Genomic DNA, 139039 nt, shown 5'->3' on the forward strand with positions numbered 1-139039 from the left:
GAAGCCGAATGTAGCATCAGTTACTAGGTTAGAGTCACCCTTAATCTCTATAATTATTATTTTAAGCCACCTTAGGGCGCATCTCTTAGAGCAACTCTAGCGGGAGGAGTAGCCTGATGGACCTGCCATTTTTTCAACCGAATAGCCAGAGCTGCAAGCTCCAGCCCATGCGGGCGTGTGGACTAAGGGGGGGGCCTGAGTGAGAGGTCAGGCTTGAATTGGTGGCCTGAGAGCCCCAGGCTGTGTGATGCTTCCACGTCTTAAAATTAATAAAAAAATTAATAAAAAATGTAAAAAATTAATATATTTTTTTTAAATGTAAACAAATGTAAAAAATTAATAAAATTTTTTAAAAAATGTAAAAATTTAATAAAAAATCAGAAATTTTTTTTTTTTTTTTTAAATTGATTTAATTTTTCTATAAATATGTTATCCTTATCTTCCAACTTACACCACAATTTTATATTTTCTCAAATACTTTGGGTTGTAATTTCTTATTTAATGACACGCGGTATAACAAGACCGATTAAAAATCATATCCGAAATTACAAATAAAATTATTTTTTATTTTTTATAAAATAAAAAATACTAATATTTTATTGCCTATTGCCATGGCTATTCAATTTAGGGGTGAAAATGCAAAAGGTAATTATTGTTCATTAAAGGCAATTACTGTTCATTGAAGGGGATTGAATAGGAAGTTGCCCTAGGGAGCCTTCCTCACGCTAGAGTTGCTCCTAAAGCAACTGCTTCTGCCATAAAATTGGTAATTGTTCAACTTTCTTGCACTAATACGTAGATTGGGTTGCCCAAGTGATATCTTATAATAACAGAGATAATTTATACACTATCATTTTTAGTTTTTCACAAACTCTTCTTTATTTCTAATCAGATTGAATAAATCAAACAAAAACAACGACCAAGATTAGAAATGAGTATGTAAAAAGCTAAAATGTGTGCGTTTTTATCATTTCCCTATAATAAAAGCACCACCAGCTCAAATAGACTACCAACCCAGCAAAGTGATTGTTAAAGAACATATAGAGGGTGAAGTCCATATAATTCTTATAGTCGACATGCTACAGTATAACTGCTTGTTCTCAAGATTAGCATAAGAAATTTCTTTACCAATGGCATAAGCAACGCCTTAGTTTATCAACAGGGCGGTCTGAGATTTTGGGAGCCATGGCGGGTTCGAATCCAACACGACATGGGAAAGTTGCCAAGAAAAATACCATTGCCGAACCATAAAATGTATCAAGGTCTGTTTAGAACTCCACTTAAATTCAACATTTTAAACTCAAAAACAATTTTCAAGTTTTAGGCCTTAAAAACTTGTTTAGTAGAACTATTTTAAAAAACTGAACTCAAGACAAACTCAAAAATATAGTATGTTATCTAAAAACATAAAAAATGAGTTTTTAGAGTTTTTAAACTTAAACTCACTCAATTCTTTTTTCTTCCTCCTCCTCTCTCATTCTAAATCTATCTCTCTCCTCTTTTTTTAACTTTTTTCGTTTCTCATCCAATTCGTTTTTTTCATTCTCTAGGTTCTTTCTCTCCCTCATCTTCCTCTCCCTCATCTTCCTCTCTATCTCGTCCAAACCTCTCTTTTCTTTCTCTTTTCTTCAATCATCTCTTACTTTCTTTCCTCCTCTCTCATCTTTCTCCCTCTCATGCGACCCCCTCTTCTTAAATATATTTGTCTAGTTTAAGTTGTAGGATTTAAAAATTTTAAATCGCAAAGCAGTCAAGTTTTTAAGTTTTAAAGAAAATTATTTTTAAGAAATGTTCTTAAGAAATATTTTAAGAAATGATAGAAATTTTCAAATAAAATATCAAACAGACCCTCAGATTCCTATACAAAATTATATATACACACATTTAATGTATATACCTGTTAAAAGATCACGGCCCTTTTTTACCAAAAAAAAAAAAAAAAAAAAAAAAGATCACGGCCCTTCGAAAATTGACCCTGAGAGGGTGCACCACCCGCACTTCCCACGGCCGGCCCCGGTTATCAAGTCCCTTAAAAATGTGCACAATAAATAATGTGACAAATAAATGTAATAGTTTTCATAAATAATAGTGTGCATATATATATATATAATAATGTGACAAATAAACGTAATAGTTTTCATAAATAATAGTGTGCATATATATATATATATATATATATATATATATATTACTAGTTAATATCAGGAGCTAAATTTATAGTAATGTTATTCATACTATGTTTTTATACCATATTTTTATACCACCTTAGGTGGCATCTAAGAGCATTCCAGTGTAAGAACCCTCCCCCCAGGCAATACACTATATTATCCACCCCAGTGAACAGTAACTACCCTTAATGAACAGTAAACACATTTTGTATCTCCACCGTTGCACTTCAATAGCCCTGGCAATAGACAATAAAATAATAGTATTTTTTTTCTTCTGGGAATAAATTCTCTTGCGTTGAAACTAAAACAAAGGACACCCAAATTTCACATGCATGTTTTGGAATGAAATCAAGTTGCAAAAGCAAAATCCTATGACATTTTCGAGGCCCTACCCTGCTCGGAAAAATGATGTTTTGCTGAAGCTCTCTCAGCTTGGCAATTTGTGCACCACAGAGATGAGGGTTGCAGAGAGAGTGCAGAGAAGAGAGTTTCAGAGAGTATCTAGGTGGTAGTTCGTGGCGTGAAGCTCGTTAGGACGGCAATATGGTGGTTGTCAGTGTCTCTGTGTTTGCAGGGATATAAAGAGACAATGAGGGTTATGGGCAAAGAGAATGGAGAGATTGAGGGAGCTTAGGGATTTTCCCCCCATTCCTTGGTTCCGTAAAACTCACAAAGATGGTGAGGTTGTGACGGTGGTTTGGAGTTCGCCGGAATGGGAGGGCTGTGTGGTCTCCTGACAGAAAAAAAAATTAAAACAGGCATCTGACGTCAGCTGACGTTAGACTCACCTCAAGCGCTCGAGCCGGCACGAATCCACGGGCCTGGCGCTCGGGCTCCCTCGCCAGCCAACGCTAGACTTCCTCCCTCGGGCAACCATGCCCTGTGCTGAAGCCTGTCCATCGAGCAATTGCTCCCGCTGGAGCTGCTCTGATGTGGACAGTCACATCATTTGAAAAATTTGCAAAATCAAAGGAGAGGAAGGAGAAAGACTCATCGTATACTACAATCATCATTTAATTAACTAGTTTTTCTTAATTATTAGTTTATTAAATAATGAACTAAATTTAAAAATCTGATTAATTCAAATGATGTGGCTATCCACATCAAATGCTACCTAAGGTAGTACGAATATGTGGTACAAAAATATGGTATGAATAACATTACTCCTAAATTTAACATGGATTGGTTTAATGGTTTGTGTGTTGGCAAATCCACCAAGCAAAAGGTCAATGAGGTTGAAAAAAAAAAATTTAATAAAAAAGATTTGAAAATTTTGAGTTTTAACAGTAATGACAAAATAAATAGTACCATGATTAATTTTTTAGTATAAAAATATGATTTTTCGTTAAAATGAATAATACCAAAAGTTTTTCTTTAAAGTTCTCTAAAAAAAATAAAAATAAAGAAAACAAGTTCTAAAAAGAAAGGGTGAGATCTGATCAACTTCTCAAAAAAGAAAAATATAAAATTGAACCATTTTTCTACAGTCATACCCTACCTGCATATGTTTCCAAATCTGAAATGTACGTTTCACTTTTTTATCTGCATTCTGCACTGCACTCCAAAATTCCAACTGGTCAAAAATCTACCGACCTGTCTAAATTTTCAACTTACATGGCCTCTCATCCACTACTTGTCTCCCTCCACCACTTTCTTCTCACCTTCTACACCCCATCCTTTGTACCTTCCATGCATCCGCTCCTTTGTCTTTATATATACCTACTGCAAATTACCATCTTCCTCCACTCCTCACTAGCTCCACCTTCAAACACACAAAAATGGGTGGATATTCCAAGATCAAAATCATGGGTACTAGTAGTAGTCGTCGCTCCCAAAACTCAAGATCCATAGACTTTTCAGATCTCCAATCATTTGACGAAACGCAGATATCTACCCCAGAAAACCCCACCTCCTCAAAAGTCCAAGAAAAAACCAATCTCGATCTGCAGCAGGAGAAGAAAAACAACACGACCCATGATTCTTCTGAGGAAGATGGTCAGATCAAAGGCAATGGTGGAGAGAGGTTCGGCACTCACGTGGTGCTGAAGAGGAATAGCTCAGTCTCTTCTTCTTCTGCTGCTGCTTCATCTGGTGGTTTAGGGTTAGGGTTTCAATCAGCAGTGAAAGGAGCAATCTCATCCATGAAAAGATCTTCTTCTGTGTCAGAGAGGTATTGCAGGATCCATGACCAGTCTGCAACTACAACTTTCATGACATCTTCCATTGATGGTGATGAGGAAGATGAAGATGAAGATCATCAAGCAACAAGATCTATCAAGAAAAAGCACAAGGGAGGCAAGATCCTTAAAGTATGTAAGCGCTTTTTTGGAATGTAGCCAGCTAGTTTGTAGATTTTATTGTTCCATGTGTAAAACTTATTTGTTTTTTGGTCAAAGAGTGAAATTTCATATAATATGCAGTTTTTACTACCTGTAGTAGCAGACAGATACACTCCCACTTGTGCAGTGAATTTTGTATCTTAATTTTTGGTTGAGCAATGAGAATTGAGATATATTCACAAATTATCGTCTAAGTTAGGGCTTATTTGGAAGTTCTTTTATAACGATTGAACACGTTTTTGTGAAAATATTTGAAACTAATTTTTAGTAAAAACGTGAATTATGAAATAAAAAATAATTGCTTCTTATAAGAAGCACATAACTAGTACTTATTCCAGGAAGCATTTAAGTGTTTTTGAAATTCAAAATATTTTCTCTAAAAATACTTCATTTTAAAAGTACTTTCAAACAAACCCTTGCTATCTTAACTCTCATGAACTTCATCCATTTACTTTCATTGTACCGTATATAAGTAGATCCAATGTACACTATGTTTCCATCGAAAAAGAACTACGCAATGTTGTTTCGAGCAACATCTGAGATGATGCTTCTAATTATTTACAATCTCATATTTGAAAGTCATTTTCACTTATCTTTTTTATTTCCTGCACATCTCCGTTTATTATTTTTTTATTGAATTAAAGAATCAAAAGAGAATAAACGATTAAAAATAAGTAGAGGTGTGCAAAAGAAGAAGTAACAAAATAGGTATGTAAAAATCATTGCCCTCTCTTATTACATAACGAGTGAGGTGGCCTTTGAGGCTTTTGACTCAAACCCAAAATAATGAGAGATGTATAGCGAGGACGGAGAAAGCAAACGACCACTCAAAAGATTTACAATGAGGGTTGGTTAAGTTGGTAAGAATCGTCGTTTGAGTCTCGTTGACAACAATCTCTCGTGATGGGCAATTTGTAAAAACCAAAGAAAGAGCTAAGACCCTCTTTATAAGTTTTCAAAAAGACTTCGTGGTATATACCCTGATCTTGAAATGGTGTAGCATACCCTCCCTTAAACTTTTTCACTACAAGAGATACAAAAATAATAATCATGTTATTAAATTCAATATTTTCTTCGATAAAATGAAAACATGCAAACAAAAAGTAAAAGACATAAAAACATGAATAATATCTGGTTGTATTGACGTTTATGAGATTCCAAAACTCTCACATTCATATTAAACAAAATAATACTGATAGTCAGTTTCCAAAAAAAGAAAAAGAAAAAAATACTGATAGTCTGATGCATTCATTGCATGAGCATGAGGTAGGGATCACATTACTCAACAGCCTTTTCAACCTTATGTGTTTGGAAAACATTAGATCAATGTCAACTTTAAGCGATGTTGCAATTTGCCAACTGAAAAATAAATCGTGTCAATTTGTGAATTCACTTAATATTTTGTTGCAACTGTGCTATCAATAACTTGACTTTGTCTATTTTCTCGTTTAAAAATTTGTTCATAAAGTCGTACGTGATTCTTTAAACAAAAATGATACTCTTATTATATTTTTTAATATATCATATTTGTACCATATTTTTAATAGAGATGAGACTCACATGTATTGATGGTCCTTACCTTTATTAGAGAGATGATACAAATGTAATATGAAAAATGTGACAAGTGTAGCATTACTTTTCCTTAAAGGTGTATCATTACTTTTCCTTAAAGAAAAAGAGTATTTTAAAGTTGGAGATACAAGAGATAGCTGGAGCAATGGTTCCTAAATTTTTGTTCAATTAGAGCTTTAGTCACTGAATTAAAAATTCTTGATTGTTGATTTTTTAACTTGTAATCGTATGAAGCAATGGTTATTTTGGCTAACTCCGTTTAAACTTAGATTCATTTTTGTCCTTTTTGAACCCTTTATGTTGGATGTAAGTTCAAACGTAGTTAGCGAAAATGATCATTGCTCCACACTATAACAAGTTCAAGAACCTATACTCACGAATTCTTAATTTAGAGACCAAAACTTCAATTGTCCTAAAATTCAAGAACCATTGCTCCAATTTCTCCTGATATAAATATGCACTATCAAAGAATCACGTATTAAGCACATACAATTCTTTGATTGAAAAAAATCAGCAGCAGCTCCTGTTGCTCACCAATCACAGGTGAACATGTGTCTAAGTAATTAATTTTCCAAAACTTCAATTGTCCTAAAATTCAAGAACCATTGCTCCAATTTCTCCTGATACAAATATGCACTATCAAAGAATCACGTATTAAGCACATACAATTCTTTGATTGAAAAAAATCAGCAGCAGCTCCTGTTGCTCACCAATCACAGGTGAACATGTGTCTAAGTAATTAAAAAATTAATTACTTAGACATATGTCTATATGTGATTGGTGAGCACTGAGCAGCAGGAACTACTGTTGATTTTTCAGCCAAGTTCTGTTAAAAAAGAAATGCATGAAGCTGGCACGTTATAATTTTTTATATTTTTTTGGTCAAGGTGAAAAGGTGATTCAAAATTTTGTTAGGTGGTAAATTGCAGTAGAGCACTCTACCTTTGAGTTAAAGTGACATTCATGTATTTCCAACGTGGAAATTGGAAATAGTAATATTTGCATCTTGCCTTGTTTGGACCTTCTCATCCTTTCAATCATTGATGTTATTACGTGTCTAATTTTTTTTCAATGTTTAAATGAAGGTTTAATTGTTGGGTTAATGAATGCAAGAAAGAAAAAATCGATGATTGATTGATTGAATGATCAACAACTTCGGTCAAAATATATTAGGAATGTGTAATGATGGTATTGGACCATGTGGGGTACTTGAATTGCGTCATCCACGATATTCTCACAAAGAATGAGACTCTCAGATACTTTGGTCACGTCCGACCCCACACTAGTCCCGCTAACTAAATGATGGCATCGCAGAGCAAGAGAATATGAAAGAAAAAACACGAGCTAAAATCTGAATAAATAAATAACCAGGTACAGCTAAAGATACGCAACACTCAGTGACATGAGCTTCATGCAAAATCTAACCATCGTAAAAATTCATTACATCCTTATATGCAAGATCTAGCCGGTAATTTTCCAAACCACTCAATGGTACATGCAATCGAATAAAAAACACCTAGCTTATTAGGTTCTTCTATTGTGGAAAATAAAATCGTAGAAAAATCAAGTGGATGATGAAGATATATTGACATTTAATCTTCTGTACACTTCTAGACAGTTAAATGCCTTTCAAAGTCACCAATGGAAGATCCCTCCCTTCCCCTTGTGTTTTATGATTCCAAACGCAACCTGCCTATCACATGGTACTAACTTGTGGTACTTTCAAATACACACAGATATGAAGAAAGTGCTCGGGGTTCAGCAAGTTGTTTGCCACCCAAGAGAACGGTATCTCCAATTTCGGTTCAATACCTTGGATACGGACCAGCTTGATTTCGGCATCATCATATTTGTTCCCAGACTCTGTTTGTTCACCTGACTTTTCTACTTCCTCTTCGGCCTTTGCATCTTCAGCGGAAACTTTTTGTTCATCCTCTTCAGCTACTGTCGGTGATTCTTCATTGATCAAGGATTTGTCAGGAAAATACTCTGGCAAAAGGCTCTTGACTGCATCGTTTAGAGTGAAGCATCTACCTGTAGTGCAAAATAAACTCGGTCAAAACTAAAAAGATTATAAACCCTAAAATGATCTATCCGACATGCTCAGCAGTGCTAAATTAATCGATAAATTGACGGGGCTGCCAATACATTTACACCTTGAACTGATATAATAAAGCATTCACTTATGTGAGACACGACAACGGTTCCTGTTGTTGGGATTCAAGAACCAGCTTTGGGTCAAGCATAAAACAAAAATAGAAAATGAGATCTGATGTTTGTCTGTCTGTTTAACATGCGCACATGCATTTCACTGTCCTCAGATCTCATACTCCTAAATCTAACAGACAACATCAATTTCACCAAAATAATAAGCCACATGACCGACATTCACTCTTTCGAATAAAGAACTAATTCCATTGAAGAACTAAGCAACCAAAAATAGGAACTATGTAGCTGCAGTAGCCAGGAAGATTGTGGCAGAAAAGAAAATATATATATTTCCTCCCTGGAGTTTCTTAACTAGAAAATATAATCTTATACCCAAAAAAAAAAAAAAAAAAGAAGGCATAAAACACGAGGACCCTGCAATTCATGGCCATGTATCACATATAAAGCCCTTCAAATAAAAAAAAAAAAGAAGCAGTATTACAAAACCGCCAAGAAATCCTTTCTTTATCAGTTGTTCCGATATTATTTTTAAATGCAACTATGAGACAGAGGCTCAGGGCTGAATTGGTAGAGGAAGACCTAGGAAGACTTGGAAAGAGACTTTAAGAAAAGACATGGAGTACTTGGAGCTAACGGAAGACTTGGCGCAAAACCGAAAGCAATGGTGTCCTAGGATTCATACAGTCACCCCCCCCCCACTTAGTGGGGCAAGGCTTCCTTGTTGTTTTAATAACGGTGGAGGTAAAAGGCTTAAATGACAGATCATGATAGGTATAGCAATCAAACATCGGAAAACCCTGCCAACTTACCCAAAAGTTCAGACAGGAAAACTAAGAATATAAGATGTGGAAAGCAATTCCAAACCAGAAACGGTCATGGTGTACGGTGGAAGGAACTAGGGTCCATGTAACTTCAGTACAAATTTTAATGCATTCGACAAGAAAGTAAATGAAAGATGTTCTTTCCATCTACACTGACCATATTAACAGGCAGCCAAGTCTACTTTGTCTTGATTCTAAAAATACTTTCCATAAATTTACTGTAAAATGAAAAGGGAAATAAAGAAACTTGAATTTACTACATGCGCATATTTCTGAGGAAGGTTTATGAGAAATAAGAGCCGCCTCACCTCCTTCTCCTCCTTGTATTTCAACAGGCCGGTTAATGTAAGAGATTTTGTCCCAGCTATCAATCTGAGGTGCATCTTCAAAATCAACAAAATCCTCACCGACTCTCCAAACATATAAGCGAACTGGAACTCGACCTAAGAATTCCATCATTTGAAAATTAATTACAACAATAAATGTGTACCTATATAATTTCAATTCAATTTCAAATGTAGGAAGCTCTTTCAAGGATTTTTCTTTCAATTTTAATTAGGACTGTCAGACAAATTCAGGGTAAAGGGTTGCAACCTCTATATTTACTTTAAGTCTATACTTGAATAACACTACGACATACACCCTTTTCGCAGTTCTTAATACGTACTGCAAGCTTGCAACCCCTTCCAGGCAACAACTAGGAGCTAGAATTGCTCCAAAACGCAGAACAATGTTTCAGTACTGTTCTCAGTCCCAGATAATCTACTAAACTTGGTCAGTGATGCAGGAGCATCTAGGAGGCCTTCAGGACCAAGTGGGCCTGCTAGCCAACATGGCTTTGGTTCTAGTTAGTTTTTTGTCATAGTTATTTCCTTGTATTTATCTATCTAGTTTGAAATTTATATTTTATTCAGTTTAGTAGATGATAGTTATGCTCTTAGTCATTTTAAACAGTCAGGTGGCAGTTATGTGAGTTTTTTAGTATTTTGGAGGGCTAAGATTAAATAGTAATTTAATTAATTAAGGGCTAGCATGCTAGGTTGTAGTATAGTACAAATGCTCTCTTGACAGGCTCTGTATGCAGTTTGTTTAGAAATTCCAGATTGTAGAGTTTCCCTTGGGTCTCATTGCCCTGGAAGAAGTGAGCACGCTAATCATGAAGACAAGCTAGAACATTAAATCTTCGCTCACCTGCCTTCACTTGTCCAGAAACATCAGTTTCACCCATATTTGGTCTGGATTTTGGAGCGCATAAATTCTTTGCTGCCCATTCTTCCCCAACTGTTCCAAGCTTAAGTTTGGAAGATACACGGAAGTAGGATTCCAAATTACCTAACAAAATGTTTTGAGGAAGTTATTAAGCTAAGAAGGCTCATTCATAAATATTAGCAGAATATGACCTTATGAACTATATGCATATATGAAAGTCTGAATGCAAGCATCGATCCCAAAACCAATGGATGCAGAGGTTTTCATCTCCAAGTGTTGAGAATGAATCTCACATTGATGGGAGGAGGGACCTTGCATGGGCTTATAAGTAAATTGGGCTATTTCCCGTATTGCCAATTGGTTTTATGGTGGAACCTCAACTTTCTTCACAATGTGGGATATTCTCAACAAAATGATAGTGATAAAGATTATCCCTATATAAAGTGTTTGATTATAGATAACATTTTTTACAAGATTTTATAGAAATTTTCTTATAGTTTCGCAAATATATGTAAATTTGAGTAATCACCTATACTTGTTCAACTTAACTAAAATATGAGTAAATTTGACAGAAGGAACCCAAAAAAATGTCACAAGTAACTCCTAAATCCTATAGCAGGCATACCATTTAAGACTGAACGCCAGAGCTCCACCTGATCTGGTTGAGACATGTTCATCACATTCTTACAGTTTCCATTGATTATATATGCAGCCTGCAGATGTAACAAATACCATTAGAAATGTTTTAAGGACATCTACATTGTCATACAAGACTTTCCAATCAAAATTTGTCACTAGATCCCAAACTAAACAGTAAAAACAAATTGAGTCAAATATAATATATGGCAGGGAAATAAACAGTTTTATAAATAGACAATATGAAACTAACAAAACAATCCCTGACCTCTTTCAAAGAATTAATAAAGCTCCACTTTACAGTATCTTCATCATCACAAGGAATCAATATGTTCCCCGGATATCCTCTAAAATGCACCTGCACAAAGATCCAAAATTCACTTCTAATCTACAAATGTGAAACATAATAAGAAAAGGAGATGGAGCAAGACACTAATAAAAAGATCATCAGAAAATTTTGTTCGTCGATACCCAGAAATTCACCACACCCACTCTACAGACTTGGATGCAAATAGCTAGCGAAATCAATGTACCCACATGGGAGCAAACCACAGGCATGACCACTCGGCCAAAACCTTATTGGTAGATCGTCCAAAAATATTCTTAACATTATTCAAGTTGTTGCGTAATTAGACATCAAAAAATGAACGCTAAAAATTCGTGTTCCATTGACACCCACCATTATATTGTTGTAAAAGTAAAACATTTTACATAGTCCAACCTAACTTATCCTTGACAAATAAATAATAGTTGGAAAGTATGTGAATCCTATAATCTCGTTCGGATCATTTTACCTGATAGGTTGTTTGCTAAACTAGTTTGTTTAAACTAAGTTATAACCCTAAGAACAATACTGAGCCAAAAAATCAGAGAATTACATATCACATAAATAACATCTTGCAAGTCTAGTTTAATTAATTGTGAGAACATGGGGGATAACTGTTGTGTCATGGTCGTAGTCTTACTGATTGCAGTAACAACAAGGTGTTGCACGATGGTAATAGTGCCAGTGCTTAGTGGTGGTGATGGTAAATACCAGTGGCAGAAACAGTGTAGCAATGGAGATGGCGGCAATGGGAAAATTGAAGCAGTGCAGTCGCAATGGTGGCAACATGTAGCAGTGTAGCACCAGTGATGGTGTTGATGTTGGCAGAAGAAGGTGATGGAAACGAACACTTTCTAGGTTTGCTATACAACTGGTTTGGTCCCAAATTCATTCAAACACATTCCCACTACATTATGAAATTTTAAAACTGGTCCCGCAAAACACATCTAGCCAATTTTTTAGATTTCCCAACAGCCACCAAAACAAGACAATATTTGATAATTCTTATCTATCGATTTTTAATTGAGTTAAAAAAAAATACATAAATGACTCCAAAATGTTCAGCCTTAATATATATTCTATTTTGGTACCAATGGCTCCATCATGTCCAAAATCATTTACCAAGAATAATTTCCAAAATAAACGTGTGCACGAATGTGATTTCTGATAGCCAGCCATCTCCTTTTTACATAAATGAGAACCAAGCATGAGTAGGATTTCTGTTCATAACCCTCTATTTTTGTTTTGCGACTAGTTGCCTCCTAAGTTTCTATCTAAATTTCCCGAGAAACTAATGACATGCTCATCAATTTTAAACATAGCGATGATAAAAGATAAACCAATAAGAAAAAATATTTACCGTGAGATTCCAAGGTCTTTCTGGTTCCGCACATAGAAGATCAAACAGAACTCCTGTCGGTATATACCTGCAAGAACCTCTTGCAACGTTACGAAAACAAATAAAACTAACACGAATCTAACAACCTATGAAAGCATCCAGCGCTATTAATTCACTCTTTCCTCCCTCAGTCACTTCAAAACACAAACTTCTTGCACGCGAACCTTACACGGGCATGTGAGATCATATAAAGAACCAAAAGGGCATCAACAATTAGAGAAAAACCAAAAATCTAGTGCAAATTATACTGATAGTCACTAACATCAAAAATCAAATGGCAATCAATTATCAACAGTTCGTTTTCTAATTTCTATACGAAAACCGGCAATTTAAGCATTGTAGCAAAACCGAATTTTCAAGTATAGAAAAAGAGGAAATCGGTGCATACCATTTCAAAGGTAAGCCTTTGTACTCGAACCAAATGGTGTCTAAGCGAGGAGGAAGTGCAGAGCTGAAGTAAGGTTTTAGAAGTGAGGCCAACAATGGCAGGTACCCAATCCGAGGAGCTAAGATCTGTTACAGAAAGAGCAACAATCAGAGTAAATTACGAGGGGAATCGGGGGCATAATCGGAAATTTGGAAGATATATAGATATATAGATCTATATATATATATATATATATATACACACACACATGTGTGTGTGTACATAGAGGTTTAGTACCAGGGCAGGTGGCGGAGCAGGAAGAGTGGCGACGTCGGATTCATGGAGATGAATCTGCAGAGGAATTGCTCCGTCCCATACAAACCTCTGTGCTTCCATATCCATTCTTCTTTTCTTCCTTGGCAAAATTCTCTCTCCCTCTAACGGTGTCGTTTTGGTTCAGTGGAAACTGAGAGACTGAGTTCTGCTCTAGAGAGAATGAAAGAAGAAGAGGAGGAGGAAATAATTATAATCAAAACGGTGTAGTTTTGGTCGGATTATAGCCTCAATTGGCGCCGTGTGCAGTGCGCAATTGCAGAAGGCGGCAGCGCTTGGTTGAGGCCCAGAGGTCTTCGCGAGGAAGAAGACGATGTGAAACTATTTCTTTTCTTTATACCAGAACGACGCCGTATGTTGACCAATGAAAAAATGGAACGATGCCGTATTGTTTCGTGGGTTTATGCCCTTAAGTTGACACGCATACATCCCTTCGGTGATTTTTTTTTTAATTTTTTTTTGGTTGGTTCTACGCTAAACTTCATCTGTATAGTTGGTTTCGAACTTAAATGCAGAGAAACGAGCGCAATGTTCGAATCTATATTAGCCAACGTGATTAAGCTTAAGTCTATATTAGCGCAACCATTTAATATATATATATATATATATTTTGTATTTAATTTAATCAAAACATATCGTTATAAGAGTCCGACTAACTTTTTCTTCAAGTAGACGATCATTTGTTAGCCCATAAAACACAAAAAGTAACTAGCAATTAAGATCTAATAGATGAACAAATAAGACAGATGAGTGAGAAAATAAGACGGATGGATGGCCTAGCATAACAACATTCAAAAAGTCATAATTTTCGAGAAGAACCAATCCCTAATAAAACAGGCCACATACAAAATGTTTGTGGGTCGGTGGGTGAAACAAATGTGTGTATGAAAATAAAGGTATGAACGCTTCCGTTCCATATTAGTCATTTTTATTCTCGTACAAAAGAGAGATTTAGGGAAATCCGTAGAAACTCTCATTCAAGAGAAACCCAACAACAAGCATCTCTCTCTCTCTCCCGCTATTTTTGGGTTCTTCTTTTCATTGTTCAAAAAATATCACTCCCCAATTCAATCTTGTTCTTCCCCTGTTTTGTCTTTCAACTGCGCCTCCCCTCGTCTGTACAGAGTAAGCTCCAATTAAGCATATAGGAAACCTTTTTTAAAATAAAAATGATATAGATTTCTAAATTAATAAAAAAACAAACAAACAAATATAATTGTATTTTTTTGAAATCGGATTTTGTTGTTTTGATTGATTGCCGTCGTTGCAGATTCCGGGGGCTTTTCGTGACGGCGATTCAAGGTCGAGGGGAGGGGGTTGCAGTTGCAGTCTCGCTGAGTGGATTACTTACATTATAATTAATTTATATCATCAGTTCATAAAACAATACGTACATGACATAATTTGACATGAAAAATGGCGGGTGAAATTGGCGGTACTGGTGGCGGTAGTTGCGGTGGTGATAGTGACGCGCCGTCCTCCCCCAGAAACAGGGTCAAGTTCTTGTGCAGCCATGGTGGCAGAATCCTACCCAGGCCCGCCGACGGCCACCTCAAGTACGTCGGAGGGGATACTCGCGTTGTCGCATTGTCTCGCAGCATAACGTTCGCAGGTGCCCATTTTGTTAGTCTATTCCTTTTGAATTTCAGGGTGTATCGAACTTTCGTCAATGAGATTGGAATTCGGAACCTCCTCTGCTTTAACAAATTTACGAATTTTTTAAAAACATTACATTATCTACGTGACAGAGTTGATGAAAAAGCTGAGTACATTGTCTGATGGGGAGATGGTGCTGAAATACCAGCTAGGCACGGAAGATCTCGACGCCTTGGTCTCCGTCAAAAGCGACGAGGATCTAAAGCACATGCTCGATGAATATGATCGACAAGAGAGCGAAGGGAGCCCGAAGCTGCGAACGTTCTTGTTCCTGTCCAAGCCAGTGGTGATCGAGGGTCCAACCCCGTCGTTGGAACACCAAATGCTGGAGCAGCGTTACATTGACGCCATCAATGGAATCATTCGATCACCACCGAAAATGCAGCCCCAATTGCAGCAACAGCAGCAGAATGCTCCGACTGCCCCGATGATCATCGCAAGTAGCCCCATGGGCAGCCTCAGCTTATCGTCGGCGTGTTCATCGCCCAAATCAGCATCCCCAGAACACCACGCGCTTGTGGGTGACATAAGCATGGGAGGTCACCGGTTCTCGCTTACGCCTCCAATGCATAAAGTGCACAGCTCGCCGAGTATTTGCAGTGCATACCAAGGCCATGCTCAAGGGCGTCCCCATCACCCTAACTACCACCAGAACCACCACCACCATGCGTACCAGTCTTCGCTTGGTGCAAGAGCACACCACCTAGGGATTAGGACACCACCTCCGTCGTCGCCAGTCAGGTCTGAGTCCGGAAGCGCACGGGGCTCGTTGATGGGCCCTACTGTTTCTCCTGGGCATGCCCAAAATTCGATTCCTTACAACTACCCTACCGGTAGCAAAAACAATAGTCCTAGATCATCACTAAGACTAAGTGGCGGCGGCGGCGGCGGAGGATGAAGCAGCAAATGTGGACACTGACAATTGTCCGCCCTGAATGCTTGTAACACGAACATCAGCAGGGACGGGAGCCTCCCTCTAAGTCCCAGATAGTCTCTGTTGGTTTGTTACTATTGGTGTTGGTTTTTACTGCTGAATGCATATACGGTGCCTGTTCTTTTTTCGTGCAAATGAAAGAAATATTGCAAAGATAAAACAGAAACTATCTATCAACAAGTATCAATTCTGGAACAAGTACAGACACGTATATAGGTTCAGTCAAGTTTGCTGCTCATCTGAATTTAAATCAATCGATGCTTAAACAATTTGCGAGGGATCTAATCGCCCTGTTGTTTTGTTATCGTTCTTCTCAAGTCCCCTAATTAATTTCAACTAACTAGTCCTTTGCCATCTAAAGGACACTGTTTCTCATTCTCCATAAAACAAAAATGACACCTTAACCCCCGACACCACGATCCCATCCCAGTAAAATCATTCTTACATACACATTCAATCTGAACAAAATAAGCAAGAATGGCACTTAACTTCTGTCCAACAGTCCTGCTCACTTGCTGTCAGTGAAATCTGCATCAATAACATCTCCATCAGGTCCCTTGCCGGATGATGATTCTGAAGGCCCACCAGCTTCAGCACCGGGTGGAGTTGGCCCTGCACCAGCGCCAGGAGTGCCAGGCTGGTTGTAAAGTGACTGGCCAAGCTGCATCACTTCCTGGTTAAGGGCAGCGATGGCATCTTTTATGGCTTGAGTTGAACCCCCTGAGACTGTCTCCTTGAGCTCTCCAAGTTTTGCCTCGACCTTTGCTTTAACTTCAGCTGGAACCTTGTCTCCCAGCTCTTTCAGTTGCTTCTCTGTCTGGTAGACAACAGAATCAGCCTGGTTCTTTGTGTCGATGGCGTCTCTCTTCTCCTTGTCCTCCTGTGCAAACCTCTCGGCTTCACTAACCATCCTTTCCACCTGTACATTTGCAGACATTTACCTCAATATAATTCAAGACTTAAAAATACAAACAAGTAGTTCCAAATCTAATATCACAAATCTGACAAATTTACAATTTACTAGTCAGCTAACCTCATCACTAGGTAAAGTACTGGCACCAGTAATGGTGATGTCTTGCTTCTTTCCTGTGCCCTTGTCCACAGCAGCGACAGATAGAATACCACTGGCATCAATGTCGAACTTGACTTCAATTTGAGGAACCCCTCGTGGAGCAGGAGGTATACCATCCAACCGGAAGCTCCCAAGAGACTTGTTATCTCTAACAAATTCTCTTTCCCCTTGAAGGACATTAATCTCGACACTTGTCTGCCCATCTGCAGCTGTTGAAAACACCTCCGACTTGGAGGTAGGTAGAGTTGTGTTTCTTGGGATGATCTTAGTCATGACACCACCAAGGGTCTCCAAACCCAATGACAGTGGTGTCACGTCCAAAAGCACAATGTCACTGACATCTCCAGCTAATACACCAGCCTAGGATCAAGTAAAAAAAAAAGATATCACAGGTCAATACGACAATAACAACTGAAACTGTCCCATATAAATAATAAACAATAAAAAAACCCGTAACTTCACAAAAATTGTCGTAACAATGGACTTAGCACACTAGAAAGAAATCATACAGACCCACCTGAACTGCAGCCCCTAGGGCGACAACTTCATCAGGATTAACTGTAACATTTGGTTCCTTCCCTGTCACCTTCCTTACAAGCTCCTGTACAGCCGGTATACGTGTTGAACCACCAACAAGTATCACCTCATCTATATCTTTCCAGGCAAGCTTTGCATCCCTCAAGGAGTTTTCGACCGGTGTTCTAAGCCTAAAATATCAACAAAATGATAAAGTTAATTTAGAATCAAATATTCCCTGGTTTCATAGAACCAAAAATTATACCGCTAAATATAGAAACAAGAAAACATTCTACAACCCTAGACATCAAAGACAATATCTTGAAATTTGCAAGACGATTGTAAGACAAAGAGCTATAATCAAATATGCATATATCCACAATCTCATAACAAGTTGAAACAAAAATCCACACCTGTCAAGCAGATCTGAGCACAACTCCTCAAACTTTGCCCTTGTAAGGGTTGTCTCAATGTGCTTCGGCCCGTCAGCAGTTGCAGTAATGAAAGGCAGACTGGAACAAAACAATCATCAGCAATAGAGCATTGCTAGAAAACAGCCCAGATAGATGATCACGGAGAATAGTCAATGGCTGAAAAATGCTTCGGACTAATGAAGGTTCTCAGATATTGGCAACATACATACCTAATGTTAGCCTGAGTCAAAGATGACAACTCCATCTTGGCTTTCTCAGCTGTCTCCGTCAGCCGCTGAAGAGCCTGTTTATCCTTCAACAGGTCTATTCCTTCATTACTTTTGAAGTCTGCAGCAAGCCAGTCAACAATCCTCTGCAAAATAACAACATTATCAGAACCGTCTCATTATTAAGGCCTCTAAACTTAGCCCAAAGGAAACACAGTTTTTTAATATAAAAGGATTCAAGTGAATGGTCATGGCATAATAAAAATTAAAAGAAATAGAAAATCCTAACCTTATCGAAATCATCACCACCCAAATGTGTATCTCCTGATGTAGATAGCACTTCAAACACACCATCACCAACCTCAAGTACTGTAATGGAAGGAGAGCAAGTTAGAAAAAGTTGATAAAATAGATCAAACAAAACACGCAAACCAACATCTGTATGGAGTGTGGAAGTAATAGCTAGAGAACATATCCCAATAACAAACACTGTACCTGAGACATCAAAAGTACCACCTCCAAGGTCAAATACCAAGATAGTTTCACTGTTCTTCCTGTCAAAACCGTATGCTAAAGAAGCAGCAGTAGGTTCATTTATAATCCTAAGAACTTCCAACCCGGCAATGCGGCCAGCATCTTTTGTAGCAGTTCTTTGAGAATCATTGAAGTAAGCAGGCACAGTGACCACCGCTTTAGTAACTTTATCATTCAAAAACTTTGAAGCATCGTCCACAAGCTTCCTCAACACCTACACCAGCAATAAAAGGAGATAAAGAATAAGACAATCAAAGCACTACATCGGTTTTAAAAGTTAACCAAACTCTGTTAGCTGAATCACACAAATAGTGCACTTCGGAAAAGTAAAGATTTTTAAAGGAAACAGGAAATACCTTAATGTTTTAATGTTTCACAAATTCGCATTAGTAGACAATAACAAATCGTTTCCTTAACTGAAATTGGATATTCATATCCGGTTATCTATTCCCGCAATTTTCTAAGCACTGAAGCACAGTTGAGTCTAATTCTACTCAAGAGCTTCCTTCAATGCAAGTTCTACAATCCCCACAAACCACCACCAAAACAAAATTACCATTAACCTTATTCATTCCCCTTCATTTTCCCATCGCCCGAACAGAACCCGTAGATAAATTTCGCAACACCCATCACCAAAACCGCAAAACAACACCGTGCAAGTGTACGACCACCATTGACTTCCAACAAAATAACATCAAAAATCATACCTTTAAACAAATTAAAACATAATAACACCACAAATTACTCCACGAACTTCACCCTCATTCAAATTTGTAAACTTTCAACATCCCATTGCCAAAAACAAAGAAGCAATAAAAAATAACCCAAAATGTCAGCAAAAAGTTATACCTGAGCTGAAATTTCTTCGGCAGCGAACTGCTTCCCGATAGCAGGGCAGTCAATCTTGACATTCCCATTCGCATCCCTTACAACCTTGTACGACACCTGCTTCGACTCCTCATCCACCTCAGACATAGTCCTTCCAATGAACCTCTTCACCGAGAAAAAGGTGTTCTCCGGATTCACGACGGCCTGTCGTTTGGCAATCTGACCCACAAGCCGGTCCCCGTTCTTCGTATACGCCACCACGGATGGCGTCGTTCTCTGACCCTCAGCGTTGGTGACTATGGTGGGCTTTCCGCCCTCCATAGCCCCAACGGCCGAGTTCGTCGTCCCCAAATCGATTCCCACTACTTTCTCATTGACTATCCGGAGCGGTCCGACCCTTCTGACGCCGTTGGGTCTAAGGCTCACAAACGCCTTCAACGGCGTCGTCCTGCCCAGTCCCTGGCCAAAAAACGCCGTCCTCGGGGTTGTGAAATTGGGCGCTGTGCTGAGGACATTGATTTGCGCGGAAGCCATTTCTGGGAGCTTTCAGGCGAAATTAGGGTTTTTTACTGTGTGTACAGAAACCCTAATCCTTCCGCTGCGGATTGGGAGAAGGAGAAGAGCAAAGAGAGAGACAGGCGAAGTGAAGTGAGGAGATAAGAGAAGTAGAAGAAGGGTTCTTTTCGCGGGAGAGAGAGAGAGAGAGAGAGAGAGTGAGGGTTAGGTGATGCCACGTGGATGGGTTCTGGAATGATCCATTGCCCGTGAGATTTTTGATTGGCGGGCAGGATTCCTGACCGTAGGATTGCTAGCTCCAGGACTGCCCGGTGGAAAAATCGAGGTGGTTTTGGTGCCATTTCACTACCTACAATTTTGGAGGAGTAAAGTGGGCTCAACTTCAAGGTATGTGTGGCGCAATGCGCTTCTCAGATTTGTTTGGACTCGTTTATTTACTTTCTTGAAAAAAAAATACTTCAAAAGTTTTTTAAAAAGAGTTGGATTCTGTCACCTCCTATTTTCGCTCAACTCCGGTGTCTTTCTTTCTCGGCCAAGGATCTGTTGTACCGAAAGAGAGAACCTCGCAAGAGATTCAAAGCATAAATTTTGAAGAATTTGAAGAGATCAATGTAAGCCATCGATTTTGAGTGAATTTTCATACGAATTTTAAAGAAGTTTGTAAGACTTTTATCATGAATTTAAAAGATGAACTCTCGTGTATAGCAAATACGAGGCGCCAGAAGAGTTTTTTTTTTTACAAGGTAAGCTAAACAAAAATATACTTCATAAGGAAACATGTGCATGTAATTCATTCCCAATACAACAAGATGTGGATTAGTCCAACTTATTAGGGTTTCCGTCCCTAAAAGTTCAAATTCCATAATATATATCGGAAATAAACTACAGCCTACACTTTTCCGGCGAGCATAAATGCCTTGGTAGTAACTTTTCTGACCAAGTTAGGGCCACCCCAAACTCTTTGAAGCTCTTCAATCACCTCTTGTGATAACAAGTCCACACCTTGATCTTTAGCTGCATTGACTCCAGAGTAGGACCTTAACATCCTCACCACCCCTTCAAATGACGTCTCCTTCGGCATTTCCAGTGGCGCAGGCTGACCTTCAGAACCCAAACCAACACTCTCAAATGGAAATGGAAGTGTCCTATACCCTTCCCACAAGTAGTCCATCTTCGGGTCCCAAAACGGTTTACATGCTTCGCGAAAACGCTTCAATACATCGTCAAGTTCGGGGTCTGTTACGCTATCGTTGTAGCCCCAAACTGCAATTACGCCTCCTGGCTTACGCAAAACGCGCTTGACGACCGAGTAGAACTTTGGGAGGTCGAACCAATGCACGGCCTCTGCCGCGGTCACCAAATCAACTGAGTTTTCTCCCCCTATTAACTCAACCAAATCGTCGTCAGACATGGTCATCGGAGTGTGAACGTAACGAACTCGAGGATGTTGGAGTGCAAGCTTCAGTTGGGACTCACTCATATCAGTCCCTATTACTTGCTCATAATGCTCTCCAAGCTGCAGAAAGGAAAATTACACACCAAAAAATTTAGTACTCTTATTTTTTACAGTACACCGTTGTATGTGATTCATCGGTGTTTGAACTGAGACTGTCAAAATCTAGTCATCTAGTACACTAGTGCATCATGTTAGTTTCGAAAATTAAGAGAAAGTGCTCACAGAGAAAGCAGCTTGGCCATTGCCAGTGCCGACATCCCAAGCTAAAGAGTGATTTGGTGTGAGAGCGGCCAGCATGGAAAACCATTCCTTGGGATAAGTTGGCCTTCCTGCCAAGTAAACATCTGCGTGCTTGCCGAATATACCTTCCATTTTTTTTCACTTCTGTAATTTACGGCCCGATACGCGCCGGATACGTATGTGAACGTATCCGTTGACCAGTATACGTCGTCGATACGCTTACTATATGCGAATCCGACTGTCTGGATACGTTTTCGGAGGACAAGCAGAATCTGGTGGGAGAGAGCTTCACCGTCGACCGTCGGCTGCAACTGTGTTGGTTGCGTTGTCTGCAACTGCAAGTGTGCTGGCTACTGGTGCGGGGTAACTGGGTTACGATTTGAACAGTAGAACAGGTAAGGAGAAGAAGCAATAGTATTTTGGGTACAGGACCTGTCGGCTGCCCGTGCTGGGTTCCAATTTGAACAACGGAACAGGTAAGGAGAAGAAGCAATTGTATTTTAGGTGGGATCTGTTCAGCGAAGAACGGAGTACAGCTTTTGCTTTTGGAAGGGATACGCTGAACCAGTCTTTTTTCTTTTTTTCTTTTTTTCTTTAAAAAGAGGCCAGTTGGTGGCTTAGTTAGTGGTTTAGTTATGGCAATCCATCTTTTTAAAATTTGAGAAGACTTACAGAAGTATTTCAGCATTCTCTAACCACCAACGTGTCATAGAATCAAGATCAAACCCAGAACGAATCGTGTGAAATATGAACCTAAAATTCATCATCTTGTGGTAAGCCATTCTTTTTTCCTTTTCTTTTTTCTCTATGTTTTTGCTTTTCTCTCACTTAATTTGTTAGTATAATATAAATTATAATAGGATTATTTTGGTTCTAGTCTTTAATCAATTTAATTGTTAGATTGAAATATTGTTTGTTTAAATATTATGATCAATGTCCTTAGCATCATTTAAGAGATTTAACTCATGCATTTATGCATTTAACGTCCCACAAATTATGAAATCTAAACAAATTCAAATAATTTTTTTTAAATATAATAATAGTTAAAAATTAATTTTAGAGTAATATTGTTAACACACCCCGACCGAAATCAAGGCGTGATGGCCGTTACATGAGGGTGACGTAGTCAAGTGCACAGTGCGGAAACAATATTAATATAAGAAATGTGAATAAATAAAAACCAAACTAACTAGAGCACTAGATAAGAATAAGTGCAAAACGAAACTAAGTGTGAATTCACAACCAGTGCATAAGTAGCCTAAGTGCAGTCCAGCCGAACGAATACTAATTATACAACACCCAAAGATAATCCTACAATGGTGATAATCTGTCAGAGCTGCTGTGGATTCCTCGCAAACCACCAACAAGCACTCCTAACTACAACCTGGAGGGTCACAAAACAGAAAGTGTGAGTGGGCAAAAACAAAGTTTTTCAAAACCATTTCAATTATCAAAGATAGTAACTTCTCGTCGTAAAACCTGTATAATTTCCCAGAAAATAGAATACATATCTATACCACAACCATGCTCAAAATAGCAAAATCCACATATATGTCATGTCGAATATCTCAGCATAAAAATATGTAAGCCAAGTGATATAAATCAATGCAAAATGATATGTCAGCTGAAGTCACCTAACATGACCTGTACGGCTGAATTTAGACTCATCCATATAGCTGGAGTCACCTAACATGACCTGTACAGCTCAAATCCACATCTCAACAAATATACCTGCACACAAGTCGGAACCATCTAAAGTGGTATGTACGACAAGACTAGGTGTAAATAAATACGCTCAAGTGCTACGATCACATGAAGACTGTGCGAATAATCGCGGGTCACCTACGAGTCGAAACCACCTATAATGGTCTATACAACAGGACTGTGCACCTAACTTGGATCCAAGGTGAGCGTATGGTGCAGGAGGTGAACATCACGTGAAGGACTGTGCCCTAACCACGGGCGGAAGCACTAACTCCAGGGTGCAAATTTTTGAGCTCTCAACACATCTCACATAATCATCAATTTACGTAAACAATCTACAACTCACCTGGTACTTACATGAGCGTCCACAGCATTAAATCACATTTATGCATACTATATTAATTCAATGATGATCAACGTATAAATCAATATGCATGCCAATTGTAAACATAATTTCATTTAAATCGATTTTCTGGGAAAAATCTCAAATATATAGGTATTTACGGAAAACCAAAAGCCCACTCATTGGTATGTGGAAGGGTCGTAGCCCCCAAGCCTCAATTGACTACGCTCGTCCTGAGGATAGGTCTCACCTATATGCGAAACAACTATATAAACGTTAATTTAAAGCACATAAACGAAACTAACTAATAACTTCTCATACATTGCTCAAATGAGGTGTTTGAATATACCAACGTGGTCTACTCAACACCACGAATATCCCTATATTTTTAGAAAAAATTTCCGACCATTCACAGGCCTTCACGTGCCGGCCAAGGCACGGCCACACGTGCAATCACGTGCATTATATCCAAAAATGGAATATACCGTTAAATATACCTGACGCTGTTAGTATATTCCGTCAAAGTTGACGGAATATTCTTCGTATTCTTTAGTGATCCTCGTCGGAGCCGCTGCTGGCCGCCGTCTGAGTTGCCGAAAACTGGAAAAACTTCTAATCGTCATATCTTTTTCATTTTTCAACCAAACTTCACGAAATTTAAACCAAAATGAAGCTTAGGATGTGAGGAACAAAACCTTACCACTTTTAGGTCCTAAAACTCACGAGATCTCACCGAAAAATCATGATAATCCGGCCACCTCTGCAACTTATCAAACCCGAGCTTCCTAACATCCAAAACCTTCCAAAATTCTTCCCTAAGCTTCGAGAAGAAGTTATAAGGCTCTCTAACGCTTCCAAACTCGACAAAACCTCTTCGATCACGATGGATGAACAGTGGACCTCATCGGGGTTTTCTGGTTCTCGAGTAAATGAAGTCTTCACATCCAACTAACTATATGGATGAGCTCCTGGGCTCACAAGGAACATAAAAACAACCTCATCGACGTCGATCTGTGCATGCAAGGGTTAGTTTGAGAGTTGTCCGTACAGTTGTACGGAAATGGAAGAAAAATTCGAGAAGGAAAGAGAGAAAGAGGGTCAACGGGTTGATGTGCGTGTATGAGTGTGTGGTCCAGGCTGCAGCCAACCAAAAACAAAGAAAATCTAAGTTCTAATTGGGTCCAAACCATTAGGACTTAACATATTTGGTCCACATCCAAAGATTAAACTATACAACACCACACAACGTTCAAGGGCAAAATCATCATTCCGCGCTAGCAAAGATAAAATAGATTGTCTTTCGGGACGGGTTGTCACAACTGTTCTTCACAAAAAGTATAGCAAAAAATAATAATAATAATAATAATGTACCCACATAATAATTAACATATTTTTTAAAATAACTATTGATATATTCTAAAATATAAAATAAATACATATAATTAGCATGGGTACATTTAGCAAAATTAAAAATAGTTACAAATAAATTAAAAATGTCACATCCCGGCCCGGGCGAGACCACTTCCCGGGCCCGCTCCACCACCGTAGCACGATATTGTCCGCTTTGGGCCCCGACCACGCCCTCACGGTTTTGTTTCTGGGAACTCACACGAGAACTTCCCGATGGGTCACCCATCCTGGGAGTGCTCTCATGCGCTACTCGCTTAACTTTGGAGTTCCCATGGAACCCGAAGCCAGTGAGCTTCCAAAAGGCCTCGTGCTAGGTAGGGATGGGAATATACATTTAAGGATCACTCCCCTGGGCGATGTGGGATGTCACAATCCACCCCCCTTAGGGGCCCGACGTCCTCGTCGGCACACACGCGGCCAAGGTTAGGCTCTGATACCAATTTGTCACATCCCGGCCCGGGGCGGATCGCTTCCCGGGCCCGCTCCACCACCGTAGCACGATATTGTCCGCTTTGGGCCCCGACCACGCCCTCACGGTTTTGTTTCTGGGAACTCACACGAGAACTTCCCGATGGGTCACCCATCCTGGGAGTGCTCTCGTGCGCTACTCGCTTAACTTCGGAGTTCCCATGGAACCCGAAGCCAATGAGCTCCCAAAAGGCCTTGTGCTAGGTAGGGATGAGAATATACATTTAAGGATCACTCCCCTGGACGATGTGGGATGTCACAAAAAAAATATGGGTACAAATACAAATAAGTTTAAAAAATATGAGGCACAAAAATGAATTAATATATGGGTACAGATTAAAAAAGAAAATGGGTACAAATTAAAAAAATGGTTGCAAATTAAAAATGGGTACAAACTAAAAATAAAAATATATGATAAAAAAAATTAGCCATAAATATGAATATATCAAGTGTAACGTTTATAACACTAAATGAATATATTTAGAAATTAAAAATATTTTATTATTGAAATAATTAATGACGTTTATTAAAATCTAAGGACCTTGATCAAAAATTGAAAATGAATAAAGTTTTAATCAATAGATGAGGAAAAATATGGATGGGAACCTAATTTTTCTATATATTATATGTGGTTGTGGCCTCATGTAAACTATAATATTATTTAGTTCTTTGCCCCATCAATCTATTTTTTCAACGGTTGGGAAGACTCACAGAGACATTTTAGTCTTTCTCTAACCACCATCATGTAATTTACGAGCACCGAAAATCAAACTCATGACGTAATGTATGAAATTAATTCCTAACTAATAGACCATTTGGTGATGGTTTAATATTATTTAGTTTCTATTTGTAATTATTGAGCACATCAATTTTGTTTTCTTGGATGACTTTGGCATTGTTTGGTTTTATTTAATTTAATAACTAAATTATTGATGTGCCAACATAAGTACATAACTGAAGGTTTGGGTCTAATAATATAAATTTGTACTTGCGTGATAAATTTGAATGTTTATTTTATAATATTTTAGGTATATTTAATTTTTTGTGTATATTTTCAACACCGTATACATGTCGTATCGTGTTTTTGTTGTTTAAAAATTGAATATATTTTTGTTGTGTTGTGCCGTGTCGTATCTTCGTGTTCTTATCAATACAACGTATTAGCCTTAAATAAGAGAGGACTAGCTAGAGTGAAACCATGTGGATTTTGAACTTTTTATTTTATACATGCAGAAATTTACTGTAAATCATTCCTGATGGCTACTAGCTAGTACTGGTAATACTTTTCAACTTCAAGACTTGCAATTTTCTACGGTCGCCAAGAAAAATTGAATTAAAATTGTTGTTGGAAGGCCAAGTCCAATTTGGCTTCGACTAATAAATGTTAATCATTAAAGGGACATTTGATAAAGACGTTTTGTTTTCAATTTTCATTTTGTTTAATAAAATTAAAAATTAAAAACTCGTTTGATAGTTACTATTATTTGTTTTTTCAAAATTGAAAATTAAATTAATTACCAAACGAATTTTCAATTTTTGACAGAAAATTCTATTATAAATCAATTGGTAAACTAAGTTGAAATTCTATTATAAATCAATTGGTAATATAAGAAGTAACCAAATTAACTGTGAAATACTTTTCAACTTCAAGACTTCCGATTTTCTCCGGTCCAAGGCCAAGAAAAATGAATTAAAATTGTCGTTGGAAAGCCAAGTCTAATTTGGTTTAGACTAATTAAGATTAATTATCAAACTAAAAACAAAATATTAAAATTAGTTATCAAACAGGCACATGCAAAGTCACTTCCTTATCTGATGTAGAATTCATATTCTCAACATGCTCTTTCACGTATGATGAATTTTCAAACCTTACAGGTGGATAATACAAATCGGGTAACATGGAGCAACTGTAGTCATTGGGCTTCACATGCAAAACAACTTACTCTGATAGCATGAAGAAAATTGAGGTTTTACCATAACACTAACAATAAGAAATAATACAATTACTTATGAGCACATGCAACATTCTTTCTTTATGTGTGTAAAATTCATACTCTCAAAACTAAAGACTACATGAAAGCAAAGACAATTCTGTTTGAATAGTCTAAGGTTAGGGGTTGGCCATGTACCTTAATTAATTTGACTAATCAATACATTCTGAAGTTTGACATTAGAGTTACTTATGCTAGTGTCTCTTTTGGATTAGCTCAGAACTCATGCATGATCGAATAATCGTTTTATGAGTTTTTTTTTTTTTTAGTGAACGATATTATCTATACTAAAGGGGAAGAGATAAACTTAACCTCACAATAGGCTAGCCATTAAAAATGTATTAGAAGAGCGTTTCTGAAACTTAGGCTAAATTTGGGAAGCTTTTGAACATCGCCTATCCAAAAATAAATTCTTAGATCTGCCACTGGTAGTAACTACCAATATTGTTAAATTGTCATGGAATGGCTTCAACCTGTTACAAATACATCGCAGCATAACTTTTCCAGCAAGCATATAAAAGCCTTACACCAGACCAGTTTACAACCACCCCAAGCACTTTTCAGCCTCCAAAGGGAAGTAGTCTAAAATCATGGCCTTTCGTGTCAACATCTTCCTCAAGGAGCCTTTCCGGTCGAAACTCATTTGGGTTTTTCCAGACAGCGGGGTCACGTGCTATAGCCCAAACATTAAAATGAACATTCGAACCCTTGGGGACGTCTTAACATCGGCATGGGCTCTCAGTCGTTGTCCACGTGAGCACCACGTCATGTGTTAACAAAAGTTTCCACGGAAAGTTGAACGGATGTATGAAAGTGCTTCACAATTCTCAAATTAAGTATTACATTGGGATGAAAAAAGCTTCATGTGTAAAAGCTTGAAAACCACAATACTACATGGTAGTAAAATGAGAATTACCCAAAACCAATATGTTGACATGATGCGAATTAAGTATATCATGCATTTGACTCATTCCCAATCTAACAAGACGTGGATTAGTCCAACTTATTAGGACTTTTTTCCATCCCTTTGCATCAATGTTAAAATTCTTCGTTGTAGATACTAGAGTGGTTTGAAATATATGTCGGATTAAAACATTACAGCCTACACTTTTCCGGCAAGCATAAATGCCTTGGAAGTAACTTTTCTGACCAAGTTAGGGCCACCCCAAGCTCTTTGAAGCTCTTCAATCACCTCTTGTGATAACAAATCCACACCTTGATCTTTAGCTGTAATGAATGCAGTCGAGGACCTGATCATCCTCATCACCCCTTCAAATGACATCTCCTTTGGCATTTCCAGTGGCACAGGCTGACCTGCAGAACCCAAACCAACACTTTCAAATGGAAATGGAAGTGTCCTGTACCCATCCCACAAGTACTCCGTCTTCGGGTCCCTAAACGGTTTACTTGCTTCATGAAAATGCGTCAATAAATCGTCGAGTTCGGGGTCTGTTACGCTACCATTGTAGCCCCAAACTGCAATTATGCCTCCTGGCTTACGCAAAACGCGCTTGACGACCGAGTAGAACCTTGGGAGGTCGAACCAGTGCACGGCCTCTGCCACGGTCACCAAATCAACTGAGTTTTCACCCCCAATTAACTCAACCAAATCGTCGTCAGACATGGTCATCGGGGTGTGAACGTAACGAACTCGAGGATGTTGGAGTGCCAGCTTCAATTGGGACTCACTTATATCACTTCCTATTACTTGCTCATAATGCTCTCCAAGCTGCAAAAGTAAAAACGCACACATCACAAAATTGAGTACTCTTATTTTCTACAGTACACCGTTGTATGTGATTCATCGGTGTTAGATTTGAGTGTCAAAATCTAGTCGTCTAATACAGCGATGCATTGTGGAATTTTTGGAAATTAAGAGGAATACTAACAGAGAAAGCAGCCTGGCCATTGCCAGTGCCGACATCCCAAGCTACGGAGTGATTTGGTGTGAGAGCGGCCAGCATGGAAAACCATTCCTTGGGATAAGTTGGCCTTGCTACCAAGTAAAGCTCTGCCTGCTTGTCGAATAAACCTGCCATCTCGTTTACTTCTCTAATTAGCCGTCAACAAAAGAGGACTACCTAATGAGGAAGAGTGAAATTACGTGGGTTTTAAACTTCTAATTTATACATGCAGAAGCTAGTACTGGTAACAATTTTCAACTTCAAGACTTCCAATTTTCCCCAGCCCAGGCCAAAAAAAAATTAATCAAAATGGTTGTTGGAAGCCAAATTCCAATTTGGTTTCCACTAATTAATCTTGATTATTAATAGGATTTTTGATAACTATTTTTTCATTTTGTGTAAAAACCTACAAGCCGAAAATTCGTTTGATAACTATTTTCAGTATACTGTTTTTTGTTTTCAATATTGAAAATTAGAACTAGTTAGTGTACGAGTTTTTAATTTTCAAAAGAAATGACAACTTAAATAATTATCAAATAAGAACCCTAAGTGAAAGAAGTTGAAATTCTACTGTAAAACAAATTTAATAATATGTGAGTAACCCAATTAACTGTGCCTCATTTCTAGTAGCTAGTACTGGTAATACTTTTCAACTGCAAGACTTCCATTTTCTCCGGTCCAAGGCCAAGAAAAAATGAATTAAAATTGTTGTTGGAAAGCCAAGTCCAATTTGGTTTCGACTAATTTATGTTAATTACTAAACGGGGCTCTAAGTGAAGGAAGTTGGGATTCATACTCAAGTTGCTTAGTGTATAACGAATTTTCAAGCTTAACATGTGGATAACACAAATCGGTTGACGTAGAGCACATGTGACTATTGGCTTCACACGCATGACAACACACCACTTTGATATTATTAAGGAAGTTGATGTTCCACTATAAAACCAATTGACAATATAAAGAATAAACTAATTACTTATAAACACATGCAATGTTCGTTCTTTGCTCGACTGTGACATTCATACTCCAACACTAAGTGCTACTGGAAAGCAAAGACAATTCTCCTCTTTGAATAGTCTAAGGTAAGGGTTAGTGGCCATGTACCCTAATTAATTTGACTAATCAATACAAGTTTGACATTAGAGTTACTTATGCGAGTGTCTCTTCAGCACTCTCCCGATGTATCTCCAGATTATGTACGACCAGTTTTAGCACTCTCCCGATGTATCTCCAGATTATGTACGACCAGTTGCTAAATTCATAGTTTTGATTGCAGCTAGCTCAAAACTCATGCATGATCGAAGATTCGTATCACGGTTGTAGCTAGCTCATGCGTTTCTTTTAATTGACCCATAATGTTATGTTTGGACGATGAACTTTAAAAAACACAAGGCATTTTAGACCTGACTAGTAATAGAGCCCGCGCGTTGCTGCGGGTTTTAAAAGTTTATAAAACATGTATAAAGTTCCATTCCAATAGTAGAAAATGATAGTAGGCAAGAGAAGCAAGGGGCTAGGTGTATAACAAAGCTTCAGTAATGCATATTTGAATGAGAAAAGAAGTGAGAGATGTTAAAAGAAATAAGATAAAATTGGTAGAATGATGTCTACCATGCTTTGAAAACAATGAATAAATTAAATCATCGTCTAGACAATTATAAAGAAAACCAACTACGTGATTAACAAAAGTTAAGCCTAAAAAGAAACACAGGACATAGCGATCTATTATAAATTGCCATTTACATAAAAAAACAAATGTTAATTTATTCAAAATCAATCATGGAAGAAAAAAAAATATACGCAAAGGAGAAAATAGACAATAAGCACAAATAAAATTAGGAATTGTTATTAGCACTCCAAAAATCTCATTCTACACTCCTCATAAGTGTATTTTTCTTTCTAATTATAGAAAGTTTGGAGTGCCAAATGAAATTTTTGAAATGCTAATCACAGGTCACAAATTGAGATTTTATGAGATTATCAATTCCCATAAAATTTTATGAGATTATCAATTCATATTGCAAATCACAGGTCAAATTGAAATCAAATGATATCATCCAGGAATATAATTTTTTTTTTGATTATCAATTAATATTGCAAATCACAGGTCACAAATTGAAACCAAATGATATCATCCAAGAAAACCTTTTGTATTCTGTCTTTATATTGATTGCCAACAAAATTGTCTTTTTTTTTTTTTTCCTTTCTCAACCCTGTGCAGTTCAAAAGTAGAACCACCAAACCCTATAATGAAGCAAAGCATTGTTCATAGCAATTTCCAAAAATTTAATTAGATTTAACCAATACAGTCCTAAACCCATTTAATCTGAAAAATATAAAGAGAATTTTAAACATTACAAAATCAAATCAAATAATACAATCTCAAACATTTTATTCATACATTTTTTTAATTTTGTCTTTATACCGATCACCAACAGCCTGTATATATTTTTACTCAGTCTCAGAAGGTGATTTTTTTTTTCAAAAACTTGCAATTATGGCAAAACATAAAAAAATTAATATCACAAAGATACAAAAAAAATTGCAGCCTTGAATATCAACGGACTTTAAAAACGAAATCAAATGAACTAAATGGAAAAGAATAACAAATAGGAAATTGTTATTGGCACTCCAAATTTTTCATTCTACACTCCAAACTTTCTATATTTAGAAAGAAAAATATACTTGAAAAAGAGTGTAGAATGAGATTTTTGAAGTGTCAATAATACTACCCTAACAAAAATTCATGTAGAAAAAGAATTTAAACATATTAGACCATGCACTGTTTGACTAAATCATCAACACTCTGAATACAAATAAAAGAATGTGCAAGTAGAGGTGTAGAGTAGAGGATCCCACAATTGTCCCAATGTTATTTTCATGAGCAGTTTACGAAGACATGTGAGGACAATAATTACCCTATCAATGATGGAAACAATTATAATAAAAAAGGAAAATTAAATCATGTTTTTGCTTTTTTGCAAAATTCATCTACTTTTTGCATACGGGCACTTTCATATCGACGCATTCACATGCTGTTTTTCACCGAAAAAGAAACTAACAAAAGCATCTTTATGTTCTTCTGATATTTCTGGTCACCTAAAGTGGTAGCTTCTTTGTCCTCTTCCCCATATACATCCAAACAATTTTTAAGCAGGATTATCAATAAATTAACCAAAAGAATGTATGATCAGATAGCAAAGTCTTAAAGCATCAACCAATTCAATGGTTGTTAACAACCCATTTAAACAAGAAGGCAGATTGTCTGCGCTCCTGATATGGTACCCTTTCCATGCCTTTCTATTTGTGCGATCACAGTTAAGCCACGTCAACATTTTATACTCCTATTATTTTTTGTCTTATTATCTCTAAAAAAAAATATTAATATAAAATATTGACGTAGCTTATCCTTGATCGCACAAAATAAGAGAGGATTGGGAGGTCACCGTATCAGGAGGACAGACAATCTGACTCCTTTAAGGCGAACCCCACAAAATTAAAACTTTCTAACATTTAAAATTGAACAAAACAGAATCAATACACTATAACAAAAACTGTATGCATAAACATGCTAAATAGAAGCCCTGGTTTGAAAAGAAAATATCACGTGACTTCAAAAAAATCATAAGTACCTAGCACAATAGAATCTGCCGCCGTCGCCTTCTTTCCAATTGCAGATCTCGCCGTTTCGACACTCTTCTACACAGAGCTCTCTCCCCCCCCCCTCTCTCTCCCCCCCTCTCACTCTCTCCCCTCCTCTGGTTAGATCATTTCATCGTCAAGCAGCTTTTGTTAGAAATTTGTCAAGATCCACAACACAACCTAACTAAAAAACTCACGGATTAAAAGTTTCTCCCCAAAAAATCCCATCTTTGTCATCAAACGAAAACTCCGTAAGCAACAACCCATTTAAAATTGAACCCAAAAAAAATTAAAAGCTTTTAACATCTAAAATTGAACAGAACAAAATCCATACAATTGCATAAAAAAATTGTGGATGCAAGAATAGAAGAACTCACCACCAAACTGTCCACTTTGAGACCAACAGAGGCGAAGAGAGAAGAGAGAAGAGAGAGCAGACGACTACGAAGCACCCAAAGAAATTGAAAGTGGAGAGGGTCAACGCCCAAGCAGTGACATCGATGGGAAAGTGAGGAAATTTTTACAAACCAATTGATCGGCGCAAGGGGAGAGAGATGAAATAGAAAGGGAGAAAAATTAGGGTTGGAACAACGACATCAGTAAAGAAAAAAAAGGAAACAGCACGAAAGCACCCAAAGAAATCGCCGGAGAGGATGAACGCGTGGCATCAGAGGGCAAGGAAGTCATTTAACTGTACAAAAGTAGGCAAAAAATTAGCTTAACAAACGAATTGAGGGGTATTTTGGTCCGCACACTACCTTAGAACAATAACCAAAAGTTTGGGTTTTAGCATATGTAGAATTTTTGAAAATGCATTATAAGAGCATTTTTGGAACTTAAGCTAAATTTGGGAAGCTTTTGAATGTCGCCGATCAAAAATAAATTCTTAGATCCGTCACTGGTAGTGACTTAAAATATTGTTAAATTGTTATGTAATGGTTTGAAACTGTCACAAATACATCAAGCCAATTTAGAACCAACCTAAAACACTTTAGCTACCTTTTCAGCTAACAAATCCACACCTTATTCATTGTTGTAGTGACTGCAAATCATAACCTCAACATCTTCTAAAACATGTCAAACAACCCACATCGCCTGGGGGAGATGATCATCTATGCCTTGTATGTACATGCCCACCTCCTATAGCACGAGGCCTTTTGGGAGCTCATTGGCTTCGGGTTCCGTAGGAACTTCGAAGTTAAGCGAGTTCGCTTGAGAGCAATCCTATGATGGGCACATCCCAGGCTCGACTCCACCGTAGTATGATATTGTCTGCTTTGGACCCTGACCACACCCTCACGATTTTGTTTCTGGGAACTCACACGAGAACTTCCCACTAATCCCAGGATGGGCACATCCCGAGCTCGACTCCATTGTAGCATGATATTATCTGCTATGAGCCCCGACCACACCCTCACAGTTTTGTTTCTGGGAACTCACACGAGAACTTCCCAGTGGGTCACCCATCATGGGATTGCTCTCGCGCGAACTCGCTTAACTTTGGAGTTTCTACGGAACCCAAAGCCAGCGAGCTCCCAAAAGGCCTCATGCTAGGTTGAGATGAGAATATACATATAAGGCTTACATGATCCACTCCCCTAGGCGATGTGGGATGTTACAATTCACCCCCTTTAGGGGCCCAACGTCCTTGTCAACACACTTCTGGGCAGGGATTGGCTCTAATACCAAATTGTCACATCCCGGCCTGGGCCCCCACCATATCCCGGGCTCGACTCCATCGTAGCACGAACCCACAAAGTGTAATGTAGTGGAAGAAGAATGTGAATAAATTTAAACCTAAAAGTGCCTAATCAAAAAAGTGCGCGAGTGAGCGAGATTGAACCCTTTTCACACATAATGTTAGAGTGTAAGACAATATAGTAAATAGGATGATGGTTATACCACTGAAGATAACCATCTCCTGAGATTTGCCCCTCGCCGTAAAACAAGTATAATTTCTTTAAAACATACTACGTAAGTATGTAAACAACAATAACAACAATATAACCAGGAAATATGCCAAGTCATGAGATATCAAATGCCACAATATATAATCATGTGATAATCAAGTATAACTAAGTGCTCATCCATCTAAGCTGACACACAAGTTCAAACAGATAATCTCTGACACGAACAGGACTGGGTGTAATCAATATGCTCTAGTACTACGATCATGTGAAGGCTGGTGCAGAAGCACGATCACATACAAGTCGGATTGCCTAATGCAATATACCCGACATGACTGGCACCTAACTTGGATCCAAGACGAGTGAATGGTGCAGATGTGAACATACACGTGAAGGACTAGCCCTGGCCCTGGGACAAGTACTAACACCGGGGTGTATCAAATGAGGATGTATGTCATGACAGTGATATCCCAACCATATAACAACACCTCTCACATTTAATATCACAATAACAAATACTTGGCAATTATAAGCGTAAAAATGAAGTAAATACGTATTTATGGAAACTATAACTATGTATAGGTATAAAAATAAACTGCCCTCTCACCTAGAGTCTGCGCTATAACTCCCTAGCACGAATATCAAGGTGTCACGAACGATTGTCGCCTAGAACAATTATCAAATCACGTCTCAGAATTCTTATCAATAGAACACGCAACTCATATAAAACACATCCCTGAGGACATTCTAGAATGAATTAAAACCCATTGACAAAAAGTAAATTGTCGGTCAAAGGTCGACGGTAGGGTCCACAACCCTACATAACTTGATTCAGAAGATCCGTACCCCAGATTTCCAATCCGTAGCTTCCACATATCTACATTAAGCTTCTAGAACAACATCCTAAAGTTTTGGAACGATCCAACGGTCGGAACGTCAATTCATGCAAGGACCTCATGAAGGCCAACTAGGTGGTCAACTCCGAAACTACATTAAAACATCGTAATTTCACTAAATGGATGTCAAATATAGAATTGGAGCATCCAAATTAGCCTAAGATGGTGAGGTGGGTTCTCGGCCCACGCGTCGCCACATACGGTGGCTGACCGCCATTGTTCGCCGAAAAATACCATTATTTCTAAAAATTCTCAAATTTCACATAAATGAAGATCTCAAAGAGAGGAACAACTTTCATATCTACCACGAAGTCTAATAGTGGACGGATGATGGTCAATTTTGCCCACAAAGCTGGTGGGTGCCTAAAGCTTCTCGGCGTCGATTCGGCGTCTACGGTGGTCCAATGAGATCAAGGTTGGTTAGGATTTGCTTCAGGGATGATGGGCTACAAAGATCAAGTGGTGGCATCGGCTATTACTTTGTCGATTCGTCGGAAAATTGAAAAGAGTAACCGGAGCACTGTTGATCTTCGTCGACTTTCGTGGCCTCAAACCGCCACATACCGTGGTTAATTAAGGTGGTTCTTGGTGGGTTTTGTAGAGGGGAATGAGAGCTTCAAGATGATGGCAGTGGTGTTGAAAAATTCCACCGGAGTTGGCCAGAATCAGCCTTGGAAAATGGAAGGTCGAACTAGGTTGCACGGGTTGAAAGGGAAGGGGATGATGTTCTTCTCTCTCGTTCCTGATTGGCTGATTGGTCACTTGTCCTTGTAGTTGATTGGTCCCCCCTTATTCGTGCCTAAAATCTGATCGGGCTTCTTTCCCCCCTTATTCATGCCTAAAATCTGATCGGGCTTCTTTCCCACAAGATGGAAGTTCAATTTAATGAAAACTAAACTTTGAATAATCAATTTCAAATGTCCGTAACTATACCGTTATAATCCGGACCCGCAAACGGTTTTCGCCTATGCGTTTGTAGTGACGAGTACTACGAGGATACGCTAAAAGAATAAGTCCTACATTCCACTAGACAATTGTCAACGGAAGTCAAAGTCCTTGCTTGTAGGGTATTTTCATAAATTCACACTTTTAAGATTAATAAAAACATAAAATTAGGGACGGGTTCTCACACAACTTATTCGGAATGTCCAATTGCAACGGATTTCCCTAGCATCTGAACCAATACTTTGAAAAGGAAATAGAAGTGTTTTATAACTATCAAACACGTAAAGGATATTTATTGTCCCAATAGGGAAGGGTTGTGAAAAGGAGTTCTTCGTAATCGGATCAAGTGCTAGAACAATAACAATACGAACGATAATAAAAATTACATATTTGCGGCCACTCGCTTGTACAAGTGTGAAGAGAGCCTCGGCGTAGACACGACTTGTACTGGGGTTGCCATGTAAGTGACCATACCTGGATTTTCTGACAAGTCAATCTCCTCTGGTTTCACCCCTTCGGGCGGAGCCCAGCTGAAATGATGCAACAGATGGCCCAACATGGAGGTAACCAAGTTGATACCAAGTTGAGCTCCGGGACACACTCGCCTGCCTGCTCCAAATGGAAGTAGTCTAAAATCATGGCCTTTCATGTCAACATCTTCCTCTAAGAACCTTTCCGGTCGAAACTCATTTGGGTTTTTCCAGACAGCGGGGTCACGCGCTATAGCCCAAACATTAACATGAACATTCGAACCCTTGGGGATGTCGTACCCACCAATCTTGACATTGGCATTGGCATGGTGGGGGAGCATTAGTGGTGTTGGAGGGTGCAACCGCAGTGCTTCCTTTGCTACGCATTGTAGGTAAGGGAGGTTTGAGAAATCATTTTCTGTCATGACCCGTTCGTGCCCAATAACCCGATCTAGCTCCTCCTGAGCCTTTTGTTGCACCCTCGGGTTCTTAATCAGCTCAGCCATAGCCCATTCAACTGAAATTGATGTGGTGTCTGTACCGGCAGTCATCATATCCTGAGCAAATCCCTTCATTAGTCTCGAATGTAAGAAAAGAATGCGCCATGACGATCTCAGAGTGATAACAATAGTTCCGTTAACTAATCAAAAGGAAGATGAAAGCATAAAAACAAGCGAACAAATGCAAAACATACAAACGAGAGCAAACAGTAATCACCACTTTTTAGCAACGAAGTAGGAAATTAAGAACATATTAATGTGTACTTACCCAAAGAAGTCCAATAATAGTGTCCATACTTAAGTCATACTTGTCCTTCAAGGTAAACAGTGCATCCACAAAGTGGCTTTTGGCAACGCCGCCCTTGGAGCGTGCCAGAGCGTGTTCGTCCATGATTTCCTTGGTGAGTTTGTCTCTGTTTGCTCCGTGTCGAGCAAACGCCTCTTCGTCAAACGGGCATGCCCAACGCAACCAAGAAATGTGCTCAGCCACCGAGAGTGATCCGCCTATCTTCACTCCGTTGGCAATAAGAGCTCTGAATCTTTTCCCTTGCTCATCAGTTATTTCATCAGAGCTGATGAAACGTTTCCCAAATGCTAGCCTTGTTATGTTGTTGAAAGCCACGTTTCCCAAATACTTCTTCACTGCCAAACTTTTCCCATGGTTTTCTGTAACATGGTGAATAAATTGTTAACAACAGTCGGTTAATTGGTACAAGGACGAGTTTTGCAATGCATTTACCAAACATGTTTTTTTATTTTATATTTAATTAGTACGAGAAGATGATGTCCGGAATAACGTCAGAAGGGTCTTCAAATCAAACAAGACAAGTACTAACTCACAGGCCAAGATTTGCCATACAATGATCAATATTACCATTCCATTACTACCAATCTTTCAAAGTTGCAGGAGATTTTTCAATGGTCCGAACACGAGATCGAATATCATATGTAATTAAACAAGTAGAGGGAGACACTTTAAAAAAAACTTTATTCTAATTATATAATGACATGTGATATTTTACTCCGTGTTTTGAACACATTGAAAAATTTCACCAATGCTATTAATTTTCACCAAAAAAAAAAAAGTAAATTTAGGGATGTGTTATTCACATACCTCTTTTTAATTCTCATAAACCCTTAAATTCTAGCCGTCGTATCGAATAGTTAAAAAATATTAAAACAATTAATAAAAGATATATGAGAAGTAAAAGACAGTATTTGAATACCCCAACCCTTCAATTTATAATAGGTTGCTTACTAATCAAATGGTCTAAAATAAAAAATGAATATTATTTGGATTCACTATTCCATTCACATCAACTTTTCTATATTTTCATAATTTTTGGGTACGGATCTTTCGTGTTATGCCAATTTTTTGTCGACCAGTTGCATGTGTAATTTTGGTGAAAGGACGAGTTGGCAAGTGAATTTACCAAACACGTTTCTATTTTATATTTAATTAGTACAACATCATTGATTGGAACTTAAAGAATACATCAAGTCAAGATGACGTACTGAACAAATTTGGAGGGTCCACGAACCAAACAAAACAATTACTAACCGACGGGCCAAGATTTGCTGTACAATGATATATTACCGTTCTATTAAAAACAATCTTTTAAAACTAAGAGAGATTTTTTAATATGTTTAAATCATGAAACAGAATGTTATATATCATTAAACAATTATAAAAAAGTACTTATAAAAAAAACTTTTTTTTTCAATTATATGATAACATGTGATGTTATATCCCGTGTTATAGCACATTGAAAAACCTCTCAAATGCTACCAATTTTCACAAAAAAAGTAATCATAGGTGGTCGTCAAAAGTCTGAAAAATGAAATATTAATTGAATTTTTCTAAAATTGGCTTAAGAAATGGCTAATACTTGGATCCTCACCGGGAGAACCCAACATACTGACATTGTCATGTGATTCAGTTAAATATAGCCACGTGTAATTAACAAAAGCTCTCTAAACTTATTACCAAACAACCAACTATAACCTTGCACCTACAACCAAACAGCCAATTTCTCCTTAAGCCCATGCCCCAGATCTCATCCCGTCCCTCTCACTTCCGTCGAACTTTGACAGACTTGTTGGAGTTGGAGAAGAATGAAGACAGGGTGTGTTTGGTCACGTGTTTAAAAGAAGAGTCGCGTGTTTGGTTATAAGAATAGCAGAGTGCTCGGAGAAACTTCAAGGGACAGGTGTTTTAAAATGATTCGACGACATAAGAAGTAAGTGCAATTGGATCCTCCCCGGTGAGGACCCAAGTAGTATCTTTAAGAAATTGGGTTAATACACACGTTTCTATATTTCAGAATGTTTTGGGTACGGACCTTTCGTGTTTTTGTCGTCCAGTGTGGCATGTGTAATTTTGGTGGCTCAATCAAAAGAGCAACTTCAACAATGGTCCATAATGTGTTTTTATGTAAGTGATGAAAAATTTTAATTACACATATATCTCATCATTTATATAAGAATACATGATGTACTATCTTGTATAACAGTTACATTGAAAAATCTCTCAACTTCTACGACACAACGGTCATAGTGGAGAGAGTTTTTTCAGTGTGATTGGTACACAAAATAATACACCAGGTATTATTATACAAATAGTGGGATATGTGTGCTAAAAAGTTAATAACTTAAAAATAAAATTTTCTACCACTCCTATTAAAACATATAATGTATCACTTATATTTCAATCACAACTAAAAATTTCTCCACAACGGCATTCCATCCAAAAAATACAAAGACACGCGGACAAAAGTTTAACACATATTCTGGTATTACTGACGTAAAACGTCACGTTTCGTCCGGTGCCGCACGGCTTCTTCTCCTGAATCAGGGGTTTATCTACTTGTTGGTTGATTTGCAATTTTCTCCAAATTATTATAGTAAATATTACTTTTCTTAAGAAGATTATTCTTTCAATTAACTATTTCATAAAAAATAAAAAGTTAACTGATTCTTAATGAAAAGAAAGAAATATCTACCAGGTTTGGTGCAGTGGTTGAAGATGGACTCGACCATAGCAGTGACTTCATCTTCTCTAATGGGTCTGAGATCCTCAAGCCTCTTTGCAGAGAAAAGCTCAAGAGTGCACACCTTCCTCACCTTCACGTAGTGGGGCCCATAGTCTGCCCAGATAAGATCCTGACCGTCCCTGCTAAACTTTGCCGTTGATCTGTTCCTGTGCCTGTCAGCCAGTTTCTGGTCATTCTCCTTGAGCACTTCCTTTGCAAGCTCTGTGTTGCTCACTACGACGTTCAGTGTGGATCCAATCCACACTGAGAAAATGGGCCCGTATTTCTCTGCCCACTCGGCGTAGCAGCGGAACCTCACCGGCTTTATCTGGTAGAGGTTTCCGACGACGGGCCATGGAGGTGGACCGGGTGGGAGCTTGAATCTGAGCCGTTGGTAGAGCTTGTATGCAAGGAAGATGAAGATGATGATTGATGAAATGGGGAGAAGTAGTCCAGAAAGAGCCATGTTGCAGTTGAACCTTGAAAGGAGCTGAGGTATATATACATATATATAATATTATATATATACATATATATAATATTATATATATATATATATATATATATATATATATGTAATCACAGGGATATATGGAGTCATATTGTGTTGTGGAAGTGTGGATCGGATATTTTAGGTAGTGGTGCGTATGGTACCTAACTCTTAATGTGTGGCCTACGAGCCAACAACCCTTCCTCCCGTGACTCCCAATTTTGCAAGAACCAATTAATATTAGAGTAATGTTAAGAACATTAAATTTGTAGACAAAATTTTATAAATTAAATGATATAAAAGTTAATGGTTAGATTATTATTGAGCGTTGGTAAATGTATTCATTCTTATTGGTAACACATTATTTATTTTGTAAATTTTATCTCACTAACATTACTCTTAATATTAAGAGAATTCTATTAATCTTCTCATGCTATCTTCTCGGTTTTGGTTCTCATTTTTCAGTGTTGCTAAATAATTTTTTAAAAAAAATCTATTTTCTAAATAGAAAATTAGACTCTAATTGAGTTTATATTAATGTCTGGTACAAGATTAAAACTTTAGGGGTATGTTATTCACACACTTCTTTTACTTCATACACACCATCTTTAATTTGCGGCCGTCAGATCAACTGAATTAATGAAAATCAACGGACAAAAATTCATAAAAGATGTGTGAGAAGTAAAAAAAAAAGTATAAATAACACACCCCAAATAACCAATTTTGCAAGAACCTATTAATTAATAATGAGATAATGCTAGCAATCGTATCATGCTATCTTCTCCGTTTTAATTCTTATAGTGTTGCTTCATGACAAAAATACATCTAGTTTTTAAATAGAAAATTAGACTCTAATTCTCAAAGAAGATGAAACTTATATTAATGTCTGTTTCAAGATTAAAATTTTAGAGATCATCTATTTAAACTAAGTTTTGTAGATCATATGACGTGGTTGTTGATAATTAGATTATTATTTAGATGTTAATTAACTTGCTTATTTACTATTAATAACACATCACATAATTTGCAAATTGACTCCTAAGAGCTTTCAGTTATTTTAAAAACACATCAAAACGAGCTCTAAACTTTATTTAAGTCTGTCCATATTGGTGATCCTTTGTTCCTAGACAGGTTAACCTGGCCCTTTGATAAAAGGGGAATATACTCTATTAAGTCCGGCTACCACTTCTTGTATTCTAGGAAGGTAACTCGGACCAATTTTAGATCATCTTCGTCTTTTACCATTCCGGAGTTGACATGGAAAGTGGTGTGGCATTTAAAAACTCCTCCAAAGCTCAGAAATTTTTTGTGGAAAATGTTGCACAATGCCCTTACTACGATGGCGGCCCTCTATCAAAGGCATTCGACCTCCTCACCTTTTTGTCCCATTTGTCATTCTCAGGGGGAAACGATTGAGCACCTTCTTCTCCTCTGTCCATGGGTGGAAACTATTTGGTTTGGTGGCATTTTAAACTATAAGGTTAATAGGGCTGAAATTACTACTTGGCCGAATTGGTTATTGGCAATCATCCGGGCCTGTGATCATTCGAAAGATGATAGAGACAGGATTCTGACTTGGGTTGCATTTTATTGTTGGTATATTTGGAAGGCTAGGTGCGCATTCCTTTTCCAACAGAAACCAATTATTCCTTCGCAGGCGATGGCTGTAATTTCCACACAGGTAAGAGCTTTTGGAGAGGCTTCTTTCAGGCCCTCGGACACTTTGATTCACAGCAGTTTGCCGCAGCGTCGACCTCACTCGCATTTGCAGGCCCGATGGCAGATGCCATGCTCTCCATATGTTAAAATCAATGTTGATGCCAGTTGGGTTGCTGCCTCGCATGATGGCTTTATCGGGGTGGTGGTGAGGGACTCTCTGGTTCATTTTCTTGCTGCTAGGAGGTTCCATTTTCAGGCCCCTTATGTTTCAACTGCGAAGGCTTTGGCAATTCTTCGCGGTTGTGAGTTCGGTCACTTTTTGGGTCTTAGTTATGTGATTGTTGAATCTGATTCCTCGAACTCCATTTCCTCTTTATAGGGTAGCATCACAAATGGCAGGTGGGAGACGTTTCCAATCTTAACAAAGTGCAAGCAAGTTGGCAATTCCTTCCATGACTGTCGTTGGTCTTGGACTCCAAGATCAGCCAATTTGACGGTGAACTGGTTGGCGTCGCATAGATGTCTGACTTTTTGTTACGGTTAGGTATACCCAGGGTTTGATCGAGATATCAAGTGGCGCACTGGAGTTGAAATCGTTACAATACATGGCATAAGCGCAAATGGATTCAGAATCACTGAATCTGCATTGGAAGAGGGACAGGCCTACCAACGTGCCCAAAAATTAAACCTAAAAGTTAACAAAATGGAATCTGCATGGTTTTTTACGTGTCGTTAATTTATTATAATATATTTAGGTATAGATAATTTGATGTATTTATTTTTCTATTATATTAAAATACAGACATTTAGGTACACTAATTTATTATAATACATTTAAGTACAAACATTTCGATACATGTTTGCTCCTTTTTTCTTATGTGTCACTGTTTTTTTATTTGTAATGTTTCCTCATTTATGGACAATTATAATGGGAGGAAAATAAGCATTAAATATTAAAACAAAAATCAAATAATTTTTTTAATTAATTTTCAATCTTACAAGAATTAAAATTCATAAACCACTTTCTAAATCACCTTTAAAAGATCATATATATAAAATAAGTAGTTCGAAATCATTTAGTTATCAAATAGTTATCGAATAAATAGATAAATTATGTTTCACACTTAAATATTAAAATTTTGACAAACTTTAAACAACAGTTAAACTACTTATAATTTGGTTGATTTTTTATAGAGTTGATCTTTAAAGGGTGATATAGAAAGTAAATGTTTCAGATCATCAAGTAACATTGCAGAATGAGAGAGATAACTACATGGGAAAGTTCCAGTGAGAAGGTTGCTAGCATTAACCTTAATATTATTATGCTTTAGGTATTTTGGGATCCCCAAAGTGACTTGGGATTTGGTGTCTATTCTCTCGGTTTAGAGTTTGACTTCCTCTGAGGATGTGACGGCAGCGTCAATTTGGTTTATGCTGCTTGAGATTAGGGTTTTTTGTTTTTTGTTTTTTTTGCAGCTCTCCTTGTATGTTTCGGCCTGAGCTTGTGTGGGCCTCCCGTTGAGTCTTGGGTTGCAACTCTTATTTTGCTTGGGCCTTTTACTCTATCTATTGTTGTTTACCTGATTCTTTTTTAGCCTTGTACTAACTTTTAATGGAATAAAAGTTCTCTTGCCTGACAAAAAATTGTAGTATTTAATTAGATATGTTGACAAACTCTCTATAACATGGGATATTTTTGCAAATAAACACTTTAAAGATGTAACATGTTTTAATTTATTATGAGTGTAATTTCATACCCAAAATGTGAAATTAATGGCGGATTTAAGATAACAATAATAAACTCTTTACAAAACAAAACCCTAAACAAAATAACAAAAAAAGAAGAGTTGGATAACGTAAGATAGGAGCGGGAGATGGAGGAATGGAGGTTGAAGCCGGAATGGAGGCTGGAGGGAGTTTGATATGCTATTGCTGATTGTTGTCGCAATATTTTGGATTTGTAACTTTATGTTTCGCTTATATAAGTTTATTTTACGTTGTTCACAAATCCGAACAAAAGAAAAATAGGAGGGTATCAGGTAGTCGACAACTAACACTCAAACTTCATATCGAATCCCTATGAAGAACTTTCGCATTCAAACATTTCATTGCCAGCAAAGACAATTCATACTCCAATACTAAGTACTACAGGAAAGCAAAGACAATTAATTCTCTTCTCCTTGAATAATCTAAGGTACGGGTTTATGGCCATGTACCCTAATTAATTTGACTAAATGCTGAAGTTTGACATTAGAGTTACTTATGCTAGTGTCGTTTCTGCAGCACTCTCCTGACGTATCTTCTGATTATGTTGGAACAATTTCTAAGTTCATAGTTTTGATTGTAGCTAGCTCAGAACTCATGCATGATCCAAGATTCGTTTTATGAGCTTCTTTTCTATTGACAGGGCCGGCCAGGCCCGTGCTGGCTGGGCAATCGTTTGGAGTCCAAAAAAATCAGGGGCACTAAAATTATTTAGGGTGTTATATTCATATATATATTTTCATAAGAGTACAAATTTATAAAATTTGGTTAAATAACCAAGAAGTTTAACTAGAACTAGTGGTTTATGTTGTTTAAAATTAACAAGGAGGTCTCGCGTTTAAATAGCTATATGTTTATTTACTTTCTAATTTTTACAGATTTCTTTTTATAAAGGTATAAATTTATAAAATTTGGTCAAATTATTAAGAAGTTTAACTAGAAGTGGTGGTTCATGATGTTTAAAATTAACAAGTTGGTCCCGGGTTCAAAACGTTATGTGCGTTTTCTATTTTCTATTTTTTATGAATTTCTTTTCATAAGAGTATAAGTTTTTAAAATTTTGGTTAACCGATCAAGAAGTTTAATCAGAAACAATGGTTTCTGTTGTTGAAATTTAAAGAAATGTCTTAAGTTTGAAATGCTATGTGCTTTTTTTTATTCTTTCCAATTTTTTACCAATTTATGTTTGGTTGTTAATTTCTTTTTAATTGCTAGCTAGTAGCAATGTGGGTTGCAATTTTTAGACATTCATTCCAATTCAAGTCTATTGCAACTTTTAGACATTAATTCCAATTAAAGTCTACCCTTCAACAAAGAGTAATGCGTAGACCAAATTTGCAACACATATGACTTGTCACTAATAAGAAATAAACATGTTAATCAACACTTAAGTAATAATCCAATCATCAACAATCATATCATACAGTTTGCAAAATTTAGTTTAAAAATTTAGCATCCCCAGCATTAGCGTTCAAGAAATTAATGGATGCATGTCTCTTTTTTTTTTTTGGTCAAAGTTGCGAATTTTATTACCAACAAACAACTAAACACAGGAGGTCCAAAACAAGTGATACACAATAAAAAACAAAAGGACCCAAAGTTACACAACACAGTGCCCAAAACACTAGTTGGAAAACTAAAACACCACAAACAAAACAGCCTAGCCTTCTGCAGACGTCGCCATCGCCTACACAGTGCAAACCCATCAGCGCAATCCAATGCCTTGGACCGCCGTCAAGCATACACCTCCCGGAGAAGAAGAAGATGGTGACTCCTACAATCTGCAACAACCACCGTGCTGAATAACCAAAATACGAAAGAAGCCGATGGAGAACCCACCAACGACAGTGCCAATAAAGGCAAGCAAGTGGAAGGTGGTGGTGTGTACGAAAATCTACGCACCTTCCAAAAGAACCACAACCGAGTGCTGTGAAGAAAGGAGATTGCAAATTGGAAAAGAGGAAGCAACGAGGAAGGAATGAGCCAACCTGGAGTGGGAGTGGAAGAAATGGGAAAGGTAGAGTGAGAGGGATAGATGAAAGCCATGGAAGTGGAAGGAGAACAATGATTTGAAGAAAGAAGAAAACGGAGGTAAGGTAGATCGAAAACGGAAAAATGGTAGAAGAGTAAAGCGGACAAAAAAGGTTGGCATTGGAAAATTGAAACAGAAGGAATCAAAAAGAGAAAAGAACAAGGAAAAGCAGATGACTGCCACCGACCCTGGCCAGAGCTAGGGCTGGCGGTTGAGGAGAAAATGCAGCGATGGAAAACACTCACACATAGAGGTGAGAAAGGCTCTCGAAGAAAGAGAAAAAAGCAACCCCTATTGGACAATAGTTAGGGTTTTAATTGATATGAACTTAACAACTATATATATCAACCAAAGATTTGAAAGTATGATTATTTGTTTAGTCCCATATTGACAAGGTTAATAAATAAGAAAAAACACCTCACGAGTTATATATAAACCCTTTAAAAGTTCAGATAGAAAGGAAACAAAACTCATCATCTATCTACTTGTAAGCCCAGGATTTTTTGGTTCCCTTCTCTCTATACAAAATAAATAAGTTTTTCCACATCTAAATTATTGAGTTTGAAGTGGTTTTCTAAGTATAATTTTATCGAAATCTTACGTGTGAAACGAAATAATTTTTCTTATATGAAGCTAGGGAACATTTTTAGGGTCGCCCCAAGCTTCAAAAGTCTTAAGAACGACCCTGTCTATTGACCTATAATGTTATATTTGAACGAGGAACTTTCAAAAGCTCATAGCATTTTAAATTCGATTTTTGAAAATGCATTAGAAGAGCATTTCTGGAACTTAGACTAAATTTGGGAAGCTTTTAAACATCGCCAACCCGAAAGTAAATTCTTGAGTCCATCGTTGGTAGTAACTAACAATATTATAAAAACACTTTGAAAAGGAAATGGAAGTGTCTTCATGACTATCACGACACATACGGGATTTTTATTGTCCCAATAGGGAAGGGTAGCGAAAAGAAGTTGCTTCGTTATCGGATCAAGTGCTAGAACAATAACAATACGAACGATAATAAAAATTACATATTCGCGGCCACACGCTTGTACAAGTGTGAAGGGAGCCTTGGAGTAGGCACTACTTGTACTGGGGTTGCCATGTAAGTGACTATCCCTGGATTTTCCGACAAGTCAATCTCCTCTGGTTTCACCCCTTCAGGGGGAGCCCAACTGAAATGGTGCAACAGATGACCCAACATGGAGGCAACCAAGTTGATACCGAGTTGAGCTCCGGGACATACTCGCCTGCCTGCTCCAAATGGAAGTAGTCTAAAATCATGGCCTTTCATGTCAACATCTTCCTCTAGGAACCTTTCAGGTCGAAATTCATTTGGGTTTTTCCAGACAGCGGGATCACGTGCTATAGCCCAAACATTAACATGAACAATCGAACCCTTGGGGATGTCGTAGCCACCAATCTTGACATCGGCATTGGCTCGGTGGGGGAGCATTAGTGGTGTTGGAGGGTGCAACCGCAGTGCTTCCTTTGCTACACATTGTAGGTAAGGGAGGTTTGAGAAATCATTTTCTGTCATGACCCGTTCGTGCCCAATAACCCGATCTAGCTCCTCTTGAGCCTTCTGTTGCACCCTCGGGTTCTTAATCAGCTCAGCCATGGCCCATTCAACTGAAATTGCTGTGGTGTCTGTACCGGCAGCCATCATATCCTGACCAAATCGCTTCATTAGTTTCAAATGTAAGGGAAGAATGCGCAATGACTATATCAGAGTGATAATAATAGTTTCGTTAACTAATCAAAAGGAAAAAGGATAAAAACAAGCGGAACGATCGAGTGCAAACATACAAACGTGAGTGAGAATTAATCGCCACTTTTTAGCAACAAAATAGGAAAATAAGAACGTATCAATGTATACTTACCCAAAGAAGTCCAATAACAGTGTCCATGCTAAGGTCATACTTTTCCTTCAAGGTCAACAATGCATCCACAAAGTGGCTCTTGGCAACGCCGCCCTTGGAGCGTGCCTGAGCGTGTTCATCCATGATTTCCTTGGTGAGTCTGTCTCTGTTTGCTCCGTGTCGAGAAAACGCCTCTTCGTCAAACGGGCATGCCCAACGCAACCAAGAAATGTGCTCAGCCACCGAGAGCGATCCGCTTATTTTCACCCCGTTGGCCATAAGAGCTCTGAATCGTTTCCCTTGCTCATCAGTTATTTCATCGGAGCTGATGAAACGTTTCCCAAATGCTAGCCTTGTTATGTTGTTGAAAGCCACGTTTCCCAAATACTTCTTCACTGCCAAACTTTTCCCATGGTTTTCTGTAATATGGTGAATAAATTGTTAACAATAATCGGTTAATTGGTACAAGGACGAGTTTGCAAGTGCATTGACCAAACATGTTTTTTATTTTTTTATTTAATTAGTACCAACTTTTCAAAGTTGTGGGAGATTTTTGAATGGGACCGAATGTCACGTCTCATTAAACAATTGGAAGGAGACATTTTGAAAAACTTTTCTTCAATTGTAATGACATATAATGTTTTGTTCTATGTTTTAGACTCATGGAAAAATCTTTCTAATGCTACCAATCTTCACACAAAAAATCAAAGATGGTAAATTTAGAGATGTGTTATCCATCTCTCTTTTTACTTCCCACACATTATTAAATTCTATCCGTTGTATCGAATAAATTAAAAAATATTAAAATATAAAAATTAATAAAAATATATGAGAAGTAAAAGAAAAGGACGTGTAACACCCCTAAATTTATAATAGGTTGCATAGTAGTCATATGGTCTAAAAAAAAAAAATATTATTTGGATTGACATTCCATTCATATCTACTTTTTTATATTTTCGTAATTTTTGGGTACGGATCTTTCGTGTTATGCCAATTTTTTGTCTACCAGTGTGGCATGGGCAACTCTTCTTATTTCTTTCTTTTCCTCCTTCTCACAAATTGGTTTTTTTCTTTTAATTATTAAAAAATTAACATAAAATATTAACATTATTTAATTGTAATTATTTAAATAAAAAGAAAAAAAAGATTAGAAGAAAATATAATCTTACTCAGTTAGCTAGTGCTTTTACCAAACATGTTTCATTTTTATATTTAATTAGTACGATATCATTGATTGGAACTTAAAGAAGATATCAAGTCAAGATGACATACTGAACAAAAAACTGACTTATATAAAGGGAAGTGTTATTGACATTCCAAAAATCTTATTCTACACTTATGTATTTTTCTTTTCAAATATAAAAAATTTAAAGTATAAAATGATATTTTTAAAATTCCAATAATAATTCTCTAAATAAAAAGTTGACTGACTCTTAAAAAGAAAGAAATATCTACCAGGTTTGGTGCAGTGGTTGAAGATGGACTCGACCATAGCAGTGACCTCATCTTCTCTAATGGGTCGGAGATCCTCAAGCCTCTTTGCAGAGAAAAGCTCAAGAGTGCACACCTTCCTCACCTTCACGTAGTGCGGCCCATAGTCAGCCCAGATAAGATCCTGACCGTCCCTGCTAAACGTTGCGGTCGATCTGTTCCTGTGCCTGTCAGCCAGTTTCTGGTCATTCTCCTTGAGCACCTCCTTTGCAAGCTCTGTGTTGCTCACTACGACGTTCATTGTGGATCCAATCCACACTGAGAAGATGGGCCCGTATTTCTCTGCCCACTCGGCGTAGCAGCGGAACCTCACCGGCTTTATCTGGTAGAGGTTTCCGACGACGGGCCATGGAGGTGGACCGGGTGGGAGCTTGAATCTGAGCCGTTGGTAGAGCTTGTATGCAAGGAAGATGAAGATGATGATTGATGAAGTGGGGAGAAGTAGTCCAGGGAGAGCCATGTGTGAGTGCAGTAGTCAAATAATCGACACTCCGGAGAGGGATATATATACACACACTGTGAAATATATGGAGTCCTATTGTGTTGTGGAAAATGTGGGTCGGATATTTGGGTGGTAGGTGCGGTACCAAACTCTTATGCGTGGGACTACAAGCCAACTACCCCTCACTCCCATCACTGCCACAAGAACCTGTTATTATTAAGAGGTATATTACTAGGAAAACTAAATTTTAGACAAAATTTTAAAAACTAAATGATGTATAAGTTAATGATTAATTTATTACTTAAACGTTGATAAACGTGTTCATTCATTTTGGAAATAGGTTATTTAGTTTGTAAATTTTGTCTTCCTAACATTATCCTTAAGAGAATACTAGCAATCTTCTCGATTTTGGTACTTATCTTTCAATGTTGTCCAATAAATAGACAAATTATGTTTCGCACTTAAACATCAAAATTTTGACAAATGTTAAACAACAGTTAAACGATTTATAATTTAATTGATTTTTTATAGAGTTGATCTTTAATGGGTGATATATAAAGTAAATTGTTCGGATCATTAAGTAACATTGTAAGATGAGAAAGAGAATTGTATGTAAAATGAGAAAGTTCCAGTGAGAAAGTTGCTAGCATTAACCTTAATATTGTTATGCATCTATTTTAGGATCCCCAACTTGTGGAATTCTAATTTTAAAATTGTAGTTTATATATATGTAGGGGTTTGTGAAAGGAACTTGGATCTGGTGTCTACTCTCTTGGTCCGGAGTTTGGCTTCTTTCGAGGATGTGACAACAATGACGGTCTAGTTTATGCTGATGGAGATTAGGGTTTTTTGTTATTTGTTTTTGCAGCTCTCATTATGTCTTCGAGCCTAAGCTTGTGTGGCCCTTCCGTTATATCTTGAGTTTGCCGCTCTTATCTCGCTTGAGGCTTTTACTTTATGTGTTGTTGTTTACCTAGTTCATGTTGGCCTTGTACTAGTTTTCAATGGAATGGAAGCTCTCTTGCTTGACAAAAAAATAAAAAATCGTAGTGGTATTTAATTGGATATGTTGACAAACTCTCTATTACATGGGATATTTTTATTCAAATAAACACTTTAAAGACGTAACATGTTCTAATTTGTTATGAGTGTAATTTTATACCCGATTTAAGATAAAAATAATAAACTCTTTACAAAACAAAACCCTTAAAAAACAAAAAACAAAAAAGTTGGAGAATGTAGGATAAGAGCGGGAGATGGAGGAGGAATGGGGGTTGAAGCAAGAATGGAGGCTGGAGGGAGTTTGATATGCTGGTGGGCGTCAGTAGTCAACAACCGATGCTCCAACTTCACATCGAATCTCTATGGTGAACTTTCACATTCAAACATTTCATTGCTAGCGTCAAATGTTGTGATATATTCGGTCAATTTTGTATAGTTTGGAACCAGAGTGATAATTTTTAAATATTTCTTTTGGTTTTCACAGGCTCTTTAGTTTTTTGTTTCTTATTTTTTTTATTAATTCATTTCGAGAGTTAAAAATAATGAAAAAAACAAAGGTTTAAAGAATGGGCGAAAATCATTTTCTGAAACTAAATATCACCACATGATTTGAATTTATTTGCTTTTGTGGGATGAGTGGACGAGAAAGAGACAGAGAGGGTGGTGGGTGAATTATTTAAGGCCTATTGAATGTGAGGATGAGAGATGATCCGAGTGCTCTGGTCCCAGCGCTCCATATTCATGAGACGTCAACTTTTTTGGAATGAAACGGACGGTGGGCCGCCGACATATCTTAAGAGAAGTACAAAACACACCCATTTTTAGATGAAATCTTAATTTAATGAGGTAATTAAACATGTCTGTAATTAATGATGGATTAAATGGAAAAGATTAATAAGTAGGACTTTTCAGAAATCAAAACTCAAAAGAAAATAAAAATAATAAAAAGAAGAAACTGACAAGTTACATGTGCGCGGTGCAGCCACTCGTCTGTATAACTGTGACGAAGGCCTGGGAGCAGGCACGGCTTGCAAGATCATCTTCAACTAAGGACTAATCAGAGAGCTCGTTTTAATCTTCTGGTTCTTCAAGATATTAATATTTTAATAAACAGTACATGATTATATTTACCTTCATCTCCAATTGAGGGTCAAAGGATCATAAGGCTCGTTTTAGCCCTGTCACAAAAACCGTCTCCAACCGAGGGCTAAAGGGCCATAGGTATAGAGCCAAACATAATTTTTTATTTAAATTTAAAAACTACAACAACTTAAATTTAAAAATGGTGAAAATTATGTGAGAAATAGTGTAGGAATGATTTAGGTATTTATAAGGAAAAAAGGGGAATTTTTTAAATTCATTAAAAAAAATTGGCCTAAAAAAAAAAATTGAATCCAACGGTAACTAGCCGTTGGATTCAAAATTTTCCCTTCTATTTGTGTCGGTTATAACTGACACTACTTGTTTTATTCCTATCGGTTATAACCGACAGGAAATCCGACAGAAAAATAAAAAATAAAAAAGGGCCAGCCTGGGGCTAGCATGCAGCTAGCCCTTTGGCCCTTTCAGATTCCGTGGGGCCCACGAGCCCTCTGGCCTAACCCTCGGTTGGAGACGATTTTCGGCCCTCTGACCCTGTGGACCTTTCGGTTGGAGATGGTCTAAGGGTTGGTTATGTATTGTGGTGCTTTTTTAAAAATTAAAAAAAAATAATAATAAAAAAAAGATTTATTAAAAAATTTGTGTTTGGTAAAATAATTTTTTTTTTATTTTAAAATTACTGTTAATGAAAGTAGAAAAGTTAAAGCCAATTTTAGTATGCTTCTAAAAAAAATGTTTTTTTTTTTTTCAAAGCATAATAATTAATGCTTATTTAATGAACTTTTCAAATGGAAGTATACCACCACGTATTTTACAAAAATACAATCTTTGCCACTACATTATTGTTCTTGACAATTATTATATCACATTAAATATTATATCTTTTTTAGTTATTAACATATTCAAAGCAATTTATATAAAAGTTCACCAAACACTTAGACACTGTTGTTTTTTATTAAAAGCACTTTTACAGAAAAAATGTTTACCAAACACTTGACAACTTTATTGTACAATTGTTTATTCTCACAGCGCAGCATAAACAGTTTTTTTTTTAAAAGCACAACAATACCAAATTAGCCCTAAGACCATCTCTAAAAGCATTTTAAGTGTGTAAAGGTTCCCTTTGGCAATAAGCAATTCAATCCCCTCAAGTGAATAGTAACCTCATTTAATGAACAGTAATTGTCTATTGCATCGCCACTCCTGTACTGAAATGAATAGGCCAGACAATTCGTATTAAAATATTCATATTTTTATTTTATAAAATAATAAATAATAATTTTATTTTTAATTTCGGATAAGATTTTTAACCGATCTCGTCACGCTGTGTATCATTATTCGAAAGTACAATTTTTTGGAATAGATTTCGTTAATATTTTTAATCAATTCCGTCGCGCCACGTGTCCTTACCTATTTAGAATCGTTGAAAATATTAAAATGTGGTGTAAAGTGAAATCCAATAGTTCAGATTGTGACACGTGGCCCAACGTAACATCTCTATTTTTTCTCTTTAAAAAAAAAAAAATTAAAGTTGAAAAATAGGGACCGTTGATCTAGAAATCAAACAATCCAAATTGTGCCACGTTATCTAGCTGTTGGGGGAGGTTTGAAATTTTTTTTACAGTTGGAAATCCAACGGCCCAAAAAAAATAATCGATGGAAATCCAATGGCCTAGAAGCAGCCACGTTGCTCAAGCAACGGTAACTGAGTAGGGCTGATACACATGGCCCACCATCTGAAAATATTTGGAGACGCACCCTCACGTGCTCTTACACGCCTCACACAAATTTTTTTAATAACATGGCTGACGTTAGCCTTGCATCACATCCATCCAGGGGGTCGGGCTATGAATTTTCGCCTGACCTCTTGGTTGGGCTCCCCTTAACCCAAACCCAATTGCTTGAGGGTTTTTTTTTTTTTTTTTTTTTTTTTGGGGGGGGGGTGGGGGGGGATGGGATTGAAATTAATTTGGAGCCAATCTACAGTGCCCACAGTGGATGTGCTCTGAAAATTTACACACAAAATTTAAATTTGAAGGCTATGTGGCACATTGATCTTTTTGGGAATTTTGTTCTCCACCCGATATGTCTAATTTAAACTATTATTATTGCATTATTTATTTTTCATAATTGTAATTAGTATTTTTAAGACAAAAGATAATAACAAAAATTATAAAAAGCATTTATTTGGAGATGCCACATAGGAATTGACATTCGGTTGGAGAACAGTAATGTTGTCTTCTTTAGTCATTATAGCTTATGTGGACTTTTTGGCATCTCATTTGAAGATGCAGTTCTCATGTATGGGACGAGTCCTAGATTTTCCGACATGTCAATCTCCTTAGGCTTCACCCCTTCCGCCGGAGCCCAAGTCAAATGGTGCAACATATGGCCCAACATGGAAGCCACCAAGTTGATACCGAGTTGGGCTCCCATGCATACTCGCCTTCCTGCTCCAAATGTAAGTAGTCTAAAGTAGTGTCCATTCATGTCCACATCTTCTTCTAGGAACCTTTTGGGTTGGAACTCGTGTGGGTTTTTCCAAGCCGCTGGGTTACACGCTACTGGCCTAACATTTACATGAACGTTGGAACCCTTGCGGATGTCGTAGCCACCGGCCTTGACGTTGGCATTGGCTCGCTGGGGGAGCATTGGTGGTGTTGGATGGTGCAACCGTAGTGCTTCCCTTGCTACACATTGTAAGTAAGGTAGGCTTCAGAAATCAACTTCGATCATGACCCGGTTTAGCTCATCTTGGGTCTTTTTGTTGCACCCTTGGGTTCTTGATCAACTCGGCCATGGCCCTTTCAACTAAAATGGCTGTGGTGTCCATACCTGCAGTAATCGTGTCCTGCATAAAAGACACAACCATTAGAAACAAGAGAGAAACTGCAAAGGGGATAAAGTCGAAGTGCAGAAATCATTTTCCGAAAGCATATATTAATTACTACTCACCCAAAGAAGTCCAATGATAGTGTCCTCACCAAGGTCAAACTTATCTTGCAATGTAAGCAACGCATCCACAAAATGTTGCCTAGCACCACCGCTCTTGTTGCGCGCTTGTGTGCGCTCCTCCATGATTGCCCTTGTGAGTCGGTCTCGTCATGTACCATGCTTGACAAATGCCTCTTCTCCCATGGGGAACATCCACCGCAACCACGGAATGTGCTCCACCATGGCAAGTGATGCACCGAGCTTTGGTCCATTGGTTACGATGGCCTTGAATTCTAGCCCTTGCTCATCAATGTATCTGAGTTAACAAAACGTTTTCCAAATGCTAGCCTTGTTATGTTGTTGAAAGCCACTGTCCCAAGTATTTCCTCACTAACAAACTCTTCCCATAACTTACTGCATTACAGTACGACTGAGATAATTCTCCTCTCTCCTTCATCACTTATGCATCTCTCACTCTTTCTCTCTTTTTCTCTTTCTCGTCAACATCCGCCACCACTTCCGGTTGTCGATAACAACCCTCACTCTTCCTTTTCGTCCTTGTTACATTTATTCACTACAATTATTAAATAAATAATAATCCACCCAAATGTGGAGGTGGATATGGAGTTTGCTTGGTATTGGCTTTTGACTTAGCCTCCAAAAATTTCCAACTTAACCCTAGCTAGACCACTATAAATAGAGGTCTTAGGGAGACGGTTGGTGATAGAGAAACACATCAGTCCTTCCAAAGTATCCATAGCCGAAATTCCTCTAGGAATTTCTCACTCACATCCTTCGCAAAAATCTCTCCCTATAGTTCGGTTCTACAAGATGTAGGCGGGAGAGAACTACGTCCCTACGCTAGAGCACAATGTATGTAGGCAATCTAGTAGAACTAGATGCAACCTAATCTGACAAATGATGGCGTTTGTTCTCGCCAACATTATTTGTACCATATTGTCGAGTCATCAACTACAAAAGCAAGTGTGAATATCCATCGATTACACGTGATTATGTGTTATTCAAATTCATTATACTATTTTTTGTACCTTAATTAAAATATATCCTAAGGTCTGGTTGGTGACATTGGCACATGTCTTGAGAATCTCGAGAAATAAAATAGTCAGATAAGGGTGTATTTTTATTCGCTAACCTCAGGTAGTGGTAATGTTCATCACCTTACTCATATCAATGGATGAAGAGTATTTTTGCTCACCATCCTAAACTATGGTGTATAACTCACCATACTTTTCAAATCTTTACACATGTCATCCACTATCGGGGTTTGAATCTAAAAGTTTAGCAATTGAATTTTTTTTTTGTCAAACAATAAATTTTTCTTATATTGGATGTTAAATTAGCTACAACGGGGTTCAAATCTATACTATCATACAATGACTCAATTGATTTCCACCACTATGATAAATGGCCGGCAATTGAAATTTAATTTATGCGTTCATTTCGGCTAATTTTTCAAGATGATAACTGCTAATTAATTTATGAAATAAGAAAATTCATGAATAAATTGAAAATGAGTAACGCATAGAAATTAAAAGACATATGTACCAGGATTGGTGCAGTGTTTGAATATTGACTCCACCGTGGCGGTGACCTCATCTTCCCTGATGGGTAGGAGAGCCTCGATCCTCTTGGGAGAGAAAAGCTCGAGGGTGCAGACCTTCCTGACCTTGACGCAGTGGGGCCCATAGTCAGCCCATATGGGCCCACTCGGTGTAGCAACGAAACCTCACGGGCTTTATGTCATTGAGGTTTCCGACGATCGGCCATGCACGTGGCCCTGGCGGGAGCTTGAATCTCAGGCATTGGTAGAGCTTGTAGGCGAGGGAGATGAGGATGGTGATTGATGAGATGGGAAGCAGTAGTCCTCCGGCGAGAGCCATGTTGGATAATTGAGAAAATTAAGGTTCGAGTTGGAGGGTGGTTGATATAAATGATAGACATTTAGGATGGAGTTAGTCAATGGATTTGCATTGAATAGAGAGGGAGGAGAAATTTGTTATTGTGCCGGAAACATAGGTGGTACATTACGTGTTATTACATAAGAGGTGGAAAGTTTTACTTTTTAAGTTGTTAATTTTTAGTAATATGTGATGTACTATCTAATGTTCTAGATACACTGAAAAATCTCTCTTGAGATAAAAAGGGTGACTCACTCAGATGTGGACAGGCTTTAAGCATAGATGGATCACTCACATTCACTGTGTTATATGTGGCGATTTAATTGGTAAGTTATTACACGAGTGACAATAAGTTCTTAAATTATCATTATTTTTTTAAATAATCCTTTAACTCATTTAAATTTGACAATTTTTCGTACGATAAGATTCAAACTAGTCAATTTTAGCCATGCAATTTGCGTTACCACGCTAGCAAATCAAGTAATTTAAATTGATGAGAAAATGAATAAAATAGAATTAAATCTTATTGCAGGGAGAAATTTGACGGTTCAAAATGGAATTTAAGGACTTAATTAAAAATGGGTAAGTTTAATCATGATGTTGTCTTCTCCGTCTGGTACTCTTTTCTCGTACTCATTACCAAGATGGAACGTTGTGGAGCAATTCAAGGGATATATGTGTGCCAACATGCCCCACCCCATTAATCATCTGCTTTTTCCTGATGACTGTTTTATATTTGCTAGAGCAAAAAAATCCTACCGTAATACATTGAAAGACATCCTTGCCTGTTATGAGAGAGCATCTGGTCAGAGTGCAGTTTGCTTTAGTCGGAATGTCAGGAGGAGTGAACAAAATCTTTTGGCTGATTTATTAGGGGTGGAAAGAAATCGAGGGGTCTGTTTCAACCATATCAAAGAGAGGTTTTGGAAAAAACTTCAAGGATGAAAAGGTAAAATACTCAGTGCCGCATGGAAAGAATTGCTTGTGAAGGTTGTGGCTCAAACCATTACATTGTATACCATGTGCTGCTTTCTACTTCCAAAGTATTTTTGTGATGAGTTGAACCAATTAGTGGCCTTTCACTGGTGGAACGAAACGGAAAATGAGAGGAAGATTCATTGGATGGCTTGGAATAAGCTGCCTTCCAAAATTTGAGAGTGGACTTGGATTTCACAATCTCTATGCCTATAACTTAGCCCTGCTTGCAAAACAGGGGTGGTGAATCATTTTTTATTCCTCATCCTTAGTTGCACAGACTCTAAAGGCTAATTATTTCCCTGATTCTTCTTTCATGGATGCGGTGGTGTGGCCTAATGCATCCTATGTGTGGAGAAGCATATGTGCTACTAGAGAGGCAATTAAACGGGAATCTAGGTGGCAACCTGAAAATCTCTGTTCAGGGACGGAGTTAGAAATTTTTTCTAGTAGGGGTAACCTGAAAATCAACTAAGAAAACCTTATTATAGTATGACTTATACCTGATATGATAATCGGGGGATGATTCCAAATGAATATGCATCACAATTCCAATGTTACAAAAATTTCAGTGTAGTATTGGAAAGTGGCAAAGTGATAAGAAAAATATTAATACATGATTACGCGGGAGAGGTTTTTCGGTTTGAATGATAGAACAAGAGTACTTTTATAATATTTAATATGGAGTATATGCAGTATGATGGTATATTGGATATTAGATACATATATTTTCTTCAAAGATAACGCATGTGTATTATATAATTGTAGTCTACAACTTAACAAACGAATCACTTGAGTGGGAGCATATGCCCCCAATGAGCCTTCATCGGCTCTGTCCATGTATCTATTGTTCGAGAGTTGATTACTGATGACGCTAAGTGGAATGTGAACTTGCTTAAGTCTTTATTGCCTCTTGAGGAGGTTGAGCTTATTCGAACTCTCTCGTTGAGTAAGTGAAGTACAGGTGATAACTTGATTTGGCACTATGATAAGAAGGGCAAATTCACTGTTAAAGCGCCTATCATGTGGCTTGGGAATGGACTGTCCCCCTCTCTTACTTCATCTTCTTCATCCCTTTATAGCCATTTTTCTAACTTGTGGGATAGATTATGGTAGGCTCGTGTCCTCCCAAAGTTAAGATGATGGCATGGAGAATAATTTCAAATATCGTCCTTACGGATGGTAACCTCTGTCTTCGGAAAGCCCCCATTGATTCATTGTGTGTGCTTTGTGAATCAGCCTCGGAATCGATGCATTACCTTATGCTTAAGTGCCCTTTCGCAATTGATATCTGGTGAGTCTCACCCTTAAAGTTCCACATTTCTCATTGGAATAGATGCTCCTTGAACGAATGGACTCTGCAAATGTGGCAAAGTTTAGTGAAGTCAGATTTTGAATGCATCCTTAAGCTATTCTTGGCGATTTGGACGGCTAGGAATGCTATACTTTGGGGAGATGTTCCTAATCTGAGTCCTACGATGGTTATGGGTCGAGCCGTGGACTGGTGGCAGGATTTCTACGCGGCACCTGCTCTCCCTCCGAACCAGTTAGCCATGGTGTCCCTCCTCGGTGGTCATGTCCTTCAACTGGCAGATTGAAACTCAATGTAGATGGGAGCCCTAGGATGATGACAAATGCTCAGGTGGAGCGGGGATAATAATCAGAAATGTTGAAGGAAATTTTGTGGGTGCGGCTACCCGTATGTTCATGGATGTGTTTTCCCCTATCCAGGTGGAAGCACTAGCCAGGAGAGTTGGTCTTGAATTGGTGGTTGATTGGGGATTGATTAAGATTGATATTGAGAGTGATGCGCTTCAGATCATTTCGGCAATGGAGGAGTCTTTGACAAACTTGTCTCCCATGGGACCTATCATCGACGATACCAAATTCTTGATGTCTATGGTTGCTGAAGCTTTGGTTGCCCAGATCCGCCGTCATGCAAACTCAGTAACCCATCGCCTGGCTCGTTTTGTCCTCTATGCTGGGGAAGATTGTACTTGGGTAGATGAACCTCCTATTATAATTAGTGTTCTTATTGTAGAGGATGCTTCTTTACCTTGTACTAATTAGCCTTACTGGCTATTATGAAATATATGATGTACTTAATAATAATAATAATAATAATAATAATAATAATAGGGTATATTCTATATGGCGTAGGATTCTTTTCCCTTATAATTTCTTTTCCCTTCCATTCCCTTCTAGTTAAACAGTTGCGATTACACCACGTCTACATCTTGTTTTGACTTTTTTTATATAGAGAATAAGGCAAAAAGAAGAGTATGAGAAGAGGAGATGGAAGGGAATGGTAATAGAAGAGGAGAGAATTCTATTCTATTCTATACAAACATGTCAGTCCTTTGTGTTAGAACATGTGAAGTAACGTTATCTAGTTCTACGGTCAAAGTCTCTTGAAGAAGCTAATCTTTTTTACAAAAATGATATTTGTACCCCTTTTATTTTCCTTTTTCATATTTTTGTTTATTTTTATCTCCCAATTTTAATTTCTTAAATTTATTCATTTTAAAGACCAAAAATAAGACGAAAGAAAATGTGCAAGAGAACAAGAAAAGTGCATTGAAATCACTTGAAATGAATGAATAAAAAGAAAATAATCAAACAAAACGAACAAAATTTATAAAATAAATAGAATAATTTATGTGAAAATAATTTCTCATTTGGTACTGTTTTGCTAATTGCTCCAGCTCAACCGGAAACTAGTAATTACCCGACATCATGGTTTGATTGCCGGTGGCTGAGTCTGATTGCCGTGTAGGGAAGGAAGGTGTTCGATTAGTCTTATGGGGATTGCCAGTTACAGGTTGCCGAAGACTAATCTCTTTCCCTTTAGGCTTATTTTCAGCTACGTTTTTTAGAACTCAATTTTAATTTTACTTTTGCTCTTTATAATTCAAAAGTCGTCACTTTATTCTCTCAAACTCAAAGTTCACTCCACTATGCCTCCTAAAACTTGAAAGTCGACCCTATAAAACTTAAAATTTGCTCCACATTACCGGAGATTTGTGAATTTCTTATGTAAGTTTGATTTGGGTGCACCAGGCTAATCAATTTCTTTTTTATTTTTTCATCTCCTCAATTTCTTTTACACTTAATATTCTTTGATTGTTGAATGTAAACGCATAATGAAGATTTATAATTAAATTTATTGCACATGTGGCATAATTTTACTGAGTGCTGGGTCCCACATATGCTTCAGAAGACAACCTATAAGTTTCAAGAAAAAGAGAGAGTCCAGAAATCAAAGTGAAACGAATTTTGAGTAGAGAGTAAAGTGACTTTTGAGTTACAGAGAGCAAAGTAAGATTATAATGAAGTTCCAAATGTGATAGCTAAAAATAAGCCTTCTTTTTAGGTATGATTCCCTTATTTACTATACATATCATATTAACACTCGATGCTTCGCCATGGGGATAACGCCTAGATAGGTGGGAGGCTGGTGATCTCAATGAATCGGACCAAAATCCATGCTTCGTGGCTGCATCTCCCAACCAGAGCTACTAAAATCTTGGAAATCGACTAGCCTTACTGTTTCATTGATGGGTCTCCATTCCTCTATCTTTCCCTCAGCTAGGTATGGTAAGGACAACCTTGAATCGGAGTTTTCATGCTCATACCAACCAAAATTCACTACGGGTAGGGTGAGAATAAGAAGGGTGGATAACCCCTAAGATAAGGCTAGAAGAAATTAGGAGTTTTTAGAATTTTTTTTAATAATTTCGGCCTTAAGAAAATTTCAATTACGGCCATTGGATTCTTTAATATCTGGCCATTGGATTTAATTGCATATTGCAGCAAATGTTGCTGGGGCCCATCAAACGGGGTGAGAATCATGCTAAGTTTAGCCAGCTCGATGCCTCTTTGATAGTGTTTTTGTCTGATGAACTCTATAATTTTTAGTAGTCATTTGGTGAAGTTGAGTTTTGTCCAAAATAGGTCTTTTTTTTTTCTTTCGCCCTTTCTACTGAAGATGACCTGATACATGCCAAATTCCCCTCACCCAACTACCGGCAACCTGGTGAGCTCCACTGAGACGACAACAGCTGCTAGATTTGAACGTACCATACATCTGACCCGTCAATTCTCGAGCGCGCATTGCACCTCATGCACCGCATCGCGTGTTATCCCTCCTCGTGCCTGCCACATTTGTACACCTTTTGGCCCAATTGGGCCTTTTCAGTCAAATTCTGTTTAGCCCACATTTGGAGAGTGGATTTGTGACAAATGTACCCCGCCATTGGAGATGCCTTCATCGTCTCAGTGAGAGTCGTCGGAAGTCGGACTGAAAACAGAGCAGATGGCAACGACGGCGTGTTTCATCATCGTCAGCAGAAACGACATCCCTATCTACGAAGCTGAAGTCGGATCCGCCGCCAAAGTATCATTCTTTCTTTTTCCCTTTCAATTTCTAATTCCAATTGCAATTTTGTTCTGATTTTCCATTGTTTGATCCAATTTCAATTAATTAAAATGGGTTTCTTCATTTCTTGGCAATCTCTCTGCATCCGCAATGCTCGCTTCAATTTTCTTTATTTTTTGTAATTTATTTATTTATTTGATACTAGTGATGTTCTATTTTAAACTAATCTAAACTGCGGGGAGGGGGATTCGAACTCGGGTGCACAGCGGAGCACATCCGCTCTAGGCAATGTAGTTAGTAATTTGTAAATTCATCTAAATATCTATGTTTGTACGGCTAAATACTTGGATGGGTAATGGGTGTTGGTTTGACACTTGACACAGAGAGAAGATGCTGCACAGTTGCATCAGTTCATATTACATGCGGCTCTCGACATTGTTCAGGACCTTGCCTGGACTACCAGTGCCATGTGAGCCAGCCACTTTTTCTGTACCCTCCATGCCTTTCTTCTTCCCTTAACTTGTTTGCGCGTATATTATTGATCTTTGTAACATTCTTGGTGCAGGTACTTGAAAGCAATCGATCGCTTTAATGATTTGGTGGTTTCCGTCTATGTTACAGCTGGTCATATCCTTTGTATTTCCAACTCAAATATATGTTTCACCTTCACCTATCTTAGAATTGTATGTTTTCACGGATGTGTTATTTTCTGCGCCAGTTCTTTAGCAACTCCGTCGTTTTTCAAATCAAGAAAGTATCTTTAACTTCCGAACATTGCTGTTATTTGGATTTTTTCAACCTGATGGAAGGCTGAGTGAAAGGGCTTCCCGTGTTGTGCCTATGTTGTACTCTGTTAGGTGCTGTGCAGTTTCGAGTTTGACAGTTTCTTTAACTAGACATACATACACGACTTATGCTACTTCATGACTCTCGTAACGATGATGGCATCAAGAGCTTCTTCCAAGAGGTTCATGAGCTTTACATCAAAGTAAGTCACTACATACCATCACCCCTTTTATTTAAGCTCATTTTGACACTTCCGTAGGTTCTTGTTGGTTGATGTGTTCTCTGTGGATTCCCTGTGTCATCTACCCTGTATGCTTCTAATCTCGTAGTCTTGGGTGGCATGAGGTGAATAGAGGTGAACTATATATTTCTGCTATGCGTTCTGTAATTATGAAATGTGGTAGAAGGGCTAGCTCTCCTTAGAAAGTACGTAGTTACATTGCCTACACATGTTTCATTTAGAAGTGCTCATGGTCAGTTGTTAGTGCCTAGGAAACCTTTTGACTGCGACACATATTCTCGTTACTGTTCCGAGTATCCTCTGATACCAGCAAATAGAGCCACATTTTTTAAAATGAAACTCCTTGTGAGGAAGATCATCTGGTGGTATCTTGGATGAATAGTAATCGAAGTTAGAGAGTCGAAACTCACTGGCAATATCACTGAATAAAGGATATGCAAAAAGAAAATATGTAAATACAGAGTTTTTGTCTTTCCTTTTATTCTTGCGAATCCAAACAACGATACTAGTTTATGTCAGTTCATGAAATCTTAGAGTTTTGTCGAAACACTCTTGATTACTTCATTACGCAGTCTCCATTTCGCAATGTAAACTTCCGTTTCATAACAGAAAGGCATTGATCATTGACTCACAAGATGTTTGTGGATTTGCAGACTCTTCTCAATCCTCTCTACCTGCCTGGTTCACGAATTGCGTCATCACATTTTGATACAAAAGTTCGTGCTCTTGCACGAAAATATCTGTAGGGGCAACGTATGCTGTGGGTACGCAAGCTATCGACATTTCGCAATGAGGTGCACAGCTTCTGCAACTCGGGGGTTTCGAAGCCTTTCCTTTTTGTTTTTTTTTTCATGATTTTAGTTCAAGACTGTTACGTATCATACCACGTGTTATTTGCGATATTTGGATTAAGTCGATCAACATTTCAATGCTAAGGGAGAAGTGCATGAAAGAGAACATTTTAAGTATTAAAACATCCAAGGAAGCAAATCTTAAATTCACTGTCTCCCTGTGTTTTTCTTCCTAAGATTTTGGGTCCGCAGCTGCACATAAACACACGCACATACAAGCGATCCATGTGTCTATTTTCCGCTGCGACAACAGAAAGTAGCAGTAGCTACTAGGCCAGAGGGAGGACTTTCGCGAATCATAAACACTTCTAACTACGTAATGCCTAAATCAGAGGAGAAAAACTTGACAATTGACTTTGAAACTGAAGATGTTACCATAAACTTGTCGATAAAAAAATGCACGATTACAATACATGAAGAGTGATGAAAAGGTCATGCGAAAAACTACGTTATATTTGTAAAATCTTACAAATAAGATTCAAAACCCAAGACCAATTCTGATATCCAAAACTGTCTCTTTCCCGGTTTTAGGGGTGGACCAAGACGAGAGCGTGTGCTTCATCATTTAGAAACAACCTGCCATAGAAGAGACGAGATGAGATGACAACATATGTTTTATCTTCCAGAAAATGGTACAAAGAGAACATGACATACCTTCTTTCGGTCGGTCTTCCTTTTCTTTGGAGCAGGCTCCTCACTACTACCCACCTGCCAGGAACCGAAAACATGTGCAATATTAATAACTAAATCAACCACAAAGAAATGCAGGCACGATGAAATGTCAGGTACCATCATGAAGAAAACAAAAAACAATTACGAACAACCTTCTAACAGTGAAAAGAATATATACAACCGTAAGTAGGACCAGTTCTTACAATTTCTGGGCATTTATAATCAATACCAGCAGCCTCAATTTTCTTTTGACGCTTCAGATCTCTCTTCACAATCTTCCCCATTAACTTCTTGTGCTCTTCCGCTGTTCTTTCCTGAAAAATCACCACCCAACAAGGAAAAGGTTAATAAGTTGAAACTCCTTGCAGGTTTGTTGTGCAATGTCAAATGGGAGAACTTGCTAGAAGTTGCTTTTCATGTTTTCAGGGAATACCTTGTCTTGTCTCTTCCGCTCAATTTGAACCCAGTTCACGGGTCTGACTCGGTAGTTGAAACCTTTCCATCTAAAGTTAAACAAGACACAAATAGTGAGCATTTACAGCAACAAAAGCTATCAGTAATGGGGAACGCAAGAAATTCTCAACCCAGCAACCAACGTACAATTGAACCACTGATCCTTGGCCCTACCTTTTCCCTCCGATAGTTTGATGAATGATCTATTTTTCAAAACATTGAATTTAAACCCTGAAAACTTTTTCCTACAATAAAAGTCCCCCTTAACTTTGCTCGCATCTTTTCCCTCCATTCCTATTTATAGTTTTTCACTGTTCTCAGTTTCAAGTGATGCAGAAAACTGAATGTGAAATGATTACCACTCGGGACTCAAAGCACACAGATGAACCAAGTCGTATGATAAATCTTTTAAAGAACCATTGAACAGCTTAACCACATTAACCAGATTTACTATAAACAAAACTATCTTTGATGCCAAACTAACTCTCATATTATAATAAAAGATAAACAAATAATTACTTACAATTTCGGGTGAACTTTCTGCGGAGGAATAAGATGGACTTGCAACACGTGTTCGAACAACAAATAGTTATGCATAGTGTCAGCTACAACTTTCGCCACCTGCAAACAAGGTAGTGTTAGCAACGCTAAAAAAAAGGAAATGTTTGGGAGTTTAGATAATAAGTTCTAAGAAATTGAATACAACCTGAGGGTCTTCAAACTCAATGAAGCCAAAATGCTTTGATTTCCCTGTCTATTGAACATAAGATGAAAGAAAAAAAGAGTTAAAAAATGTCAAAAACATAATAATTCCTGTAACTATGATACCGCATACTAAATGAAAGGGATCTTTTATCTGCAAATATTCACAAGTCACGGAGGAAAGAAGGTGTTGTAGAATTACGTTCAAGAGTGATAAACATTATACTTATCTTCAGTTACAAGGAGCTAAAGATGTTTCAATTGGGAACTTAAAAAATAGGGAAAACATATATATAGTAGCATAGCTGTGGTCCAGCAGCCTAACCTTTTTGTTACGCGCAATTCTTAATCTCTTAATCGAACCAAATTGCCCAAAAAATCCTGTGAAAAACATCCAATCAGCAGTTTTAGCAGGTATACAATTACAAACATAGCAATAACCTTGAGCACATATTACAAAACATTTGTACTTCATTCAAATACATCACATTTGACAATCTCTATTGCACACCTTCCATTTCTTTCTCATAGAAGCCATGAGGTATCCGACCAATGTATAAAACAGTAGCAACATCCTCCGTGGGCTTTTCTTGGGGGAGTTTCCGCGCTGGACCGCCTTCTAATGGCTTAACACATAAATTCACCACCAAAACAATAAATAACACAACCACAAGAGAAAGGGAAAATAAACAAATACATAATAAATAGGATTAAACTAAGCATTACCAAGAAATCAGCAGCGGTAGAAGCAGGGACAATTGCAGAAGCAAGAGCAGCAGAAGCAGCAGCTTCTTTATTTTTGGGAGAAGAAGCTGATAATTGAGCAGAGGCTTTGCTCAATTGCTTTTTCATTGCCTTTTTCGCTTTGGCCCCCATCTCCCTGCTGCGAATACGCAATAATTTGTTACTAATCTCAAATGAAATGAAATGAAATAATTTGGACAAAATTAATATACCAACTACAAGAAATTGACAACATTTACATGAGTGCTGCAGAGCACGAAAAAAAATCCCAAACAAACTCACGCAATCAAAATCCAATGAATCTAAACGAGCTCCAATTTCTTTTTAACTCGAATTTTCCCACCGATTTTCTCAGCAAACAAACAGAAATTTAGGATTCACGAGAGAGCAAGCAAACGTCATAACTTGAAGGAATCCGAGCTTACCATTCCGTGATAACAATTAAAGCACAAAACATAACAAAAATCACCGCTAATTACATATATATATATATATATGTGCACAGAGAGAGAGAGAGAGAGAGAGAGAGAGAGAGAGAGAGTAGGGTGTACCTTTACTTGGAGAAAATAGAGCTAGGGTTTTTCTGTGTAAAGAAGAAGACTGGGAGTCTGAAAGTGGAAGAGGAGGAGAAGGAAAGAGGCGGGTTTTAGGTTAAGGTTTTTCTGTTTTATTTTTTTGGTCGACTTCGTTTTCTCAAAGGCCTTGGGCTTGGTCTTGGGCTTCGCTCTTGGGCTTGGGTTTCGGCTCGGGCTTAGGTCATGTTTAAGCAAAACTGTGATTCAAACTTAATGTCTTAATTTTGAACCTTCGTGACATTTTTTTCTCTATGGGCAGTAGTACAATTTTCTTTTAGTTTTGACCCTCATGTCATGAATGTTAATGAGAAAGAGGAAGGGCTCTCCGCCAATATCATGGCGGTAGAATGTTCCTGGCCAAGTTCTCTTCCATTGGCAGTCACCCCAAGAACACAGGAATATTATTACTCACAATCTCATTGATTACCGTTAGATAAGTTTGATCTTCTATATAAATTTTGAAATTTAAACTCATCTGACCGACGACAATAAAGATGAGCAAAAATGCACTCCCCCATGTAAGATAAATGCAGCGGGAGCAACCAACTCCCAATAAGAACAAATGCATGAAATCCACCAAAGCAATGTGCCGTCCATTGCATTAAAGCTCCACCCTATCTCTTCATCCTTCCATATTCTAAAAGTGCCGGTCCAGTTAACCAAGTGCTCTATATAGGGTGTAGGGTCATATTACTCTTGTTTACTCTGATCATTTCGCTTCTAGTTTCCAAATGACGAAACGAAAGCGTGGGTTGGTGATGGCGGACCGGATCAGCGACTCGCCAGATGAAGTTCTTGTTAGCATAGTGTCTCTCTTGCCGCTAAGAGAAGCAGCAGCTACCCGTATCCTCTCTACGCAATGGAGGTATGCATGGACATCTACTCGGACTCTTGATTTTGATGTTGATCCTATGGCGCGTTTACGTAACGGTAATGAAAATATGAGGGATTGAATTGAGAAAGAATTGAATTGAGGAGGAGTTGGAACGAGAAAAAGTTAGAATCGGATTCCTGTTGAAGTTGTTTACTTAAATGTTCTGGAATCGGAATAGAATTCCATAAAGCTGTTTACTAATTCAGCAGAATCGGAATATAAACTAATATGATTACTAAAATGTCTTTGTCCCAAATCAAATATTTTATATACTTTAATGGGTTTATAAAGGATAGTCTTGGAAAAAAAAAAAAAAAAAGTAAGTGAGGGCATAAAAGGAACAAAAATGTCATCCCGATTGCCCAAACAATCAGGAATTGGATTACCATCTATATCTAGGGAATCCAATTCCACCAATACAAGGAATTGAATTCCAAAATTTGTGTGGACCTCACTGCTTTTTTTATTTCTCCATGTTAGTACTCCGTAATCGGAATGAGGAATTCAATTCCACATTCTCATTCCGATTAAACACACACCTAAAGTTCTGAAAAGGGAAAGGTACGTCAGGTGGGTGGATAGTACTGTGGAACAACACCGAGGCTTGAGTATCGAACAATTTAGGGTTAATTTTAACCTAAATGGAAGATTTTCAAGTTCCATTGATAAATGGACTCGATTTGCAATGAAAAAAAGAGTTCAAATTCTTGAGTTTAAGCTCTCAAAAGTATAGCCGCCGGGCATATGATGGTTCTGTGCTTGTACCATGCCATACTTTTTCTGCCCGCCAACTTTTAGGTGGTGTTCCTAGTCCACAACCTTGCATCGATGTTGGCTCCAACTTCCTCAGAGCTGTAAAGCTCAAAAATGTTCGTCTTGCTGGTGGAGGTCTCGAGTACTTTTTGTGTAACTGTCCAGCTCTCGAACGATTGCCATTATATGATATTCCAGATTCGCTTATACTGAGAGTTGTTGGTCTGTCAATTTCCATTGAAGTACTTGGTGATAAAAGATTGTGACAATATCGAAAGCATTGTGAGAAACGGGAAGAATTGGAAAGTGATCGTGCAAGGAAGGATCGTGCTACGAAAGAGCTGAAACAAATAGTGCCATCAACTGTAAAGGTGGTATCGTATTTGAATTTTAAGGTTGTCTGACCGTGGAGGCGAGCACAACAAACAGTTTTCCGTGGCTGGAACACAGATGCTACTTAACATATGAGGTTTTTAACGCTTTGAACAATTGAGGTTTTTAGTGCTTTGTTCCGTGGCTGGAACAAATGCTCCACAAGTCTCTTGTGGAGCAATTAACTAATGCAAATGTACCTCTTAAAAGTCTACAAATTTTGAAAGACGTGAACATACCATAGGCATTGCTTCGAGAATTTCAATTGAAAGAAGAAAATAAGCTGTCTTTTTAATTTTAGAGTTTGATTAGGTAAGAACTTTTGGCTCAAGTGGTTAAAAGCATTTACTATAATCTCACATTCTCTGGAACCATAATCTCTGGTATTGGTTGTGCTGAAAAAAAAAAGACTTGTAACGCAAATACGCAAACATATATTAACCATGATGAACAGACAACTCGTTTAGCTAGTATTAACCTCCCATTTGAAAAGGAACACTCCAAATTCTCCCCCTTTCTAGTACAAATGTTTAACCTCCTGTCACAAATTGTTTCTGAGGAAGAGGGAGGGCTCTCCAGCCAATATCATGGCGGTAGAACCCTCCTGGCCAATTAACTTCTTCAACGCCTTGATATGCTCGATCGCGTGCCTCTTTGAGATCTATTCCCTTAGCGGTCACCCCAAGGACACGCCCTCCAGCAGCAATGAAATTGCCATCTGAATCCAGTGCAGTTCCCGCATGAAATACCTTAACAGATGGAGCAACAGCTTCTGCTTCATCAAGGTTCCGGATCACACTTCCCTTCTCATATGATCCCGGGTACCCCTTACTTGCCATTACCACCACCATGGCTGACCCAGCCGACCAGTTCAACGACACTTCGCTTAGCTGTCCTCTACAAGCTGCAAGTAGAACTTGTGCCAGATCAGACTCCAAGCGAACCATTAAAACCTGTTTATCATTAAAGCCAAACAAGCACCCAAAACTGTTGTTAACATTTTATTCAACACCAACATGATCTAAACAAGACACGACAAATCTCAATTTCCCTGCCTCAAATCAACTACTATACAAGATGCTGACCGCACAACATTAAGCTATGACATGAAAACCACAAAAAGTAACGGCCACACTAAAGATGTCGAACAGAATTTATTCTAAGGTATGAGAACAGTGCAAAGAAATGCAACCATATGGTGTACATAACCCACATAACTCATGCCAAGTGTCACTGGGATGGCATAAAGATTAAGGGGAAAAAACAGCGGCTGAACAAGCAATTGAGGTATATAACCCAAACCAGTACCAGTACACTGAAGGTGGACATAAACAGGAAGAAAAAATAAGAACACAAAATCCATCAAAACTTCAAAAACCGCATCCAAATGAAATTGGCCTTTTGCAATCATAGTTTCCTGTCTCACTAAACTCATTTCAGTTAGTTCCATCTTTTTCCTTTTATAAGAATAATACATACTCCCATTCCCACACCAGCCTAACATTTATACTAAGATCAATTCAAATTTTCATCAAACTCATTCCACAACCCATTCCTTCAATAAAAAGAAAAGTATTCGGAAAAGAACCGGAGACAGACGTAGATGACCTTTCAATTACTGAACCTAAATTGTTGGCTATAAAATTAGCAAAAAATTCTTGATGAAGACTTCACAAATGGTAAAAGGAACACGAGGTGCATTAAACAACGATTGTGTGAGAGTTCAAGTAAATCCTAATCCTCCGCATTTAAAATCAACGAATGAAACATATATATATATATATATATATAGGTATCTACTAGTGGTCTGTTTACTGACCTGACACTCTGGATCTCCAAAACGCACATTGTACTCTATCAGTTTAGGTAGGCCAGACTTCTTTTCGATCATGAGTCCAGCATATAAAACCCCAACAAACTTACAGCCCTCGGCTGACATGCCTTTCACTGTGGGGTAAATGATGGATTTCATGACTAAATTTTCAAGGTCTTTAGTTAGGATGGGAGCAGGTGAGTATGCACCCATTCCACCAGTATTTGGCCCCGTATCGCCATCCCCAACGCGTTTATGGTCCTGAGCAGATTCCAGAGGTATAGCATTCTCTCCATCCACCAGCGCAAAGAAAGACGCTTCTTCACCTTCCAGATATTCCTCAACAATGACACGACAACCTGCAGACCCAAAAGAACCTTTTACTAGCATTGCGTCAACAGCATCAAAAGCCTCATTCAAAGTCATAGCGACAATAACTCCTTTTCCAGCAGCCAATCCATCTGCTTTAACGACAATAGGCACCCCTTGCTCTTGTATATATTGCTTTGCAGCAGACGGGTCTGTAAACGTTTGATACTGCATCAATTAATCAATGCATTAGTTAACTTTTGTTTGTATGAAAGAAAAGGCAAATTCATTTTAACACGGCATTCGTTTTTCCCTATCGTTTTCTTGTTCTAATTACAATAATCAAGCAATATTTGAATTAACAACGCTCTTTCGTAACATAATATCAAACGTAATGAACAAACCTTAGCAGTAGGTATTCCGTACTTGTCGCACAAACTCTTCATGAAGTTCTTGGACCCTTCCAAAGCAGCAGCCTCAGATGAAGGGCCGAAAGCATGGATTCCAGCCTTGAGCAGATCATTCACGAGACCAGCAACAAGAGGGGCCTCAGGTCCGACAACGACAAGCCCCACACGCCATTTCTGGCAAAACGATATGACTGCCGAGCTATCAGAGATGTCGAGGTCAGAAATACAAGTGGCATCCCCGGAGCTGGATATTCCGGGATTGCCAGGAGCGCAAAAGACGGCGTCACAGGAAGGGGACCGCTTCAATGCGTAGCAAAGAGCGTGTTCCCTTCCCCCTCCACCAATCACCAAAACAACCACCCGCTCTTCTCCTGTAGTATCAACAATTCAACAAGCAAACGAAAAACTAAATCATCATACATATATACATTCATAATTTCTAAAAAATAAAACACCAAAAATCAGAGAAAATTAACCAAAAAATATGAAAACTTGAAGGAAATAAAATCAAATGAAGTAAAATTTAGAGGGGTATTTTTATTTTTTGCCAGAATTACCAGGAGCAACAGTAGTAGTTGATTGGGCGCGAAGGGAAATGGACGCTCGTGATTTGTCACCACGACAGCTGAGAAGGTTGGAAGGGGGGCCGTTGGGATGGCGGCGAGAGCGGATGAGCTCCACAAAGGAGAGGAAAGGCTTCGGAGAGAAGCGGAGGAAGTGGGTGTCGTTGTTGAGCTTGAGAGAAACAGCTCCGGCGAGGTCCAGCGTCGCACAACCCATTATTTCCCACGAATCAGAGAATCTGTCTGGCTGTTTTCTCCTTTTTTGTTCCGAAAATGCCCCTGTATTACCCTGATCGGAGATTAAAGTTGGAAGGAAGAAGAAGAGTAAAGGGAGAGGAAGACGAGCACGATGACGAATTGACGATGGGTTTTGGAGTTTTGAGGGTTTAAGGCGCTCTAACTAATTAAAAAAAAAAATATATATATATATATATATATATTTTTTTTTTTAAAATAAATGAGATTTTTATTTTCTGGTAGAATAAGTGAATAATTCGGTTAAGCAGGATTCTGCTTAGTGTAAATAATATTGTTGTATTAAAAAAAAAAAATTGGTTTGTTAGAAAGTTATAAATAAAGGCATAGGGAAAGTTCAAATTTTTTTTGTTGGGCATTAATAAAAACACCCTAAGATCATCTCTAACTCTTGGGCTAAAATCTAAAGTTTTTAGCCCAGAAACAATTTTTCTGATCCAATCATTCTGACCTAAATTTTTTAACCCAAAATTATTTAAGAATCATTTTAGGCTAATTTTTTCTTTTAAATTACTATTATTTTTTAAATTATGTACACTATCATAATTTAATTTTATGAACATTTTTACCTAAAAATATTTAAATTTTGATAAATATTAAAAAATCATTAAATTTGGATAAATTTTGAGTTAAATAATTTTTTTAATTAATTTAACCGTTGGATTTAAATTTGAACCATTAGATCTTTTTTTACCGTTAAAGTTCATTATATTCAATCTCAACCATTGAATTCAATAAATCTTAGGAAACATGCCCATGTGGGTGGGATCCCGCTAGTGGTGTGCACACCATTTTCTGGGTTAAATTCTGGAGAGAATTTGGCTTTTGTTTGACATTTAGCTTTTAGGCCACACATTTAGCATGAGAAAAACTTCGGCCAGTGACTCCTTAAATTTACGATTAGATAGAAAAAATTTGAAATAATCACAGATCTTAAAATTTAAGCCCATCTAACGATGATAAAAAGAGTGGTGCGTATCACCGTCACTTTTTACATGAAGATTGCAAACCTTATCTCCACTTTCTGTAGAGAGGACGCCTTCCAAGATTTTTCGTATCAGAGGTGAGTCTTGAAAATGGAGTCTCTGCTGCATAAACCTCCTTACCATAAATACATTAATACTGTCCGGCCAAGAAGCCTTCGCTCGTTTGACCAAAGAAAGCTCTCGATTTCAAATGGTGACAGCCGATAAGCAAACAAAGAAAATGTTCCCGCGACAGAAAACAACAGTTGCTTCAGAGCTAGGTTAAGATGGCTTCTCCAACTGAAACGGGCTCATTACAGTAACTCTGAACGTCTCACTGGAAGTTGTGTATTCGTTTTGATGATGCAAGAGTGTTCGAAAGAAGCATTGCTATTGTCATTGGACCCACTCCCCCAGGAACTGGAGTTATTGCCGAAGCAATCTGGCTGGCCTCCTCATAACACACATCTCCGACCAGCCGGTAACCTCGAGGGCTCTTTTTATCCTATAAAAGAAAATACACACAATGAGCTCAATACCTATGACCTTGAATCAGCGACAAACATCAACATGGCACGACAGAATCATCTAATCTCATTTTTTTAGAACACTGATTTTCAAAAACCGCTAACAACCAAGTCAGTGCTTCATTTTGTTCACAAATCTTGAAGAAAATCAGCCAAAAACATTGGAGTGAGAGAGAGATGCTGTGCTTAAGGAATAATTGGCAAAGCACAATAGAAAGGCGTATCAATGAGCCTTCCTCACCTCGACTGGATTGATTCCGACATCAATAATTACTGCACCAGGTTTGATCCAGCTACCCCTCACCATATTTGGTTGCCCTACAGCTGAGATTATAATATCCGCTTGTCTTGTGATCTCCTCAGGATTCTTGGTTCGGGAATGGACTATGCTGATTGTCGCATCTTCCCTCTATCAACATTTAGATATCAAGTTAGCCCAAGAAGATAAACAAATAACTTATCACTGAGGCAAATGAAATGTCACCTGCAGCAATAAAGCAGCTGGCATCCCAACAATATTACTCCGGCCAATTACAACAGCTCTCTTTCCCTTGATAGGGATGCCATACCTATGCAACAACTCTATGCATCCTTTTGGCGTGCAAGGAACAAACAAGGGGTCCCTACCACGCATGGCAAGACGGCCAATATTTAGCGGGTGAAACCCATCCACATCTTTCTCAATGCTAACGGAATTTAAGATGTTTTGCTCGTTCATATGCTGGTAGCATACATATGAAAACAGTTAGATTCGGTTAGTCATAAATCATAGCTGAACAAATGCAGTTCTAATAATTTTGAAAATTCATCTACAGTTCCATGGTCACAAAAAGTGATAAAGAACACCACATACATCCAGTATGGCAAATCGCATGAATCTTAAACATTTTAGTGACGAAATGAGGACAAAGGAAGGCAAGATCCATGGGGCAACCAAACATGCCCTTATCCAAAAGCATGTATATGATGAAATCCTGAAGGAAACACTGAAAATAACAGGCCCTGAAACCCACTAAGAAAAACAACCTAGAGTTGCATCATATGGAACCAACAAAGTATCCATCGACAGCAGTTAACTGAGTCAATCATTCTCAAGAAACTAAAACACCCACCTACATGACCAGCAGTTCTTTTCTAAACGAGGATATTGGCGAAATCGAATAAACTAAGAGCTTGAAATTATGCAAAACTAGTGATTTGACTTCAAAACATTAGAATAACTTGTCATTTATATTACGACAGCAACATGATTTCACAAATGGAAAGCAAAATTGGAATTTAGAAGCATACAGAAGGCAGGGGTAGCTGCACAAGGATGCCATGAACTGCAGGATCATCATTGAATCTGGCGACAGAGTTTAGCACTTCTCGTTCAGTTGAATCCTCAGGCAAGCGCACTTCGAAGGAATTAATCCCCACGGACTCACAAGCTTTCTTCTTGTTGCGGACATAGGTGGCAGAGTCCTTCCTGTCCCCAACAAGAATAACTGCCAAACCCGGAACAATGCCAATCGCATCCTTCATCTTTGACACTTCGGCATTGATCTCATCTCTGATTTGTTTCGCAACGCCTTTTCCATCGATCACTGCCGCTGATGCTTCAGTAGCCAACGAAGCTGCAAAATGGATCAATCAAAATTAAAGTAGTACAGAAAAATTCAAGAAATTCAGGAAATTGCTTTTATAATTTTGCAAAGGGGTTTATTCATAGCCCTTCACATGTTCGATGAAATGCGGCAGAAAACAAAACGCTCTCAAACTCTAATTTTCTCTGTAGGAGAGGGAAGAGAGGCTTACCTGTTGCTGATGGAGACGGCGAAGGAGAAGCAGACGAGGAGTAAAGGGAGAGGCATCTGGGGGAGCTAGGGCTTATGAGGGGGCGCAGGAAAACGGCGCCGTGGTTGCGGTGGAAGAGGGGGTTCCGTCTGAATCGGAGGAGGCGAGGGGTGGTGGAGGAGGAACAGTCCGTGAATATCATCGACGACATCGGATGTTTTATCAGACAACGACGAGAAGAAGATGGGAGTTTTCGGCACGTTATGATCAAACTTCAAAAAAGCCCAAATCCTTTTGGGGGTTTTGAAGGGATTAAGGGTGTACTGGGATTTTGCAGGATGTTAATTTTTTAGAGGTATTTAATTAAGGTTTTAAGTGATTTTCTGAAATTTAATATGTTAATTAAGATTTTAATATAGTTTATTAAAATTATTAGAAATGTATTCAATTAGCATTTTAAAGAAGTTTATAACATTTCAGATGTATTTAATTAGAATTAGAATTTAAAGAATTTGAAAAGATTGAGGAATTTGAAGGAATTTGAGAGATTTTGTAGTGTATTTTAAACATCCATAAATCTCACCTCTCCCCATGAGATTTCGAGGGAATTGAATCAAAATTTTACATGGAGTTTCTACAAATCAGTTAAACTCCATAAAAATTTATGGATTTATGAATTTATTAAAATCTCTCAAAATCTCAATTGAATACACTTCCTAAATATGGACTCGTTTATATGTATTATACGAGGTGTATTCAATTGGGAATTTGAGATATTTTAATGGATTTTTATGAAGTTTAACTAATTTGTAAAGATTTCATGTAAAATTTTGATTCAATTCCCTCGAAATCTCATGGGGAGAGGTGAGATTTGTGGATGCTTAAAATACACTACAAAATCTCTCCAATTCTCTCCAATTCCCTCTAATTCCTCAACTTTTCCAAATTCTTTAAAGTCTAATTCTAATTGAATACACCTGAAATGTTATAAACTTCTTTAAAATTCTAATTGAATACACCAGGATTTCTAAAGATTTTAATAAACAATCATAAAATCTTGATTGAATACACATTGAATTTTAGAGAATAACTTAAAATCCTGATTGAATACCCCTAGATTCATTAAAAGAATTAAAATCCCTCAAAATCTCAATTGAATACACCCCCCTTAAAATGATTGAAAATGCTTTTAGATAAAATGTTTTTAAGTTCCAAAAGCATTTAAAGTGCTTTCTGTAAGAAGCACTAATTATTTGCTTCTTCCAGGAAGCACTTTAAATCATTTTTCAAGATTTACTTGAATTTTTATTAAAAATTGGTTCTAAAACATTTTCACCAAATATATCTTCAGTTATTTTAAAAACACATCCAAACGAGCTCTATATTTACCAAATACAATTAAAGCTCTAATATTTTTAAGATGCTATTTTAAAAATTAAATTTAAGCAACTTAGCCGTTGTGTCAAAATTGCTATTCAAATTTAATAAGTTCAACCCCAAAAAAATAAAAATATAGGGTTATCTCTAACGCATCGAAATAGTACTTCAATTGATTTGGTCTCGTGGATATCATTATTTTCACTCCATGATTCTTTTTATTATGATTTTCACTTTCATCATCTAACTCGGTTTTGTGTGCACAAAAATCAATTGTAACGTTTTACTTGCCACCAAAACAAGCAAAAGGTATTTTTATGTTATTTCCTCCTTTCTTTCGCCAGGTTCAAATGCATGTAGTTTTCATCTTGCACTTGTAAACTGGGGTTAATAAAATCATTGCGTTCCTTTTGCAATTGCCATGCTTCTTTCCCCATAATTAACTCTCTCCAATGCTCCTCAGAATCCAAACAGCCTTCTAATGGAAGCAGATAAAGAAGCCAAAAGCATATCTACGTTTTCTTTTTTCCCTCGAGCTGCTATTAACACTTCAAAAAAGTATCTTTCGCTCCTCTGGAAGATACTTTTTCACTCCACCGGAAGAGAGGAGCGCGCGAGGTTTTGTGCATAGCTGAGTTTCCAATATCAAAAGCTCATTCAGAAGAGAACAGGATATAGTGCAAAGCCGATCCAAGTACACATTCCGTTCTGTCCATCTTGTAAACACTTCATTCATGTCAAAAATCAAGAACGAAGATCACGCGTAGAAGCTATTATCGTTTTGGTTTGAGGAAGCACAACATCAACGTAACTCAGGAAACGCAAGATTCACATTGTTCAAATTGAAAGCACAAAGACGGAGTCAAAACATTAAACAAATTACAGCGAACGAAAAGGAAGATCAACCATACACCAAGGAAAGGGAAAAAAGGAACTCTTTGCGTATATATATTACCGGTCTTTATCTTAAATTACTTGCAGTGGGAGTCACAATAAACATACATATTAGTTATATTTGGTCTTCAAATAAGCATACAAAACCACCTCTATCCGCATGCAAACTTAAGGCCTTGGATTTTCCTAAATTGTTTCTCGAACTTTTGCAACACTCGTACTACTCACGATCACAGGACAAATGATGACTAGTAAAATGGTAGAGAGATTTTACATATGTTGATACAGGACCATACGGGAGTGGAATGGTACGCAGAAGCAAGATACACTCGTGGAAGTTGCTAGGTGTGCAAAGCCATGAACAAGTTCTGCTTACGGGCATGCTCTGGAATAAGTCGGTTGACTATGTCATGTGGAATTCCTTGAAGCTCTATCAAAGCGAATAGAATGAAACATAAAAGGAGCATTAGAAACATGGAATCCAAATATAAAAAATCTGGTGGATGCAAAAATGCACATTTATAGAACACGAACAAAAAATGTTTCCCCTTGGGTTTTTGTAGATCTGTTTTCAACTAGTGTATCCCCTCTCGGTCATACTGTCTGCTTAAGGAAAATCAAATAGATACGAGTTGCCTACCTATTCTTGGTGTGATTTCAACTGTTTGACATAATTTACCTACAAAAACTATGGGACTGAGGAGCATGACCGAAAATCAATTGGTCAGGTATAAGAGAAAACGATTGTAAATACCCCAAACTTTAGAACATTGACCACACAAACTTTAGAACATGGTTGTAAGTTGTAACATCTCAAACTCAGAACTTCCTCTCTGGACAGAGTTCAGAATGCTTTGACTTATACTCGGAACAAAAAGTAGTTCGGAACAAAACACATGACACAAGTGTAGACATAGAAACAAGGAGTTGGACTCCAGACAGAGACAGGGAACAGGGACAAGAATATATCTCACTCATTACAACGTATGGGAACCACGTCTATCCCTATTAAATGTGGCCCAAAGTGGCTAAATGCCTAATGCCATCTAATTAATACACAGAATACAAAGGTGTTAGAGAAACAAAATCTATCTTCTAAACTATACCAAAATATGTAGGACTATAGCTATTACTTCACATAGATGTGGTAATCAAGTTAATAAGCTAGAGAGAATACCACTAAACGAAAGATCAGAAAAGCACAAAACAACCTTTCTCCCATAATTAGTTTTGTTCACAGCTTTTCAAGGCTTATACAGGTGTGTCCCAAATAAAAAATTTCTTGGATGTAATGTTCTAACAGACATAATCAAGCCATTTTATTCACATCAGATTAATGAACTTGCAGTTATCGTAATCACCATGAAGCCAATCCCAGCAATCTCCATAAAAATTTCTAGAAAACTGAAATGGTATTATGCGTTTATGTAAAGGATAAAGATCAAACTCACCCTGGGGTTTAAAGTTAAATAGAGGAGGAAGAGGACGACCATTAGGAAGACGAGTATTTGGGTCTCTCAATTCATCAAAGAAAGGGTGAATGCAAGCTTCCAACTGCAAAACCAATGCAAAAAAGTAATTAGCACTGAATTGTTTTCTTTCCCTTTATTTTTTTTACTTAAGGAAACTAAATTGAAAGTCATACTTACAGCAGTACATCGCAGATTCGGGGAATACTGGAAAAACCTACAAACAAGATCTACTGCCTCTGGGGGTAAGCGTTTTTGGAATACCTGCAACATGACAAGAATATCATGGTTAATCTCCATAATAAATAATTCCTTCCTTTTTAGAGCAATAGAGTATCACTAAGCTAAGTGAACAACAGCAATAATGATGGAAGCTGCATATGAGATGGATATAAATATCACATCAATGGGAACAGGCATACTGCATTCTGCATTAGATAAGGTAATTTGGCAGAAGATGTGTTAAGGCAGTCAAAGATTCATGATTAAGCAGTTACTTTTCACGAGTTTATTTGAGCATCCGAATGACAATCAAGAAAATTATCATATCGACCTAAGGAAAAAAACAACATAGGGTTCCAAGCTATAAATAAACTATTAGTGCAAGACTTGGCCCCATACAGAATTTTCAACCTTCAACATTCAAGCTATAAACTATTAATGCAAGACTTGGCCCCATACAGAATTTTTAACCTTCAACACCTATGTGTCATGACCATGATTTCATAATTAAAACTCTATGAATAATAGTCTCCATCTCCAAGAAAATTGCAACCCCACTTTGCCAGGTCCACCTATACAGTATTTCTGCACGCCCATTCATCTTAAATATATTAGCCAAAATGGTCCCTAAGATTGTCATACCTCCTCAGTTTGGTCTTAGAGATTTAAAATTGATAAAAGTGATCCCTGAGATTGGCTTCTGTCAATCATTTTGGTCCTTTTGTGAAAAAAATTCTGTTAAAGGGAAGAAACCACCAGTTCATGGGAGGGGTTGATTTGAGAAAAATACTCTCAATTTACAGAGATTTCTCACAGGAGGATCAAATGATTGACGATGGACAATCTCAGGGACCACTTCTATCGATTTTAAATCTTAGGGACCAAAGTGAGGAGTTATGCCAATCTCAATGACCATTTTGGATAAAACGCCTAAAATAAAATTTGAAGTCAGAAGCATACATCTAAGAATAATGTAAGAGTACGTGCAAAGACACACCTTGTGCCAGGGATGAGGCTTTATCTGTGGGAATTTAAATTCAGTGTAATTTGGATTCATGCACTTTATCTCTTCCCTGGTTGGAGTCCCCAAAACCTGCACGAAAATGTATGATTAACCGTATGTCTATTTGAGCATTCCCCTTTTCATAATTATGAAATTTGAAAGCATATCAAGATAACAACTGCTTCTTAAAGACTAGAGAACTTTATACTTTTAAATCCTAGAAGATTTCACCACCAAAACAAATGATGGCATTCTAAGGAATAACAGTTTATGGTAGTTGATTAAACGTAGGATGACCAGGCTCAACCCAAAAAGAGTGGAAGCGAACTCATGTTCTCAACCCTGATGGTTTTGTTTCACAGTTTTAATCCAATATTCAAAGTAATAGAAAATGGCAATCTCCACAGAACTAGATTGACATCCTCACCTTAATGATCTCAACTAGCTGGTCAACTCCACTTTCACCAGGAAACAAGGGCTGCAAGAGAATTTGGCTAGACAATATTAAAAACAAATTTAGGACAAGAGTAACAAAAACAGTAAGTATTCAACATTTGAGTACCAAATCACCTGGCCAAGAAGTAATTCAGCCATCACACAACCTGTAGACCATATATCAATCGCTGTTGTGTACTCGGTGGCACCAAATATCAATTCTGGAGCACGATAATATCTTGAGCAGATGTAAGAAACATTTGGTTCTCCTTTCACCTGATAACACAAATGGGACAGCCTTGTAAGCAAATGAAATTAGATAACAAGACCATAAGACGCCTTCATCAGTAAAAAGGATGGTGTGCAAAACTTACCAACACTTTTGCACTCCCAAAATCACAAAGTTTCAGCTGATGCGTGTGTGGATTCACCTGAATGACATGAAGCATTAGAACATGACCAACGAAAGGTGAATGGCAGATTATAGACACGCATATAGATGTAGGAAAACTATTCAAAGAGGAGGCCTGCATTTTTAGAAAAGTGTGGACATCCTTGTAGAGGCTACCCTGCAACGTAGTTCAATGTATTGAACCCTCTACTTTTTCAGAACCTTCCAAGGATACTCCTTGAAAATTTGACAAATTGTAAACAATTTAGGCATCCAATTGTGATCAGATAAATTCTTAAAGTGGGATCTAAAAAGTGGATGGCTCAAATTATTGAAAGAAAATGCAGAACGTGCCCAACAAGAATGTTCACACTTCTGCAAAATGTTCTCCGAGTTATTCAATACTATCTATCTTGTTTCTTTCTTAATTTCTTGGTTATGGAATATGACCAACTTTCTTTTAAGCTTGCTAGGCTGACGATGATAATAAAGTCTTACAAACTAATAAGGAAGGGTGGTAACTTCCTAGGCACACCCCTTAAGAAACAAAAATCAAGCACTTTCCATAGATACCAAAATGCTCAATATAATATAGGCTCTAAGTGAAATAAATAGCAAATCCACATATGAGATAGCTTGATGAGAATGTTATCCATCACACTGCAGGGAATTTCTGGAATTAGAGGACTCAAGGTACATAAAATAGAGGCACAGAAGCAGCATGGTGTGGAAACTTTAGACACACACAAAACACATATAGAGATACTCACATACATGAAAGGTACAAAGTCTACCAGATAATGAGTATTGATTCTGTAATCATTAGCATGTTGTCACACAAGAACTACATTGTGCAAGTGCAGCATTACCCTAAGATCTTCTTGATTTAAAAACTTAATGATAGGAAAACACGAAAAGCTTATGGTGGTTCAAAAAGCAACAAAACGCCTCATATTATGCCTTCGACTCTAAAAACACCATTACCATCTAAATAACCAAGGTACTGCACCAATCTGACACATACATGGGAGTTGACCAGTAAAAGCAATCACTGGCTCTGCTTAGTAACTGAGGGTATTGGTCGGACAGATAACTTGCAATGGTGTAAATCACATATTTTGTCATACACGAGCTCCCAGTTCCTTAGGAAGAAAAAAAAAATCTTACAAGTAAGTTCTGAGGCTTGATATCACGGTGACAGATTCCAATGCAATTATGTATATAAGCAAGTGCCCTGCAAATCTGCACCACAACAAAGTTGAAAAAGAGAAGCCTTAGGTTGTGTTCATTACAATTAAACCAAAAGATGGAGAAAAGAAAAATGAAGACATATTCATACCTGATAGGTATAAAGTTTAACATATGTTATTGGCATCCGCTGGTTGATTCTACTATAGTTCCGCGCCATGCGGTTAACCGTTTCAGGAACAAATTCAAGTACAAGGTTCAAGTAAACCTCTTCTTTGTCTGTGGTTGAGAAGAAGCAATGCTTTAGGGCAACAATGTTTGGATGATCCAACATCTGCATAATCTGTAACTCCCTGTTCTTGTAGCGCTTGTCTTGGAGCACCTTCTTGATAGCAACAATCTCTCCAGTTTCTCTACATTTCGCCTGTGCAAAGAAGTTAAAATTTTATAACAACGTAATTCATTGGAAAATCAGGTGGGTTCAATTAAGCAAAATATAGAGTTCTACCTACCTGGAAAACAACCCCAAAAGAACCAGTTCCTACCACATGTTCTGAAATATAGCTTGCTGTCTGTAGAAAGTTAGAAACCAAACAAAGAAACAAAATGTAAGTCACCAAGTTATAGGAAATCAATGCTTCTGATTTGCAATACCATTACTCGATTAAATTTGAAGAAAAATAGAATCTTGTCCAACCTGCCTAGATTGACCACTTCGACCACCAACGGTCGTTCGTATTACGTGCCCTGTTTCAGCACCCACTCCATCAATTACATCCGGTTCACTATCCTACAACAGAAGAAATTGTAAGGACTGTCACCAGTGTAATAAAAACACCAAATTCTAGTAAAAAACAAGTCGCATTCAACTAGAGCGGGGGCCTAATCTAGACGAAAATGCTTGAGAACTATTTTGCTCATCAGTTGCTTCTGGAATTTTGTTATGCGATACTTGCAACAAATGACAGTTAATGCAAAAATTTCACAATATATTTAAACAGTATAGAACGAACACCGCTTACTCTTTCGTCATCATGATCTGGCTTGTCCTGCAACCTCATCTCGAGCATCTCCCTCCCCAGCCAATCAACCGAACTAGACGAACTCTTGAAGCCATTCACAGACCTTGAACTGCCAACTCCACCATTCCCTAGGCCAGCAGACGCCATACCGACGTCTGATCACCTCACTACTGCAGCAGAGCAGACGATGCTACTACTTCCCCTCCTTGCAACACTCTCTGCTCCTGAGTCCACTCCCATCCAAGCACCTATCCTTCTATTAACAACAAAAGAATCAAACTTTTTTCAAATTTCTTTCCCCAAAAATTTAATTAATTAAAATTAAAATTCATAAAACATAGAAATTGAGCTGAAATTATTGTCAAAAAAATTCAAATTAAAAATTAATTAATTAATTAACTTAATTTAGTTCAGATCCAGGCCAAACTCACTCCAACTTTCTAAATTAAGCACAAAATACGAATTCAAAGGCCACCGACGATCCTCCGAAAACAATCAGACTCCAACAAAACAAATAATTTTCGGCGAATTAATTCAAACACAATTACATTCAAAATTCAGAGATACGGAACGGTTCGAACGACTGACCTGCAAGCGTTTCAGGGAGGCCTGGAAGCGGAGCTCGCGCATTTTAAACTCCACTCCTGGAATTTTTGAGATTTGGGCAGAAAATTATAGGAAGGAGAAGAGTTTGATCGGAGAGAGTGCTCGGATACTGTTACTGCTGCGAAAAAATTCAATCTACTTTTTGAGGTTTTTTTTTTTTTTTTTTAAATTTAATTTGAGCAGTGAATGAGTGAGGAGTACTTAGCAGCAGTTGACAGCTTTGGGTTCTTGTATAAATACAAGAAAAGAATAAGGGGTTAAGAACAAATGGAGGTTGAATTTTGCTTTCATTACTCTATCTAAAACATGAGGATGGGAATATAATAAGATTCTATACTTTTAATTTTGGTCCCTTTCTCTCGCTTACTATTACAGTTTATTGATACTTATTTTTCGTTATAATTAAGAGTAGAAATTTTTTAGTGCGTCAGAAAACGGTCTTGTACACCAAGTGTTGTAATACAAGTGATTGAAATTTTTTTTATTTCCAGTATCTAACTACTTATATTATGACACTTGGAATACCAGACCGTGTTTTTTCAGTACACTGTAAAATCTAAACGACACTTCTTAAGTTTGAATCTCGTAAATAGCGAGTTTATAACCAATTCCTTCATCCTTTGTGGTACTTATTTCTACTAATTAATAAAACACTCATTGTCAATTAAAATCCTATGAAATTACCATTTAACCCTCTAATTAAACACAGTACATGAATAAGAAATATGGAACAGAAACGTAATTTCACACAACCAAATTTTGTTGGTTTTTTTTTTTTTTCAAAACCTCACCTACATGTAATCCTAACATATTTCTAATTTAAAAAAAAAAATCACACTCCCGCATTTTCTATTACTCTCTTCCTCTCTCCTTCTATTTCAAAAACAAAAATAAATAAAAAAATTCTCACACTTTTGGTGTGTGCCCATAGACTAGTATCATTGTATCAAAATCTTGCTTGTCTTTTAGTTTCATTCTTGTTGTAAGTTAGCTCGAAATAGTATGAGTTTGCATCTGATTGGGCTCGCGAAATAAACAAGTCAGACTTAACTCAAAGGTCATGGTTCTTTTGAAAGAAAAGAGATCCTCTCTAGATCTCCCTCTCTAAAGTCCAAAGAATCTGAGATCAAATAATCCAGATCTTTAAAATTTGATTCAACGGTTCAAAACAGAGAAGTTAGTAAAAACTTTTAAAAGCTATAATAATTTTTAACTATTAGATTAAATTTTTAAAGGCCCAAATCACTTAATCCCTGAATTTTGAAAAAAGAGATCCAAAGATGATCTATTTCCCTTTTGAAGAATCGTGTTTACAGTTCTTTTTAAGTTTAGATTGACTACCGTTAGTTTGATTTTTTTTTTTTTTTTTTTTTTTTTGAGAGAAAGATTGATATGAAGTCCTCATGTTTTCTTTTATTTCTAAAGAAACTTCACATGAGTTAGGCTCATCTAAGAAGCAAATCAAGCCTAACTTGAGTTCGAAAAAAGTTAAACAAGTCAAGTTTGAAGAAAAGTGATATTCAGTTTTGCTTAATTTATTAGCAACCCAGTCTTGTATTATAAGTTTAAATTAGTCTAATATATATTTTAAAATGAATATAAAATCTTATCCGAGTAAAATCATATGAAAAAAAAAAAAAAACACCAACGAAGAAAAAAGAGGCCATACATGCCAATACAAGCATGATTACTCAACAGTTTCAACTTACAAGATCATCCAAGATATAATTCATCAAGTATGAAGGTCCAGCACTTATTCAAATGTTGAAAAAAATCTCAAATTCGAATTTCTGACAACTTAGAATCACATAAAGATCAATTGAGTGAGCCAAAAATAACTTTTCAAGAACTATATGTCCAAAGAATTAGGACATATCCCAATAAAAGAGGCCCACAAGACAACGAGGTAGAAAGCATGCTCTAAAAGCCAATAATTTGAAGTATCCTTTATGGATAGTTTATCTTATTACTTTATTTTTTGAGATATTAATCAAAAGGTCAAATATGTTGTTTTATGTAATTAAATATTATAGTCACTCAGTACTATAGTTCAATAATATTTATCTTCATCAAATTTTAGGTTCAGATCTTGTGAATGACGAGTTTGATATTAATTTATTCTCTTCATTCTTAGTGTAAATAGATCGTCGTATTAAAAAACTTAAAATAGAATATATTGTTATTATCTTATACAACAAAGTCTAGGGATCATGCAAGTAGCCATTTACCACAGTGGCGGAAAGAAGTTATGCAGTAGCATCTCAGCGTGGGTTTGAACATAGTTAACTCTCTAATCTTACATTTAACCACTAAGCTATCATCTTTTCAAAAAAAAAAAAAAAAAAATTCTAAAGATCATGAAATGAAATGAAGCAATATAAAGAAGTTAGATTAATGAGACTTTTCAATCTTAACGATGTATCATAAATAATTCCGTATTACAGGATTAATATCAATCCTTAAAGACTAGTATGCACTGTTTAGTACTTAATTCAACTATGAGAATGACTAGTCTCGGGTCATTCATGTTAAAATACTAAGATAAGTATGTGCTTAATAGGATTGCGCACACTAAACACAGTCAATAAGAAAAACTTGTCAAGAAAGTTTTACTTACATGTCAAACAAGAGATCTTTTAGTTGCAATAAACAAATTAATCATTAAACCTGAAGTACCATAGTTATCGTATGAATACGTTTCCTTTATCTTTAATAATGTTACATAGACATGTTAGATCAAGCATGTGGCTCAATGTCTATCTTCAAATCTTCAATAACGAGGTAGACTTGCTACGAGATATATAATTAAGAATTCTCCAAAGTGTTTGATTACGATTGAGCAACAAATTCAATCATATCTATGTGAATCATATGAACTTAAGAATTTACATTGCTCCAGAACTATTGCTCAATCCTTATGTGATCTAATCATGTAATTAAGAGAACTAAATTAACAAAAAAATCATATTACATTGTAATTCCAACTGAATAAGTTCTTTACCAGATATACTAGTGGTTAGGTTTTACCTGTGAGTTGTGGAAGCCTTAACCACTATAAGTTCCTCCACTCATTTTCTCTTGACATAAGAAAAAAGAAAAGCATATGCATGGAGCTTTGATATATCATGGAAGTGGACCACTCGATCAAAATGCATGTAATGTGGGGTCAACATCTGCATCATTGGGGCCGACTTCTACCTTCCATTATGTTGACTTTTTTGGAACTTAATAATCATTCTTGCATGCATTATCTCTTTGCATTCCCTATCTTCATCCAAAGCAATTAAAAATCTTGGATGGCAACATACTCACAGCTTTTGTTAGGGTTGGCGCGGATCAGTTTGTTCGGTTTAAGTTTTAACATCAAAAATATAATTGAATCAATTAGTATTCAACGGTTCAGTTTGATTCGGTTTTGACTTATTCCATTATTGAAATCGATCCAAATTAAATTATTGTTGATCGGTTTGGTTCCGTCAATTTATGCTTATTAGATGAACCCTTTAGTTACATATACGATGCCACATTTTCGTCTTTGAATACAATACTAGATACATAATATTGTATCATCCATTCATAATATGTAGCAGTATAACACAAGTCTCAGAGGAAGAAATAATACAAACCAAAAGTGTGTAAAAGACAAATAGACTCTCAGAAATGTTACAAAAAAGTTGATAAGAAAATTCAAATTCCAATGGCATCAAGAAGTTGAGAGTGTTGAGACACAGAAACTAGTGAGTTGGCTACAATGGCACCACTGGCAGCAACTGCAGGGACTCCGATGCCGGGAAATGTAGAGTCACCACAACAATAAAGCTGAGGGATGGAAGTTGAATGCCCCGGGAAGGACCCTTTACCGGCTTGTATTGCTGGACCATACGTTCCTCGGTTCCTTCGAAGAAACCTCTGGTGTGTCAATGGAGATCCGACTAACTTCACCTCGCATTTCTCACGACTAAATCCGGGACCAACTGCGCGCTCCACGGCTCTCCACATAACCTGGATTGCAAGTGATTAATCATAAGCAATGCAGTTGACACATGTTTGGAAGGAACCGAGGAACATGTCCTCGTGTTTCTTCACTTTCTTGTAATTCAGATTATGACATGTTACTCATGTAACGTTTCACTAGTCTCAGCAGATCAATGAAGTTTTGAGAAACCATAGCGGAAATCGAATTTGATCTATTAATTATACACTATCAACATGCTTTTTTTGTGGAAGTTGGTGTATGTACAACTCGGTTGAGTTTATATGCTCGCATCAGGACTATGTTTGGTTTTTTCGGTTTTTGTAGGGCTGCACTATATATTCTCTTGTTCTGTCTTCTTTGAATTCGACGAATGAGAATGTGGCTGTAAGTTCGCAACTGGATTGTACTTGTTTTAGTAATTTTAACGGCTGCAGAATAAATACATCGAATGATAAGAAAGCATATGCACGTACCTCAGATCTTTCAGCTTTGAGCTCTTTGTATGCAGAGCTTTTACGGTCCAATCCTTTCCACAAATCAAAGGGTTCGGTTCCAGGAAGATAAGCATGCAACACATGTTTCCCAGGTGGTGCAAGATCCGGACTTAGTACGCTAGGTATAGATATCAAAACAACGTTCTGATCGGCATCTACTCCTCTATCCCAGTCATTAACAACTATGTGATGAATCCCCAAGTCCTCGCGTATGTCCTGGTTGATGAGCAGGATTTCGAACACATATTAAACAACCTAAGATTTATGAAATGAACTACAAGGTTTATACAACACCAGGAGCTTTGCAGGCAATAGTTTCGTAAGTTATTTCAGATCATTATAGCTATGATATGTGCAGGGTGATCCTTGAGAGAGAGAGAGAGAGAGAGAGAGAGAGAGAGAGAGAGTCGGGATCATGTTACTACTAATGTCAACTTCTCGATCGGATCACTCACCTTTGCATCGAATCCCAAATGAAGATGCATGAACGATTCACATTGGGGGGTCGTCTTAGTCCTGTCGAGAAATGACTTTGGAACAACTTCCTTAGGTAGTAGATTTAGAGTGTCCCACATAGATGCATTGCTAACAACTGCTTTTTTTGCACGTATAAACTGCAGCGTAAACGTTTGTTTAACACATAAACTACATATAATTCACTTCAAAGACTTCAAAAGTTTATTTTATCACACATAATTTACTCACTTGACCGCTTCTTAGCTTGACTCCTGCTGCTCGACCATTTTCGACAACAATCTTTTCTACGTGACTTCCTAGAGAAATACGCCCACCAAATTTCTTCATTCCCCGGACAAGAGCATCAACAACTGCACCACTTCCGTGCAGAGGGTACTCAAGACAGCTACCTGGCTTATACCATTCTGCAAACATGTAAATCTGAAAAATCGGAGAACAAAAGTGTTATTCAATGCTCTAGTGACATGACAACGTCTTGTAAATTATGTTTAAAATTGGAAATCATAGAAGTAAGAAATAGTTAGAAGAGTCGAAAACATCATTAGCCACACAGATCAATTTTATTGCATGTAACAAGTTGGAAAACAAGTACAGACCGATAGACAAGCTTCGAGCACAGCATATATATGCACTTATAACAAACCCAAAGAATTTATGTAGGACTTAATGCATATTAGTTACCATCTCTGCTGAAAGTATACCATTAGATTTCACCCCAGCAAGCAAGAAAGCCAGTAGGTCCACCCAGTTACGTATAAAAGGATCTTTCAGTTCCAACGAGTCAACGATTTCTGAGAAAGGTCTGAGAAGCTTTGTGGCGCCAAGTGCTCCCTGCGGTCCCATTTCAACAAAAGATTTCAAGAGAGAGGGAGCATATCTAGCTCCAGCCGTGGAAAGAACACCTAAATCCCCTCGGATGGAAAGCGGAGGCAGAGCCATTGCAGCTGCAGACAACGGGAGAATGGCATCCTGTAGAAGAGTTTCACTTTTCATATGAGAGGTAACCCAAAAGAGAACTGCAGAAAATCAAGATATATGCTGATTGTACTCACAAGAAGTTTTTTCCACTCTCGAACAGCATTTGGACTTGCATACTTCTCGAGGTCCTGGAAGGAGGGAAAAAACCAAACATAGTGAAGTTGACTGTAAAATTCTCAGCGAATTATCGATGGGACAAAATAACGATTAAAAAGAGGCTAGATAGATGCAACAAAGGGGATGCGAAGAAAAATATACCAACATGCAAGTTTATTGACTAATGATTAGCTACGAACTGCTCATTGTTTCAGGAGAAACTTGCATCCTCACCGGAGAATTCCCGAGGGATAAGTAAGCAATAATAAGCCAGCATAAGACAGGGCCAAATTAAGGTTAAAGTAATGAAACATGTACAATTCACAACAAGATTCGACCTTGTAAAACTCCGTGGGACCAATGCGTGATAGAAATTCAGCTTCAGGTAAGTAGACCATCCATGAATCATAACTGGCACAAGGAATTGCCTCCCCCAATGCATCAAGAACCTGAAATACGGAACACGAACAAGTCCTCCTTATCATAACGAGCAGTGAAAAGAAAAGAGAAAGCAAAGAAAAATGAGTAGGAGGAACAACTGACCTGTCCAAGAGGATTAGCCTGAGGGCCTTTGGACTGAAATCCGGAGAATAGAGAGGGGCCGGAGTCAAACTGAAAGCCTTTAATCTCGAATGAATGAGCAGCACCCCCAGGCAGATCATGACTCTCTAAGACAAGAACATCTTGCTGGTACCTAGCCAAAAGCCCCGCGCAACACAATCCCCCGATACCACTTCCAATGACTACAACATCAGCCTCTGCCTTCCCTGCACAACAGGTTCAGTAGTTATTTTCTTTTTTTGGACAAACGATAGCGTTAAAGGGTTAAACTGTTAGTCGCTAGGGGAGGAGGTCAGTGGGGATTCAGTAGTTTCTAAAGATGAGATAATGTGCGTTACTTATCCCACAGAGAGAGAGAGAGAGAGAGAGTTACCTGAGAAAGATTTGTTGTCTTGGAGAGAGGCAGCGCCAGAGCCAGTGGAAGAAGAGGGGGCCTGTCCGACGGAACTTCGCGCCAAAACAGGATGATTTCTGACCGTTGAGGATTGGAAGGTGGAAGGAGAGAGATGAGGTTGGAAAAACTGGAGAGTAGTATTTGGAAATGCTGCCAATGCCATCGTCAAAATATTTTCGAGCTTTGGGAGTTCCTCATGCAATCTCAGTTTTCAGTTCCAACTAAAAGTTTGCTTGGTTGGTAAAGAAGGGAGAGTAGGACTTGGTGTTTTGTAGCTAGCCACGTCATCAATTTCTCAGCCCTACTTCCACTTCCAATCTCCATCCCTTGTTTTATTTATGGGTTTATCCATCAGCAAAACTCAACTCCATTTCAGAAAGTAATATTTTTGCTCGCCACCCTATTAGATTGCAGTTTAAATTTCAATATTTGTATAATAAATAGGCTAAATCGAATTCATCTAACGATAATCAATGAAGTGATGAACATTATCACCGCTCAAAGATGGTGAGCAAGCATTCCATTTCTTTACTTTCCTTTCCTTTGTGAGAGTAAAACTTAGAATTGGTTCCTGATTTTTTGCTCTTGTTTATGTGTTATAATTGGTTGCATATGGCGCTTTACCACAATGCGGAAAACAATCATACCTATGCACTTTGGTGTGAGTTCAATTCTCACTGATCCTTCTTCCCCCACTAGCTAATATTTTAATCCGCTAATGTTACCGTTCTTTAAAAAAATATATATGAATTGAAAAATTTGTTAATTGAGTTTTATGAATTTAACACAATGTGCATTATTGGTCACTGGCATTAACTTTTTTCAAAATTCTATTCATTTGATTATGTTGCTCAGAACTAAGGGCTTACAAATCTCTCATTTTTATCCTTCCCAACGTGAGACATAACCACATGTGATTCCATTCTCCTTGTGCACTGAAAAGGTGCGAAAATCACTTTCCTTCCGACAATAACTAGTTTGTCCTAGTCCTACTTAAGATTGATATTTCAGAGTTTTACCAACAACAACAACCAAGCCTCATATCATTAATTGGGATCGCTTGTATGAATCCTAAAACACCAATACGCTCGATCTTACACTAAGTGTTCCGTTAACTCCAAGTACCCTATCCTCTCTTATAATCACTTTCTAAGTCTTCTTAGGTCTTCGTCTACCCTTTTTGTCCTAAGCCTCTGTCTCATAGTCACTCTTCTAACCAGAACATCTTATATTTTTCAGTTCACGTGTTCAAACCACCTTAACCGTTTTGCTCTCATCTTACTTTAACCGTCTTACTATAGCAGAAAACAAAAGGTCCAATTGGTAAAACTTTAAGCAGTTCATCAAACAAATGCTCACGCCAAATGAGCCTTAATGTTTCTCCTTTGTGCTTCCTATACAGTTCCGCTAGCTCGAAAAACCTAAAGCTATAACATGCATATAGAGAATTCGAAATATACAATTCCAATCATCAACGTTGCTTTCCAACTGTGTCATGACATATGCCCTAAAGGCTCCTCGGACTGACGGTCGGGCTTCACGTGGCCCCCTACTTGCCTTGGCAAGAACTGTCCTGTGGAAGCCTTTTTTTTTCAGAGAAAGAGAGAGAGCAAACTAACAAACTATATTCCGGCAATCTCCACTCAGAACAATGTCTCCTCCGTTAATACAAGGTGAAACACTGCCAAGACATAGACCGAATCAATCAGTCACTCGCCCGGCCATCAACTGCAAAATGGCTCGAGCTGTCTTTTCTATTCGAAACAAGCCCCCGATCAGTGTATCAGAGAAAACTCCAGGGCCTTACAATACTAACTGGTTGCAGATGCTACACTGCTCGCAACAGGGGGCATAGATACATAAGAAATAAACCGTGAAGCCGCATACAGTGCTCCGCCTTCATATTTACAGTTATACTAATGGACGACAACCATCTATAACATAAATACCTAAATATTCCAATATCCAGTGAAGGGCGAGAAGGAATGTGCATAACTCTTTTGCAAGGAGACCATTGTTGGGGGGCACTCTGATAAAAACTGTTATATACCTTAATGATGCTGATGTCTTTTACTATTCTTCGTTTCCCCTCCTATTTCCGTGCTGTCACCAGCAAAGTTGGAAATTTCTTCAAACCCATGTTATCCTTATATACACGTGTCTCCATCACTCCGTATGGCTTTCCAAAAGGAACATCTTTCAATGCTGCTGATGCTTTGTTTACAACTCTGTAATCTGTCCGGAAAAAATCAGACAGCTTCAGGGCACTGGTACATGCTCACTCTGAACGTTCTTTTTTTTCTTTTTGGTAATTCACTCTCAAGGTTGAAGTAGCCAAACATCGCACTGCAAAGTCATCAACAGAAACCAATTTTAAGTCGTTTATAAAAAGACAAATCCCGATTTAAACCTCTTATAAGAAGAGTTGTTTCCTTCTATTCTCAATTTCTTGCAATATATACTAATCATGCATACTTGGAATTCTTAACTACCTATCATACATGTAACACAATATCTGCAGGAGGGAGAAGTGCAGATAGGCACGAAGATTCAACAACAAACGCTATACTTAAATAACAAATTAATGCAGTTGTGCACACAGTAGTTCTAGAAAATGATAGCACGGCTAGCAGTTAAAGAAGACAATAAAAAGATAGCATCTTCGGCAGTACTGGGAATAGTGATTGTCACAACATACCATAACAAACGAGAGAGACTCTTGGAATCTCAAATGAAAGCCATATAGAACAGGACAAGAAACTTCATATGATGCATTAGGCTACCACAATTCATACAAGATGACAAATGACCTCATTTAAGTTGAGCTGTCCTCCAGCTCCAATGATTACCACAATTGATGGCCCGTACTATTAGTGTGCGAAAGAGTGATTATTACACATAAAAATTTGATTTTTCAAAAAATAGATCATTAGACAGTTAATTCCCTTCTTACTGGTCACTAAACAATTAGAAGACTCGGATCAAAACCTAATTAATTAAATACAAAAAAGAGCCATCCCATATTGCAAATGAATCACATGTTAGTTTTGATCTGTCTACTTTCAGTGGTCTCCCTTTTAGAGGTCTATAATGCATATGTTCCTACCACCTAAGCTTAGTTTCTCTCTTATCAGTAACAGGTATCACTCTTTTTCAATCAACTTGTATCGACTTTTTACTGACTATCAATTATCCATTGTGTAGAAAAGAATGAAGGCAAGGTAATTCAGATGATCATCAGGATAATTCAGATGATGATGGATATAAGATTGTGTTTACCAATTTAACAAAAAGAAAATCCTCAGGAACCAGAACTTGACTTCTGAACCCACACTTGTTTCTGCAGACACATTAAAGTAAATGTGTAACAGCCTATTACAGAATGAATAAAAGACAAGATATTGAACACAAGTTAAGTAGTATGCTGAAAAACCAAGCACCTCATGGGAGCCATAGCCTCTCTTCGAATGTTTTCCTTCACCTGCAACTGGAGAGCCATCAAGATCCTTAACACCATGTGTTGCTCCACGGTGAGCATGATGTTTATGGGAGCCTGCATAAAGTATTAGTATTTGTTATTACCGCATCAAGAAAAATGCACCAAGCTCCTGCCAGGCCAAAGTTAGATCGTGCAGATGCATAGGTGCTTTAATGTGCAAAACATTTGCTAGTCATACAGAAACATCAGTATTTTTTCCAAAATATATACTTTTTTGGTCCTGGAATAGTAATGGCATTAAACTGCCATTTCCTGTGTTTGTTCAAAATTTCAATAGTTCTACCAAAATTACAAGTGGAAATTTGACATATTTCAATCAGCCACTAGTCACTACAACAATTTAAGAGTAAGCACGTAAGCTGTACTATATGTAGAAAGAAGGGAGCTCCTATGGACCTACATTTAACTTGTTTTTTATTAGTCAAAATAGTAAATTATTGATCAAATAAACAGCATCTGAAGTTTCACAAAAAAAAATGTTTCTCTTACTTTGACCAATATAGAGACATTAAAATTTTCATCCATAATTGTGTTTTTGGAACCTACAGAGATATCTAATACCTGGGTTTTAACTTCCACTCAGTATTTGATATAAGAACTCTACACAGGATTTTTTTTTATTCATGCAAAATAATGCCTGATGAGCTCTTCAAGGTTTCAACAAATTTTCACTTATTCATGGAAAGAAATATAAACATTGATTAGAGTACGTAGCAATGTAACCCTAAAACAAAGTTTCCTTTGAATAGTAGTCGCACCTTCTGAAGAATCTAAGAGTGAGTGATCAGGTTGAAAAGCAGACGACAAAGACTCATCGCTTGCAGATGATCCATCTAAACGATTAAGAGGAGTCCATACACCACGATCAGGTCTGTCCTTATTCCTCGTCCGTTTCTCCTGCTTCTCACTATAACTACCATGCAAGTCATTCCCAACTATCCTATGATCTGGAGCTCCATTTGTATCCTTTAAAATCAATTGCACATGTTGCGACGGAGGAAGTCGTTTGTCCCTATCTGAACTTGAACTCTGGATTTGCTGCTCCAAGTGAATCCCAGAAGACTGACTTTGACGTGCATCCTTGTTTAGAAGTATGCTTTTGATAATCCTTCCCTTATCATGATGACGCGGGTTCTGTTTCAGTGCAACTGAACTACCCATGTTTTTAGAATATGTACTATACTGCTGTGACATGTTCCCCGGCACCTGCACAAGGAGTGATAGACATGAGCAGAAGTAAAAGGAGATCACATTTCTCAGTGTCAAAGCCCTCAGCCAGTCTAAATACGCAAACAAAATGTTGCCACTTTGCAATTTGATGCCCATTTTTTTTCAGAAGCTAAAAGTTTATTTTTATATAACATATGCTTAAATTATGCAAATTAAGTACATAGTCGCACCTAGATTTTCCACAGAAACATGCACACGATAAACAATATAATTTGGCATTAAATTATATCATGCTGAAACTGCAATCCATGCATACTATAACATGCATGTCGTTATCACTACCGTCTGCACCTATAGCCAATATTTCCAGTCTAGTGTTAAATTATATCATGCTGTGCAAAAAGTAGAACAAGTTAACTAGTTAACTGACATCATTTGGCATATTGACAGAACTACATCAGAAAACATAGAACGCCCTCTCACCCCACCATTGTAGACCAAAAGATAACCAATAGTAAATGAGATCAAGCAAGGAGGAGGTTTACATGAGATATCTCCTTCTCTTTCTCTTTCACAAGCAAGACTTTCTTTTTCCCAGCATCAGCACCCGAAACTCCTGAAATAGGGGTAAGAACTTATAATCAAAAATGGAAAGCAACTCACTGTCAGATAGAAAAAAAAAAAAGGCGCAATACCAGAATTCAGGAAGAAAGGAGGTGGGGGGAGACCCTACAATAAAAGATGATACTCAAAAAGGGAACTATACAGAGGGAGGAAAAAAACCTACAAATCAAATGTAAGGGGATGCAAGGAAGAAGCTTGTAAATGCAGAACTTCCGATTTTCTCCAATTAAAACTTAAAACTATATCAATCAACCGACTTGAAAATTAATTGAAACGATGAAAGCTACCAAAAATATTTCTTAGCTATGAAATGCTCAAAGTATTCTCTGCAACTAAATAAAGATTATAACCAAACTAAGAACAAAGTTCAAAACTCTACAAAACTTAAAACCTTAAATTCTGTATATGATAAAATGCACAAAGTCCACCATTCCTAAAAGAAAATGACTGAAGGGAAAACTATAGTACTTGCAACATAATCACAGGCGCCAGACGAATGAAAGGGAAAAGAACCTTGACGTCAAAGTAAGTTTAAAAGAGACATCAAAAGTGATAACTTCCACTTCATAGACAAGGAAAACCTTTGAACCATTACATGTGAGTGAGGGTACTAGGGCAAAAAATGCCTAGTCATCAGCAAATACTCTCAAACAATCAAATAACATACCACTCTCCTCTTCAAACAATTGAGTTCCAACTGCAGATGCCAAAATGGCAGACTTCTCAGAAGGTTGCTGATCAGCACGCTTGGGTACCAATGTATATGTTGACTTGTCTTTGGCACTGGTGTTCTTTCTAGCATCCCTCACAACATACTGCAAATCAGACAAGCCCTCTAAATAACCTTAAACATAAAATTTGACTTGCAATCAATTATAAATTTCCGAGACAAACATGGAACTAGGAACTGCCAAAAATGAAAAACTAAGAAAATGTCATAGGCCTCAAAAGCCAGCCACCTACAAGAAAACAGAATAATGCAAAACCCTGTGAATAAGATGAAAAAGCTCCAGCAAGAAGAGGATAAGCCAAGGATTCTACATTAGTATGATACCTTTTAGTCCCAAAAGTAATGCAGAAAACCTACAAAAATTATTCAAATTTTGGATATACAACCCATACACAAAAGTAGAAAAAACAACTAGCCTTCTAAGTTTCATCTCTTCTACTTTTTGAACAATGACATATGATAACAATAACATTGATCAAATATAATGACTACAAAAAGTGCACATAATATAAGTCTTAGAAGTATTAAATTCACGTTATTATAGCTTTGAAAGAACATAAACAAAAAAGGGGGGTTACCATTGCGGAATGTATTTGTTTCATATCTGAGGAACTCCAATGGTTAAAAGTTGAAATTATCAACCCCTCAATTTGATTATGAGGAGAAGTCTGGCCAATGCAAATTTCAAACTCCTAATGAACCAGTTTTAAACATAAATATCTACCAGCCTTTGTCATATTTGAACATGTAGTCAGAGTTTCACACAACCAATGAGGTGAAAGATGATCTATAATTTGAAACTTATAACCATAATAACTAGGATTTCAAAGATGATGCGAGGGAACGGAAAGGATTCCAAAGATGGTGGAGGTTGTGAATCACTGGGTGTTCTAGATCAATTAGTTCTCAATTCTGATCAATGGAAGGGTAAGAGTGAGATTTATCACGAAAACACTTATTCAGCTAAAAAATAACAGAAAAAGGTGATTTGATAAACTGGCTTTCGGCTACATATATGCATAAAAAAATGAGTACCATTGAGGCAGAATTCTTTTTCCTCTCAGAACCCCGTTTGGTCATAGGTAAAGTAGGACTTCGAGCAGATGATGCACCAGCTCTTCTACTTGTTTTACCATTAGACGGTAACCTCTGTCAGCAAAGATGAAGTATGCTTAGAAACTCATCAATGCTTATCTAAAATTCAATTTTAACATCTCCTAACAGCACTAAAATGCAATAATTGAAAATCATATTGAAAGTATGAATTCCACTAATCAATCGTCTCCTAGTTATCAGTAATATAAGCCATTAAATACCCGAGATCCAGCCTTGGCAGCCCTTTTTTGACGAACAAAGTCCATTAATGGTGTAACTATAGGAACGTCCTTTCCAGCACCTTTAAAAAGAAAAGTTAGACAAGAAAAATGAATCATTTGAAAGAATGCACTAAAAGAGAATTCAATACTAAATATAAATTTTCTTTGTTATTATATTAGGTGCTCTGTCTGACTAACCAGATCGTTCTGCTTCTCTTCTCTCCAATTGTGTCTCGGCACTTGGAAGATTCTCAGCAGGCTTTGCAATGAATTCAAGAAACTCCAAATACTCGGGATCTAGATGTTCATCAAGTAAATACTTGTACTTACTAACAGGAAAATAATTGTATATATAAGTCCACACGCAACAAAACAAGCTGTCGAATTTTTCTTTAAATGAATGTTACACATTAAATTATTACCTCTGAATATGGTTCCTTCACGACCATCCTTCTTAGACCAATGTTTTGGAACACGTTGTGAAGGAGCATACTCAACAATAACTTTAAATTGACTGCCTGAAAATGGAAAATAAATACTTTTAAATTTCATTATCTCAAACAAAAACTGTGGAAGGTTCCTGAGACAAATAGAAATTAAACAAATACAAATATATGAGAACGACATGTTAAATCTTTTAAAAATAATAAAAATAAAAAATCAGCAGTTTATATATATTTTTTAGCTGCAAGTAAAGCACATGAAAAAACTTCATTACCACCATGAGTTAGGAGAGCGCCTTAGCAAAAGAAAGAATAAAATATCATTAACCAAAACAAATATGCATATAAGCTGAATAGATATACTTCAATAAGACTTCTAACAAGAAAGTTGATGTGTATGATAAATCCGCAAAGCAAGCTCAAACAGTACCCTTTTCATTAACAAACAGATGACCGTCAAAGAACTCAGCAAAGTCGAATACATCATCTGGCCTCTTCAAATCAATGTAGGCTCTAGAATATGACTGATTCTTTTGGCTGAAAAATTAATTCAAGAAAAAGAAAATTAGCTAATCTTCCATCCTGCAGAATGTTACTTCAAAGTTTCAAACACTGATGCTCAAATATGACTAGTCATTATGCTATTATGATTACAATTTAAGCCATGAAAAAAAGTTTCTTTATTAGAACAAGGAGCCCATAAGACGCGCTTCAAAAGCTATTTATCAAAATAATAAAAATAATAATGCCGCAGAAAACAAGCAACCGACAGAGTAAACGATTCTATAGGCACCATAGGCAGAGTGAGGACCATAATTCGAAATAGCCCCTAAAAATAAAAAATAAATGCAATAACTTGGAGATGCCAAAACACAGTAGCTATGAAGAAGTATACAATCTCAACCGTGCAAATTGAAATGTGAAAAGGTTTCAACAGATCAGAAGAATCCACTCAACACTCCCATCCAATACAAAGTCAACATTCCAAGCAGCATGAACCTAAGGTACTAACAAACCATGAGTTGATAGTATGAACTAAAATAAACCCACAAACAAATACATATCCCCTTTTGATTTCTACACAAAATTTATGCTAACCCATCAACAAAATTATACAAAGCCAAAACGGCACATAAGACAGCGAAAGAAGTTGTATTTCAAGTAGAACCAACCAACAAATTTGCCAGAAAACCCACCTCCTCTTGCCAGGACGAAAAGCAACCCAGTTGTAGCGGCCAGCAAAGAAAACGTCGATTTGTTCCACAAGCGCGGCTTGCGAAATCGAAGGCGGCAAGTGTCGAAGCACCACCTTGGTTCGATCCAACTGGCCCTTCATCATCTCCCCAATCCAAAAACAAAAACCCTAGAAAAACCAACTTAAAGCTTCGCAGAATCGAACGGTTTTCGCAAATTGCTTCGGAAATACACGAAAAATCTCCGCTAAATTACATCTTCTTGGCTTCTGAAAATCATCGATCGAGGTCGATTTGAAACCCCTAATTCACCAATCGCCATGCACGAAAATGCTACAGACGCAAGAGTGAGTTGAAACGGTTGCGTTTTGCGCCTTCAGGTCTTCTCCCCCTCCTCTGTAGTTCTCTCTCTGGGTTTTGAGTACGAAGAAGTGATATACGTATGCATACGTGGGTGTGTTTGGCACGTGACATATCGAAGTAATAAAGTATTGAAATAGCCTGAAATCAATGCATGTAATCTCGTTAGCAAGTGGCGATTTAGTATGGTGGTGGAAAGATATTTGATGTCATGATGGTGTGGATTTGAACTTATTGGTGGCTAATTTAACACAATCTGTCATTTGATAAAAAATTAAAAAAATGTATGTACTCATCAAATTATGAATTCGAATTCAAGTCTAATATCCTATAACTCGTTTGAGAGTGTTATTAAAATTACTGAAAACGTTGAAATTGATTTTAAGTTCTAAATATACTTTAAGTGTTTTTTCATGATCTATTTTGGAAGAAGTATCAGACATATGCTTTTTGTAGAAAGCACGTAAAGTGCATTTCTAAGATCCACTTTAATTTTTACTAAGGATTCATTTTAAAAACATTTTGAACGTAATTGTTTCGGTTATTTCTAAAAACAGTTATAAATGAGCTCTAAGTTTGGGAACACACTTTCTATTGTTTTGTAACAATAATGTGTTAAAAATGATATAAATATGCAATAGATTTGGAAAATTTGAAGAGAAATTAAATATTAGGGAAATTAGAGAGAAATTGTCACATCCCGGCTCGGGGTGGATCACTTCCCGGGCCCGCTCCACCACCGTAGCACGATATTGTCCGCTTTGGGCTTACCATTCCCTCACGGTTTTGTTTTTGGGAACTCACGAGCAACTTCCCAGTGGGTCACCCATCATGGGATTGCTCTAGCCCCCTTCTCGCTTAACTTCGGAATTCCTACGGAACCCGAAGCCAGTGAGCTCCCAAAAGGCCTCGTGCTAGGTACGGATGGGAATATACATATAAGGATCACTCCCCTGGGCAATGTGGGATGTTACAATCCACCCCCTTTAGGGGCCCGACGTCCTCGTCGGCACATTTCCGGCCAGGGATTGGCTCTGATACCAAATTTGTTACATCCCGGCCCGGGGTGGATCACTTCCCGGGCCCGCTCCACCACCGTAGCTGTCACATCCCGGCCCGAGGTGAATCACTTCCCGGACCCGCTCCACCACCGTAGCACGATATTGTCCGCTTTGGGCTTACCATTCCCTCACGGTTTTGTTTTTGGGAACTCACGAGCAACTTCCCAGTGGGTCACCCATCATGGGATTGCTCTAGCCCCCTTCTCGCTTAACCTCGGAGTTCCTACGGAACCCGAAGCCAGTGAGCTCCCAAAAGGCCTCGTGCTAGGTAAGGATGAGAATATACATATAAGGATCACTCCCCTGGGCAATGTGGGATGTTACAATCCACCCCCTTTAGGGGCCCGACGTCCTCGTCGGCACATTTCCGGCCAGGGATTGGCTCTGATGCCAAATTGTCACATCCCGGCCCGGGGCAGATCACTTCCCGGGCCCGCTCCACCACCGTAGCACGATATTGTCCGTTTTGGGCTTACCATTCCCTCACGGTTTTGTTTTTTGGGAACTCACGAGCAACTTCCCAGTGGGTCACCCATCATGGGATTGCTCTAGCCCCCTTCTCGCTTAACTTCGGAGTTCCTACGGAACCCGAAGCCAGTGAGCTCCCAAAAGGCCTCGTGCTAGGTAAGGATGGGAATATCCGAATATATATATAAGGATCACTCCCCTGGGCAATGTGGAATGTTACAGAAATTATTAAATACTTAGAGGTGTATTTATCAAACATTATAGCGTGACTAAATAAAACATCAAAGTGATTAATTGTATAAAGGATAAGTTGAACAAGTGAGACATTCATTCTCATCTTTTATTGATAGGGTGGAATAAACAACCGAAAAAACCAAAATTGACCCGCTCTATATAGATATCAAACTGAAAATACGGAAAAATTTGGTATAGGTGTCAATATAACTGACACACCCCGACCTGAAATGTCCACTATGACCTCTGAATCGAGCCGTGCTGGGCGACGCCTGTATTGGGCCCCTGGGGGGTGGATTGTTACATCCCACATTGTCCAGGAAAGTAGATCCTGTAAGCCTTATATATATATATATATATATATATATATTCCCATCTCTACCTAGCACGAGATCTTTTGGGAATTCACTGGCTTCGGGTTCTATCGGAACTCCGAAGTTAAGCGAGTTCGGGCAATAGCAATCATAGGATGGTTGACCCACTGGGAAGTTCTCGTATGAGTTCCCAGAAACAAAACCGTGAGGGTGTGGTAGGGGCCCAAAGCGGACAATATCGTGCTACGGTGGAGTCGAGCCTGGGTTGTGGTAGAGGCCCGAGCCGAGATGTCACAATAACACATAGGTTAGTATGGTAAGACCGAACTAAACCAAATTAAATATATAATATATAAGATTAGAAAAAAAAAATTGAACAAAATAAGATTATAATTTATATGGCCGTCGGATTGGTTGAGATTTAATCTCAACCGTTGAATTAAAATCAGCTCTCTCTTGGCCTCAGCTACAATGATTGATGCTCTACTGTGTACTAGTGATTAGTTTAGGAGGAATGAATTTTATTTCTATAATCTACAATTGACGACCTCATATTCTAGGATGAACTTGAAGACTCAGTAAGTGAAGTATTTAGTTTTATATTTTTATTTTTTAGTGTTCAATACATTGAATCTTATATATAACAATAATAAACTAATTAGCAATAATTTGTGTTTATTGTTGTAGGTTGGGCCGCTTAATTTTAAAATGTGAGAAGAATTTAACTCAAGATGAAATGGTACCTTCTTCGTCGCCTCCATCACATAAATTCAACAACGTCAATCACTACTTTCACGACTACCCAATTCAAATTCACTTGTAAGGGTCAATCATCTACAACTAGTGCATCAAAGGGAAGAGGCCAATCTTCTACAAAGGATCAGTTCAAATTCACTTAATTTATTTATTTTGAATTGGAAGACTTTAAGTCACTAATTAAATTATAATTTATTATTTGGATTTTTTTCTAAATATGTCCTAATTCAGGTTAGTGTAAATGCCCCACCCTGAGTTATGAGATCAAATTTTATGCAGTTAAATGAGTGTAGCCTCTCCACCTCATCATTGACTGATACGTATTTATAAATTTAATTTTTTTATAATTTTATTATCATAAATTTAACATATGTCAAATGATAAATGTAGAAAATTTGATTACGAGCGACGGTAGCAAGTCACCTTGAAGTGACAACAAAAAATAATAGAGCATTGACTAGTGAGTGGCACTTTACCAGGCAGGAAAAGAAAATAAAAGGAAAAATAAAAAAGAGTGATTTGACTTAAAATATATAAATGCAAGGGAGGGATGGTTGAGACTCATGCTGTAGTAGGAATTTTGCCTCTTTGTTCACTCTCTCGCACCAACACCCGCCTCCAATAAGGGGCAGAAAAGATTTGAATCTCTCTGCCCCGACCTCCCTCTTCTCTCCTTCCCGTCCGGTAAGCCCCTCTCTCTCCCCTCTCTCTCCTCTCTCTCTCTCTAAATACATATTGTTGTTGTTTACTTTCTGTGTTGTGTGTTGTTCTATTGTTTGCTGTGTGTTTTCTTCAAAGTGGGATCAATTTTATTGTGAAGATAATGCTTCATCGGTGTTTTCTTCAACTGGGTTTTGCTCATTTGACATTTACATAATGATATGCCATTTTTTGTGCGTTCTCTGAAGTGGGTTTGTTAATTTGTTTTGTGGGTTATTTGACATATACAGTAGTGCCTGTGTTATGGGAGAGAGAATCCCTCCTGGAAGTTACTTCCAGTACCCACCTCCTGGTGTCCATGCTTCTCCACACAGGTCTTCTCTCCCTGCAGATCGAGAGAGGTCAGTAATTTGCTTAACTTTTAATGTTTCACCTGTTAATTCAATCTCATTTCGATTCCTTGTCGATAGTTTGTCGGTGACATGTGTAGCTGGTGGTTCCGTACTTGACGTTTTCTGCCGTTGTGAGGGGTGGTTTTATCATTAGTACATACATTGATGGCTATTCTATTTGGTTTTGCTTTCATAGAATATACTTAGTTTTCAAGGGCTTATGTGTTATATCCCGTATATGTGGCTGTCCCATGCTTTTCTGATGTCTTTTGGGTTTCAGTCCTTATATTTCGTCTGTTATCTTTAGTAGGGTTAAGAAAGTATGGCACTATGAATTATCGAGTCCTTGAGTATGCTCCATGAGTTTTTGGGAGTTAATTACATAAACCCCGTTTGATTTTCAGTTTCCGATGGAAAACATTTAAAGGGAGGTAGTAAATGATTTCATATTTGGGAAATTGTTCTTTCAGACATCTTAGCTTACCTTGTAATTAGACAACTTTTTTCTTCCTGAAATGTGAAATGCCATAAATTATATCTAGATTGCCGGTTTCTTTTACTGTTCAAGAGAAAATGTGTATGTTTTTAATATAGATATGTTTTACGAAGGCATTTCGGGCTCTAATTGAAGTAGAAATATGTTTAAATGCCACAGATAGTCAATTCGTTTTACCATAGATAGTCAATTTGTTTTACCAATGAAGAAAAAAATTGATTGGTTCTTTCGTACATACGTTTGGGAGGTTGTTTCTGCATGCATTTCATACAAAATATAGTCAACGAACCCCATTGAATATCGAACACAGTAATCCTCAGGAACTTGTTAACATGGATAAGCTTCAAAGGGTGAATATATATTTGAGTGATTGCACGTTGGCCTTTAACCCTACTAGTTCTTATTTCACTTCACCGCTGCTTTCAGATCATACATAGTACTATATGTTTCTAAATATTGAATCAAATCATAAAAGGAAAAAGACAAACCCACTCATTCTTTTGATGCGAGCAAGGTCTTCAGTGGTAAAGTATTGTTAGCATGGCAGGTGAAAGTTGTGAGATGTAGTTTGGAACCTACTTTCGTGCTCACCTGCTTTGTCTCTGAGCTTTTAAGTGTAACCAAATCACTGCTGTTGTTATGCATATTGCTGTTGTTGTGTCAGATAGTCCCCAGACCCCACATGTCCATTTTTAATGGTAAGATGAAACACCTGTGACATGGTTGAAAGCTAGACACCTAATACCCCTCTCTCTTGACTGGTGTATAATGTTTGAGTGAAACATATGGATCATTGCTAACTGTAAGGTGAAACACTTGTGGCATGGTTGAAAGTATTGAACATTTTTTGTCATTACCCGGTTGCGTTTGGTTGTGGTGGAGATCCTGAGGGAAAGTCAGGTTTTACCAGAAAGTTGTTTTTCAATTTTTATTTTTTAATGAGGAAGTTTAAAGGTTAACATAAGAAGTTCTATGGAGATGTGGTGTGATTGTGGTGCTAAGAAAGATATAGAAAGATTTTTGACAGGAGGGAGTGAAGTTTGGGGACAAATTTCAAGCACAGTCGTCTTTGTGGACTTTAGACTCTTCAAAGTTCGGAGAAACTCTTCTTTTTATTTTGCTGTTCTTTACTGATTGGAGGGCTGCTTTTATCCTTTTGGTCATGTTAATGTTCTTTACTATTTTGGCTTCCTGTCGACATCTTGTTCATTTTGTAACGATGTTTGTACTTGTACTCAATCATTGATGCACATCTCACTTCATGTATACATTTGAAGATGTTTGAGCATGTTGCTCATTCCCTTGGAAATCATGATCTTTTTCTGATAATAATTCAATTTAAGTTCGTGAAAACAATCATTCAAAGAATCAAAGCAACGTTGTGATGTCTGCATATATGATATAACATGAATATTCTTTCTCAAAATTACATTAATACAATTTTCACTTTCCAAATATTAACTGGTAATAAACACTACACACTACTGCTTTTCGAAGTATGCTAGGAATTGACACATGATTTGGCTGGTGTTATGGCAGATATTTGGCTGAACTACTGGCAGAGAAGCAAAAGTTGGGACCATTCCTGCAAATATTGCCCCTATGTAGCAGACTTCTAAATCATGGTTAGATGAAATTTCTATCTAATGCTTTTCCCCTATGTAGCTCACTTCTAAATTTTATGTCTCATTAAATTTTGTTTTCTCTTGTGAACTAAGAACATTTTTTGGGGTTGACAATAAGTTTTGGCCGCCCTTTTTTCTTTCTAAAAATCTGATTAATCCATAACCAAGATACTTTTCTGTACAGGTTTACATGTATGTGCAGACAGTCATGTACTGTGATATCAGTTTGGATATAACTACTTGGCATGTGTGTGTTTGACAGCTGTTCTTGGATATGTTTGTTCCAATCCATATTTCAAAACACAAAATATGTTTGCACTGTCTATGCTTCCTCTCCGTGTCGGAAGTAATGATACCAAATGGTGTATTTAGAAATGGATAAAAAGAACACTAGAACAAAGATCTCTTTTTTTGGATGATTTTTGAGCTGTAAATTATCAGATCCTCACATTTAACATTAGTTATAGTTTCTGTATAGAGAAAGTATTGAGTCCTTGAAAAGGGCTGTTAGGCGGTGGTAACTGTAATTTCTTCACTATACAATCATCTATTATAAATTTTTGTGCAGTGTCTCCTATAACAATCAATGTTTAAGCATGTTGGTTGGAAACTGCATGCTCTTGTAAAATGCTTAACCATGTGTAGCTACAGTTTCATTTTTCTGGTCTTTTTTGGTTATTTGCTGAAGCATACTTTGTTCTTTGACGCCATGACAGAGATCAGACAAATATCAGGCTTCAATCAAACTCCTGCAGATCGTGAAAGATTTACGCATGACAGTCCATTTAGGTCATTAAGTCAAAATGTGAATGGTAGACCAATGGATCTGGAGGGATGGCCAGGAATACACATGGAGGTAATTCTACTAATAGAAGTGGGTGATGCTTATTTTGTATTTTGTTTGAATTTTTGACCATAGTTGTTGCTTGAATTCAATTATCATTGTCTAATTTTCTTAATTTTTTTCAATAGTATTAGAAGCATACAAGGACATAGTCTTCATATTTGCTTGCATGTGTGACAGTATAGCCTTCATTTCTTGAAATGTAAGACGAGAGTTTTTTTTTCTTTAATGCGTGTTTGACAAGCCTGTGAGACACTGTATGCCAGAGCTGTAGTCCAGTTTGCAATGTTTTGGTGGCCATCCAAGCCAACTTCCAATATGTTATTGTTGAAACCACTCTACCATTCGCAGTACAATCATCTACTCATAGCTGAATAAAACTCTTTTATGGTGTATGACATAGTGGGAAGAGAGTTTAGGTTTTGCTCATGTCTTATGTTGTTTGTATGTGTGAATCTTCATTCATCATAATTTGTCTCCTGTAGGACAATGGACACATCCAGAGAATGGCCCCATTCCAATCTCCTTCTATGGGATGGCTTGGGGGGCAAGGAATTCCAACCACCCCTATTGTAAAGAGAGTTATTAGACTTGATCTTCCCGTGGACAAATATCCACATGTAAGTAAGGAAGGGGTTATGATTTGTGCAGAGTTTATTTTCAACCTTTTTGTCTTAATTAACAATTTTTCACACCATACTTGGCAGTACAATTTTGTTGGCCGAATTTTGGGACCACGTGGGAACTCCTTAAAAAGAGTTGAAGCCATGACAGAGTGTAGGGTGTACATCCGAGGCCGGGGCTCAGTGAAGGATTCTGGAAAGGTATTGCTCATCTTTTTTGGGTAGTTAGTTGGCACTGGCATGGTTGCATGAAAATTTACTTCTAAATTTGCTCATTCATATTCGTTTATGGTAGGTATTAATTCATGCATTCTACAAAATACTCAACATAATTAATTTCATAGATCATATGTTCTTGTCCACTACCTCTTTGCAAACTTCTAAAATAAGGATGCCACAAGTGCGAGGATGAAGGTTTAATTGAAACATGGCGGCGTAATAAATATACAATAATATAGATGTGTGTGTGTACATATATATATATATAATGTACGAGAAAAGCATTATCATAACAAAACGACAAACTTCGTTGTAGGCCTGTAGCCTAGGAGTAACAAACAGGAGTAAAAAAAATTGAAACTGTTTGAAATAGCGCTCAGTGTTAGAATAGAAGGGATCTCTAATAAGAGGACTCACACAAGCTTCAGGCCAGCCGTGAGGTTTCCAAAAACTTTAACATGAAGCTAAAAATTGATGCTAGTGAGAGTTCATGGTATACAGTTCTCTCTTGACATGTAAATATAAATATGTTTCTAGCTTGGATTTGTGTAGTTGTATTACAACTCACTACAAACAGCTTGATGGATCCAAAATGACGGAGATGGAGGTAGCTAGGAACTAACTGCTTCAGTCTGATATCGTAGTTTGGACTTGTGTAGTAGTGCCTGATTATTGTTAAGTCTTTCGTTCATTTTCTTTAATCTTTGGTTGGGGTCATGTGTGCTTCAACAGATAATGTATCCTTACATTTTTATGGTCTCAACTTTTGAATGACAATTAAGTTGGTCATTTTCTGAATGGCATGGTGTGCTAAAAATGGCAGGCAGAATATCGATTTGCAAACTTCATCGAAGAGTTATTTGTCTGAAAAATACTCATGTATCCTTGTCAAATTCTAGTTTTCGTTGACATCATTTGGCTCCTTATGTGCCTTGTACATTGTTTTTCTTCAGGAAGAGAAATTAAAAGGTGAGCCTGGATATGAACATCTTAATGAGCCGTTGCACGTGTTGGTAGAGGCTGAATTTCCGGAGGATATAATCAATGCTCGCTTGGATCATGCAGTGGCAATACTCGAGAACCTTCTGAAGCCTGTGGTATGAATAGTATTGGTCACGTAGTTTTGACTCTTAATTCATTTTCTTGGACAGGTTTTAACCCGTCTCTTGCAGGACGAGTCCTTCGATCACTATAAGAAGCAACAACTTAGAGAATTGGCTATGCTGAACGGTACACTGAGGGAAGAGAGCCCTAGCATGAGCCCAAGTCTAAGCCCGAGCATGTCGCCCTTTAACAGTGCAGGGATGAAACGAGCCAAGACAGGGAAGTAATAAATCCTAAAACCATGCTGATCGTTAGTGGTTTAATCACTGAAAACATTCACATCTGCCTTGTCGAAGACCTTTCGGCGTCTTGATAATTTTGATTTCCAACACATTGGGAGGCATTGTTGACAAACTGATGACAAATTTCGGGCCCTTCGTCCGGCCTCTCAGACGGGGTGAACAGGTTTGGTAGTTCCGTACGACATGCCTTCTCCACAGTGATTTAGAACTTGTTTGCAAGTGCTTTTAAAATGAATGAAAATGCTTTTGGTGAAATTGATTTTGGGTTCTAAAAGCACTTTTAAGTGTTTTTTTGAAGAAAAAAACACCAGCTATATGCTTCTTACAGGAAGCAGTGCTTTTCTATGATCCACTTGGATTTTTAATTAAGATTGGTTTTAAAAATATTTTCACCTCTCATTTTAAAAGCACTTCTGAACAAGCCCATATTCTTTGTTTGATAGCCACAAGCTTGTAGGCCGTCGTTTGATTTTCCTGTGATCATATTCCAGCATCTTGTACCAGGCAAAATGCTACATTGACTAAGTTTATATTTATCTTGTATGCGTGTATTGGGCTATTGTTTACAATAAAAATAAGTTCAGATGAGTTTCTAATTTTTGCCATTTTGTTTTGGCATCTTTGTACTCAATTTTTCTATGTTGCAAGCGGTGGATTATCTTGGTAGATACAGGGACATATCCTCCCCAGATTCGAACCATCTGTATCCTTATGGACCTCCCTACCATCACTCATATCCCCCTCCCCATCGCACCCCAATTGCCACTGCATGTTTCCCCGACCTTCAACCCTTCCCATTTTCTTCTCTCGTTCTTTCTCTGTGGTTTTGCTTCGTCGATTGCCACGAAGATGGCATGGATGTTGAGGAGAAAGAAAAGGAGTAAGAATGTTACAGATGAAAATGATTTCAGCCGCACAATTTACATAAATGGCTGAGATTATTTGATCACTACGATCTGGATGGTTCGGATCCGAAGAGAATATTTTTCCGATAGATATGACCTTCCTCTTCAACCTACCATGTCTTGGGTTTAAACCCACCACTTTTACTTGCCATTTAGTACTACAGTCTAATGGTATTCCTCTTTACTTGTAAATGAGAGGTCTTAAGTTTGAATTTCGTGGATGACAAATTCGAATCCTTAGTGTAAAATATATCGTTGTACTCGAAGAAAAAACAAAATACCTCCCCTCAGTGTAGCTTAAATAGTGATACCGCTTGTAATTAAACAAGTTTCGTTTATGTTACAGAATAGAATGAAATTCATACATATTTAAATGAATTGGGGAGAGAGAATGAGAATTGAATCAAGTATTTCCCCTAATCAGTCTAATCCTTAGGTTTTTCTAAGTATTTAATTATGTATTAGTAAGTGCATGGAAAATTAAAATTCGGAATTATCCAATATTTCGGTCACAGAAACAAGGTTTTGAATTAACAGCCGAGCAGAAATAAGTTTAAAATTTTAAAGTCCGGTAGCTCGCACCGGCACCTTCTTCGATCTTTACATGAAAGGCAAGGCAATCGGCGATACAAATTTAACGATACCTTAGATCATAAGAAATAGAAAGGGAGAGACTCAAATGAAAGGGGAGTGAGCTGTGAATGTCGAAAACATAAATTACGGGTTTGAAGGTGCTACATCGACATTCACAGCTCACTCCCAAACCAGAATACCAAAATTCTGCAATCCGTTCAACAAGTTCAAGAACGGAACACAACTAAATTATGATTCCAAGTGTAAAGGCAGCATAAGTAACCCCAAAATTCGGGTAAGAAATAGATACAATCCACAGATCATTGCTAAAACATGAACCACTGCGCTAGTAATAGTTCGAAAGTAATAAAAAGGGATCTCCTTGTTAACAGGATCATCATGGAACTCAAAAAAGGAGTGCACGGAAAGCGTACCACTGCTGGTAAAGATTTGCCCGAAATCTTGTAATATCAAACCTTTCTAAATGCAGCTCAACATGAAAATCAAACAATGACAAAAAATAGAAAACAAGTAGCTTTTAAACATTAGAGATGATTCTACTATCTAGGTCCGGATAACTAGGAATAGCATTCTCAATAGTTTATGCATTGAGAAAGACAACCTGACCCCGTAAATTCTACTACCGTCATACTCAGATAACGTCCACTCTGAACTCTTCAAAAGTTAACCATCTTGAACCTAGGAGCATAAGACAAGTCGTAATATCATTCCTGCTTTTTACATCAAAAACTTAGCGTAAACAAACAAAGGCACTTGAAGGTGAGGCCTAGCATGAAACACTCAACTACTATTATTGACATGCCTTGCAGGTGTCCCCAACAACTGTACAAAAAAATAGTTCCCATACCAGAAGCCATCTACCACCTACCATCTACCAAATACAAGTGAACTAACTTCATTTATTCTCAAAACAACTGAAATAACTTTCTTGTTTTCTACACAAAAAATATCCGTTAGGACATATCATTCCACGTAGGCAGAGTGATCGAACCATATTTTTATCAAGCGGGCATTTATATGCACGCCAACCAATTGAAAGAAGATGGCGCTAAGGGCTTACAAGACTTACAGTTGCCTGAAATTATATCAAGATTCAGACCACTTACTAAGATTTTCATGTCAATCAAGCATGTGAATTCGAAATCAAGGTCATTAATACAAACACTGATTTGTGAACCTCAGCGCTCCATATGAAATAGTATCCCTCACATATGGTATGATATCATACTCAAAAACAAAACGAAAAATAAAAGCATAAGATTACATTTGAAGATATGATCACAAATGTCACAATTGACAGAAATTATCTAACCTCAACCCCGGACACCCAACTTCCATCGTGGTTAGGCGAGTGAGTTTTTCAAATACAAAATCCACGCAACTCTGCAAAAACAAAGAAGAAAAAACCCTCATTAGGAAGTGATTCTTCAACCAACAATCATAATGACATAAGTGTCCATATAAAGAAATACCATAACCTGACTAACTTTCCAAACTTAACCAGGATACAGTAAGCGATGGATATCACAAGGATTTGATATAAACTTGCAAAATTTTTGGTAGATCATCTACATAAATTAAAGTATGATCAAATCACAAGTAAAAAAGGAAAAGGATGCTAAAAAATCCATCAGTCTAGATTTCTAAATGAAAACAAGGAAGATTAGAAACTGATAAGATCTCACTTTATATTGATCCATATAGGCTTCTGTGCAGAAAGTGGTCTCTCCCTTTTACAATACACTATTAATAACTCTTACTCTCCCCTTAACACATTTTTAGAATTCCCACTATACCGTTAGCGTTCCATAAAAAGGTTATTGTCAATTTTGATATCTCAAAGAGCTTCTCCAATGGAAGATGAAAAATGTCTAGGAATGTGCATTTTACAGTTCTTGTTGGCCATAAAGCCTTCCAATGGGTGAATTTTAAGGGGATGTAAAAAAATACCCATCTTGGCCGGAAATTGTAAGTAAAAATGTGAATTTGTATCTATCAATTAAGATGCTCTACATAGTTTCTTAGTATTCTGACACCCGACTAATTACAGGGTATACAAACTAAAAGGGCATTTCTACTGGTTCATTCAATGTCACCAAGCTTTGCACAATACAGCATCACTGTAAAGGTATCAACACTACATAGCATTCAGAAAAGAAAACTGGTCACGCAATGTCGCATTGTTAATGACAATTAATATATAGTCACCCCCGTAAATCAATTGAAAGAAAGAATTAACAGTTGGCACACTAAAAAGAAGAAAGCAATAGGGTAGGAGGCACACCTTGAATATAAACAAAGTATTTCAATCCCGAAGACCGAGTTCGAGCTCAAGCTCATCATCCTCTTCAAACAACTTCAAAAGCCGGGCATACTGTTCTTCTCGTTTCTTCTTTTGCCATAGCTTGAAAAGGAAAAAGGAGAACAACGCAACTACTACAAGTCCAAGGAATATGATGACCAACGTTGAACCAGTGTGGCTGGAAGTGGAATGACTCTCAGATTTTTTACCATCTTTGGAACTAGATGAATCGTCAGAAAGGCCTGAAAGAAAAGGACCAAAATTTAAAAGATCTTATCGTGGTAACATGAGAAACAATTAATCATACGCGTATCGCAGCATCACATCTCATTCCTTCATCTGTTCATCAAATCCCCTCGTGTCACATAAAGGCTTGTTACTTCGAGAAGCAAGGGTCTAGTATATCGAAAGGTCTTCTTTCAAGATTTAAATGCAATAGCACTTCAATTAGATCATACAATGCTTAAGGGATGCTTCAATACCAAAGCAAGCACTCAAATTTGGGGATGTTGCAAAATATGTGGTTTTTCTCTTTTGTCCATTTTCCAAAGGTTTCTAAACCACACCACACTCAACCATAGATTTCCACTAAGATTGCATTCAAAACCCAGCTACGATACTTGGATTCCACCAAATCAGATAACCCAGATACACAATCCACTTCAAAGTTGGCCATACGAAAGTAAACATATCGAGACAATGTTCCAAAAGGAAAAGGAAAGTTTGGATTTTTTTTTTCTTAGACTCTAATTTTAAATGTAAACATAAACATTTCCTTATAAGGGAAACAAAGACAAGATTAAGCAAATAATGACTAACTTGGGTTTGGGTAAGGTAGGTTTTAGCTAATTAACAACAGAAAACAACAAATTTAGGACTTTCTTTTTCTCAGAAACCAAACAAGTGATTTGAAACAGACCCAGAAAGCAACTAACACAGAGAGAATTCAATTACCAAGTATATATAAATATAAATATATGTATATAAATCAACATGAAAGCATATAATATATAAATCAACATGAAATTAAAGCAGAATAATTGGAGAGAAATTGATGATGAGTTTGTGATGCCCAACCTGGAAAGAATTGGAGAGAAAATGAAGCTAATAATAAAAGCAAAGTCGGCGATCTGCAACCAGAAATTTCACTCATCTCTCCCAAACTCTCTTCTCTGAAACCTTCGCTCTCTCAAAGTTTTTTTTTTTTTGGAGAGATCGCTCCCCTTTCACGCAACAACTCGATTCGTGTTTTTTATCCTTTTTTTAATCTTTTTTTTTTTAATTTGAATACAACAAAAATGTTGTTTCTTTCAGTAATGACCCACGTATTTTCCATATTACTAATTGCACCATATTTGATTCTTTTTATTCCGAAGGAGGGAATTATTAGAAAAGTTTATTTTTTTAGTCATTCTTTAAAGATTGTCTTTGTAAAAAAAATAATTAAATTCTTACTGTTTATTCATCTAATGATTATTTGATAGAATAGAGTTGACAAACTATGTTTAATTCACAGTTAAACAACTTCTAATTTGGTTAATTTATTTGCATAGTTAAAGTTCTACGAGTGATCTAGAAAGTAGATAGTTGACGTATGACAAGAAAAGCTGAGAAAGGAAAAAAGTTGCATTCTCCTCAATTTTGTGTACAGGGTAAGACATGGAGTTTCAATTCTGGTTGTATATATTTCATAAAACAAGACATGTTAGAAACTTCGAGTATGAGTATCATCCAAATGACGTAGTAATACAGAATGACACAATAGTTTATTTAGATAATCAACAATATTGAGGCTACGATGTTCATGAGTATTGAATACTCCACCATTAAGAGCCCTTACTCTTAGAGTTAGATCTCATCTAACCATCGTTCAATTTTAAAGACTATAAATAGATGATTATTGTTTTTTTTTAATCAAAAATAAAAGATTACTCAACACTCGAAAATGTCGTATATTTTTTCAAATCAACAATGCGTTTTGTATCCAAATAGTTTGTGGCGCAGAACCGATTCAATGACAAGATTCCAAGATCCCAAACTTTTTCATTTTCTTCGAGAAGACCAACGAGGGTTCAAATCAAGATCCCACGCCATAGGAAGGTCGGATATTAGAGATGTCCTACATGGTATCTTTGATTACAAGAGATGCCATACGCCCTAGATCTTGCAAACGAGTCATGTTCATGTTGTGACCCGATAAAAATCCAATTCGTTAACGGATCATGCCTTTTCATGCCGTGATAACTGGTCAGATCTGACAACGATATCTTATCAAGTTTTAACGGACGATCAGATCACCACTCGACTCGTTAACATGTTGACTTAGAACATGTTACTTTCGTGTCTTTCATGTCATATTAATAGGTCATTCAAGAAGTTGTCAAAGGCCAATACACCCCATTATTAGGCTGGTAGTATCACTAACCTTGTGCTAACCTAACTGATTCAAACCACAGATAATAAACCTTCGAAGACTGTATCATATATAATTTTAGATGTCTAAACCATTCTCCAAAATTGAAGCGCAGAAACATGACTTGTAACTTATACTTGGTCTCACTCAGACACCAAAGAAACAAACCCTAACAAAAAAAGATAAGACAAAAAACACCATTTCCAGTGAAGGGATTAGATTTAGATATTTTCACTTGAAGCACTTGGCATCCAAAAGAGCCTCTCCCTCGAACGGCTCCTGGTCTTCGATCATCTGGTTGACACGCTCCTTTTGGTTTTCATCCGAAATGTCAACCTTTGTCCAGTTGTAGAGCTCCATGTCGTAGCACTCATCCATCACAAATTTGGGAATTTCTTGCCCACGGAAGAGCCACAGCCCCTTCACCTTGAAGGGTGCCTCTGAGCCAATCACAAGCATCTTTCCAAAAGCATACTTGCGGGCCAAATCCATCCTCTGAAGGAATCCACCGACCTTGTTCAGTGTCACAAAGGAAACTGTATTCTCATCATTGTACTTGTATTCACAGAACCAAAGAGAGTATCCTTCGGGATCGTACATGTCCCAGAATCCTGCAATAAACAAGGACGCAAACATCAACTTAACCCAACTGATGCTTTTGACTGCCAACATTCCAGAAAGACCAAGCGTTAAGATGATTACCTTTAATAGCAACCTCACGGAAGTTGGTCTTTGTGTTAGAGTAAAGTCTCTTCCAGTCGTCCAATACCATCTTACTTGGGGGAAGCAGATCAAGAGGATTCTTGGGTTTAGGCTTTGGAGCCTCTTCCACTTCCTCGGCAGCTTCTGCCTTGAGTTTTTCTGGCTCCTTTTTGGCTTCTTTCTTGGGCTCCTCCTTGGCCTTGCCTTTAGCAGGCTGGGCAGGCTTCTTTGCAGATACAACTGGTGGAACTGAAACAGCCTGCTTGACATCACCCATTACCTTTTTGAAGGTTGGTTGATTGACCAGAGTCCAGAAGTATCTCTCAACGTGGGGAAACTCTGAGGTGAAGCTCTTAGTCAAAATTTGGGTGAACCCAAAGTACAAATTGCAACCAACAACAATGTCAGCAAGGGTTACAGAATGCCCAACTAGGTATGTGTTGGAAGCAAGATGGGTGTTCAAGGCACCTAGTGCTCTCTTCAATGCAGAAATTGTAGCTTCCTCATCCTAAATAGAATATACAAAAAAGTTAGAAATACTTCATGAAGCATCAAAGAAGCTGGAAGGAACAGAAAGAGGGGGGGGTGGGTGGTTTATAAACAATACAGATTGTGCACTGTAAATAAGGGAAAAAGAATCATATATTTCAATTTGGTCAAGTGTCACCAGTCACCACAAAGTTTTTGTTGACCATTTCAGCCAAGGTAATTGACATGATTGTATATCTAACCATAACACCTAACAGGATTCGTTGTAACTAGCCTTACAGAGTACAACTAATATTATAATCGTATTCCATCAATCTTCACAATGTGACACTACTAACTCAACAAAATGTACATCTAATCTTGTCTACATAATAAATGATCGATTTCAATCGTGACAAAAGAATAAACAAAATAAGCACACCTTAAGCACCCAAATCGGACAAAGATGCTATCTAAATTGGGAAGAATATAAAGAGACATAAAGAATTATGATTATGCAACTCACTGGAGGAAGGTACACGCGATGTCCCACTCTCGGTAACCACCACTTAAGTATGTTAGCATCAATCTCCAAGGATCCAAAATCAATCCATTGCTCGATATGGGCCTAAAGAATAACAAACAAATGTAAGCATAACAAACCTCTTATTTCACCAGGATTGAGACAAAAGATAAAACATAAAAAGGAAAAATGCACTTGAGCCTTTAGATTTACTCAAGGCAAAACAACTCAGGAAGGAATATTGTTTCTTACATAGTCAATCAGAGAAGAACCACACAGAGGATTGTCAGCCTTCAAGCGTGCGACTGAAGCAACACAAAAACATAGTTAATTTCTAATACACCAATAGAAATTGATAAAAGTAATTTGATGAAAAACATAGTCTTACCATAGCGTGCAATAGCGTTACTCTCAAAGATGGGACCATCAGGTGTTACCAACAGCGGAACCTGGAATTATATGACCGATTCTTTAATGCATAAAATCAAACTACAATTTCATCAAGCATGTATATATAAAGAAAACGAAATTCTACCTTTCCGATAGGGTTTAACTTCAAATACTCAGGAGTCTTGTTTGTAACACCCATCTCAAAGTTGGGTGCAAGTTCAACTTTCACACCACTGTACTCGGCAACAATGAGCGCCTTGTAACCATTTTTGTTTGTCTTCCCTGCATGCAAGACCTGAAAAGTAAACAATACAAAACCTATTAGTAAACGGAGATCCCAAAATTGAAGCCAATAACATAATAATTGAAACCAAAACACATCGGGTGGTTCCCACAAATCATATAAAAAAACTTAACAGGTACGAATATGAAGTGAACTAAAGCAGAACAAACCCCTAAAATTGCTTAAGTTCTGACGACTTTTCTAGTGTTTATCAATAATATCAGATCAACAAAACCCATATTGCAAAATGAATCCGATTTCGAACACAGATCAATATATGAACATCTAAATTTGAATTGTATCATCAACCATATGTAAATCGGCCACTGGTAAAACCGAACACACACGATCATATTATTCATAAAATTAAGTACTTTTTTGAGATGCAAACCAAACATAAATCGACCACTGTGAGCGATAAGAATTGGACTACAGTACAATCAGAACAATTCGAATCGAAAAATAAGAAGAAACGAACTAAACTCACCAAAGCCATGGCTGTTCCGGAAAAACGTTTCGCTCAGATTTAAGATCTGAAACATGCAAAGGCCAAAAAAAAAAAAAAACCCTTTGTTATCAGCAATTTGATTACTGTAGGAAAAGAAATTGGTAGATTGGAAGAGAAGAATTTCATTTCAATTTTCTCGAGAAACAAACAGAGAGAGACCTGTAAGGCGGAGCGTTCTTCCGCGAGAGAGAGAGAGCAGCAGCACAAGTGGAGTGATGCGAATAAGAGAGCAAGAGACGATGTAGGAAAAGCCAAGTGCTAGGGTTTTTAGTCCGAGTGAAAACGACTGCAACTGTTTATGGGTCGGGTCATATTTTCACTCTAAACTACCATCCGGCCCATTTTAAGCCCACAAATTTTCTTTTAACTTATCACACTTTTTGTTAATTTATGTATTTTGATTTTCTTTAATTCATTCGATCCGACGGCTAAAAATTGAAAAGAGTGTGTAAGAGGTAAAAAGAAGTGTGTGGATATGGTCGGCCCAATGGCTGACCTAGGGGTAGAAGTTGGATTCAGATTTTCGATTCCATGAGTAGCTATTTCAATTTGATTCAAAAGTTTCCGAATTCAAATATCTTGGAAGAAGTTGAATGCAAATTGGAACACATTTAGATATTCCAAAATTCCATGTTTATGATTCGAACTTATGTATTGTATTGTTTCGTAATTAAAATTTCATTTAGAGTGTGTTATATTTCGTGATATGCTAGTCACTTGAAGGTTTATTGGGATAATTGGAACAATAGTTCTTTAACTTTAACTCAATTGAAGCTTTGATCTCGAAACTAAAATTCGTGAATATTGGTTCCTGAATTTGTAATAATGCGGAGCAATAGTTCTTTTGGCAAACTCCGTTAGAATTCTATCTTTTTTTTTTTTTTTTTTTGCCCTTTAGACTCTTTATTTTGAACAGAAATTTTAACAGAGTTAGTGAAAAAGACAATTGCTCCACATTATACACACGAGGTTGATAAATATTAAAAAGAGAGAGGAAGTTTGTTATTACATATTCTCTGAAGTGTTGTTTTTCCCTTACCTATGCAAACCTTGTTCTCAATTTAGTTTTTTTTAGTGCTCTTTTATGAGATACAGTTTCTAATGAGATTGGAGACAAATGAATGACCATGAAAGAACAGAAGAGATGCTGCTAAGGGATTAACCCTAACGGGAAAGAGAGTTAACAGACGTCAAGAAACTTATTTTCTTTTTCTAAAAACTAAAACATTTTGGAATTATAAATCAACTTAATTGAAGGTGATGTGTCATATTATGAATCGTTGAATTATGGTGGAAATTCAGAGAAATGCGAGTAAATGCATGAAAGACTAAATGTAGAGACTTAGAATCATTAAGAGCAACTTCACCCCTAAAAAAATGTATCAACACCCAACCTATTCAATCCACTCAGTGAACAATGATAGACCACAATGAACAGTAATAGGCCAAATGTGTAACATCCCACATCGCCCAGGGGAGTGTATTATGTAAGCCTTATATGTATATTCTCATCTCTACCTAGCACGAGCCCTTTTAGGAGCTCACTGGCTTTGGGCTCCATCGGAACTCCAAAGTTAAGTGAGTTCGAGCAAGAGCAATCCCAAGATGGGTGACCCACTGAGAAGTTCTCGTGTGAGTTCCCATAAACAAAACTGTTAGGGTGTGGTAGGGGCCCAAAGCGGACAATATCGTGCTACGGTGGAGTTGAGCCAGCGATGTAGTGGGGGCTCGGCCGCTCGGGTCAAGATGTGACAATTTGGTATTAGAGCCAATCCTTGGGCGAATGTGTGCTGATGAGGACGTCGGGCCCTTAAGGGGAGTGGATTGTAACATCTCACATCGCTCAAGGGAGTGGATCATGTAAGCCTTATATGTATATTCTCATCTCTACCTAGCATGAGACATTTTGGGAACTCGCTGGCTTTGGGTTCCATCAGAACTTCAAAGTTAAGCGAGTTCGCGCGAGAGCAATCCCAAGATGGGTGACCCACTGGGAAGTTCTCGTGTGAGTTCCCATCAACAAAACCATGAATGTGTGGTAGGGGCCCAAAACGGACAATATCGTGCTACGGTGGAGTCGAGCCTGAGATGCGGTGAGAGCTCGGGCAGGGATGTGTGGCACAAACGATCTCCACCCCTGCAAAATGCCTTCGCACCCAACCCATTTAAAATAGGGAAATTAGAATTCCCTACAGTTTTTCTATATCATTTAAATTAAACATCTGTGCTTTTTTAAAATTTAATTAAAGTGATTTGACCAATAGTATCACATCCCTGTCCGGGGCGGATCACTTTACGGGCCCGCTTCACCACAGTAGCACGATATTGTCCACTTTGGGCTTACCATTCCCTCACGGTTTTGTTTATAAGAACTCACACGAGTAATTTCCCAGTGGGTCACCCATCATGGGATTGCTCTAACCCCATTTTCGCTTAACTTTGGAGTTCCTACGGAACCCGAAGCCAGTGAGTTCCCAAAAGGCCTCGTGCTAGGTAGAGATGAGAATATACATATAAGGATCACACCCCTGGGTGATGTGGGATGTCACAATCCACCCCCTTAGGGGCCCAACATCCTCGTTGACATACCACGACCAGGGTTAGGCTCTGATATCAATTGTCACATCCCAGCCCGGGGCAGATCACTTCCAGGGCTCGCTCTACCACCGTAACACGATATTGTCCGCTTTGGGCTTACCATTCCCTCAAGGTTTTGTTTTTGGGAACTTACAAGCAACTTCCCAGTGGGTCACCCATCATGGAATTGCTCTAGCCCCCTTATCGCTTAACTTTGGAGTTCCTACGGAACCCGAAGCCAGTGAGCTCCCAAAAGACCTCGTGCTAGGTAGGGATGAGAATATACGTATAAGGATCACAACCCTAGACAATGTGGGATGTCACAATCCATCCTTCTTAGGGGCCCGACATCCTCGTTGGCACACCACGATCAGGGTTAGGCTCTAATACCAATTGTCACATCTCGACCCAGGGCAGATCACTTCCCGGGCCCGCTCCACCACCGTAGCACGATATTGTCCGCTTTTGGCTTACCATTCTCTCACGGTTTTGTTTTTGGGAACTCACGAGTAACTTCCCAGTGTGTCACCCATCATGGGATTGCTCTAGCCTCCTTCTCCCTTAACTTCGGAGTTCCTATGGAACCCGAAGCCAGTGAGTTCCCAAAAGGCCTCATGCTAGGTAGGGATGGGAATATACATATAAGGATCACTCATCTGGGCAATGTGGGATGTCAAAATCTACCATCCTCAGGGGCCCGACGTCCTCGTCGGCACACAACGACCAGGGTTAGGCTTTGATACCAAATTGTCACATCCCGGCCCGGGGCGGATCACTTCCCGGGCTCGTTCCACCACCGTAGCATGATATTGTTCGCTTTGGGCTTACCATTCCCTCACGATTTTGTTTTTGGGAACTCACGAGAAACTTCCCAGTGGGTCACCCATCATGGGATTGCTCTAGCCCCTTTCTCACTTAACTTCGGAGTTCCCATGGAATCCGAAGCCAGTAAGCTCCCAAAAGGCCTTGTGCTAGGTAGGGATGAGAATATACATATAAGGATCACACCCCTAGACGATGTGAGATGTCACAATCCACCCCCCTTAGGGGCCCGACATCCTCGTCGGCACACCACGACCAGGATTAGGCTCTGATACCAATTGTCACATCCCGGCCAGGGGTGGATCACTTCCCGGACCCGCTCCATCACCGTAGCACAATATTATCTGGTTTGGGCTTACCATTCCCTCACGGTTTTGTTTTTGGAAACTCACGAGCAACTTCCTAGTGGGTCACCCATCATGGGATTGCTCTAGCCCCCTTCTCGCTTAACTTCGGAGTTCCTGTGGAACCCGAAGCCAGTGAGCTCCCAAAAGGCATCGTGCTAGGTAGGAATGAGAATATACATATAAGGATCACTCTTCTGGGCGATGTGGGATGTCACAAACAGTCACCTCTATTTTTTTAAATTAAAATAATTTTTGAATTTATCAGTTTATTTGCATGATGCACTTTTCCTTATTTAGTGGAGATAATAGTAATTAAACTATATTTTCTCTTCTTACAAATATGTTTTTTTTTATCACAGTTTTTTTTTTTTTTTTTTTGTTATGCAAACATTTAATATTATTTCTTTTTCCAAATGGTTTTTTCTTTTTCAAATAATTGGTGATCAACATAAAAGCTCTGTGTAATTTTTTTAATTTTTTTGTGAAATTATATTTTTTTTGTTGTGTTTTTTTAAGTATAGTTGTTGACAAATTATTATTAGGTACAATACATTACGTATATATTATATGCGGATACGTTTGAATTTACAAAAATCATTAATTGGTACGTTTATTTACAATTTTGGTACATCTAATTTGATACATATTGTTAATATTGGTATATTATTTTTATTTTGGTACGTTTTATTTTGTACACATTGTGTATTGGTACGTTTATAGTATTCTCAATCCTATTTTCTCTTCACGTACTAAAAGAAAAACTTATTTCGGTATGTTTCATTTTGAGGGATTTAAAAATATTTTAAACTATTTTGGAAAGAAAAAAATCTTAAATCGTAGATAATTATTGCTAAATTGTAGCATTATTGTGAAAATAAATTGAATCTAACCAATCTTTTTTTTTAACAATTATCTCTAACGGAGGAGAGTGTAATCAAAGGCTAGATTATAGGGAATTTGATACAATATAATGTGCATATAGCACCAAAATTACGACAAAAAAAAGTTTAATCAAATCACTAAAAGGCATGGATGTTTGATTTAGAAAATTCAAAACTGAGGCGCTTATATCAAAAGATCCCTTTAAAATATTATTAATTTTTTTTTAAATAATAAATAATAAATAGTTTTAATTTCGGATAGGATGTTTAACCAAGCTCGACACATCACGTGTCATTATCCAAACGTATTATTTTGTGAATAGATTTCCGCTAAGATTTTCAACCAATCCCGACGCGCCTCGTGTCACTATCTGTTTACAATAATTTAGCCAAGATTGTGATAAGATTTTTAACCAATCCCGAAGCGCCACATGTCCCTATTTGTTTACAATAATTTAGCCAAGATTTTGATAAGATTTTCAACCAATCATGTAATATCAAGTGGCATTGTCCACAACCTCATCCTTTCTTCTTCTTTTTTTTTTTTTTCCATATAAACCCTACATCCCTACATCCAGCCTCACACCAATATAAACCCCACATCCCTACATCCATCCTCACACCAATCCTTTCTTTTTTTTGTCCATATAAACCTTACATCATTACATCCATCCTCACACCAAACTCAATCTTTTTTTTTTAACTCAAAATCCTTCTTCATCGTTTTCAAATCTTGAGTTCTTTTTACAATGTCTTCTTCAAGGAGAGTGTATAAACAGTTTAAGGAGCAACATAAAAGATTATTGGCACAACAGGAAGAATTTGTCAATCTCGAGGAAGGTGGAGGTAGAGATGAGGCATTCGCAATGGAGGAGGATGAGGATGATGACCATAGAAGGCAAAGGGCCTTACATTCTCGCCATGTCATGGAAATTGTGGGCCAGAAAGCCAAACGCAGACGTGACACGCCCCGACCCCGATATTCCCCGAATATCAGGATAGGCACGTGCTGGCCGACACCCGAGGGTGACGAAAGCCATTTATTGAGTGCAAATGCTGAAAACAAGGGATAAATAAGACTTATAAATATAAATGAATAATGAATATGCAAATAAGAAAAGTGTTCAGAGCACATCTCTAATCTAGAACACTAAAAGAAAATAATATAAAATTGAATGAAACAAATGAGTGGGTCCTACACCACGAGGACTCGAAGATGCCGATGCGAAAGTGTCTGGATGTCATGATTGTATGCCCCGATTCTAAGTCCTGAAGGGGGCGCAAAACAAATATGAGTGGACCAAGTTGATATATATATATATATATATATAATAAAACAGTTATCAACATACTAACCCCCAGGTTTTATGAAAACACATATATTATGATAAACATAGGTTTTCCGAAACCTAGCATGTCGTGCAATATCTCAAATTATAACTTGTATATATAATAATCACTAGTGAATGTCCGATATAACTCTCCAGGCCCCATGCCGGCTCCCCGTCTCTGAGCAGACAATCATAGGAAAATACACTTCAGGCCCCATGCCGGCTCCTTGTCCCTGTGCTAAATAGCTAGAGGAAACACACTCCAGGCCCTATGCCAACACCAAACCATCGCCCGGGACGGACCGGATCTATCCCTACGTCCCGTAGCGAAAAGGACCACTAGGTAAGTACAAAACCAGTGAACATACATATATTGAAAATCAACTTCATAGTATAAAGTCATCCATCATCTATACTATAAAGAGGTGTTCTAAACATGTTCTAAATATCATATCGTCATCCATCAGATATTCTATAAGAACATGGGTTATAGGAAAAATAGTAATAATTCAAACTAGCCTCAGTAAGCATGTTATCTCATAAAACGTTCCATAAAACATAATCATCAAATCATGCTTCTCATGTATGCATTTATACTATCAAAACATTCATTTTTAGAAGGGGTCCACTCACAGTACTTTGCTGTCGAACAGCCACGCCATCTAGCGAAGAAGGAAACGCCACAGATAAACGCCTCTAAGCACATAAATGGTACATTTAGTCAAACTCTACTCAAACGACTGAATTTGGGAAAACAGACATCGGAAACGGGTTCAGGACTTCGAAATTAGCCTAGGAGGTGTCCCGCACGAAAACCCAAAAAGTCAACGGTCAAGTCAACGTTGACCGTTGATCGGTCAAAGTCAAAGTCAACGCTGACCGTTGATCGGGTCCCGGTTAGCAAGTCAAACGAGTCTGGGCTTGGATCCGGATTGGGTTAAAGGGTTTGGACTTGGGTTTGGGCCTAAAGGGTTTGGGTCTAATGGGTTTTAAGGTTAACGGGCCAGAGGCCCTAAAAGAAACGACCCAAAGACCTTTAAATTAACAAAACAAAAATAAATAAATAAAAAGGTTGGGTTGGGCTACCCAGGGTTTTGGGCTTGGCAGGAAAGGTCCAAAGGCCTTGGGTTTGGTGGTTCATCGGATTCTAAGGAAGGAGAAGGCCGGATTTCGGCCGGAGAATTCCCAAGCTCTAATGGAGCTCAAAACTCAACCAAAACATGTCATTCAATATACCAAATTGAAGCCCCGAAGGTAAGGAATCGAAATATACCCTTGGTTCCCGTCATCGTGGCCGGAGTTGGCCAGAAAACAGCCTGGAAGCCAAGGGTGTCCGTCGGAAACTGGGTGAGATTCAAATGAGTATAACTTCTTCAATACTCAATGAAATTGGGTGAAAAACTCGCCGTGGTTTGGCCGGAAATTGCCTCGAAAGGGGCGGTGCTCGCCGAAAAACTGGGGAAATGTCTCCGAGGTGGTTTCTTCATGGTTTGACGTCCAAAACACAACCACGGGGTTAGAAAAGAACTATAGGGATGAAAAGAGAAGCATTTGGAGTGTTTTGAGGCTTACCTAAAACGGAAGGACGAGGAACTCGTTCGAGTTTCTCTGTGTTCCACATAGACGAAGAAGGAGAAAGAGCTAACGTGGTGATGATGGTGATGTTGTCGTCGTTGATGAGGTGTGGGCACATGTGTGTGTGTGTGTGTGTGTGCGCGTTCTTGTTGGAGAAAAGAGCACTGAGAGGGGGGATGGAGAGATCACAGAGGAAGAAAGAGATAAGAGAAAACTGAGAGATAAGAGAAACTTTTTAGAAGAAATAAAAGAAAGGGAAAGAGAAAGGGAACCGGGGAACAAAACAGGGGCTGGGCCCCTTGGGCTCACCAATTAAGACTCAAAAACAATTTTAAAAAGGAAAGTATCCCCCAAACTTAGTGAAAATACAAAAATACCCATTTTCTTCCGTAAATCCCGGGACGGGTTGTTACAAGACATGCCGCAAACTTTAATAGAAAAAGGGAAAGACGAGGTAAAGATCTCTTGGAAGATTATTTTATTGCCAACATCATATTCCCTGATCATGTTTTTAGACGTCGTTTTAGAATGCAACGAAGTTTGTTCGATAAAATCATAAGTGTTATTTGCAACCATGATTCATACTTTGTGCAAAAAGAGGATGATTTTCATGTTCTAGGTATTTTTCCTGAGCAAAAAATTACGGCTGCCTTGCGAATGCTTGCATATGGAGCATCTGCAGATCGAGTGGATGAGATCGTGAGAATGGAAAAAACAATTGTTCTGGAGTCCCTGATGTGGTTTTACTTTGCAATTAAAACACTCTATACCAATAAGTACCTCCGGAAACCACGCCAAGGGACATGCTAAGGCTTCTGAGGAAGGATGAGATGCGAGGCTTCCCTGACATGATTGGAAGCATTGATTGCATGCATTGGACTTGGAAAAACTATCCAAGTGCGTGGCAAGGAGCTTATGGCAACAGAAAATGAGCCAAAAGTATCATTTTGGAAGCGATGGCTTCATTTGATACATGGATTTGACATGTTTTTTTTTGGTGTTCCAAGAGCTCAGAATGACCTAAATGTCCTTGCCCAACTACCTTGAAGACCTCGACTAAATGTCATTTGATACATGGTTGAGTTTTTTCCAATGACCTTGAATACCTTAACTACTTCTGGCGTCTTTTCCATGTACATCGCAAAACACTTTCATAATTTTACTCCACATTTCTCGTTTATCCATCTCATTACACGTAATCAGGTCATGAATAGTGTGAACCCAACATTCACACAAAGTAAGATCTTCGATGACTTCCACATAGTCATTTTTTTCTCTAAAAAATTATATGAAAGCTTTGGTAAAAATTGTTGAAAATATTGAAATGTGATGTAAGGTGGACTATGAGGGTTAGGTATTTATAGGAAAAAAAAAATTTAAAAATTTCTGTATTTTTTAACAATTTTTAATTAATTTTTTATCAAATTTAATTTAGGTAATTAATATGGACTATTGGATTTGAAAAAGATTCAAATCCAATAGCCTATACCTTGACACATGGCCAACAGTCATAATTCCGACTGTTGTGCCTTTTTTTTTTTTTTTTTTTTAATTTCTGGTAGAAAATTGTGGACCATTGATCTCTGGATCAGACGATCCAAATCAATTTCAAATTCAAATTTTTTTTACTATTGAAAATCCAACGGTCTAGAAAACTAGCCGTTGGAAATCCAACGACCTAAAAACGAACACGTGGCTTCCCATTTGATCATCTCAGTGCACTTGCATTGACGGGCCACCCCCACTTTTTGTTGTTGGGACACGTGACCACACGTGCGTGTATTGCATGCGTCTGGCGCAAAAAAAAAAAAATTCAAATGCCCTCCGATGCCACGTGGGGTCAGCATGGTGTCAAATGGGCCGATCCATGGCTCTGTTGATTCTGGGCTGGCATGGAGACTAGCTTGGGTTAGGTGCCAACCTATTTGCTGGGCTGGACTGGAGTGGATTGGCTAGGTGCCTAGCCAATAACTTAGATGGGTGCCGACCTAAAAAGCCCCCGGTGGAACTACTCTAAAAGGATCCCCTCAATTGAAAAACTTAAAAAGAAAAAGAGAAAGTTGTTGTTACAAAACTGCAAAGAGTTAGCAGGCATATTAAATGTTGTGCCGTTTTGTTCAGAAAAAGCAATGTCGTTGGATTTACATGTATTAAAACTTCCTCTCTCAATATTACTTCCACTTGATGCTTCGGAATTCGAATCAACGTCTCATTGATGGTTGCCTTTTTATTTTTGATATCATTTTCTAACATGAACACAGAGTATTTAGACGAAGGGTTAGAGAAATGCCACAAGAAAAAAAAGATGTTGGAAAACAACTAAATCTTTATTTTAAAGAGCTAAATTTGTCATTTAGTATTACGATCGAGTAACATTCCTATTCACTTGAAAGTGAGAGGTTTTAGATTCGAATCTAGTCAAAGGCCAATTTGAACTATATTATTGCTAACTCATTGTGGAGCTTAGGTCATTGCAAGTGACCCTGAGCAAGGAGAAAAGTATAGATATAATAATATATAAAAAATAGGGGTGTACTATCCACACACCCATTTTTACTTATTCCATACCCCTTGTTAATTTCTGTCTTTTGATCTTTTTCATTTCATCTGATTTGATGACTGAAAATCAGAAAGGTGTGTGAGAAATAAAAAAAATGTGTGTGAATAGCACACCCCAAAGAATATTGTTTCAAAAAATAAATATTTTAAAAACTAAGTGGGTTGAACTTGAATTGTTAATAATAAAATATTAAAATTTATTAAAATTTTTTTTTTGAACAAATGATATTATTCATACTAGGGGAGATGGGTGATCTTGGCCTCACAATTGGTTAACAATAACGTGATTCAAATTCACTTTTGGTAAGAATCGTACCTAAAACCTATCACTTTTAAATTCGTCTTTGGGTGATGTGTCATGTTATGAATCGTTGAATTATGACGGAAATTTAGAGAAATACGGGTAAATGTGCAAAAACTAAATATAGAAACTTGGGAACCTTAAAAGGGTACCCTTCAAGTAAAAACATAAAAAGGAAAAGAAAAAGTTGTTGATACAGCTGCAAAGAGTTAACGAGGCATATGAAATTTTGTACCGTTTTGTTCTGAGAAAGCTAGCAATGGCAGGATCCTTCCCCTCTTTCATGTCCCTCCTAGTTTTCTCTACTTGTCAAGGAAAGAGATCTTATTCGGATCTCTTCCGTTAATATCATCAGATCAAGTGATCTGGACTTTCCAAATTTCATTAAACGGTTAAAAATTATCACAACTTTTAGAAGATCAAAACAAGTGGATCATTGGATGAAATTTGGAAGACAATGATTAAAACCCGGATCACTTGATCCAATGACATTGGTGGAAGAAATCCGGATGGGATCTCTTTCCCTTTGTCAAGCACTCCATTTTACTGCTATGCCAGGTGCATCTTCAACTGTCTTTAATTTAGGTGTCGTTGGATTTGCATATATTGCTTTCGAAATCAATATTATAACTTCTCGTTGATGGTCGCCTTTTTATCCTTGATGTCGTTATCTGATATGGACACGGAGTATTTAGATGGAGTGTAGAGAAAACGCCACAAATAAAAGGAGATGTTGTAAAACAACTAAAACTTTATTTTAAAGAGAGAAATTTTAAAAAAATCATCTTCAAGAAATTATTGTAAAAAATTCGCTATTATAGCAAAATGACCAGCTACACTTTAAATTTAGAGAATTATTGTTTACTTGTTAAATATTAAAAAAAAAAAGACTTGTGGACAGTGTTTGAAATTTCTTCTAAAAATTAGAGAAAGATATGTAAAGCGGGGTGAAGATATTGGATAAGCTGTTAAATGTCGTTTAATTAACAGATTTCCGGCTGATTGGTTAATTATCGACAAATTTTCATATGACATTCCCTAAAATTTCATTTTAAATTTTCATGTTTTAAGCAAATTTCTATCATTTCCACCTAAGACCATCGATATCGATATATCCATCGACATTTTCACAAATTTGTATATCGAATTCGATATTTTCACCGACTCCGATATTTTAAACACTAAGTGTGATCCCTGAGTAAGAAGATTATAGATAACATAGAACAATATTTAAAAAATGAATGGATTGAATTTGAATTATTAATAATAAAATATTTAAAATTTATTAAAATAGAAAGTTTAAACAAAGTATTTAGATTACTTGATAGTTTAAGAAAAAAAATTAAATTTTTTTTTTATAATTTTGTTTTCTTTTCTACCATTTCTTATTTCCAATATAACAACAAACCATTAAATATTCAAGGCTATATCAGTCAAAAGACCGGGGACATTTTGGACCTGCACAAAATGCCAACCAAACCCACGTCAGCGCTTTGATTTTCTGTCCGTTTCCACACATCTGGTGCTGCTGCTGCTGCTTCTTCGCTCGTCGGTTTTTTTTCGCACTCATAATTTCGAACGAAATTACAAAGAAGGCAAAAAACGAGAGAGATATGGCGAGAAGGCCGGACGATGAATATGATTACTTATTCAAAGTGGTACTAATCGGCGATTCTGGCGTTGGGAAATCGAACCTCCTCTCCCGATTTACTCGCAACGAGTTCTGTTTGGAGTCTAAGTCCACCATTGGCGTCGAATTTGCCACCCGGACTCTCCAGGTTCACCACCTCTCTCTCTCTCTCTCTTGCATATATATATATATATATATATATATATATAAAGATTACACACACCCAATTGTGTTTGTACTTGTTACTGGACCGGAATTGATCTCATTTATTATGCTTGTTCATAATTTTTTTCGGTCAATTTGGATCTTTTTTTTTTTTTTTTTTTTTTGAGAAATGCATAATTGAACCGGGATTTGGATCGGTTTCCAATTTTTATAATGCAAAATTGTTCCAGATCTGCTATTTTTCTTGGTTCCAGAATGGGGTTTGTTGAATTCTTGAGAACCGATTCAATTGGGTTTGTTCTTCACTCCCATAGAGTACCCGAATTTGGGATCTGATTACTTTTTTTTTTTCCGAACACAAGCATTTCTTAAAAAAGTTTTAAAAATTAAGAAATGATACCTCGTGGGATTAGATGGATAGTTGCCAAATCCTTTTGCCTACAAGAGAAATCCAAATTTGGTAACTAGATACTAAAATCATCCCCGGCCATCTGGAAGGCATGGTTGGATTAAGGGGTTTGCTCTTGCTTGCCCACCTTAGACATTCTCTTTGCCTTAAGATCCCAGGGAACTCATGTGAGGGGTTGGTCACAGCTTCCCAAGTTAGTTTCTTGGTTTTTTGTGGTGTTATAAATTAGACAAATTGGAAATCATTTGGCCATTTGATAACCATCATTGTCATTCGGCTTTTTAGCCAAAATAATCCATAAGATTTTCATAACACATAACTTTGGTCCATGAGATTTAAAATCAATAGAAGTGGTCTATGTGATTGTCCGCCATTCATTATTTTGGTCATTCAATTAAAAAAACTCCGTTAAGTGGTCCTTGAGCTTTTTAACGGAATGACCAAAATGATGGATGATGGACAATCTCAGGGACCAAAGTTATGTGTTAAGGCAAATCTCAAGAACCAAAATTATGTATTTGGCAAATCTCAGGGACCAAAGTTATGTGCGGAGTTTTTTAACGGAATGACCAAAATAATGGATGGTGAACAATCTCAGGAACCACTTCTATTGATTTTAAATCTCAGAGACCAAAGTTATGTGTTATGCAAATCTCAGGGACCAAAGTTATGTGCGGAGTTTTTTAACGGAATGACCAAAATAATGGATGGTGAACAATCTCAGGAACCACTTCTATTGATTTTAAATCTCAGAGACCAAAGTTATGTGTTATGCAAATCTCAAGGACCATTTTGACTAAAAATCCTTATCATTTCAATTTATCAGATCCATTGTGTTTGTATGCACAAGTTTGATGACTAACAGGTTCCAATTTGGCTAATTTTACCATAAATGATCCATGAAATGAACCTAAGAAATGGACCACGAGTTGAGGTGGCCAGAGGTTTGATGTCCTCATTTTTTCAATGATGTGGATGTCTGTCGGTCCTTCCTTATATGTGGGTATGTATTAAACAGATTCACTTATAAGTTGCTCGAGTTGCTTGTGTTGGTGATTCCCCTTCTTACATTTTCCCAACTTTTAACTCATGTTAAGAATTATGTCTGTGCTTGCTGAGCTTGCTGAATATTTTGAGCCAAGTTGTCCAAAGTTAGGATTGGTCAGGTTTGTACAAGCAAAGTCTCACCTCTATCATCCACCACCTCATTGCCATTAGATCACATTTATGACCTCCCGCAGTCAACAAGACAATACTTGCTTACACTTGAGTGGGTGAATTGTGTTGTTTAAGACCTCCTCTTGATTTTATCAGGTTGAGGGGAGAACTGTGAAAGCTCAGATATGGGACACAGCAGGACAGGAGCGATATAGAGCAATTACTAGCGCCTACTATAGAGGCGCCCTTGGAGCTTTACTTGTCTATGATGTAACCAAACCAACAACATTTGAGAACGTAAGCAGGTGGCTGAAGGAATTGAGAGACCATGCTGACGCAAACATTGTGATCATGATGATCGGGAACAAGACTGATCTGAAGCATCTACGTGCAGTTGCCACTGAAGATGCCCAGGGTTATGCCGAAAGGGAAGGCCTTTCATTCATTGAAACGTCTGCTCTTGAAGCAATCAACGTGGAGAAGGCTTTCCAGACAATTCTGGCAGAGATATACCGGATTATTAGTAAGAAGTCTCTCTCATCAGGTGACCCAACACCTGCAAGCGTCAAAGAAGGGAAGACTATTGCAGTCACAGGAGGATCAGAGGTCAATACAAAGAAGACTTGCTGTTCTTCAACCTGAGGTTGATCAAAATGAGTTTGTCTTTTCATATTCCTTTCTGTCGTGGGTTATTATTTTCAACTTATTTTTGTTTATTCCTATGTCGAACTATAATTTATTTGTTCGTTGCCCGGGTTTTTCCTGTAAGAGGCATATTTATTGTAGAAATACTTAACAGGTCACACCCAAAATTATCATTTTCTACCTATTTACAGGAAGCTTGCATTCGATATTTCGAACTATTGCTATTAGAAACCGTAGCAAGACGTTCTTTGAGGGAGTCATGGAGTATAGGCAAGGCTATGTCCATACTCTAGCTCCGTAGTCATGACAATGATTTTTTGGGTGTGTACATTGAAACGAAAAATAGTTTGCAGTATTCGACCTTTTTTAAGAATTGGGTGTGTACTCTAGCTCCGTAGTCATGACAATGATTTTTTGGGTGTGTACATTGAAACGAAAAATAGTTTGCACAGGCTTATGGCTCAAGTAGTTCTTGTATTCAATCATTTTCCCCAAATGTTTTGCTTTTAGAAGAAAAGTAAAATGGTACAACAAATTATTGAATTGATCTGAGATGTAATTGTTAGGTCGGTGCCATCACCGCCATGTATGTTAGGTCAATTTTCCTCTTTTTCTGAATTTTCCTCTTCCTATGGAACTCCCTCTTGAAACATTTCCAGAGACTCAAGTCCTATTTCCTCTTCTTCCGGCAGCATTTCTCCTTTGAGCGGTATTTCCTCTTCTTTTGTTTGTCGTTTTATCTTTTGTAAACAAGAGAATAACACCATACACAACCCTTTTTAGCCTATATTTAAACCTTGACAGTTTTCGTTTAATTTATTCAATTCGTTGGTAAAAATAAAAAGGTGTGCGTGCAAAAGCTAAAAAAAGTGAAAATCAACACCCTGCTTTTACCCTTCTTCATTCTTCCGTGTATCAGGGCTGACCGTGAGGGTAGGCGTGGTGCCACTGCACAAGGCACTCATACTTGACCCCTATCTATAGAGCAAAAGATGGAACGTGAAAAAACAAAATGGCATCAAACGGGCCTTTAGCATTTTCTTCCTAAATTTTGCAGCTTCTATGAGTTTTTTTACGATAGTTTTAACGAAACACTCACAGTAGCGTTCACCTTTAACAAAAAATCATATTTTTACCTTTCCCTTATACTATTAACTACACCTTTAGTTGTCATTTTTCATTCAAACTAAAGTTTTTTTTTTAACGTTTTGGGAATTTTAACGATTCCTTTTTTTGGGAGTTTTAATGATATAATCCCGATACTGTTCACTTTTAACGAAAAACCATATTTTTACGTTTACCTAGTACTATTCATTACACCTTTATTTGTCATTTTTCATTAAAACTAAAGTTTTTTTAGAATTTTCGTTCGTTTTCCTTTCTTTTTACTCAATATGTTGGACCGGAATCAGGTTCATTAATTTTTTATCAGGTTTGGATTCACTTGAGTTCAACAGTTTTCGTAATCCTGCAAATTTGTTCTTTCAATCGTGTTGGACGGCAATGCCGAAACATCTAACAGGCCTAATTCCATTTTTCCCATAGGCAAGTCTTCAAGTAGGCAATATTTTACAAGTTTATGAAAGATCCACATGACAATTCACTCAACACAGTTCCACAATTCTACGATTTTATAACAGATTTCTTACGAGGAACGGAATGGCTAACCGCAACAATTGCTGTTCTGCTGAATTGGCTGGCTCCTCATTTCAACAGTTCCGCTCGACTTGTTACCAGTTGGTTGGCTTCCCATTCTGCAAAATTTTAAAGGACAACAATTACGAAGATACGAGAGTTGATTTAGTAAGATCAATTTAGGGACGTCTATAACAAGAAAGTCTTAAGCAAGTGATTAGAGCATGAAAGAGTTGATTAGTGGTTTTACTTTTTCTTTATCTCGGCAGACATGGTTAAGAAAGCCTGCTCAACATTGATCGAGTCTTTAGCACTTGTCTCGAGGAAAGGAATCCCAAGCTCATCAGCAAAAGCCTACAGTGCATCAGTACAAGAAACAAAAATTACGCCACAGCAAGCAGTTATTAACAAATCATTGCTATTTACAGACAGCTTAATCGACAAAGATTGTATGTTCATTAATGGAAATCACTTTCTCCAACTCAACATTTTATGTGAATCGTCCTGAAAGTCATAAGGGGTATTTGACCATAAATGTCTTCCCAGAAGCTCCAATCTGTTACACCCGCTCTAATAATGATAAGCACTCGGAGGTACACTTATTATTTTCAAAGAAGAATTTATATTATAGCATTATAATACGCAATAAACATAACCAGACTTGTAACCAGACGTGGGTGAATAAACATAACCGGAATATGGATTTTTTTCCCCTCATCTGGCAGTTGAGAACTGAAGCTAAAAAACAAACGTCAAATGTCGAATGAATATCAATCCCACAGAAAAGGCAACAAATGAGATACACACACACACACACGTTATTTACAATGAAGCATATTGCAAAGCATGAATCAGACTTGAGATCTGAAGCAACAAATTAGCAACAGCATATAGATATATAAGGTAACACAGTACACGCCTACAGTTTAACAGTTCTATGGAACGAGTGATGCTTTTAGGGGACTGAGCATATCAATTGCCCAAAAGTGTGTCGTGATGAAAATCAGCTTTAAAGTAAATTGTTTAATTGTTCAGGCAACCAAACTACAATCTTTACCTTGGCAGTTTGTGTATCGACAACCTTGTTCTCAACTAAATCACATTTATTACCAACTAGAAGCTTGCACACACTGTCACTTGCATATCTGTCAATCTCATTCAGCCACTGCTTCACGTTATTGAAGCTCTCCATCTCAGTAACATCATACACAATCTGTAGCAGTTCCAAAAGAATTAAGACTTCATTTACGATAAAGAGTTAAACCACACGTTACATTATTGTGTAAAATCGAAAAGTTATGCACCGTTAATGTTGCAGAATAGCTTTTAAAAAGTCACTTTCATTAACTATTGACTTCAACATAGAAAATAAAGAAAGATAGTAAAGGTAATATTTCGCCCTTTGATTTAAAGAAAAGAAAATATATACAAAGAGGTAGTAATAATCTACATCAACATTTATCTCAGGTAACTTCATCATGCAAGTTTGATTGATTGCAGCAAATGACTGATCCGGCAGGTCCTTCACAAGGTCCATGCTATTTCACTAAACCATGTGGTCATGCAACAACACAATAGAGAAACCAAAAACGAAAGACTGAAAACTTTAAATAGGTTTTCTTTTCTAGTTTTTGGTTTTCATTTTGCTAGGCATTCCATGTGCAATTCTCCCACCTTCCTCCCACTACACTCCCTCCATGTTCTTGATTCCTCCCTCCTTCCATCGACTCTCTCTATCTCCAATGAAAATTGAAAAAAAATGGAAATTAAAAACTAAAATGAAAAGGTTATCGAACGGGCCCTTAAGCTCAGAATAATAGTAGTCTTAACATTCCACAGGGATAACTGTTATATTTTATGATGAACAAAACAACTGCAGTTACATTTGTTTTACATCATGAATGATTGCATAAGAAATCAGTAACTTGTAAGTCAAAAGCCAGTGACAAAATCATGTGCATCCATCCCAGTTAAGGGTATTGACTAGTACTTCCACTCCATGGGTCCCAAGATCTATTCTTACAATGAACTTTCCCCAACCCCGGTAACCCCCAACTCAAGGAACCAAAAAAAAATACTAAAAGCAAGCAAGCATTCTTACAATTATCCCATGTGCTCCTCGGTAGTAACTGCTTGTTATAGTCCGGAATCGCTCCTGTCCAGCAGTATCCCACTAGGTGACAGAAAAGCAGAATATGTTAACTTCCAACCAAATGTTGATCAATCAAGAAGCAAGAGAAATGGAACAGCCTATTTAGTTTTCCATGATGCATCACACCTAACATTTCCAATATATCCCCGCTGTCAACTTTGATATTTCTACTGATCTGCCCGTGTTAGACTTGATAAACTTAAAGATGTTTAAATTAGACATAGACTTAGTTAGAACTATCCTGTTATATGACACAGATGTACGTTTTGTAGTTGTTTTGGAACTAAAGTTCTGTTAAGCTTAAAGTTTTCATCATAAATGGAATGCAAATAGCCAACTCATAACGTGCATTTACATCAGAAGATTATCAAATTTCGGAGAACAGTTTTTACGAAAAACCCAACATACATACATAAATCAGATACCGCCAATTGATTCAAAACCCGTAATAGGCCCATAACTATACTTTTGATTTTTGCCAAATAAACATGAAGACTCACTGGCCCCAACAAGCAATTGCATTTAATAGAATAAAAAAAAGGAAAGCAACCGCTACTCACAATCTGCAGCTTGACCGTCTTGCCATCCAGCTCCACTGTTCTGATTTTCTGAAAATTATAAAACAAAATATCAACAAATAAGCCATAAACAACAAAGTAAATATACAAATACATGTACATATATATATATATATATATATCAGAATATATATGAGTACATATGCACCAAAGACCTACAGATGCATATACTCACAAAATCAACTCCAATGGTGCTTATGTAGCTGTCAACATAGGAATCATCCTGAGAAAAAAAATAACAAAAGGCATTAATTCGAGCAGCAATTACAGAATAATTACCCTCAAAACCCTAAAATTTATTTCCAAATTAGCACAAACAATTTTCCAAATAAGGTAGAAAAGAAAAAGTGTAAAGGAAATGAACTCACAGCGAATCTGAGAAGCAAGCAAGATTTTCCAACGGACGAGTCCCCAATTAGCAGAAGCTTGAACAAATAATCGCTAAATAAAAACCCAAAACAACAGAAGAAAACTCAAAATCCGTAAGATAATCGAGGCACGTGATAAAAAAAATTGAAAGAAAGGGAGGGAAAATTAGGGGAAGGGGAAGTTTGGGGAGAAGAAAAATGGCTTACTATTCGTTGCTCATGATTGAGCT

General features: G+C 37.6%; 18 protein-coding genes, 1 long non-coding RNA gene and 1 pseudogene across 21 annotated transcripts in view; 4 read left to right on the forward strand and 16 right to left on the reverse strand.

Moving 5' to 3' along the window:
* Positions 1–7433: 7433 nt before the first annotated feature.
* Positions 7434–13771, reverse strand: LOC137718003 (autophagy protein 5-like). The gene is made up of 8 exons (XM_068457528.1): positions 13303–13771; positions 13027–13151; positions 12600–12666; positions 11183–11272; positions 10904–10991; positions 10261–10401; positions 9378–9512; positions 7434–8113 (listed from the first exon to the last, which is right to left on the reverse strand). Exons 1-8 carry the CDS (start codon positions 13405–13407, stop codon positions 7776–7778), a joined length of 1089 nt encoding a protein of 362 aa, XP_068313629.1. The 5' UTR covers positions 13408–13771; the 3' UTR covers positions 7434–7775.
* Positions 13772–14614: 843 nt separating this feature from the next.
* On the forward strand, positions 14615–15987 carry LOC137716723 (uncharacterized). Its single transcript, XM_068456101.1, has 2 exons — positions 14615–14950; positions 15087–15987. The coding sequence occupies exons 1-2, from the start codon at positions 14755–14757 to the stop codon at positions 15890–15892; spliced, it is 1002 nt and encodes a 333-aa protein (XP_068312202.1). The 5' UTR covers positions 14615–14754; the 3' UTR covers positions 15893–15987.
* A 154-nt stretch (positions 15988–16141) lies between these two features.
* Positions 16142–20181, reverse strand: LOC137716722 (stromal 70 kDa heat shock-related protein, chloroplastic-like). Its single transcript, XM_068456100.1, has 8 exons — positions 19540–20181; positions 18652–18904; positions 18446–18525; positions 18160–18302; positions 17930–18028; positions 17518–17707; positions 16962–17360; positions 16142–16847 (listed from the first exon to the last, which is right to left on the reverse strand). The coding sequence occupies exons 1-8, from the start codon at positions 20050–20052 to the stop codon at positions 16437–16439; spliced, it is 2088 nt and encodes a 695-aa protein (XP_068312201.1). The 5' UTR covers positions 20053–20181; the 3' UTR covers positions 16142–16436.
* Positions 20182–20331: 150 nt separating this feature from the next.
* On the reverse strand, positions 20332–22308 carry LOC137716724 (uncharacterized). Its single transcript, XM_068456102.1, has 2 exons — positions 21713–22308; positions 20332–21550 (listed from the first exon to the last, which is right to left on the reverse strand). The coding sequence occupies exons 1-2, from the start codon at positions 21860–21862 to the stop codon at positions 20924–20926; spliced, it is 777 nt and encodes a 258-aa protein (XP_068312203.1). The 5' UTR covers positions 21863–22308; the 3' UTR covers positions 20332–20923.
* A 6162-nt stretch (positions 22309–28470) lies between these two features.
* On the reverse strand, positions 28471–30002 carry LOC137718527 (uncharacterized). Its single transcript, XM_068458081.1, has 2 exons — positions 29536–30002; positions 28471–29375 (listed from the first exon to the last, which is right to left on the reverse strand). The coding sequence occupies exons 1-2, from the start codon at positions 29683–29685 to the stop codon at positions 28749–28751; spliced, it is 777 nt and encodes a 258-aa protein (XP_068314182.1). The 5' UTR covers positions 29686–30002; the 3' UTR covers positions 28471–28748.
* Positions 30003–37077: 7075 nt separating this feature from the next.
* LOC137717811 (cytochrome P450 98A2-like) lies at positions 37078–41448 on the reverse strand. The gene is made up of 3 exons (XM_068457296.1): positions 40913–41448; positions 38179–38576; positions 37078–37967 (listed from the first exon to the last, which is right to left on the reverse strand). Exons 1-3 carry the CDS (start codon positions 41406–41408, stop codon positions 37323–37325), a joined length of 1539 nt encoding a protein of 512 aa, XP_068313397.1. The 5' UTR covers positions 41409–41448; the 3' UTR covers positions 37078–37322.
* Positions 41449–47807: 6359 nt separating this feature from the next.
* Positions 47808–50738, reverse strand: LOC137717876 (cytochrome P450 98A2-like). The gene is made up of 3 exons (XM_068457373.1): positions 50205–50738; positions 48771–49168; positions 47808–48559 (listed from the first exon to the last, which is right to left on the reverse strand). The coding sequence occupies exons 1-3, from the start codon at positions 50698–50700 to the stop codon at positions 47915–47917; spliced, it is 1539 nt and encodes a 512-aa protein (XP_068313474.1). The 5' UTR covers positions 50701–50738; the 3' UTR covers positions 47808–47914.
* Positions 50739–54901: 4163 nt separating this feature from the next.
* Positions 54902–57620, reverse strand: LOC137718682 (cytochrome P450 98A2-like; annotated as a pseudogene).
* Positions 57621–62837: 5217 nt separating this feature from the next.
* Positions 62838–65015, forward strand: LOC137717445 (uncharacterized). Its single transcript, XM_068456823.1, has 5 exons — positions 62838–63009; positions 63375–63460; positions 63557–63617; positions 63893–63979; positions 64672–65015. The coding sequence occupies exons 1-5, from the start codon at positions 62929–62931 to the stop codon at positions 64762–64764; spliced, it is 408 nt and encodes a 135-aa protein (XP_068312924.1). The 5' UTR covers positions 62838–62928; the 3' UTR covers positions 64765–65015.
* A 209-nt stretch (positions 65016–65224) lies between these two features.
* On the reverse strand, positions 65225–68104 carry LOC137717444 (uncharacterized RNA-binding protein C1827.05c-like). Of its 2 annotated transcripts, none has more exons than XM_068456821.1 (10): positions 67992–68104; positions 67423–67579; positions 67208–67322; positions 67022–67077; positions 66701–66748; positions 66518–66615; positions 65975–66044; positions 65745–65855; positions 65524–65577; positions 65225–65445 (listed from the first exon to the last, which is right to left on the reverse strand). In XM_068456821.1, the coding sequence occupies exons 2-10, from the start codon at positions 67570–67572 to the stop codon at positions 65431–65433; spliced, it is 717 nt and encodes a 238-aa protein (XP_068312922.1). In that variant the 5' UTR covers positions 67573–67579; positions 67992–68104; the 3' UTR covers positions 65225–65430. The 2 variants fall into 2 exon arrangements, with proteins under 2 accessions (XP_068312922.1, XP_068312923.1); XM_068456822.1 differs by having other exon boundaries at positions 67423–67576; positions 67992–68090.
* A 2318-nt stretch (positions 68105–70422) lies between these two features.
* On the reverse strand, positions 70423–73494 carry LOC137717897 (phosphoribosylamine--glycine ligase-like). 2 transcript variants are annotated; one of them, XM_068457399.1, is made up of 4 exons: positions 73104–73494; positions 72541–72911; positions 71834–72364; positions 70423–70967 (listed from the first exon to the last, which is right to left on the reverse strand). In XM_068457399.1, the coding sequence occupies exons 1-4, from the start codon at positions 73324–73326 to the stop codon at positions 70545–70547; spliced, it is 1548 nt and encodes a 515-aa protein (XP_068313500.1). In that variant the 5' UTR covers positions 73327–73494; the 3' UTR covers positions 70423–70544. The 2 variants fall into 2 exon arrangements, with proteins under 2 accessions (XP_068313500.1, XP_068313499.1); XM_068457398.1 differs by having other exon boundaries at positions 72541–72917.
* Positions 73495–74203: 709 nt separating this feature from the next.
* Positions 74204–76930, reverse strand: LOC137718131 (bifunctional protein FolD 4, chloroplastic-like). The gene is made up of 5 exons (XM_068457635.1): positions 76654–76930; positions 76147–76472; positions 75341–75577; positions 75098–75265; positions 74204–74834 (listed from the first exon to the last, which is right to left on the reverse strand). Exons 1-5 carry the CDS (start codon positions 76841–76843, stop codon positions 74664–74666), a joined length of 1092 nt encoding a protein of 363 aa, XP_068313736.1. The 5' UTR covers positions 76844–76930; the 3' UTR covers positions 74204–74663.
* A 2000-nt stretch (positions 76931–78930) lies between these two features.
* LOC137717384 (shaggy-related protein kinase kappa) lies at positions 78931–85457 on the reverse strand. Its single transcript, XM_068456746.1, has 13 exons — positions 85222–85457; positions 84634–84889; positions 84309–84401; positions 84124–84183; positions 83763–84035; positions 83591–83665; positions 82407–82463; positions 82168–82308; positions 82025–82075; positions 81592–81687; positions 80553–80636; positions 80355–80457; positions 78931–79333 (listed from the first exon to the last, which is right to left on the reverse strand). Exons 2-13 carry the CDS (start codon positions 84778–84780, stop codon positions 79245–79247), a joined length of 1269 nt encoding a protein of 422 aa, XP_068312847.1. The 5' UTR covers positions 84781–84889; positions 85222–85457; the 3' UTR covers positions 78931–79244.
* A 3334-nt stretch (positions 85458–88791) lies between these two features.
* Positions 88792–92462, reverse strand: LOC137718496 (prolycopene isomerase, chloroplastic). Its single transcript, XM_068458058.1, has 9 exons — positions 92195–92462; positions 91804–92027; positions 91599–91709; positions 91239–91292; positions 90868–91155; positions 90415–90606; positions 90165–90323; positions 89689–89925; positions 88792–89241 (listed from the first exon to the last, which is right to left on the reverse strand). Exons 1-9 carry the CDS (start codon positions 92376–92378, stop codon positions 88927–88929), a joined length of 1764 nt encoding a protein of 587 aa, XP_068314159.1. The 5' UTR covers positions 92379–92462; the 3' UTR covers positions 88792–88926.
* Positions 92463–93820: 1358 nt separating this feature from the next.
* Positions 93821–101621, reverse strand: LOC137718366 (regulator of nonsense transcripts UPF3-like). Its single transcript, XM_068457901.1, has 12 exons — positions 101194–101621; positions 100428–100534; positions 99977–100072; positions 99753–99851; positions 99555–99634; positions 99274–99387; positions 98176–98323; positions 97430–97500; positions 96473–96920; positions 95656–95768; positions 95495–95555; positions 93821–94561 (listed from the first exon to the last, which is right to left on the reverse strand). The coding sequence occupies exons 1-11, from the start codon at positions 101334–101336 to the stop codon at positions 95517–95519; spliced, it is 1458 nt and encodes a 485-aa protein (XP_068314002.1). The 5' UTR covers positions 101337–101621; the 3' UTR covers positions 93821–94561; positions 95495–95516.
* Positions 101622–104942: 3321 nt separating this feature from the next.
* Positions 104943–111188, forward strand: LOC137718241 (KH domain-containing protein At1g09660/At1g09670-like). Its single transcript, XM_068457755.1, has 8 exons — positions 104943–105067; positions 105334–105444; positions 107471–107556; positions 108273–108412; positions 108886–109020; positions 109108–109224; positions 110196–110339; positions 110415–111188. The coding sequence occupies exons 2-8, from the start codon at positions 105347–105349 to the stop codon at positions 110571–110573; spliced, it is 879 nt and encodes a 292-aa protein (XP_068313856.1). The 5' UTR covers positions 104943–105067; positions 105334–105346; the 3' UTR covers positions 110574–111188.
* A 2031-nt stretch (positions 111189–113219) lies between these two features.
* LOC137718339 (uncharacterized) lies at positions 113220–115608 on the reverse strand. Its single transcript, XR_011065871.1, has 3 exons — positions 115467–115608; positions 114372–114631; positions 113220–113470 (listed from the first exon to the last, which is right to left on the reverse strand). It is a non-coding gene; the product is annotated as an uncharacterized lncRNA (long non-coding RNA).
* A 1238-nt stretch (positions 115609–116846) lies between these two features.
* Positions 116847–119917, reverse strand: LOC137717287 (elongation factor 1-gamma-like). The gene is made up of 8 exons (XM_068456594.1): positions 119836–119917; positions 119656–119701; positions 119031–119180; positions 118884–118944; positions 118748–118800; positions 118499–118600; positions 117505–118012; positions 116847–117413 (listed from the first exon to the last, which is right to left on the reverse strand). The coding sequence occupies exons 2-8, from the start codon at positions 119662–119664 to the stop codon at positions 117034–117036; spliced, it is 1263 nt and encodes a 420-aa protein (XP_068312695.1). The 5' UTR covers positions 119665–119701; positions 119836–119917; the 3' UTR covers positions 116847–117033.
* An 11672-nt stretch (positions 119918–131589) lies between these two features.
* On the forward strand, positions 131590–134443 carry LOC137717572 (ras-related protein RABA2a-like). Its single transcript, XM_068456981.1, has 2 exons — positions 131590–131847; positions 133588–134443. The coding sequence occupies exons 1-2, from the start codon at positions 131683–131685 to the stop codon at positions 134071–134073; spliced, it is 651 nt and encodes a 216-aa protein (XP_068313082.1). The 5' UTR covers positions 131590–131682; the 3' UTR covers positions 134074–134443.
* A 1149-nt stretch (positions 134444–135592) lies between these two features.
* The window catches only part of LOC137717655 (ras-related protein RABD1-like), a 3595-nt gene continuing 148 nt past the window's right edge, over positions 135593–139039 (reverse strand). Inside the window, exons 1-8 of the mRNA XM_068457079.1 lie at positions 139017–139039; positions 138810–138882; positions 138617–138664; positions 138424–138471; positions 137813–137884; positions 136769–136924; positions 135962–136065; positions 135593–135830 (exon numbers count right to left, since the gene is read on the reverse strand). The exon at positions 139017–139039 is cut by the window's right edge and continues 148 nt beyond it. Coding sequence (XP_068313180.1) covers positions 135740–135830; positions 135962–136065; positions 136769–136924; positions 137813–137884; positions 138424–138471; positions 138617–138664; positions 138810–138882; positions 139017–139030 — 606 coding nt within the window. The 5' untranslated portion in view covers positions 139031–139039 and the 3' untranslated portion in view covers positions 135593–135739. The remainder of the gene's footprint in view (positions 135831–135961; positions 136066–136768; positions 136925–137812; positions 137885–138423; positions 138472–138616; positions 138665–138809; positions 138883–139016) is intronic.

The sequence above is a fragment of the Pyrus communis genome, chromosome 15 (genome assembly GCF_963583255.1).
Source record: "Pyrus communis chromosome 15, drPyrComm1.1, whole genome shotgun sequence".
NCBI lineage: Eukaryota > Viridiplantae > Streptophyta > Magnoliopsida > Rosales > Rosaceae > Pyrus > Pyrus communis.

What these genes read in the sequence shown, in the direction of transcription:
- LOC137718003 (XM_068457528.1), bottom strand. Translation starts at nt 13,407, where the DNA reads ATGGATATGGAAGCACAGAGGTTTGTATGGGACGGAGCAATTCCTCTG. An exon ending in CTGCTCCGCCACCTGCCCTG is followed by an intron (nt 13,152 to 13,302) that starts GTACTAAACCTC and finishes TTTCTGTAACAG; the next exon opens with ATCTTAGCTCCTCGGATTGG. An exon ending in TTATTAATTCTTTGAAAGAG is followed by an intron (nt 10,992 to 11,182) that starts GTCAGGGATTGT and finishes TTACATCTGCAG; the next exon opens with GCTGCATATATAATCAATGG.
- LOC137716723 (XM_068456101.1), top strand. Translation starts at nt 14,755, where the DNA reads ATGGCGGGTGAAATTGGCGGTACTGGTGGCGGTAGTTGCGGTGGTGAT. An exon ending in TCGCAGCATAACGTTCGCAG is followed by an intron (nt 14,951 to 15,086) that starts GTGCCCATTTTG and finishes TCTACGTGACAG; the next exon opens with AGTTGATGAAAAAGCTGAGT.
- LOC137716722 (XM_068456100.1), bottom strand. Translation starts at nt 20,052, where the DNA reads ATGGCTTCCGCGCAAATCAATGTCCTCAGCACAGCGCCCAATTTCACA. An exon ending in CCCTAGGGGCTGCAGTTCAG is followed by an intron (nt 17,361 to 17,517) that starts GTGGGTCTGTAT and finishes ACTTGATCCTAG; the next exon opens with GCTGGTGTATTAGCTGGAGA. An exon ending in GTACTTTACCTAGTGATGAG is followed by an intron (nt 16,848 to 16,961) that starts GTTAGCTGACTA and finishes GCAAATGTACAG; the next exon opens with GTGGAAAGGATGGTTAGTGA.
- LOC137716724 (XM_068456102.1), bottom strand. Translation starts at nt 21,862, where the DNA reads ATGGAAGGTATATTCGGCAAGCACGCAGATGTTTACTTGGCAGGAAGG. An exon ending in ATGGCCAAGCTGCTTTCTCT is followed by an intron (nt 21,551 to 21,712) that starts GTGAGCACTTTC and finishes TCCTTTCTGCAG; the next exon opens with CTTGGAGAGCATTATGAGCA.
- LOC137718527 (XM_068458081.1), bottom strand. Translation starts at nt 29,685, where the DNA reads ATGGCAGGTTTATTCGACAAGCAGGCAGAGCTTTACTTGGTAGCAAGG. An exon ending in ATGGCCAGGCTGCTTTCTCT is followed by an intron (nt 29,376 to 29,535) that starts GTTAGTATTCCT and finishes TTACTTTTGCAG; the next exon opens with CTTGGAGAGCATTATGAGCA.
- LOC137717811 (XM_068457296.1), bottom strand. Translation starts at nt 41,408, where the DNA reads ATGGCTCTTTCTGGACTACTTCTCCCCATTTCATCAATCATCATCTTC. An exon ending in CAACCACTGCACCAAACCTG is followed by an intron (nt 38,577 to 40,912) that starts GTAGATATTTCT and finishes ACCATGTTACAG; the next exon opens with AAAACCATGGGAAAAGTTTG. An exon ending in CTATTATTGGACTTCTTTGG is followed by an intron (nt 37,968 to 38,178) that starts GTAAGTACACAT and finishes GGATTTGCTCAG; the next exon opens with GATATGATGACTGCCGGTAC.
- LOC137717876 (XM_068457373.1), bottom strand. Translation starts at nt 50,700, where the DNA reads ATGGCTCTCCCTGGACTACTTCTCCCCACTTCATCAATCATCATCTTC. An exon ending in CAACCACTGCACCAAACCTG is followed by an intron (nt 49,169 to 50,204) that starts GTAGATATTTCT and finishes ACCATATTACAG; the next exon opens with AAAACCATGGGAAAAGTTTG. An exon ending in CTGTTATTGGACTTCTTTGG is followed by an intron (nt 48,560 to 48,770) that starts GTAAGTATACAT and finishes CGATTTGGTCAG; the next exon opens with GATATGATGGCTGCCGGTAC.
- LOC137717445 (XM_068456823.1), top strand. Translation starts at nt 62,929, where the DNA reads ATGGCAACGACGGCGTGTTTCATCATCGTCAGCAGAAACGACATCCCT. An exon ending in AAGTCGGATCCGCCGCCAAA is followed by an intron (nt 63,010 to 63,374) that starts GTATCATTCTTT and finishes CACTTGACACAG; the next exon opens with AGAGAAGATGCTGCACAGTT. An exon ending in GCCTGGACTACCAGTGCCAT is followed by an intron (nt 63,461 to 63,556) that starts GTGAGCCAGCCA and finishes TTCTTGGTGCAG; the next exon opens with GTACTTGAAAGCAATCGATC.
- LOC137717444 (XM_068456821.1), bottom strand. Translation starts at nt 67,572, where the DNA reads ATGGGGGCCAAAGCGAAAAAGGCAATGAAAAAGCAATTGAGCAAAGCC. An exon ending in GAATTGCGCGTAACAAAAAG is followed by an intron (nt 66,749 to 67,021) that starts GTTAGGCTGCTG and finishes TATGTTCAATAG; the next exon opens with ACAGGGAAATCAAAGCATTT. An exon ending in TTGAGTTTGAAGACCCTCAG is followed by an intron (nt 66,616 to 66,700) that starts GTTGTATTCAAT and finishes CCTTGTTTGCAG; the next exon opens with GTGGCGAAAGTTGTAGCTGA.
- LOC137717897 (XM_068457398.1), bottom strand. Translation starts at nt 73,326, where the DNA reads ATGGGTTGTGCGACGCTGGACCTCGCCGGAGCTGTTTCTCTCAAGCTC. An exon ending in ACGGAATACCTACTGCTAAG is followed by an intron (nt 72,365 to 72,540) that starts GTTTGTTCATTA and finishes TAATTGATGCAG; the next exon opens with TATCAAACGTTTACAGACCC. An exon ending in TTGGAGATCCAGAGTGTCAG is followed by an intron (nt 70,968 to 71,833) that starts GTCAGTAAACAG and finishes AATGATAAACAG; the next exon opens with GTTTTAATGGTTCGCTTGGA.
- LOC137718131 (XM_068457635.1), bottom strand. Translation starts at nt 76,843, where the DNA reads ATGTCGTCGATGATATTCACGGACTGTTCCTCCTCCACCACCCCTCGC. An exon ending in TGCAGCTACCCCTGCCTTCT is followed by an intron (nt 75,578 to 76,146) that starts GTATGCTTCTAA and finishes GTATGCTACCAG; the next exon opens with CATATGAACGAGCAAAACAT. An exon ending in CAGCTGCTTTATTGCTGCAG is followed by an intron (nt 75,266 to 75,340) that starts GTGACATTTCAT and finishes AAATGTTGATAG; the next exon opens with AGGGAAGATGCGACAATCAG.
- LOC137717384 (XM_068456746.1), bottom strand. Translation starts at nt 84,780, where the DNA reads ATGGCGTCTGCTGGCCTAGGGAATGGTGGAGTTGGCAGTTCAAGGTCT. An exon ending in TTGGGAGTGCAAAAGTGTTG is followed by an intron (nt 82,309 to 82,406) that starts GTAAGTTTTGCA and finishes TTGTGTTATCAG; the next exon opens with GTGAAAGGAGAACCAAATGT. An exon ending in ATTTAACTTTAAACCCCAGG is followed by an intron (nt 79,334 to 80,354) that starts GTGAGTTTGATC and finishes TCGCTTTGATAG; the next exon opens with AGCTTCAAGGAATTCCACAT.
- LOC137718496 (XM_068458058.1), bottom strand. Translation starts at nt 92,378, where the DNA reads ATGGCATTGGCAGCATTTCCAAATACTACTCTCCAGTTTTTCCAACCT. An exon ending in GAGAGTGGAAAAAACTTCTT is followed by an intron (nt 91,156 to 91,238) that starts GTGAGTACAATC and finishes ACTCTTCTACAG; the next exon opens with GATGCCATTCTCCCGTTGTC. An exon ending in ATTTGGGATTCGATGCAAAG is followed by an intron (nt 89,926 to 90,164) that starts GTGAGTGATCCG and finishes CTCATCAACCAG; the next exon opens with GACATACGCGAGGACTTGGG.
- LOC137718366 (XM_068457901.1), bottom strand. Translation starts at nt 101,336, where the DNA reads ATGATGAAGGGCCAGTTGGATCGAACCAAGGTGGTGCTTCGACACTTG. An exon ending in TCTGTTTGTTAATGAAAAGG is followed by an intron (nt 100,073 to 100,427) that starts GTACTGTTTGAG and finishes TTCCATTTTCAG; the next exon opens with GCAGTCAATTTAAAGTTATT. An exon ending in ATTGTTTGAAGAGGAGAGTG is followed by an intron (nt 97,501 to 98,175) that starts GTATGTTATTTG and finishes CCCCTATTTCAG; the next exon opens with GAGTTTCGGGTGCTGATGCT.
- LOC137718241 (XM_068457755.1), top strand. Translation starts at nt 105,347, where the DNA reads ATGGGAGAGAGAATCCCTCCTGGAAGTTACTTCCAGTACCCACCTCCT. An exon ending in TAGCAGACTTCTAAATCATG is followed by an intron (nt 107,557 to 108,272) that starts GTTAGATGAAAT and finishes ACGCCATGACAG; the next exon opens with AGATCAGACAAATATCAGGC. An exon ending in CCGTGGACAAATATCCACAT is followed by an intron (nt 109,021 to 109,107) that starts GTAAGTAAGGAA and finishes CATACTTGGCAG; the next exon opens with TACAATTTTGTTGGCCGAAT.
- LOC137717287 (XM_068456594.1), bottom strand. An exon ending in AGTTAAACCCTATCGGAAAG is followed by an intron (nt 118,945 to 119,030) that starts GTAGAATTTCGT and finishes ATATAATTCCAG; the next exon opens with GTTCCGCTGTTGGTAACACC. An exon ending in CCGTGAGGTTGCTATTAAAG is followed by an intron (nt 117,414 to 117,504) that starts GTAATCATCTTA and finishes TGTTTATTGCAG; the next exon opens with GATTCTGGGACATGTACGAT.
- LOC137717572 (XM_068456981.1), top strand. Translation starts at nt 131,683, where the DNA reads ATGGCGAGAAGGCCGGACGATGAATATGATTACTTATTCAAAGTGGTA. An exon ending in TTGCCACCCGGACTCTCCAG is followed by an intron (nt 131,848 to 133,587) that starts GTTCACCACCTC and finishes TGATTTTATCAG; the next exon opens with GTTGAGGGGAGAACTGTGAA.